Genomic DNA, 144,179 nt, shown 5'->3' with positions numbered 1-144,179 from the left:
ACTCTAATTCTAGCTTTCACTCTCATTGACACTCTCAAACACACACGCTTTCACTCAATCCCACTCACTCTCAATCACACACAAACACATAAAGAAATAATATTTTTGTTTTACTTGCCTGGCTTCCTTAGCTGGCAACATGGAGGCTCCATGGCAGCAGTATGGCAGATATCTGGTGCTGGGCATTGGAACCAGCACCCATGACTCCCAACCAGGAGCCAGATGGAGCAGCAAGGGCAGGATTAAAAAGGGGAACACCCACCTCAATACCCCTTTCAGCTTTTTGATAGGCAGGGCCACTAGAATTATGCAACAGGGAAGGGCCAAATTATACGGAAGAGTAAACTAATTTATGTGGCACGAAAAAGTAAAATATGCGGCATAATACGGCACATTTTATGAAAATATAATTTCATTATTTTGGCATTTGTACACTTTTTAACACTTTCTGGGCATTGGTTGCACCTTGTTGCACCTTTTGAACCATTTGAGCTACAAACAAACCATTTCTTTTGGTATAATCTTGAGATTATGCAGCAGATGATGGATTATGTTACAATGCAAAACCATAACTATGCAAAAAACACCACAGTCGCACAATCACATATTTCCAGTGGCCCTATTGATTGGACTAGAAGCACAAGCCTATGAGAAGCTGGGATGCAAATGGAAATCCTACCCCTGCTACACTTTGTGGCTTTTCATTGGCTTCAGGGATGCACTGATGTGTGCCCTGAAAGCCCAATTTTGGAAGATATACTGCTGCCTCAGACATGGGCACTATGTCTGCTAAATTAAAATGGACTGCACCTGTATTACAGGATCATAGTTGAACTATGTACCTCAGACATCTCACAGGCCACGTCTGAGAAGGTCCTTGATGGACAGGCATGTAATAGACTGAAGAGGTGGATCAGAATGACACTGTGGATAGACAGCATCTGGCACTTTGACCACAAAATGTTTTGCCACAGCAGCATGCTTTTCTCCCGATTGCTCTGCCCGCATGCGTTCTTTCCCTGGATCATCCTTACCATCTCTCAAATTGCAATTGGTGGTTTGGAAAATTTTACGCCAAAGGGGTAACAGTGTCTGCTTCAAATCCAAGACACATTAACATCTCAAAGGATCCAAACCAGTAAGTGTAGCCCTGTGGGTTAACACACCTACTTCAGAGACATGGTCCACCTAACTCCACCCTTTTGAGAGTCTACCTCTTTTAAAGCTCAATTTGGTACTCAGAGACAAAAGTTCAACATTTTATGTTTTTTCTTTAATTTTACTTTTCTGCTTAGGCTCACTCTTTCATTGCAAATTTGTTAAGGTGCAGTTTAACTTCAATTGCATTGCCCATAGGTAATCACCTGTACCTCAGCACTGTTCATCCTGCGCTCTCTCCACATGTGGATGCCTTCTCTCCCATTCCCTGTTATCCTACCATTTAATTTTTCTCAACCTGCTACTTTCGACCCCATGCATTTTACCTTTGTCTTGTTCCATAAGGAAGATTGTCTCCTTTTCATAGCCTGATCTTCCCTGCTTTTTCTAAATTTCCTCACTACAAATTTAGATCAAAAGGACATTCCTTAATGACAAAAAAACAAATCACACTCTGGGAACGAAGAGGGTGCGACATTGAAAGGGGATAAGACAACATGGTAAATAGAGATTAGCTCTAATAAAAGAGAAGGACCCACTAACCAAAGGGATGGGGTACCAATAAGACAAAGTCAATAGAGAAAAATTCCCTTTGGCCAGATACACACTAGGACATTCATTTATACATCCACAAATCACAAAGCAACAATGTATTAAATTAAGCAAGTGAAACAAACAAAAATAACAGATATAAAACAGCTTATATAAAAAGGCAATGCAGAAAAACCAAATGTATAGAATTCATGTCTCACAGTTTATTAAAAACCAAATACGATAGCAGAGCTCATAACCAATATGGTTTATGTTCACTGAATCTTTCCACAAAAAAGGTTTAAAATATTTGCACAATAAATGACGGGATAGATCAACATAAAGGAAAAGTTAGTTCCTATTTGTGAATAAGGAGATACACCAATGAGATCAGTTAGGCTTAACATCAAAACTGTTGTCTCTGTAGAATTTGAGGTATTCCTCCTTATATTTCAGCATCAACGCGTTTCGGTGTACGCTTTAAAGAAAATCAAACACCTTCTTCAGGAAATTAATATAACCATCCCATAAAATCTTTAAAATTGTTACAGACATGTCATGCAGATGCGACAGTAAAACAGTTCATCGACTGGAACACAAACATGTGCTTCCGAAGAACGAGCCTGGCGTTTATGCTTGTATGTATAAGCCAGAGCTTAAAGGGTGGGGCAGCTCCACTCAGTAACAAACAACCTCAGGGGTCCCAAATTATAGCCTGGTCATGAGGTCCCCGCAAAGGTTCAAATTTCACATTAAAATAGCGTCAAGATATATTAAACAAAGAACACGAGAATGACAGCGGGGCTGATGCCTCTGAGTAACTTTCAAATTTTAATGGCGCCAAAAGATCGCCTCTCGTACGTTCATAGCCGACGAAAACGGCAGTGTAACGAGCGCCCCAGCCCAACTTTCTCTGTCGAGCGGTTTGGTTACCACCACACATTTTATTTAGGCTACTAAGCACTGGGTTGGAGTGAAGGTGTTGCACATGTGGAAAATCCAGTTTTAGAACTGTAGAAGTTGGTATGGTCAATTTTTAAATTGTGTTTCACGCTAACCATCAAACGTAAACCCTTCACATACAGAAGGAATTTTGCATTTTCGATAGTCTCTTCCCTGGCACGGTTGAAGCAGGCAAACCCTAAAGTGAGTGGATGGAGGATTAATGTATAACGCTTGTGAGGGAAGGTCAGATTCAAGGGTGCAATAAGAAGGATTTCTGTCAGGAGCCTCTTAGTGCATCTGCATTAATCTTTAATATATGGCTTGGTGGCACCACAATCAAAGGGAAGGACTCCAGTTATGGTGGACAAAAGGTCTGTGTACTCCCCTGTACTGATAGCTGTAACTTCCATTTTCCTATGAGAGAGCAGCAGCATTCTGTTCAGGTGAAGAAACATGAGCTCTGCACTAAATGAGGGGGCAGGTGTTGTGCACTGCCTGTAACTACAGAAGTTCTTTGAGAGTGATGCAGTAGGGTTATGGGCATGCACACAGTTTCCCACGCACATGGGTATAGTCCCAGGTCTCTTTCTGGCTGTCTCAATGTAATCCGAAGACGTGTCTTATGCTGTTGATGCTCACCATAACAAGAATTAATGTAATTTTTACATGGATTCAGCTCCTTCACTAATATGGCTGCCAGCACTACCTCCCATTATGAATTTCTGTTGCGGAAGGCACATATTTACATTGGTGTGTCTTTGTCTAACCTTCTTTTATTTGGAGAAACAGTGAATGAGTACAAGTTTGCTTAGGTGTGTGTGTATTTTATTGAATTATTTAGTGCTAACAAATTGAGAACTGGCTGTATCATTGTAATTTCCAATTAAGGCTCATTGCTCTCTTAACAGTGTTTTTTAAAGGAGTATTGCACACCAAAACTTGAAAAAGATTCATTAACCGGTTGAACACTAACCTAGATAACAGAAAATACCACATTAAAAAGATATTCCTCCTCACCATGATCTCTGTTCCACACTGATGGGTACAATGGAGATTATTGAGAAGTCATTACATCTTTGAGTGAAAAAACATGTATTGCATGTTTTTGTGGTTTAATTGCACAAAAAGCAGTGGTGTTAAACTCACATATTTTTAAGGAACTGTGAAATATGGGAAATGTTTCAGGGTTACATGTGAAATACAGATTTTGTCGCCACTGTGCAAAGTTTTTACATTGTCCAGGTTACTGGGATCATGGAGCTTGGAGGGCCAAGGTTTTTGAAATTATGCAAGAAAAAATGCAAAATATGGAGAACTTTGGCGGGCGGTATTATTTTCCTCCTTTGGAGCTGGAAACAACAATTTTGGTGAAATCTGCATATTTTGGAAATTGTGTGACAAATTCACGAAATCCATAATTATGCTGTAAACTCCCCAGCCACTGAAACACGTAAATGTACTGAGCTCACCATTGCTTATTGTTTTATCAAGAATTTATTTGGGACAAGTAAACAAAGCCTCCACATTTTAATTCCAGTTAATGTCTATTGTTAGCTGCACTTTGAATAAAACAGCTTGCAATCTAAAAAATACTTAATAAGTACCTTGCCATCGCTATCTCAAACTTCTGGTGACATTTACAAACTATAAGACCAAAGATGTCACCAGAACGCCTCAATGGTAATATTATTATTGGATCAGAATGCACAGTAATTCATTATGCATGCTTTGTATGTACTTAACTTTAAACCATTGTCTATATGCAAATAGATAAACCTCAACCTTAAACAAGAGACAACTCATTTAGATGCTACCCATACATAAAACTTAAATACCAAAATATTTTGTATTCGGCTCACTCACTAGACAGCATGAGGAGTGCAGACTAATGGCTATGTGAAAACTTCAACAGAAAATGAGTGTTCACAAGCAGTGGTGAAATTGAACATTTGAATTTTTGCTCAACGTTCTAGTCATCAACTAAGGAAGGAAATGTTGTCTTGTGCCTACGCTGTAAATCTGAGAACCTCTATTTACATCCTTCTTGGCATTGACTGAAAACTGTGCAGTTTTGGGAAATCACTTAATTTTAAATGTGCGAGATACTAGTGTAAGTGTTTGTATAACAAAAAGATATAAGCTATATCTTGATGAATACAATCTTGCAACATTTTTCATCACCTCCCATAATGTGCAATGCTCAGTTACTCTCGGGTTAGGTCCATGCTATGGAAATACCAACATGCACATGCTTTTACATTGTGAACAGGTATCCAGCTTATTATTCTCTGTGGATTGCCTCTTCCTTTTGCGCTGTTGATGAGCCCAATTCAGTCAGTCAGTCAGAATATCTTTATTCGACTTATTAAAGTCATACAAAGAGAAAAAAAGAAACATTTAGAACAACACATTAAAAAGTATACATTATATCAATACACGTTTAAAATACTATTTACACTTAGATAAAAAGATATATATATATATAAAAACCATGCCTATACTATGATTTCATACAATTAATAAACTTTTAGGGCGAAGATTGACCAGCAACTTTCGCCCTAGCTGCCGCGACCAAAAAATTTGCAAGACCAAATGCAATACATGGATTAGCCATAAGCTGTAGATAGAGCAACGCGGGTCTCACCTGTGTGAACCCAGCGTTTTTTAGCAATGGGAGTAAGTGCTTCTTTCTCTGCTCGTGATATAAACTACAGAACATAATAAAATGCATGGTGTCCTGCACAGAGAAGTTGTCGCAGCTGCAAGGGGCGGCTAGTTCTGGCTTCTGCCATCCCTTAAAAAGACCTAGGTGGAAATGAATGAGGTTAAACCTTAGCTTGGTTAATAAAAACCTGTGATAGGGAATAGTTACAAAACGTAGGTAAGGGGCCAATTGAAAATCGCTCAGCAGTAGGTAATGAGCCCTAACTGCAGGCTTCTGAAGCTCAACTGCCTCGCGGCTTGCTTCCTTCTTTTCTAAAAAGGCTTTTTTAGTTTGAGCTATATCGCTGGTCGTGATTTTCTCCGGGGAACAATAAAGTTCTGGGCGACCCAGATCTGAAAATGATTTACGTAGATAGGCCAGCCAGGGAATTTTGCTCTGGTTGTCCAAGGATAGGACATCCCTCAGAATTTTGTGGTTCAGGGGTAAATCGGCGTTTAGCCATATTTTCAGCCACGAAATCAGGGGAGCGGCGCTCAATAGGTCCGATACATATGGCAAACCAACCTCCTTATGGATAGAATAGGTAGGGGTTGATTGGGGGACAGAGAGAAGGGATCTTATGAATCTGTTTTCTGCTCTCTGAATGGGGTCAAGATTTACATAACCCCACAGAGGGGACCCATAAGATGCGATGGCAACAGGCTTACTTTTATATAACTTCAACAGCGCTTCCATGGGTCTGGCACCCAATTTCCTGGCAAAACCCACTATGGCGGAGGAAGATCTAGTTATTGCCAACCTCTTTGCTTTGATCTGTGGACCCCAAGTGCATTTTTGGTCGAACAGCACTCCCAGATATGGAAATGTGGTTACCTCGGACACGGCGGTCCCCCTGCAAAAAAATGATTTGTGTTTTCTCTTTGCGCCCTCTGTTCCCATAACCATGGTATGGGATTTAGAGGCGTTAACCTTTAGGTCCAGATTTTCCATAAAGGAACCAAAGGCGTCAAGGAGAATCTGCAGGCCAACTCCCGTACGGGCTATCAGCACGGCATCGTCCGCGTACAGGAGTGCCGGAATATGGGTGTCTCCTGCGCGTGGAACATCTGTGCCCCTGCCTCTCAAATGTGCCCCAAGGCCATTAATATAGATGGTGAAAAGCGTAGGGGCCAGAATACAGCCTTGGCGGACTCCTTTGAGGGATTTAAATGAGGGAGTACACCTACCATTGTTGGACACTCTAACAGCGGCGAACAGCTCCTGGTGTAGCGAGGCCATGTACATGACTAGGGCTTCGTCAATTCCCATATCTAACAGGATTGGCCATAGTTTGGACCTGTTGACGAGGTCGAAGGCCGACGAAAGATCCATAAAGGCCAGAAAAACTGAGCCCTCCTTAGCCATTGTATACTTAGAGATGAGCAAATACAAGTTAACGCATTGCTCAATCGTGCCTTTGGACTCTCTAAAGCCATATTGTAAGTCACACAGCCCGCCACAACCCTCAACGTTCTCCCTCAATCTCACTAGAAGAACTTTCCCCAGAATCTTTACAGTAGAGTCCAACAAAGATATGGGCCTATAAAAAGCTGGATCGTCCCTCTGGCCTTTGTTTTTATAAATGGGAACGATAATAGAACTGGCCCATGAGGCGGGTGCTGTGCTGGAGTTAACTGCATTAAACACGTTAGATAGCACTCTTGACCACAATTTGGGAGAGAACATAAAGAAGTCGGCCGGGACTCCGTCCGGGCCCGGGGCCTTATGTTTGGTTGTATCCATAAGTGCATTTTCTACTTCTTGGGGATTAAAAACAATAGGGTTAACCATCCCATAAGAAGGTAAATGTCTATTATTGTCCTCAACGGCTACATTGTCCCCATACACGTTTTTAAAGAAGGATAGCCATTTTTCTTCAGTGATCACGCAATCCATAGGTAGGTTATCATCTTCCATAAAGAGAGGATGCTTGATGATTGCCCAGAATCTTCTGCTGTCCTTAAGCACCGAGACTGCGAGAAGTTCCTCCCATGTTTCGCGCTTGATGGCGTCTTTACGGCTCTTTACTGCTGACTTATAGATTTTTCTCAGCCTCACGATCTCCTCTTTTGGTCTTGGAACAATTTTAAGAGCCGCCAGCAGGTCTCTATGTGCCTTCGAACATGCAGCGTCGAACCAACGCTTATGAACTTGGGTTACTGGTAGAGGTTTAGCTTTAAGATCTCTCGAGACCTGTGCACAGATTTCCTCAAAAGCAGAGACCAATAAATTCCCTTGGGTGTCGGAGTTCTGGCATAGCTCGGTCTGCTTTTTGATTTTGGGGAAACATTTTTTATAGAAGTCTTCCGGGATTACCTTTGCCCATTTTATTCTTCTATCTTGGTCTGTAGGCCTCAAAGAGGAGGCTTGGTTTACGGAAGATGGGGCAATGCCCATTATACTGCCCCACGCCACTTCGAGGAGCACGGGATTGTGGTCGCTGAAATGAGTTTCCACCGTCCTATATGCTATGATGAGGGGCAAAATACCAAAGGAAACAAAAATGTAGTCTATAACAGAACCATTCTGACTGCCGTTAAAAGTGGGCGTTCTGGCGCCGAAATTAGGCTCGTAAAGGTTGTAATTAGCCAGTAGGTCTTCAAGCTCCTGTCCCTCTATGGTGTGTTCGAAGTGGGGGGCTTCCAAGGCAGCATCCTCGTCATCACATATTGCTATTCCCTTACAAGTTAAATTACATAAATGAATGTTAAAATCACCTAGTAAAACTAAATCAAATACAAAGGAGATATTCTCTGAGACTGAATTTAAAATACTATCTAAGTTAGCAATGTTTCGACCATTATATGCACTATTACTTGAGTTATAGAAGTTGACATATAAGGTCCTACTAGATTTATTGATAAACCTTTCAACAATCAGTATGTTGTCAGATTCGGACCTGATCTGTCTATATCTTCCTTTTAGATCCACGGAGAATAAAAGCACCAGGCCGCCTTTGGCTCTACCCATGTTACTAGGCACTGCTGGAGTTGCAAAGCTAGTGTATCCATCCCACCAGAAATTGCTGGCAGTGTCCCAAGTTTCTTGCAGTGCAACGATATGGTGCTTGGAGATGAAACTGCGCCATACTGGGTCCTTGCGTTTGGTACTCAGGCCCGCTACGTTCCAGCTTACAATCCTGCATGACTCCCTGATAGTCCTGGGTTCACTGTCACTCTCAGCGTTGCCTACCTCAAAGACTTGAGCTAAAGTGGCACCATTAGAGTTCGCTTGGCGAAGAACCTGTCTTGACTCGCTGATAGTACCCGTATCTGGGGCAGCGTCTGGCCCAAGGGCGAGTATTTGCTGACCACGGGTGGTAGGTATATATGAATCTGTGACTGCATTAGGCCTATAAGAGCTTTGTGGAACATTAATGTTTTGACCCTCTTTGTGTGAATTTAAATTGGGTGGTCCGAAGTTAAGTGGATTGAATCTTGATGTAAGTCAATCACAGGTGTTAAGGTCAGACAAAGGGCCAAACCTATTTCCTGTAGTAAAGCCCCAAGCAGAAGGAGTGGCTGGGTGAATCTGGGCGGCATGAGCTTGATTCCACTGATGGTGTGGAGTGAATGGGTGGCCCATGGCCGGCTCCATTCTCTGCCATCGTGATGGCCTAATGCCTCGAGCACTAAATTCATAACCAGGTTCGCTGTTCAACCACCCGTTAGGTCCAAACCCGTGTGGGTAAGCCGGGGGGATAAACCTCTCATAGGGGTAGATGATTCTTCCTGGCAGTTGCTGTGGTGCAGGGGGAAACCGATCACTAGTGAGTCCATGGCCCCTTGCCCCTCCCCAGCTGCTGTTGCTCCTGTGCTTAGCTGGCCTGTTGACATTTGCTAAGGTAGAGGATTGGATCTCGTTGTTGAAAAATCTGAGTGTTAACGGGACTATGGATCCATTACGCCGTTGAGGCGGAAAAAGATTAATCAGGATTTCAGGAAGAACATCTGCGTTAGAAAAATTTATGATAACGCAGTCTCCCTGAAACTTTTTTGGCTTATTGCCAATCCAAGGTACCCTCCTGGTCGAAACTATGACGCCTGCCAGTTTGTCCAACCCTTCCTGCGCCATGTAGATGTTGTTTGAGAGCCAATGTAGGGCTTTATCCTTGAGATCCTGATCGGACTCTATTTTGTCTTGTGACAAAGCGGGTACATTGGCCAGTACCAGGACTAGCGGTAACGCTTCCGCTAAAAACTGGACCGGTCTAACCTCTTGATTAGGTACCACCGTTGCGTCGTTGATGGTGACATGAGGACCCCCGGTTGCTACGCTCTGGTTCGAAGCTATTGATGTTAAGGATGGAGGTGGGTGTGGCAGGTCTGGTTGAGTAGGCTGCGTACTTCTATCCATGGTGGGAACATCCTCGTCCGTGGATATTAGGTCTGCGACGAGGGTTGAAAGGTTCTCTAGTTCCTTAGCCAAAGTACCGTGGACCCCTCCCAGTTTCTTAACTTCGGCAGTTAGTTTGTCCACCTTCCCGATCAAGGGCTTTATGATAGTTTTGATCTTGATATCTATCATTTCCTCGATCCTATTGAATAGATCATCATCAGATATGCGCCTGGACTCGAGGTCTACTTCATGGTCTGTAGGGTTACCCCTCCTTCTAGGGGGTGGGGTGGCTGGCTTATTCCTCCCCTGATGTTTCCCCCCTCTCTTAGCTGCTGTTTTCCTGCATGCTCTGACGGCACGATTGGGGGGGGACTGGGGCTGAGGGGCCTCCTCTATGACATCTGTTTGAATGCTTGTCTCGGTAGAGGCATCGTCAGCTAGGTCTATCAAGTCAGCACCAGCCTTTACAGGAGTCAAGTTTTCGATTTGATTTAGCATGGAGTTAGATCCAGAGTCTGCAGCAGTTGACTGATTGTTACCTAACAAAGAATCGGACATGTTTGTATTGGTATTGGTGGGCGGGCTATCTATAGGCAGCACTGGTGATTGGCTTAGGCCCAGAGATTGTCTTCTCTTGCTATTTATGCTGGTTACCACTTGAACTAAATATGAGTCGAGAGTATTCACGGCCTCTCCCGGTTGTGGAACCTGTCTTTTGACCATATTTTAAATTTATGAGTGTAATAGTCAAACTGTGGTCTAGAGGCTTGCTGGTCTTGAGAAGCAATGGAGTAAAGGATGGCCAACTGGAGATAGCTGACTTACCCCTGCATTGGTGACAGTTTTCGCTCCCAAGTGAAGGAATCAAACAGCCGTGCCTCGATTCCGCGTGGTCGTCTTCAGGGGGGTGGCCTAGCCTGGCCTTGTCGTGCCTCGGAGGGCCTCAGAGGGCCCGCCCTTTGCCCGGGCTTCGCCTGGGCGTCCCGCTCGCGTCCCGCGACGCTGAGGGCTTGCAGCTTTGTAAGCCCCTCCCGTCGCTTCTGCCGCGTCGGGGAACGCGCCGCCGCTGAGCCTGATGGGAAGTGTAGTTCCCGGCGGCGGCGCGACTGGTGGCGGGTTTCTGGTGTTGATGGCCGGTCCTGGCCAAACTCCCCTTCTGAGTGCTCCCTCTCACAGGCACTGGCAGGTAAAAATCTCGGCGATATCAGCTCGTTTGCAGCGCGTTTACTGGCTCCCCCCCGCTCCACCGAGGGCTTGCAGCTTTGTAAGCCCCTCCCGTCGCTTCTGCCGCGTCGGGGAACGCGCCGCCGCTGAGCCTGATGGGAAGTGTAGTTCCCGGCGGCGGCGCGACTGGTGGCGGGTTTCTGGTGTTGATGGCCGGTCCTGGCCAAACTCCCCTTCTGAGTGCTCCCTCTCACAGGCACTGGCAGGTAAAAATCTCGGCGATATCAGCTCGTTTGCAGCGCGTTTACTGGCTCCCCCCCGCTCCACCGAGGGCTTGCAGCTTTGTAAGCCCCTCCCGTCGCTTCTGCCGCGTCGGGGAACGCGCCGCCGCTGAGCCTGATGGGAAGTGTAGTTCCCGGCGGCGGCGCGACTGGTGGCGGGTTTCTGGTGTTGATGGCCGGTCCTGGCCAAACTCCCCTTCTGAGTGCTCCCTCTCACAGGCACTGGCAGGTAAAAATCTCGGCGATATCAGCTCGTTTGCAGCGCGTTTACTGGCTCCCCCCCGCTCCACCGAGGGCTTGCAGCTTTGTAAGCCCCTCCCGTCGCTTCTGCCGCGTCGGGGAACGCGCCGCCGCTGAGCCTGATGGGAAGTGTAGTTCCCGGCGGCGGCGCGACTGGTGGCGGGTTTCTGGTGTTGATGGCCGGTCCTGGCCAAACTCCCCTTCTGAGTGCTCCCTCTCACAGGCACTGGCAGGTAAAAATCTCGGCGATATCAGCTCGTTTGCAGCGCGTTTACTGGCTCCCCCAGCCCAATTCATTTTATGACAGCTAGAGAGAAGCTCGCACGATTTTGATTATCCCTGTTTAGTCTTCACACCTCAAGTCTACTTCTTAACACCTTCAGCGCGGCGTGAATTTTCGCGCTTAGCTGAAGGTTCTAATGAGCCAACGGGCTCATGACGGAACGGTTCCTTCATGAGCACAGCTCAGCCGATGCTCATGACGGAACCGTTCCGTCATGAGCATCGAAGGGGTTAATGTCTGTGGGAGAACTTTATTGGGCACATTGGGAGATTCCCCCACATACATCTTCTTGTTCCCTGTAAGCATGTTATCATTATGCAGTTCATGCTATTTTTTTTTTTTTAGTTCAGTAATTTTTATTGAAAAAAGACATATATATTTTTAATCACAAACTAAACTTTTCCAGTAAGTCTCCAGTGCTTTCATTTCTGACATGCACAGGACTTGCTTGGTACCAACCATCTTGCAGACATTCGATGCCTGTAGGTCTGATGGACACTCTATGAGCTCCAACTGTGCTAGGTGTCTCAGGGGAATGCATTGGCATGCCAAAAGATCTGGCTTTAATGTGCTACTTCAGAAAAAAACAGGCTTGGGCATATGCTTCTTCAGGTGCTAGCGCATTAACCCTGAATCTATTGGCCTTCCAAATGTGTATTCTAATACTGTCTCTGTTCCCATTGTGTGAAATGGTAGCTCTACCAACCCTGTTTAGTTCTAGCCTCTGCCCCCAATGTTCGGGTCTCGTTTGCCACTGGTCTCAATGTATGCCCTATCTCATGCATAATAATGAGGTAGGTCGAATTTCAACCCACTATGAATTCATATTTTGAGAACCAACCTATTGGTAAATAGGTCGGTTCTCACAATACCTATGGATTCATTAGAAGTTCGTGCACAGATTGTGACCACTTCTAACAAATCTATTTTGTATATTCCATTTAAGGAATGACAAATTGCAAATTGATATTTGTCACAATTTATGATTCCTTAAATGGAATCTTCGTACATGTCCGCCTAGATTTATTGTCTGAAAGACCTCTGACGCCTGTAAGCTCAAAACTTTGTAAGCTAAGGCCTGCTTACCTGAGTGAGTGGGAACTAACACATGCGCCCTCTGCATAGCTCGGCTTATGTAAGGTCACCACATATCTAAATTTGGAAACCAGGAAGCACATCGTCCTCAGCTCTGAAAGCAGATTGTCCTCTTAGGGTACCAACATGTGCCCCTACATTGGTCTCCCCATCCTCTTGGCTGCATTTCATCTCCACACACTAAGATTTCCGACCCCTAGATCTCACAGGTCTTTCACCTCTCTAGTGCCTACAAACTGCCTTGAATTTTTTATAAGGATACTTAAATCAACTTTTTAAAACATTATGGCTATTTTGAAACAACATTCTTGAATTTAGAGCTCAATGTATCCATAGCTGCGTGCTATTCATCAATTAGCCATAATAAAATGTATCATGCAAATATGTATTATACTAAATAACTAAACCAATGTAATGAAATTAATCAGACAATGAATTCAAATAATGAATATTGAAACCAAATTCAATCCCTTAGATAAACATTGAATTCGAAAGATGATAGAAACAAAATCTGAATATAAAATTGTCAAAGCACAGCTAAATGTAATTCCTATGCAGTTTACAATATTTTTAGCGACAGAATCTCTTATTTGGTATGTTAGGTTTTCTTCAACTTTCAAGTGTCCCTTATAATCCTTCAATCTGAAGCTGTACCTGGTCAAATCTTCCACGCCTTGATCCCCTTCTAACGTTTTCCTGCTGACGGATTAGTGACCCCTATCAGTGAGGATTGGGCTGCACACCTGCTGCCTGTGCAGCTCGCAGCACATGTGAGTGAATTCTTCCCATCCAGGGATGTGAGAAGTGATGAGAATACAAATCCATTGGCCGGGGCAGCTCATGATGTTTCTTGTAGAAGAGGGGTCATAGGGTAACTGAATTGTTTTATGTTGAGAAATGTTTTTAGCCTTGACATTTGTCGGATATATTATGATAAAGAGCAGGTTTTGTGTGGTTGGCAAGACGCTTTTCAAGCATGTACAACATGTATTCTGACACTGTCCACTGTACAGCTGAAAGAAAGTACTTAGCTGTTTCTAAAATTTTTCTGAATTCTAGTATAATTGTGTGAGCTTTAAGCATACAGTGGTTTAAGAGAAATCAGAGGTTCATTTAAGGCCAATGGGTCCTGATAAGGATGTGTTATCCAACACGACACAGAGTGCAGATATTCCTTTACCCCTTAATGTCAAACAATTCTTTTAAGCAGGTATAGGACGGGACACATATGGACATTGTTCAGAAATTAATTTATTCCACAATATTCATAGCAGAGTGTTCAAAAGAATATCTATACGGTGCTCACAAGTAAGTGAAAAAGAGGAGGTGTGCTGTGGTGATTAAGGAAAACCTTTAAAAATATTCACCACATTGACAACATAAGCTAAACTCCTTCTAAACATTTTTTTAAATAATGAACAAGGAGTTTAGATGTACTGTGGTCGACCGCGTTTCGATCTCAAAAATCTGAGATCATCATCAGGACTGGTGTGTGAGGACCTGATAACTATAAAGTGAGAAAAAAGGATTTAGAGAACGTTCCTGCGAATTACCTATTATATTAGGGAAAACATTTATTAATTTATATACTCCAGGTCCTAAGTAGTCCTAAACACTTACTGGTTGGCTACATAGAAAAATTGACCAAGAGAGAAAAAGACACCTATTAGAGAAAGATAGGAATTGAGTAACAAAGATAGGTATTATGGAAATGTAAATTAACTTCTAGCAGTGTGTCAAGCGCTTAAGTCGAAACAAGCTACTTACTGCATGAGTGACTGCTAGCGAAAACTGTAAAGGGTGCATACATCATGCAAAGTAATTTGTCAAAAATAGATAGAAAAATGACAGAAGGGTTCCTGGTAGTGTGGCAGGTACCAAGGGAGCGCAACCTTGCCATAGTCAAAAATGATGCGTGGTCAAACAAGCTGAGTTAACTGTACGAGGGGTACCGGTTATGTGATGTGGTAAGCGGTAACTAATTACTGATCCCAAGGGTAGACTTGGACAAGGAGGGCTAGTAGTGCTCAGAGGAAGCTCGTCCTGAGGAAGTAAATCTAAATCAGAAGAAAACCAATTTGCGACTCCCAAATGCAATTTACAACGGTGTCTCAGACACTGATAGCAATTCCTAATGGGGTCGCAAATTGCCTGGCTCATTAATATTCATGAGGCAGGTGCTATTTGCGACACCATTAGGAATGGCCAGCACTCACAGGGATGGTGGCCTGCTGGGGTCAGCAGACGACCATGTCTGTGACTGCTTTTTTTTCCTTAAAGGAAAACGGGATGCATTTAAAAAAAGAAAAATTTAAAGTTTCTGTTTCATTTTTTAAGAGCAGCTTAACAAATGTTTTCGCACACACTCACAAAGAGGAAGGGGTCCCCTGGGGACCCCTTCCCGTTTGTGAGTGGTTTACCACCTACTTGAAGTAGGTGTTATACTGCGACTGTTTTGCGACAGCAAATGCATTTGCAAAACAATGGTACACTCTATTGAGACTCACTATTAGGAAGGGGCGCCCCTTCCTAATAGCAAGAGTCGCAAACGCTATTTTGTGAGTCACCGACTCACAAAATGTCATTTGTACATGCTACGACCCTTTTTGCGGTCGCCCATAGGCTGATTTACCATTTGCACCCACAAAAAATGGTCGTGCATCTGGCCCTTAAAGTAAGTGGGGCTCTGTGGAAGTTGAAGCTTCTAGACGGGGTCAGGGGGATTTAAGCCCCTAAATATTTAGTGACTTCATCACGTAGTTGGTGGAACTAGCGCTGATCTGCAAGGAAAAAATGACGCCCATGTCATATCAACGGTAACGGTGCCTTATCAATGTTGAAAGGGCTCGGCAGAGAAGACTTACTTGAAAAGGGTCACCGCATAGTCGGTAGAGCCGAGGGCAGGCTTGGAGCTCCATAGGTTGCTGATGGCTAGTGCACCGCGGAGACGTACGGTGAAGGAATGTAAGGCGGAAGCAGTATCATAGGGCAGAAAACAGTAGACCGCTAACTGGGAAATTCGGTGAGCATGCTCGCGGGTGCATGTCTGCTCATCAAGGGAGTAGCCTAAATCTGATGGAACTGGAGTGGGTTCACCTGGGTATTCTCATTCTGGATGTCAATGTATGGAGAAAGTAGGAGAGGAACAATTGCATGGGTCAGCTGGGACCAATCAATTATGCATATAATTAAGGTCCAAAAAAGAAATTTGTAAAATAAAAGAAAGAATTAGATTATTGGAGGACAAGAGGTGCAAGTGTAACCTCTGGCTTGAAGTGATCAATTAAGAGTGTTTACTGTAACTGCTCCAGTGAATAAGGGATTGCATAAATGATGACTCATATTATCGTAAAATCATGCTGGTAGCGCATGCCGCTGGACTGCTAAGTTTCAGTTGTGTAAAGGACAAGAAGTAAGAATACATAAAAGGTGACAGGGTAAGTAAGAGGTTCAGCAAAATTGGACATCAGAACCACGAAGAAACAAAACTAACAAACATATGGAGCAGGAGTACAAATACAGACTCAGCATATATTAAGGCATAGTACATTACGTTGCAAGGAGACCTGTTTATTGTGTGAACAGTGAGCAGAGCCAGGAGAGGGTTCAAATAAGTGCATTTCACTCCTCCTGTGAGTTCAGTCCATGGGCAATTGATTGGCACTTGAAAATCCATTTTCATTCCTGTATATTCAGGGTTGACAGGGTGTTGTCGCCTCTAGAATGTGGACTCAAAATGTAAATTTCTTGCCAGGTGAAGTAGTTTTCTGAGTGTCCTTTTTCACCGGAGGGGCTGTGATGACTTAGCAGAAAAATGTGCTTTTGTGCTGGGAGATTCTTGCCTTGATCTTCTGGGTAGTTTGACCTATATATATCAGCTTATAGGGGCAACAAATACAATAAATAACATTGCAGGAATTTCAGTTAGAAAAGAAGGCAAGCGTATGTTTAATATTGCCGTATTTTAAGACTTTGCTGTTTGCCGTGGTGGAGCAGGCCAAACAAGTGCTGCATTTATAGTGCCCTTGGACATGGGGGAGCCCAAGGGATGAGTGGGTGGTAGTCTCAGTGCGTTTGGGTTTGTATGCTCTCACTAAATGATCTTAAAGAGAAAAGGGGACTTCACTAGTGATATTCTCTAAGGGCCATATGTAGGTAAAACGAGTTTTGCGACTCTCAAATTGCGATTTTTAGGAAAGCGCAATTAGAGAATCGCAAAATGCAATGTAGGTAGGATTAGCAAAATATGTTGTGAATCCCACGTATTCCTTAGTTGTGAATCGCAAATTGAGATTCGCAAATAAGGAATACCTCCCCATTCATTCCTATGGGCTAGAAGGCCCATGGCACACATGCACAATTATGCAGAGCACACCGCACACCCACAATGACCCAGGATCATGTCCCTGAGCCCACAGGAACACTTCAGCACCCACACAAACTCGAAGTAGTCCCACGTACACCATGTGCCCAAAGGGGCACCCACACAACAGATCGACTAGCACCCAACCAACACATGCACACGTGCATAAACACAGCGAACATACATATATGTCAGCCACAATGACAATGCAAGAGACACCACATGACAAGTAGTATGGCTGCAGTCCAATCACCATGACAGACAAACCGCATGAAAGGGACCAGAGGCAGACAAATCAGAGCCGCAGGTGCAAATCACCCACCGTGCAGAATACTCACATAAGTATAAGTGCACCTCGACATTGACAACATCCCAGTACAAACAGCTACACCTCCACAACAGAACACAGGACACAACTGGTGCCTCAAATGTGCACAACATGGCAAATCACATCTGGCACAGGAGGAAACTGTGACATGACAATGTACAAATAAAACCTGTAACCTGCAAATGTGTTTAATTCACACATGCTGTGCTTTTGGATATTTTGTACTGTCCCAATATTCCCAGAGATGGCCACAATATCATGTGCTCATGAGAAGTAATTATCAATGATGGTGTTCCTACGGGCCATTCTTGCTGCAGCTGCAGCTGTAGTGGGATGTGGTCCACCTGCCCCATCGTCCCCATCATTGTCCGGTACTTCTGGAACTGGGATCCATGGGGCATTGGTGCGTACACAGCTGTTGTGGGGATAAATTGGAGATAAGTCCTTGTGAATATCCCCCCCGGTTACTTAAATAAACAAGCATTTACAATGCAATAAGTCTCGCAGCATTAAAGTTTGAGTTATTGGCATTGTGTATGACCATGCCAATAGTTATAACTTTCGTAAATGTGACACCTATTGCATTTGGACTGCAATATGTGTTGAGAGTGAGTGAGTGAGTGAGTCAGTGAGTCTCTGAGTGAGAATGAGTGGTGAGTGAGAATGAGTGGGCGAGTTAGTTAGTGAGTGAGAGAGTCAGTTAGTGAGTGAGAGAGAGTGGGTGAGTTGGTCAGTGAGTAAGTGAGTTAGTGAGTGGGAGAGTCAGTCAGTGAGAGTCTGGTAGTGACAGTGAGTGAGAGAGTGGGAGAGTCTGTCAGTGATAGTGAGAGAATCAGTGCGAGTGAGAGTCAGTGTGAGTGAGAGTCAGTGTGAGTGAGTCAGTGTGAGTGAGAGAGTTAGTGTGAGTCAGTGAGAGTGAGAGTTAGTGTAAGTAAGAGTGTCAGTGAGAGAGTGAGAGTTGTGAGAGTGTTAGTGAGAGTGTGAGAGAGGGAGAGTCTGTGAGAGTGTGATAGTTAGTCACTGTTGGACAGGCCTCTTGAAAGGGCCGCTCCCTCCCCGCATGATAAGGCCGAACGCCGGCTCTCCCGGTGTCCCCCGAAGAACCACCCCGGCAACCCACCGAAGCAACCCGCAAACCGTCCCCCAACGGGACACCTGCTCCCGAACATCCCAGCATCGGCTGTCCCGGGCCCCCGCCAGCACCATTGCCTCGGCCCAGCCGCCATCTTGGACACTGCACCACGAGGCCGCGTGGCCTCAGCTCGACCCCAATCCTGGGCCTGGCCAGGCCCTGACATCGAGGCACCACCATCCACCCAGGAGGTGAAGAGACCACTTGGCAGGTCAATGGGAGAGAGGAGTGTCGATGGCTCTCCCCCGCCAGGTGCCGATCGCCCCTGGACTCCCCGGGCGCTGGCTCCACCCCCCTCCTGGGTGTCTGGACTCCCTCATCCCGGACCTCCCGACCTCCAAGCGCGAGGGTCCGGACATCAAAGGAGACCAGACCTATAACTGGGGCAGCTCCAGAGCAGGAAGGCAGTTGTATCCTGGAGTCGAGAGACACCTTGAACAACTCATCCCTGACGGACTGCTGGCGCTGCCGCAGCCCTGCCTTGTGAACCATCTCCGAAGCCTGCTGGCGCTGATTCGGCCCTCTGCAACGTGCATCTTCGTCTGGACCTGCTGGCGCTGCCGCGGCCCATCTTTGTGAACCATCGCTCTTGCCTGCTGGCGCTGCCGCGGCCCCTCTGCAAAGAAGTCATCATCGTAGCCTGCTGGCGCTGCCGCGGCCCTCCTTACCGAGAACTATCATCCTAGCCTGCTGGCGCTGCCACGGCCCTCCTTGCCGAGAACATCATCCTAGCCTGCTGGCGCTGCCGCGGCCCGACCTTTCAGACCTCCGAGCTCGAAGATTGTGAGCCCCTTCTGGCCGCCCTGGTACCAGACCGGTACCCAAGACTGTCCCGCTACCCCTTACCCTACAGAGACTAGAATTGGGAGGATCCTCGTGTCCTGCCCCCACTGTATCGTTGATAACCTTGCCTCAAGAATCCTATATAAAGTGTGCAGATCGTATACTTGTGTGGTGTCCATTTGTGGGGGGGAAGTTACTTGTCTGTACGATCGCTGGAGACGGTCCTCACCGGAGGCCTCTCCCCCTGTGCTCGGCCGACCCTCCAGGGCCCCGTCTAACATTGGTGCCAGCGGCGCGATCCGAACCAACGCGTAATCGTGCAGAAAGTAACTCACCCTACGACACAACCACAATGACAACAAAAGAGAGCGGAACCACAGAAAAATTCCAGATGGAGAAACTAGAAGAGTATAACCACAGAGAACTAAAGCAATTCATCATAGAACTAGGCATTGCTACCACAGGACTGAGCACGAAAGAAGACTTCAAAAAGGCCCTGGAATCTTGGGCAGAGACGGGTACGGCCATACCCCAAAACCAAAGCCTCGAGGCACCGGAAACGAACACCACTACGACGGAAGAAAGAAGATCGGGTCTCTCCCCAGAGGAGATCCGAGAACGGGAAAAAAGCAGGCTCTATGAATTGGAGCTGGCTCGACTTCGTTTGGATGGAGAACTGAAATTGGCGGAACAAAAAATAACATTGGAACACTTGCGGCTCCGAGAGGAGCGGGAAGAGAAACAAAGACAGAGAGAGTTAGAAGAGAAAAAGCTAGCCTACGAACATGAGTGCAACCTAAAAGAAATAGAGCTTCGGAAACAGAATAAAGATCTCGGGGTGCCCGAGCGCCCGAACACTCCTGCCACTACAGACCCTAAAGTCCACATCCCCAAGGATGTCGTCAGAGAATATTATCGGAACAACGACATCCAGCAATGGTTCAAAGCCTATGAGGTAGCCATGACCTCCCACCGGATTCCCAGAAGCGATTGGGGAGCCGGGTTATGGGGGAGGTTCGTCAACGAAGGGCGAGACGCCCTGCTGCAGCTCCCGGACCATTAGATGACCTCCTACGACCACATGAAAGCCGCCCTCCTCACTCGATACGGACTCACGCCCGAGATGTACCGCCAGCGGTTCCGCGACTGCAAACGGATCCCGGGTACAACTTGGGTGGAGTACGTGAACTTTTTCAGCAGAGCATTCGAGGGATGGATCAAGGGCAGCAAGGTGACCACTTACGAGCAACTCTTTGACCTTATTGTGTGGGAGCACCTCTCTAACAATTGCTTCGTCGAGCTCAGGCAGCACCTCCTCGACAGTAAACTGACTGAACCTCGGCAACCCGCCGCCGAAGCTGACCGATGGGAAAGCACCCGAGTTGCCCGAAGCGGGCCCAGCGAACCAAACAGAACCAACCAAGGACCCCATCGCCCCCGAGGGGGAGGAGGAGGCCAGGGTCGGGGCAGAGACGCCGTCCCGGTGGCTCCCGCCAGCAACGCCCCACCCCCGGCTGGCAGGGGAAACCCCCCGATGCGTCCAGGGTTCCGAGCCAACGTTACTTGCCACCGATGCCAGCGACCCGGCCACTACGCCAACGACCCTAACTGCCCGAAGAACCAGAACCCTATGCCCCGCCAGGTCACTGCCGCCGCCCTGGGAGAAGAGCAAACCCCAGAAGATTCTGAAGAGTACGAGGCCGACCAGCACGAGTGGGAACCAGCCGCCATGTCCCTGGTCTGCCTAGGGGAAAGAGACATGATTCCGCGGGCTCCCCTACCCGCCAATACGCGGAAATACAGCCAGTGGGTCAAAATTAATGGGCGCCAGGCTGAAGCCCTACGCGACACCGGGGCCAGTGTGACGGCAGTCCGCTGTCATCTGGTGACCCCGGAGCAGATCTTGCTGAACGTCCTTTGCCCCTTCTGGTCAGCCGACAACTCAGAAAGCCTGTGTCGGATGGCCTGTGTCCCCTTCGAGTGGGGAGGAGTGTCCGGAATGCTGAAGGTGACTGTCCGCGATGATGCCCCAGTGGACTGCCTCCTGGGGAACGACCTCGAAAGTTCCCCCTGGGCAGCCGTCGAAAGAAGAGAGCACCTGGGGATGTTGGGCCTCCATGAATGGGCCTGCATAACAGCCCGGTCCATGGCCGCCCGCGCCATCTCCAGTCCCGAAGAGCCCGAATGGCCAGAACCTCCTTCTCCGATCGTCCCGGAGGGAGCCGCCCTAAGCACCAATCCCCCAGAGCAGAACGAAGAAGGGCCCGTTCCACTCCAGGACCTTCCCGAACTGGCCCAGTGGCGTCAAGAGGGTGGTCCCACCCAGGAACAATTCCGACAAGAGCAGAGGACCTGTCCCTCCCTCGAGGGACTCCGGCAGCAAGCCCTCGCCCAGAGCGCAGGAGACACCGCAGGGGCCCACTGGATTTACTGGGACAATGACCTGCTCTACAGTGAGCAAAGAATTGCTGAGCTGGGGGCCAGTCGGGTGCTGGTGGTGCCCCTCCGCTTCAGAGACTTCCTTTTGAACTTGGCACACGATGTCTCCCTCGCTGGGCACCTGGGGCAAGACAAAACATACAACCGCCTGGTAACTCACTTCTACTGGCCCAAAATGAGAAATGATGTCTCCAACCACTGCCGGGCCTGCCCCACCTGCCAGGCCAGCGGGAAGAGCGGCCGAAAGATCAAAGCACCCTTGCAACCCTTTCCCGTTGTCACCACCCCGTTCGAACGGGTGGGAATAGACATTGTGGGGCCCCTAGACCCCCGAACGGCCCAGGGGCACCGGTTCATCCTAGTCCTGGTGGACCACGCCACCCGCTATCCCGAGGCCATTCCTCTTCGGACCATGACAGCACCCGTGGTAGGCCGAGCCCTGATGGGGATCTTCTCTCGAGTGGGCTTCCCCCGGGAAGTCGTCAGCGACAGGGGCACGAACTTTATCTCAAAGTATATGAGGTCTCTCTGGCAGCAGTGCGGGGTCACCTACCGGTTCACGACCCCTTATCACCCGCAAGGAAATGGACTGGTCGAGCGGTTTAACCGCACTCTCAAGGGGATGATCATGGGCCTGGAAGAACCCCTACGTCGCCAATGGGACGTGCTGCTCCCGTGCCTCCTCTTCGCCTATCGAGAAGTTCCCCAGAAATCCCTCGGCTTCAGTCCCTTTGAGCTCCTGTACGGACACCCCGACCGGGGCCCCCTCAGCCTGGTCAAGGAAGGATGGGAGATGGCCCCCCAGAAGACACCTCCAGATATATATAGGTATCTGCTGACCCTCCGCAACCAGACCCGGCTATTCAGGGAACTCGCCAAAGCCAACCTTGAGGCCAGTCAGGAGGACTGTTAAGAGGTGGTACGATCAGCATGCCTCCTCCATCGAGTTCGAACCAGGCCAGCAAGTCTGGGTGATGTCTCCAGTCGAACCCTGTGCCCTGCAGGACAAATGGACAGGACCCTTCAAGGTAATACAGCGCAAGGGCCCTGTCACCTACCTAATAGACATGGAGTCCCCCCGGAACCCCCTGCGAGTCCTCCACGCCAACAGACTCAAACCCCACTTCGTACGTTCGGAGCTCAGCCTACTGATGGCAACAGATAGTGGGACGGAAGAAGACTCCGAGCCCCTCCCCGACCTACTGAGGACCCGTGAAAAAGATGGATCAGTGGAAGGGGTCAGACTCTCCGATGCCCCGGAACAACGCCAAGACTGTCGGGCTCTCCTGCTACAATTTGCGAACTTGTTCTCCCTCACCCCCGGGGTCACCCCCTGGTGCCTTCACGATGTGGACACTGGGGATAGTCCACCTATTCGACACAGGGCGTACCGAGTGCCAGATCGGGTGCGCACCTGCATCCAGAACGAAGTCACCAAGATGCTGGCCCTAGGAGTGATTGAGCCATCCGACAGCCCCTGGGCCAGCCCAGTCGTACTGGTCCCCAAGGCTACCGTCCCGGGCGTTGCCCCCGAGCTCCGGTTCTGTGTAGACTATCGGGGTCTGAACGCTGTTACCAGAACTGACGCTCACCCCATCCCCCGGGCGGATGAGCTGGTTGACCGCATGGGGGCTGCCCGCTACCTGAGCATCTTCGATCTAACAGCGGGCTACTGGCAAATCGGCCTCACCCCCAGGGCCCAAGAACGATCCGCCTTCTTTACCCCAGATGGCCACTACCACTTCAAAGTGATGCCATTCGGCATGAAAAACGCTCCAGCTACCTTCCAACGGCTCGTGAACCAGGTACTGGCGGGCCTCGAAGAATTCAGCGCCGCCTACCTGGACGATATCGCTGTGTACAGTCGCCACTGGGCAGACCACCTTCACCACCTCCGAGAAGTCCTGCACGCCCTCCAGCAGGCCGGCCTCACCATCAAAGCCAGCAAATGTCAGATTGGCCAGGGGTCCGTGACCTACCTCGGACACCAAGTGGGGAGAGGTCTGGTGGCCCCCCTTCAGCTCAAGATCGCTGCCATCCAGTCCTGGCAACCCCCTGTCACCCAAACCGAGGTCCGGCCTTCCTAGGGCTCACCGGATACTACCGGCGGTTTGTAAAGGACTATGGCAGAATTGTGGGGCTACTCACAGAACTCACATCCAAGAAAAACCCCAAAACTGTCAACTGGACTCCGGACTGTCAAGCGGCCTTCGAGAAGTTAAAGGCCGCCATGTGCACCGCCCCGTGCTCCAGGCCCCCGACTACAGCCGGGAATTCATAGTCCAGACGGACGCCTCAGATCATGGCGTTGGGGCAGTCCTATCTCAACTCAACGCCGAGGGAGTCGATCAGCCAGTGGCCTTCATCAGCCGACGCCTACTGGCCCGAGAACAGCGCTGGAGCACCATCGAGCGGGAGGCCTTCGCAGTGGTATGGGCCCTCAAGGAACTCCGGCCCTACCTCTTCGGTACCCATTTCAGGGTACAGACAGACCACCGACCCCTGCAATGGCTGATGCAGATGCGGGGGGAGAACCCAAAACTGTTGCGATGGTCCATCTCCTTGCAGGGGATGGACTTCACTGTGGAGCATCGTCCTGGCCAGGACCACGCCAACGCGGACGGCCTGTCACGCTTTTTCCGCCTCGGCGAGGAGAGTACCCAGGAGGATGGGTGACTCTCCCTGCCTTCAGCTGGGGGGGACGCATGTTGGACAGGCCTCGTGAAAGGGCCGCTCCCTCCCCGCATGATAAGGCCGAACGCCGGCTCTCGCGGTGTCCCCCGGAGAACCACCCCGGCAACCCACCGAAGCAACCCGCAAACCGTCCCCCAACGGGACACCTGCTCCCGAACATCCCAGCATCGGCTGTCCCGGGCCCCCGCCAGCACCATTGCCTCGGCCCAGCCGCCATCTTGGACACTGCACCACGAGGCCGCGTGGCCTCAGCTCGACCCAAACCCGGGGCCTGGCCAGGCCCCGACATCGAGGCACCACCATCCACCCAGGAGGTGAAGAGACCACTTGGCAGGTCAATGGGAGAGAGGAGTGTCGATGGCTCTCCCCCACCAGGTGCCGATCGCCCCCGGACTCCCCGGGTGCTGGCTCCACCCCCCTGCTGGGTGTCTGGACTCCCTCATCCCGGACCTCCCGACCTCCAAGCGCGAGGGTCCGGACATCAAAGGAGACCAGACCTATAACTGGGGCAGCTCCAGAGCAGGAAGGCAGTTGTATCCTGGAGTCGAGAGACACCTTGAAGAACTCATCCCTGACGGACTGCTGGCGCTGCCGCAGCCCTGCCTTGTGAACCATCTCCGAAGCCTGCTGGCGCTGCCACGGCCCTCTGCAACGTGCATCTTCGTCTGGACCTGCTGGCGCTGCCGCGGCCCATCCTTGTGAACCATCGCTCTTGCCTGCTGGCGCTGACGCGGCCCCTCTGCAAAGAAGTCATCATTGTAGCCTGCTGGCGCTGCCGCGGCCCTCCTTACCGAGAACTATCATCCTAGCCTGCTGGCGCTGCCGCGGCTCTCCTTGCCGAGAACATCATCCTAGCCTGCTGGCGCTGCCGCGGCCCGACCTTTCAGACCTCCGAGCTCGAGGATTGTGAGCCCCTTCTGAACGCCCTGGTACCGGACCGGTACCCAAGACTGTCCCGCTACCCCTTACCCTACAGAGACTAGAATTGGGAGGATCCTCGTGTCCTGCCCCCACTGTATCGTTGATAACCTTGCCTCAAGAATCCTATATAAAGTGTGCAGATCGTATCCTTGTGTGGTGTCCATTTGTGGGGGGGAGGTTACTTGTCTGTACGATCGCTGGAGACTGTCCTCACCGGAGGCCTCTCCCCCTGTGCTCGGCCGACCCTCCAGGTCCCTGTCTAACAGTCACTACCTAATTGAAGTTCTGGGATGGAAGTGTATTCTAAATTGAGAAAGTCAACTAGACAGACCTTTGTTTATGAGAACTGTATGAGGGAAGCACAATTTTAATGGTGTTTTCAAGGACATTAGCGCCTGTTGATGGTGCATTCCCTGGATAGAAAATCCCAGGATGGTGACGCTACCTTGACGAGGTATCCCAAGATGGCAGTATGGCCTGTGTGCGGTTACTCCCAAGATGGTGCTAATAGGGATGCAGTACCAAGGCGGCACTTCTGTGTTGGGATAACACAGGATTGGGGCAGCTCCTGGTTGTTGTACCCCAAGACTGTAACACGTACTGGTTCTGGTGCCTCGTATGGCCTTTAAAATACCCTGCTTAATTAAAGTGCATTTCTAAGTGCAGCACACACATTCAAAGGGTCGTTTGGTGCTAGAAAAGTGGAGGGTGACAATAAACCAATCACACCAATAGAACTCTTTTACCATCCTATGTGCAGCTATGATATAAAGATTTGCCCAAGATGGCACGGTATTTAGCACTTGAATGGGAGAAAGATGCAAACACCCGCCTCTACTCTGAAGCACAGTGCACCCCTGCCTAAAGCTGGTGGAACATTCTGGACTTGCGCAGAGTTCCACGTGGCCTGCCCTGGCCTGTTTTTTCACAGTTGGATTCCACGTGCAGATAGTCATACAAGAAAGAGAACACAAGGAACATAAAATTCAAAGTTGCATTAATCTTACCGCCTAGTCTATCGAACGTCCGGGTGTCTGAAAACCTGAGCAAGCTTGGTGCAGGGCAAATTTAAAGCAGCAGCATCCTAAATGCCCCCGGAATCCCGCCGCGGTCGCCCCGGAAGTCAGGCACGGTCGCCTGTGACGGGGGTGGGGCCACGTCCAGACCGGAAGAGGAGGCAGGCGGAGTCAATGCGTCTCGCGGCCCGGGGCTCCTGTGAGCGGTGTAGAGCCCCGGGGCCGCGCCAGCAGGAGGTTGGGTGCCGCGCCCTGAGAGCAGAGTCCCCGACATTGGCCAGGTAAGTTCCAAAAGGCTGGGGGGGCTTGGTGCACTTGTGTGTGTGTATGCTCGTGTGTGTATGTATGTGTGCGACGATGACGACGGGGGAGGGGGGGCCTCGGTGCACTTGTGTGTGTGTGCGCGCGTGTGTGTATGTGTGAGGGGGGTGTCTCTGTATGTATGTATGTGCGTGCGTGCATGGGCGCTTGTGTGTGTGTCTGTGTGTATGCGCATGCGTGTGTGGTGCTTGAGCTTCCCAGGAGACAGCGCCTGGCCACAGCGTGCGTTCCAGTTTCAAATCGCCTCCAAGGCGATGCGCGCGGCCGGCAATGTCTCCTGGGAAGCACAGTCGGCAACAAAAGATCTCTAGCGAGACACAGCGCTGACGCGCTGTGTTTTCGCTACGAGACCTAAAAAGTAGTCCTTCCAAACTAGCAGGGTCCATAGTATTTAAGTCCTTTGATTTAACATTAGTAAGGTTAAGGAATGCCCATGACCTATTCCTTTAGCAGGCAGCATAGCCTTGTTATAATCTTCGCTTGCTTTCTTGGGAAGGTTAATGCCATCTCTTCTTCATATTACTTACAAGAGGTTTGATAGTGCATGTGTCATTTTTCTTTTGCAGGATAGCTTCACAGATACCGTTTTTATAATGCATTGACGTACGATGGGACTGTAAGCCAAATGAAATATCGTAGTTTGCCATGACTGAGTCAACAAGCCATTCCAATCACTGTTCTGAAGATGTGTTTACCACCAGTAGAATCAGAACCGGGATTATTGATGCCCCCTAATTTCTCATATCTGAGGAGACCCCTAAGGGTCAACTTGTAATGGCGAAGATTTTTCCCTACCAACCAATTTTCCAGACCACTCGTAATGATGGCCGAAATTGAAAACTAATAGCACTGTCTATTTGCAATGTTTGTAATTTGGAAATGCTAAATTCAAAGCTATTAAGCGCTATTTTAAAACAGATTATTTATATGATTTGGGGCATTTTTGAAAGAAAGGCTGTCACTATCTTCTCGCATCTCTACCAGCGCCGGAGCAGATGCAATTTAAACTCTATCCTGGAAGAGTCATCTTCTGTCAGGCAACAGCTGCTATATGTCATCTTCTGCACACTAACACTTTTGAGTTTTGTAAGTCAAGATCTGTTATAAAAATCATTTAGCAATTGGCTATTTACATATCGTAAATTAAATAACCGGTTTCTTTTAAGTAATGCCATTTCACCCAAAAAATAAAGACATGTGCCACAGTCTTTTACTACGTGGCAAGAGAAAAAGTGACGTTGCTTAACTGTGAGTCACAGGTTTGTACATTAAATACATTGAAAACGAGAATCTGCAATGTGTAAAGAAAATTATTGGGAATGAGTGTAAACATCTACTTATGTGATCTAACAAATGTAAAATTCAATTTTAACTACTCAATAGCAGAATTGGTTAAATGATTATGTTTGCAAAAAGTTACCGATTGAGTTGCAAACCACAACATGGAGTTAGACAATACTTCCCTTAGATATACGTATGTGGCATATCAGCATCCAGCCACTAGGACAGAGGTCCACTGCTTTACTTCATAAATGTCTGCCACCCTGACCTGGGCAATTTTGACCTGCAATATGATTTTGTTCCAGTGTACTAGGCAATCAGTGGACATCAACTAGTGTATCGTCAGTAGTCCTTTTGAATTGGAGACACAGACTATTGGTACCCTATAAACCTTCCTTTGCTTGACTTGGATGGCAGCCAGGTTTGAGTGGTGGCTCTTTTATGTGACAGCAATGTTGAGGGCTTCAGCCCATTAAGGTGTCAAGTTCACACTTAAAGCCACTGACGATTGAAAAAAGAGGTCTAGACACATTATATCTTCATTCTCTGTGAATATAGCCTAGTTCAGGAAATAGGGAAGGAAAACAGTGAGGACGGGAAGGGGAGGAAGGTGGGCAGGCAAGGCTGAGAGGGACTCAGGAAGAGTCGGCAATGAACTTCAAAGAACACCTATCAAGTAGAGAATCACAAAACGAATATGAACATTTAATTCCCTTAGAGGCCCTATTTCTCAATATACATGAAGTAGGGACAAACACAGTGGTGCTGATTCTGAGTTCGCAACACCTAGTTCTTTAAGAAGCATTTCAGATACACGTGGCTAGCTAAATGCCAGAAGGATAGGATAACATCAATATTTGAGAAAATGTACTCAATGTCTGCGTTATTTTTTCCATCCTCATATTGCCATGCAAAAGCAACAAATGCGGAGCACGAGGGCAAACAAACCGCAAGCCTAATGCAATAGATTTGCCAAGTCTGAATGTGGTGGGTAATGCAACCCAAACCACTTTGGCCGCTGTGGCGTAATCATGGGAATGTATTTTAAATTTTTAAGTTTCAACTTACTTTCCCAGCTTAAGAAACAGGCCCATGCTGCCTCTGTTCTTCTACTTGAAGAACATCTAACACACATTTTACACATGTGTTCTATGGCTTCCAGCAATGACCAAGGAGAGGATGGGGTAGGGTTTAGCAGTTTTTGCAGATCTCCCTTCTGGTGAGTAGCATGAAATAAAATAACTAGCTCCTCCGAGAAGGCTCAAGGAGATTATGAAATGGCAGATCCAGGCCAAATAAGATAAGAATGGGGCTTACCTCTAATGTAACAGACAGGATTTCTGATATAATAGTACTCACTGTATCCCAAAAGGTACAGAGAGAGGAGCAGGAAACAAACATGTGCTCATCATTCTACAGCATGGGGCCTGTTTTTTTGCAAACCTCGCGATCTTCTGAGAGGTCAAAAAAATCCTGTGATGGGTGTGGAAATGGTTTCCTATTAGTGTGACAGATTTAGCAGTGCTACATAGCAGTGCAAAGCGTCAAGGTGCTCCCAGCACCAGATGAACACCAAAGGTTGCGTATCTCGTGCTCTTGCCTCTAAGTCACAATAACCTACAATGTCCTGCCTTTCAGTGGCATACCAAGAGGCCAGTTGGAGGTATTTAGATTTGGAGAGATCCCCAAAGTCATCACGGCTAGCTCCTCCCATGGTGACAACCCTTAAACTGTCAGTAATTTTCCTCTAGCAAAATAACAAGGTATTTTAGTTGAAGGCTTAACTTGTCTACTAGCACTCTGGAGTACCTGCGGAATCATAAATAGGGGAAAATACTAAGATATTTTTAGGACACGAGGCCTGCCTGAATCTAAACTAAAGTTTTGGAGTCACCCTTAAAACATTTAACCAAACTTTTTCAAAGAATTTTTGGCCCCAAACTTATAGAGGAACCCAGCTGCTCCCATGTTACTAATCATAGCATCCAGGTCGAAGTATTGGGAGAGGTCAAAATCATCATGCAGTTCTTAAATTGAAAAGCATTGCAGTATAACTTCAGATTGGGCAGTGCTAATGCCCCTTTTCCCATTCTTTGCCTTAGCCTTTTCCAAGAGAGTCTGAAGGGCTTAGAGGCACAAATAAATTGCTGTTATCTTCTCTTGGATTTGCAATATACGATTTTTGGGGAAAGAAAGGGGAATACTGTTGAAAAGATATGTCCGATGTGGCAGGATAGACATTTTGACTACGTTTATACACCCATCGATTGTTAGCTGTAAGTTCCTCCATTGAACCAATATTAGGTTGACACTTTTAGCCACTTTTCCCAGATTATATTTCCGGATTTTGTCCAAAGAGTGGACTATGGAGATACCTTAGTATTTAAGCTCTGTCTTAACTTCCCTGGTGACATATTGAACATTCCAGCACATGATTTTGGATTTGGCTATACCCTGAAAGGATTCAAACTCCTCAGTTAACTTTAGCCGGATCAGCAGTATAAAGTATAAGGTCATTTTATAGGTCCATCCTAAGGGAAAGGGCCAGTGGCTTTATGTATATATGGAAGAGAAAAGGAAGGGTGAACACCCTTGCTTAGTGCCTTTGGATATACTGAATTTCTTAGTTAGAATCCTATTAATTAAAATTTGAGCAGAGGAAGATTCATAAAGGCTTTGAAGGGTCCTAATGCAATCCCACTCATAAATAGGCCTAACAGACTCTATTGAAAGCTTTACCAGCATCAACCGTCATAATTGCCAAAGGATCTGAGTGAGTGGATGTAAGATCTATTGAACCTATCAAGGGATAGGTAAGCTCAAGTATCTGTCTTTTTGGAACAAAACGTTTCTGGTCGGGTTAAATTACTTGTGGCACTAGTTTATCAAATCTACTAGGAAGTATGCTGGTGAAAAATTCATAGTAACTAGTAAATAGTGAGATTGGTCTGTGTGAATCCTCTATCTTAGAGTCCTTTGCCGGTTTCAGGGTTAATACCAATGTGGCTTCTTCCCATGTGTCCGGGACCTAGGCATTGTCAAGGTGGACTGAATTTAACAAGTCCCTCCATACAGAGATGATTGACTCTTTTAATAGCTTATAAATCTCTACAGGAATATGGTATGAACCTGCCGCTTTTCCGTTCCTGGCCTATTTTTAGATGTTCCCTGACTTCTTCTTCTGTAATCTGGGCTACAAGAGATTGTTGCCCTTCATCTGTTAGTACTGGAAGACCCCTATCCCTTACCCAAACCCTTAACTTTAGCATATCCAGGTTTGTCTCTTCAATAAAAAGTGTCTTGAACAAATTGATTAAATGCTCCTCTGTTTCCCTCATTTTATTAGAGATGGTCCCTGATTATTTATTATCAATTCTTTAATGTTATTCCTTCATTCATGAAATTCTGCCTTCCAGTCCAGCAGAGCCCCACACCTCTCCCCAATTAAAAAAGACTCTAGCAATTAGCATGCCACTTCTATTTTCATTTTCATTTGTCGTCCCTGGGGTTATATCTCACCTATAGCTCCTCAAGTCTCTTTAGAACTCGACCTGTATCTACCTTAGGGTTGTGCACCTGTAAAGTGATCTCTCGCTCAATGGAGATTAAATCTTCACTAGCTCTTTATTCTTAATAGACTCTTATTTGCATATGATTCCCCAAATGAAGGCATAGTATGTACCCCAAACAATAGCTAAGGGAGCTGAAACAATGTTGACAGAAAAAAAAGTCTCAGCTCGCCTTGTGTAACACCTGACCTATTCCTGCATCAAGGCCCGATTTGTGGTCCATCTGGGATTTTTTTCTTTCAGGTGGAGACTCTGTCATAATAATGGCCATTGATTGACTCCCTAAATCACCCCAAACACCTGAACCCGTAGAAGATGCTGACACTGGGGTAGGAGGTAAGAGGCAGGGTCAGGTGCCCACCCAACTCACAGTCATGGTAGAGGAGTGTAAAAGGGTCCCAGCACCAACAGGGAGGGATACACCATCTTCGAGGGAAGGGGGAACCTCTTTGTTGTTGACTGAACATAGTTTTACGGGGGGGTCTGAAAATGGGCTGGAAGCTGGGACAGGACAGGATACGTTTATAGCCTCTGAGGTGGGGGCCCCCTCTATGGTACCCACACCGGAAACTCTTGCCCTAGCGTCCTGGAACATCGCTGGGATTAAAAGTCGCATCCATTCTGGTGACTGGCTCGAGTTTATAGATAAATATGATGTCATCCTACTCCAGGAAACTTGGGCTGCCGACCCAATTTTTAAGCAGGGCTATGTAAATTTTTATAAAGCAGCCACTCGAAGTGCTATTGGGAACACCAAAGGGAGAGCCTCCGGTGGGCTACTGATCTGGGTGAGACAATCCCTGGGTTATTGTATCACGGAGATAAGTGTACCAAACCCGGATCTCCTTATTGTTAGGCTGAGAAAGACTGGCCATCGTGACTTGATCTTGATAAATATATATGCACGAGGCCTGCCAGGTGGCCGTACGCCACCACTGTTGGAGGTATTAGAATCTGTTCTGGCAGCCCTCGATTGTACCAATGTCATTTTGCTTGCTGGGGACCTAAATTGTTGTTTTGAACCCCTATTAGACCCCGGGGACTGTTGGGGTTCTGTGGAGGACATAGTATGGGGCATACCCGACCTGTTGACTGTTAAACCTGTACCTGCCACAGAGGCAGCGGTGAATTGGACGGCCTTTTGTCTTAACAGTGGCTTTCGGGCCTGTAATGGCCGAACTAAATCAGACCAGGGAGCCAACTGTACTTTTGACAACGGGCTAAGAAGAAGCCGCATCGATTACATCCTGTTGAAAGTAGCAGATTGGTCCCTGATGGTGGATATGGAGGTAATTCCCCGCCCAGAAAGTGACCATAATCCCTTGACCTTGCAATTAAAGTTGCCAGGACTCGCAAGATTAGAGGAACCTGGGGTCTCTCAGACGGGGGACACCTTCCTAACAAATGATAGGAAGAGGGTAAAATGGTCCAAAATTGAGGGGGATGAGCTATTAAGAAACAAGATTACTAGCGTGGTTAAAACTACTTATGACAAAATGTTGACCCACGCTGAGTTGGGGGACAACACTAGAGAAGCTGACCTCATTTTAAATCTCCATAATCATTGTTTTGATGACTTAAAAATCCTGCTTTCGCAACCCTGCCGACAGGTAAACAACACAGCACCTACTCGTCCCCATAAATGGTACAATAAAAAATGCAGGGAATCACACACCGCCCTGGTTAAAGCTGTCAAGTCTCGGAACATAAGTTTGGTGAAAGCCGCCAGGTCATCCTATAGAAAAACACAAGGGGAAGCTAAAAGGGAGTGGGAGGATAAATACTGGTCCGACCTCTTGGAAGCCTCCATGTCTAACAACCCCATCAAATTGTGGGAAATAGTCAAGTGGGGGAAGGATCCGGACGGACCCATCCCCACAAACCATGTGCCCCCCAATGAATGGGTGATCTTTTATGCAACCCAGTTCCGTGCAGTAAACACTATGCCACCCAGTACATTAGAAAAGACACCCCACCCCACCACCCAAAGCGAGATTATCACTTTCACAGAAGGAGAGGTTGAGCTCGCATTAAATTGCACCACGCGAGGGAAAGCGCCAGGTATGGATCTTATACCTGCCGACTTGTTCAAAGCTAACCCCGCCCTGTGGATACCATACATTGTCACGGTGGCAAACTCCATAGCTGCAGGTGCAGGCATACCCAAATCTTGGAAGGGGGCGGAGATCTTGCCGATCTATAAAAAGGGCAATAGGTCTAATCCGGGTAATTACCGCCCGATTAGTCTTATTGACTCTATACAAAAACTTATCGCTCGCATGGTCTTGGGCAGGGTCCAAGGATGGATTGAGATGGAGGACATCTTATCCCCAATGCAGGCGGGCTTCAGATCGGGAACCAGCACCATCGACCAGGTGTTCAGATTTTGTCTGATCTACTGGAAGGTGGTGCAGCTTGGCGGCGGTACCATCTTTGCAGCGTTCATCGATCTGAAGTCCGCCTTCGATCTTGTACCGAGGGAGAAAATGTGGGGAGTCTTGAAGACTCTAGGAATGCCAACAGAACTGCTTGATTTGATAATCAAATTGCATAAGGAAAACTTTGCAAGGGTAAGATGGGGTGGACAGGGCCAGGTGACAGAACCCTTCCCAGTCACCCGTGGTGTTCGCCAGGGCTGCGTTTTGGCACCCACTCTCTTCCTATTGTTCATTGACCAAGTGGTGAAATTCTTTGAATTGACCCCAACCGACGCCCCCATGCTGGCAGGACAGCGATTCCCAATGCTCATCTTTGCTGATGACACCTTACTCCTCTCCAGAACACGCAGCGGACTACAGCGGGCCCTGGACCGCTTTGAGGAGTTCTGTGTCATCAGCGACCTTAAGGTGAATGTTGGGAAAACCAAATTTATGGTGCTAACCAAGAACCACCCTGTCAGGAGTACAGTTAGTATGGGAGGAGTCAAATTGGACCAAGTAGAGAACATGACATACCTGGGGGTTATGTTAGATAGTCACCTGAAATGGAAAACACAAGTTGATGCCCAACATCTTAAGCTTGCCCGACTCACTGGCTGCTTACTCAGTGAGCAAAGGAAATCTATTACCAAGCGGGTCACACCGGCTCTCAAAATTTACGATGCTAAAATCAATCCTGCAATCCTATATGGTGCAGATCTGTGGGGTCACAAGGATCTGACTGGTCTGTTTAAAATACAGTGCAAGTTCCTCTGCAACTTGGTAGGCTTGCCACAGTCGTCCCCCTCAATCCCCCTCTGTTTGGACTTAGGATGTCCCCCAATCAATGAGATGGCCAGATTCAGACTGGTTGCCTTTTGGAGGCGCCTATGGACCTCGCCTGACCTCATCCTATTTGCAAATGGGGTAGTAGAAGTTAGGGCAATCAGTGGATCGGAAAAAATTCCCTGGTTCCGAACGGTCAAATCCATTTTGACGGATATGGGCTTAGAGCACCTTTGGACATCCCCAGCCACTAGTACTTTTCCATCTAAATTGGCATTTAAAGAATTGTACTGGTCCATGCTCCGCCTGAACAGAATAAATGCCTCCTGCTCTACTAACCTTACTGGCAGGTTTCTTTGTTTTAAGTTGGACCCCACACGTGAACATTATTGGGACACGGTTTCCAAATCCTTAGACAGGAAACTTTTCCACCAGTTCCGGGTGGGCACATTGCCGCTGAATACTTTCACGAAAAATTGGTCCTCAAACACCACGGATCAATGCAAATGGTGCCCAGGACAGAAGGAAACAGAGGGCCATTTTCTGTTTGCTTGTCCCAAATATCATGAACCAAGGGTCAAATGGCTAAAACCACTTTTCCAGAGCCTGCCCATAAGAAAATCAGAAGAGGCTATCCATGTATTAAAAACTAACACACTTGAAATTATCACAGTGTGTATAGCCAAATATCTGGGCTGGGCGTGGATACTCAGGGCAAAACAATAGTTTAAATCTGGATAGTATGAATTTACTTGTAATTCAATTCCCCCTAGGGAAAATTTGTTTCAGGATTGTCTACAAACTGTTTAATTCTTTTTTAATGTTTAATGTTTGTGTATTTATTGCCAATTAATTATTGCTTGTAATATTTGTCTTTTATGATTCTTTTAATAATCGAAATAAAGACTTTAAAACCTGAAACCTGATCAGAAATATACCCCAGTATGTCTTTACATTCTCTAACCTGCCCCAGTCTGGAATAGTGACATTATTTCTTTCTATGGAATGTATATCCCCTCTGCTGGCCCAGTTGATAGTGGCAAAATCAGTAAGATCTAAATCTTGAAACATAATTTTTTATTTTATTGCCTCACCTTAGGTGTGTTGACACAGTCTCTTGGTGGATCTATCTAAGTTAGTATCCATCAAAATATTAAAATTACGCCCAATAATTATCAGAAGTGGAGATTCCAATAGTCTCAGTCAAGGGTTAAGAGGTATAATGGATCATCAGAGTTAGGGCCATAAAAAGCAGCACAGGGAAAACTATAGTCAAGACATTTAATTCCTTCTATAGCCCATCTTCCAGGAAAGTCTGTCCTGCAATCCATCAGCTCCACCTCTGCATCTGTCCCTAAAATGATAGCGACCCCCTTGGAATACTCTGCCTGGCCTGAAAATGCCCACTGATCAATCCACTTTTGTTTTGGAAATAAGTACCTGCTCTCAATTGACGTTAAGTGGATCTCTCCCAGGATCAACAAGTAGGCCCCGCTATCCGCTAAGTACTGAAGAACACATCTCTGTCTGCCCTTATAACAAGGGTCATTTAAATTCCAAGTTAAAACATAAATACCTTACCCATCCCCATTCAGCCATAAATCTTACCAAGGGAGAAACTGTTGGAGCTGTTGGAATAAACTGATTACATGTAGATTAAAAAAAGTGACCATGAGGACTATTTTTTTATTTTTTCCCAAATGCTCCTAACCTAGTGCCTCTTCCGATACTCCACCCAGTGCCCACCCCTGGGCAACCCTCCTAGTGTTAGCTGGCATTACAAGAATGCCTTAGAGATTGCCACTGGAGACAGTATCAGTTGATTAGGAGTGTTCCCACTTTCCCTTCCCCCCTTCAATAGTAGGCCATGATTCTAACGGCTAACTCTCACTGTTTCAACCTTTTGATAGACTCAATTATGGCATCAATATCCTCCACTTTTCGATAATTGTACATCTGATTATTCCTCATAATGAGGAGCATAGCCATGAATCTTAGCTGTGTTTTAGATCCCAAATGTATGATGTTCATCCATTTTTCTCCCCAATTCCCACTAGCGTTGTTCTGTGGTCTTTGCAAATATCTGACCTTATGGGGAAAGTGAACCCATTAATGGAATAGTAGTTTTATTTTTAAAGCTAAGCAAGCCTATGATAAGTTCTTTAACTGCTTATGACAACATATTTATTAGGATCTTCTTAGGGATTGGGCATTGGGCTTCATCCTAAATAGGTCTCTGGGGCTCCCTGTATCTCAGTTTCCAGATTCACAGCAGGGTGGTCTTTAGGATGGTTTCTTAAAGAAGTGATATTACAAATCTCTTCAAATCCCCTTTCTCTTCTGCTTCTGGGACATTCAAAAAGTTGAGATTGTTTCACCTGGAGTGGTTCTCGAGTCTTTACATACCCTCTCTCGGAGTTTGATTCTGCCTTGCCAGGTGGCGGATAGTAATAGAGTTTTTCTGGATATCTTGATTGACCTGCATGATTGCGTCTTGCAATACTTTGGTGCATTCAGTGACCTCATCCATCTTTTTACCTAGGGCTTGTCAGGAAGCTTGTATTCCCAACTCATTGTCTTCAGAAACTTTGAAGCTCTTTTACATCTCAGCTTTCAGGCTCAGCAAAATTGATAAAAGTGACCAGTCTGACTGCACAACCCCTATTATTTACCCTGCAGTCATGCTGGTATTTTTGGGATCGAGCGTTACATCCAACTGCTTTGCACTCCAAGAGTAAGGCTCACTCCCACTCTCACTCTCCCCTCCCCCTCCAGAAGGAATGTGAAGATCTCAAATTAATTGCTAATGATTATCTGGGGAACTGTCTGATTGGTGGCTGCCTAGGGCTGGACTGGCCGTAGCAGGCACCAGGCATGTTCCTGGTGGGCAGGAAGAGTAGGGGTAGTTTTTTAACTTTTTTTTAGTGGTGGGAGCCTTTTTTGATACTGGGGCTGGTTCTGCAGCAGTGCTGCAATATCGGCCCCCTGTATCAAAAGCAGCAGCGGTGCTTCTCACAAGAACCCCTCTTCCGGGCCGGTCCAATTGAAAATCCATGGCTGGTTTGTGTTCCTAGTCCGGCCCTTAGGCTTCCACAGAGGGATCGACCTGCATAATTACAGATACACCTGCTCCATCAGCATCGCTTGCATTAGATGGTCTCCACAGGGGAGATGTTTTCCTTCTGTTCTTTCAGGTTTCCGTTAAGAAGGCTCCTCTCTACACTCTGGGTAAGAGATAAGTCCATAGCCTTAAAGAAAGAGTTCAATGATGGAGTGACTTCCAGGTATCTCGGAGGTGGGTAGGTCATGAGGCAGTGTCCTGAGCACCTTACAAGTGTCCCGCAGCTTGTCCGGGACCCTCCAGTTTGCCTAAGGGGCACTGTTCTGCTCACCTTTGGGTGGAATTGTTGTACGGCAACCATCCTGGTGCAGTATTACTTACATTGAGTGGCTATCCTTTATTAGAGAGGGTGTCTCATGCCCCTAAGGGGGTGCCAGGTCACTATTTTGGTCCTGACAAAGTGCCACCCGATCCTTTGCACTTTCTAGGGATGAAACATGTTGACCTCACTCTGTTAACAGCTATCTAGGTACATTGAGACCAAACTATAGCACCACTGTTTTGACTTTTTCCTGGTACCCTCACCTTATAAAAATTGTTTTTGTGGGTACCAGAGCCTATTTTTGACACCTATCACTCTTTACTTGACACACCCTCTCAGAGCCCTCTCACATGCATTCACCTAAATGACGTTTTCGTATCAATAGATCTCCGACAAAGAGCCCCTAGGCCCGTCAGGCATTGCAGCCCCAGCCAGACGAGGAGCCCCCAATGATGAAGCATGACACCCTTACAGGTGTCTGATGGCATTAAGATCTGACCTTCAGGTCTTCCCGCGACAGGAGTAATAGCCAAGTGGTTCCACCCCTTGTAACCAATTGGCCAATGTGGAACTACCCCTACCATGATTACTAGTGACTATAAGGGTGGCAGGGGTTTTCTTTCTATTTTTGCCCTTAACTGCTGTAGGTCGTTTTGCCTTGCTGGTGTTCTTCCCTTCTACACGTTATTCAGGTTTATCCTGTCCTAAACCCTTTTCCAAACTATTGCCTTATTTTAATGTGCTTTTTGGGACTCTTCTGGAACAATAGGATTTTCTGGAGGAACTTTAGTGGCAATAGCAGGTCTGAAAGGATCGGGGCACAATAAATACCTAGAGCGACAATCTGGTTCCTTATCTATCTCATCCAAATGGCCTTGAGGTTGCAGTCTAGGAGTCAAAAATGTACCCTTTAATAAAGGAGTCCTTACTCCCTCTCCCACAGTGGATGAAATCCAGTCAGGGGAATCAGGAAGCGAGCAAGCACCTGGGCTTCTTAACACAAGTCCTGATCCTCAGGACCAGTGCTGACCCTGTCACAGGAGACCTGGGCAAGCACCTCCCTGCTGCAGCACCCGTGCAGCATCTTCCCAGTGGAGGAGTCGAGTCAGCGGTAGCAGGGGAATTCGCTCAGAACATCTGCGGAAGATACGTAAGCGGTAAAACTTCCCTTTTACCTTTTTATTTTTAAAATTAGCTTAAAGGAGGCTTGGGTGAGTGGTGCGGTCAAGAAAGGAGGGATCATTGATTGGGGAGCTGCATAGTTTGAGGTCCCTCAAGGGGTAGCTCACGGCTGAGCAATGCATGGCCGTCATGTTCCCTGCCATATTTGCCAGTCCTTGTCGAAGTGACAAACTTTCTGTTTTGCTAGATTTCTTATTGCTGTTTTCATTCCCATCTCAAGTAGTGTCTGTGCTCTGGATGGCCCTATGCTCTGGACAGGACTCAGTATTACCTCTAAACTTGAAGCCAGAATCACCAACCTTTGGATACCTGGTGTACGATGAATTTGGTGGTGAGATAAAAGGGCGGTACTTGAGTTTCTGCTTTTATTGGTTCATTGCCTCTGTGTGGACGTGTCTGCTATCTTTGTAGTTGGATGTTTACTGTCTGCACTTTCGGTTGTATACAATCTATATGGAAGAGGAATGTTTGTGTGTACACTCTCTATTTGTGTATATATGTTCATATCTGTCTTCTGCTTTGTTGTATGACAATACATTTTGTGTGCATGTGTTTGTGTGTGTGCTTGTGAGTGTGTGTATTGTTGTTATTGCTAAAGGGGTGGTTCATGTGGGCTAGGGAATGCAAGGTGCTGGGTACATGGGGTTGGCATAGTGTCAATGGTACCTTTGCCTAGTGACCCAAAAGTCCTTGAAGTACTTGTGAAAAGAAGGTGTGAGAATTTGGGTTGTTGGTTGAGTGGGGTGTTACCACTCATCAAGTAACAGCCATGATCCCTATCAGGGCAAACCACAAAAGTTGTTAAATTAACCTGTGTTTAACCCTCTGGTTGCCTGGCACAAAGATAGTCAGACTCAACTTAGAGGCAATGTGCAAAGTATTTATGCAGCACACAAACAGTAATAAAGTGAAAACACAGTACAAGAAAATTCCACACCAATTTAGAAAAATAGGGTAACATTGAATAAACTATTTGACACCAAAATGACAAAACCCCAATGAGCATAACTGGAGTTCTGAATATATACATTTTGAGGTAAAAATCTAGCACCTAAAAGACAAAAAAGCCAACTGTGGACATCTAGTCGTGCAAGACTGGGTCAAAATAAAAAAAATATGCCTAACGCCGCTGGAGCAGATACAAGAACTGGATTGGTCCGGTTGGCACTTGTTTTTAACAAGGCTGCAGGAGGTGTCTGAGGAGGACGCATCATTATCGGATAGTTGCTGGATGAAGTCACAATGAGGATTTCTACATTTGGACTTAGTCTCTTTCTTGGAAGTTGATAACCTCCAGCGGGTAGAAGCTAAAAGCTGTAGCTGATGAGGGCTCCACGGAGACGGATACCCCTTCTATGAAGGACTGCTGAACAGGATTTTCTGCAGCAGTGAAGAATGTTGTTGGAGCTACCGCAAAGTCAGGCTGGCTGAAAATGCACCTTGGATGTATAGATAATTGGTCCCAGTCTCTTCTCAGTTCTCAGAGTAGTTTTTAGCCAAACACTTTCCTAGTGCCAAGTTTTGAATTTTGGCTATCTGGGCACTTTTGTTACTATGTTCAAGTGTCCAGGACTGGAGAGACACCACTTGGAGTTTCAGGACTCATTCATACTGTATCCAGGTGCAGGTTTGCAGGCTCAGGGTGTTTGGAGACTTTCTTGTCCATGAGGCTATGATCAGGAGGCCAGCCAAATTGCCCTTGGAGTCACTCTGCCAGTCCTGGTTTCAAGAAGTGAAAAAGGGCCCAATCAGCAGTGCAGACCTCTGAGTGTTCAAGGCAGGCATCAGGCAGCAGAGCAGTCCTTCAATGTACAGCAAATCACCTCTGAAATACACGGCAGGCCACAGCGGGAGGCAATCCTCTGAGAACCCTTCCACTGGTCCAGAAAGTGAACTAAAGAGTGTGTCCGAGGGCCTCATTTCTACACCTGGTGTTTTCTTTGATGTATGAGAATTTTCCAGAGAATTCCATTTGATGTGCTTGTAGTTTCCTACCTTCGCTGCCCTGGCCACAGCTTGTGTGCATGAACAATGAGGTAGTGTGAAGTTCTTAGTGTGAATGCAGGGCACAGCCGATTGACTTGTAAGTGGGGCTGTGTCCATCTCATCCCCTCCACCAACCTGCCAGTGATGGCCCATCCAGGTACACCTAATCCCTCTATTGTGTGGTTGTCTGGGAGGAATAAACAAAGTCAGAATGTCAACTACACCAGTCATGTGACACACAAACAGGTTGCAGGCACAAACTAACTAGGGAGGGAATATGCCAACATTCAAAAAATTATATTTTCAAAACTGTGACTTAAAATCCAAATTTGCCATTAAAGTGTATTTTAAATTACAATTTTTTACACACCAAACATGAAATCCTTACTTGCTCCCACTCAAAGGTATCAATTATTAAATGTAATAAGGTAAACTAATGCTATCATAAGGGAGAGGAAAGCCTCACAGTAGTGAAAAATGATTTAGGGAATTTGTAACTATCAGGTAATTTAAGACTTAAATATACCTGTCCAACCTTTTAATTACAATGAACCTGTCCTATGGGCTGTCTTTGGTCTGCCTTACTGGTGACTTATTTGCAATAAAAGGGATGTTTAAAGCTTGGCAAGGTGTTATTTTGCCAAGTGTAATTGGCAGTTTAAAACTGCATACAAGCTACAATGGCAGGCCTGGGACATGTTGTAAGTGGCTACTAAGTGGGTAGCAAATTAAGTGCTTAAGGCCCACTAGTAGCATTTAATTTGCAGTCCCTGGGTATATGGTATACCCCTTTCCATCTTGCTTGATCGTCTTAAGCAAATTGGCATCCGTGGGACTGCGCTGGACTGGATCACGTCTCACCTTCATGGCTGAGACCAAAAGGTCTTTCTCCACCCTTTCTCCTCCGAGGCCAAGCCTCTAAGATGGGGTGCCTCAGGGCTTGGCCATGAGTCCACTTCTATTTATTATCTATCTGGCACCATTGGCTGAACTCATTGCTAGCACAGGGATTAAGACGCTAGCCTACGCGGATGACACCCAATTGATGTTTTCCTTTAGTGAAGTGTCTGCATCCGCCTTTGACTCTTTTAGAGAGTATCTTAAAAATATCTCCGCCTGGATGAGCAGCAATTTTTTAAAGCTCAGTGCTGACAAGACGGAGGTTCTGTTTTTCAACCACAGTGGTCTGCTGGTGGCTGGTTGAATTGGGAATGGCTCCCACTCCTAAGGACTCGGTCAAGAATCTTGGTGTCCATTGGACAACAACTTATCTCTTTCCACGCATATCCAGCATGTGTCTGCGGTCTGCTTTGGTAAGATGAAAATTATTAGGAAATTCATTAACTTCTTGCCAGAGACAGCGCATAAAACTGTGGTGCATGCGTTAGTCACCTCTCATCTCGACTACGCCAATGGACTCCATCTAGGTCTGGCTAGCAGCATGATCCGATGGCTGCAGATAGCGCAAAATGCAGCAGCTAGGCTGGTCCACAAGGCCCTTCTCTGTCATCATATCTCCCCCACTCCATTGGCTCCCTGTGGCCAAACGAAGTTGAATTTAAGGGCCTCACATTTGCCTTCCGGGCCTACCAGGGACGAAGCCCTAAGTATCTGAGGATGAGACTTCGTCCCTACTAACAGGGTAGATCGCTGAGGACCAATTTTAAAACTACCTATTTATTCCCCATTTTGTTAAAGCGAGAATGGGGGGCAGAACTTTTGAGGTGGGAGCCTCTAAATGCTGGAATGACCTGACCCTCCAACTTCGTATGATGCACTCTGAGTAGGAGTTTAGAAAGGCCTTGAAGACCTGGCTGTTGAGCCGTAGAGACTAGCTCTCTGCTAGCATGGCTGCGATATTGTCCACTTTAGCGCCAGGACACCTCAGTTGCGGTAGCTGCGTGTCTTATAAATGTCTTTTATTATTAAGTGAGGTACCATTTTTATCAGGAGACTGGTACCTAAAACACAGATGCCACCTTGGAAAACCAGGTTGTTTAGTGATAGATAGGGGGCATCTGCGTTTTTGGTCCGGGGCAAACCTACCAAAGCCAGACATTTCTGCCAACTAGACACCCAGTGGAGTCTAGGGAGGTGTGACTTGTGTGTATCCCTCAATGTTTTCTTATCAAGAATCCCCTGCAAACCCAAAATTTAGCTGGAAAAAATCAAATGTTTCTCACATTTCTGTGTGGAAATTTGTGGGATCACCGGGCTGGCACAAATTCCCTGCCACCCAGCGTTCCCCCAGGTCTCCCAATAAAAATGGTACCTCACTTGTGTCGGTGGGCCAAGTACCTGTGGCAGGGAAAGACCCAAAACATATTGTGGAGACATTAAAACTATCTATCATAAAATGACAGGGTTTTGCAAGGGGTTTGCCTGCGTTTTTGGTCCCAGGCTTGGCGATCACTAGGCAAACCTACCAAACCCACACATTTCTGAAAACTAGACACCTGGAGAGTCCAGGGAGTTGTGACTCCAGTAAATCCCAAAAGTTTTCCAACCCAGAATCCCTTCAAACCTCAAATATAGATGAAAAAAATCAAATTTTTCTCACATTTCTGTGTGGAAAAGTTGTGGGATCACCGGCCTGACACAACTTTCCCATCACCCAGTATTCCCACAGGTCTCCTAATAAAAATGGTACCTCACTTATGTGGGTGGGCCAAGTACCCACAGGAGGGTCGTGCCAAAAATGTATTGGGGAGACATCCAAATTATCTATCACATCCAGGGGAATCCAGTATGGGGTGTCTTGTGCGGCTCTCACTATGTTCTGTTACCCAAAATCCCTTGAAAAGCCCAAACTTTGAATTAAAAAACCCATTTTCCTCACATTTCTGTGATGAAAAGTTCTGGTATCTGCAGGGAGCCACAAACTTCCACCCAGCCAGCATTTGCCCAAGTCTCTTGATAACAATGGTACCTCACTTGTTTGGGTAGGCCTAATACTTGTGTTAGGAAACATCCCAAAACGCAACATGGACACATCACATTTTTCCACTGAAATCTGACCCTTTTTTCGCAACCTGCTTAGCTGTGGATTTTGTACCCTGGCTCTGCCCAACAAACCTATACATTTTTGAAAACTAGACTTCCAGGGAAATCCAGGATGGAGTGACTTGTGTGAATTTCACCAGGTTCTGTTACCCAGACCCCTTGCAAACAGCATTCCCCATGTTCTACTGATAGAAATGGTTCCTCACTTGTGTGTGTGGGCCAACTATCCTGGTCAGTGAAGGGCCGAAAATGTATTGTGGAGATATCAAAATCAGCGGCCATCTACGGAAACGAACCAAACCTAAACATTTCTGAAAACTAAACTCCCAGGGAGTTCAGGGAGATATGGCTTTTGTGGACACCCCAATGTTTTCTTATCCAGACTCCCCTGCAAACCTCACATTTATCTAAAAAAATTAGTTAAAGAAAATCACATTTTCCTGACATTTGTGTCTGAGATCACCACGCCGGCACAAATGTGCTACCACTCAGCATCCCACTCAGTCTCTTGAGTAAAATTATACCCCACTTGTGTGGGTGGGCGAAGAGCCTGCAACTGGGATGGGTAAAGAAACATAGAATTGAAGGGATAGCATAGCAAACTCTAAGCACTATATATTTTTTTAAATACGCTTTAGGGGATTCTGCATTGGACATCCACACAAGTGTGGTATCATTTTTATATGGAGACCGAAAGGAACGCTACGTGTGCCGGCGTGGTGATCTCACACAGAAATGTAAGGAAAATGTGATCTTTTTAGCTAAATTTGAGTTTTGCAGTGGATTTTGGTTAGGTAAACTTTGGGGGATCCACACAAGCCACACATCCCTGGACGGCCCTGGTATCTATTTTTCAGAAATGTGTGGGCTTGGTAGGTTTCCCTATTCGAATGCCGAGCCCAGGAACAAAAATGCACATGTCCCCCCTTGCAAAACGAGGTAGTTTTGTGATAGATAGATTTTTTTAAATAACATATTTTATTGGGTTTTCAAGGTACAATCCGGGCCGTGGCCCTACATTTACATTTTGGAGACGAGATAAATCAAAAGTACCATAACATGCATACATTCGCAACCCCTGCAAAACTTGCAGGTAATACAGCATGAACATAGCACCGATAGTCCCAGATCCCAGAAATGTCAAAGAATTAACCTGAATCCAGGCACAAACAATGACATGTTGTAGTGTGGGTTGTACAGTGATCATTAGTGTGCGGGGTAATTCTTATAAGGGGTCGTGAGACGGAAGGGGAGTTAGGTCTTTGCCCCGATATGTCGCCCAACGCGACCATATTTTCCTGTGTTTCAGGGGGCAGCCTCGGGCCTGGAACACAGCAAAATGTGCACCCATACATCTGTCCATGTCCTTTCTCAGCCCACCCATCATCGGAGGGGACGTCCCCTTCCACAGCTGGGCAATGTCACGCTTAGCGATAGTGAGGGCCAAAAAGAGTAGGTGCTGTTTATAACGGTTCCCTCCTATCCGACCAGTGCTGTGATGTAGGAATAACTTCGGGTCGAATGGGAGATCCCATGATAAAATCTTGCCTAGACAGGATGTGACCTTCTGCTAGAAAGGCTGTAGTGCTTTACAACTCTAAACTGTGTGCATGAAGGTGCCCTTCTCCCTTTCGCATCGCAGACATAGAGGGGACTGGATAACGCAGATCTTCCAGAGTCGGGATCGCGTGTAGTATACACGGTTATGTACCTAAATTGTACGAGACGGTGGCGTGCTGACACTGCCGCTCCCCGGGGTTAGCTAGGGCTTCAGCCCAGTCAACATCTGTCAGGTCTGGTATGTCGTCTTGCCATGCCCCTCTAGTCTTGTGCAGTGTTGTTCGGGTGTGTGTCGTCAATGTTTGATAGATCTGGCGGATTTTATGTGCACCCAGGTCTCCCATTAAGAGGTGGCCCTCAAAAGGGTGAAACTCGGCCAGGGTATCCAGAGCAAGAATCAGGGATGCCGGTGCGTGGTGCAACTGGAGATATTTGCGGAATTGTGATTTGTGACGCTGAAATTCCTCCTGTAGCCGTTGGAAGGATTTTAGAGTAGTGCCCTGCATTACGTCTCCCAGAGTGAATATGTGATAGATAATTTTGATGACTCCACAATACGTTTTGATCCGTGCATACACACTGTGCTTTGAAAAAGGAAAGAAATAAAATATAAAAACATTTTTCAAAAATTCAAATCAGTTAATTCACCTAGTTACTTGCTGAGCTTTAATGCATCTGCGTGATTTATTCTCCCTGAATTCTGGAAATAACGCAGCAGGAAGTTATCTGATTTTCGGGCGTAAAAGCAATAACTCCCATTGGCTAGAAATACATACACTAACAGTAATCATGTCGTATATATAGGTTTATTAACACTTACAATGATAAAGCCATTTTGACTTTAATATTCCTCATTCTTGGCTTTCAAAGGATTTGCAGAGCTGTGAAGAGAAAGTGATGAATCTGTGCTTCTCTTCATTTTCATTTCTCTCACCTCGGAGACTGTAATTTGACAACCGCTGGTTCATTACCCCTCCCCGGCTCCCACAGTAACTTCCAGCCTGCGGCGTGTTGAGCATAACGCAGGGAGCATAATCGCATAAAACCTCCCGCAGCCCTTTGATCCTGGGAATTACAAGGAACTTTTCATTCAACCGCTTTAATTATTGACACTCCACCGCATAATCAGGAATACGGCTGGTGTTTTGGGTCTAACTAATGAGAGAGGTTTCTGTACTTCCTCGAATACTGAGATGCGATCAAAAACAGTAAACGCTTTTTTTCTGAGCGACAAGTAGCAAATGTACATAGTGTTAACATTCCAAGATGACCTAATTTTTCATTGAGGAAGTTGAGTATGCTATATGTTTCCTTAAGCGCCATTAGTATGGCATATCGTAATCAGCATAGTAAGAGAGAGACTGTTCAGGAGTCTATTCACAAACTGTATTTTGTAACACATAAATTACAATAATCCTACTCATGCGCTACAAAATGCTGATCACAAACATAAGGCCTGTGACCTCTGCCTTTCCCATCTCCGCACATCTCAGGATAGGTTTTTGTAGTAAATAGGGGGGGGGGGGGGGACAAGAGGAAGTGGCTGCAAAACTTGGGTTATATATGCTAAAAATATATCATTATTTCATACATTTATTATTTTAAAAATTAACAGTAAGCTCAATTAAAAAAAGATATACTTTTAAACTTTTATTAAAAAATGTGTAAATTGCAAATTAATTCAACACATAACTTTAATCAAAATATACTAGATTAAATAAAATATTTTTTTAAGTGAGGGTGAGATTCTTAAAAAATATTGTTTAAAAGTTATTCGTGAAATAAACGATTATATTTAAATTATTTAACTATTTAATAAATGTTTAATTTCATGGGTTAATGTGCTGTAACATTTTATTTAATTCAGTCTAGGTTAATAATGAACATTTTACATTAATTTACATTTATATAATATATTACAATATTTGTATTTTTTTAACAATAATACTCTTTAATATTAAACCTATAATTTATCTGAAGGATATCTTTGTCACGGTGCTGCAGCTCTACACCTACATTTACAAAGTTACTAATAATAACTTTAATCTCCTAAATCCTGTTGTTGGAGCTCCATCCCCTGATTTGAGGAGGTGTAAGCCTGCAACTGGGTGTGAATATCTCCCATTGGCTAGAAATACATACACTAACAGTAATCATGTCATATATATAGGTTTATTAACGCGAATATCTCCAAAAGTTGGTAATAGGGGATAGCGATGTTAGCGACTGTTTCCAGTCGCTGACATCTTGGCACGCCCACTTTGCCCTGTCATTAGTGATACATTTTTCTGACATGCAAAGCGGGGCCCAAGATGGTCGCTATCTCCCACTAGCTGTCGCTAACTGGTGTTAGCGACAGCTAGGTAATAGGGAGATAATTTTATCTCCGCTTTCTTGGCTTTTAAAGCCAAAAAAGCGGAGATAAATCCCTTGATAATATGCCTCTTTGTATCTAGCAGACAGGTGACCCATTCAAAACTGGTTATAGAATATTCCTAGAGCAATATGTAATACTCTGTGAGACGGTATCCAGTATCCCAACAAATCTCTCTCCCCTTCCCAGAGTTGGTAAGGAAAGTCTGGGGATTAAGTGTAACAATATCTTTTTAGAAGCCTGTGATCCCCAAGGGAGGAACATCCTCCTGTTTCTGAAGCCTGCCACTTCAAGCTATCCGGTACTATTTGATTCCATCACATTTATTAAGGGAATTGGGGATAGTACACGCCTTCATTACTTCTCCCTGAGTGCCACATGTGTAATTGGCAGTTACACCCTTAATTATATTTGCGTTTTTTTTATTTTCTAATTCTTGCTTCATACACTTTCATTTACTTTGTTTTTTTCTGCTATTACCTCATCATTTATCTATTCGTTTTTGATTCCAAAGTTGGCATAAGCGATGGCAGCTTTGGATGGCATGTGAAAAAATGATTTGGACAGCTATGAACAAGCTGATCTGACAAGAAATTATTCAGCAAAGGTTGAACCTCAGGTGGGCATCTTCACGGATGCTATCAGAGGTACTGCTCGAAAATCCAATACAAAGCCCAAGTTGCAAGGACAGCGAAGGATTCGACAGCTCTTCATCAAAGCCGAGCTGCAACATTTCAATTTGCACCCATGTAGTCCTGAGAGGCTAGGAGTGTCACCATCCTGACACTTCTGGCCTCTGGCAATCTGGAAATTGGAAATTTCTGAGAATAAATTGATCGTGTACTCGGTTCGTCAGTGTCATCAACTGAGCTTGCACCGCCAGAGGAGTTAATAGATGGTTAGGAGATGTATTGTTTCTGTCTCTTTTTTGTGCAATTAGTTATTTTTCACAAAGCCACCCCCTCACTTTCTGTCAGCAGTGAATGATCTTCTGTATCACCCAGGCTATGCTGTGAACATTGGCTCAGTGTACAGTGTACCTGCATGTACAATACACTAAGCCAAGCTATGGTCGCTGATTATTGTGGGGCTTCTTTACAAGACCCTTGCGCCACTTTTGCGTCATTTTTATCATGGGAAAAGTGACGCAAAAGTGGCGCAAGGGGGCTTGTAAATGTGCCCCTGTGTATTTACATGTGTTGGGCTCTGCTTAGCCTTCCATTGATTTCCTTGTCTTTTTTCCTCTGTCAAAATTCAAAAATAAAGTAATAACATAAAAAAAATGATGATGACGTTGATGATGTAAGTAGCAATGTGCTAGATTTATGTGTCCGTCATGCTCAAATATAGAAATTGTAGGCATGAAGAAAGCCTTCAGGTCATTCGTGGCTATCTTGGTCCTCAGTACAAGGCCAAAAGCTACATGTCCACAACCGGAAATTAGTGGAGTAACACTGATTTCAGCGGCCTGCTCTGACCAATTCAGAGCCATAGGTGATCAGCTTCCAATACCAGGGTCCAATCTTCCATTTGGTAATGGTAATAGCTGGTACAGTCTTACTACCTGGGGTTATTAATCATCTCATAATGGCACCCCAATTGTCTTTCTGCCCTAATTCTATCGAGTGAACAGATACATCTAAGTCCAACCTCGTCTTTTACAGCGCCAAGACACCCATGGGCATTAGTTGCACTTTATGAATTATATTCATTCATTCATTCATTCATTCATTCATTCATTCATTCATCTGGCATCAATGCATCACATGCAGGGCTCCAGACTGTACTTGTCCGGTACACATCTTATTGATCTAAATAAGCTAGCCACATTAGATGCCTTCATTCAGGGTGAAGGAGAGAGTCAACTTGGCAGACTGGCCCCAGGCAATGGCATATGTCAACAATTTAGGCTGATGAAAAGTGAATCTCACTCTCTATTTAATCATCAATAATTTTCAACCTCGACGATTTACTGCAGTAAATGTATAATACGATGAATTATATGACTTTTGGATTATGTTTTTTTGCAGTACTTTCGAATTAATACATTCTTTTTATTTTTTAATCCATACATCTGGATAGTCAATATTCTATTTCTTAACTCTTTTAAATGCTTAATTTATTTATATTGAGCAACATCATCTGTAAGTAGAAGCATGGTGGTCAGCCTTCTGCTGAAAATGGAGGTTTTGTGATTTGTAGATACCATGGTTCATTTTTATTTAGTTGAAGTGTGATCTTGGCTAAAATGCAAGTTCAGTACTGGTAAACATCCCAGTCTCTCCTGATCGAGCGACCCAAAATATGCATTTATTAACAATAATTACGTTGTCCAGTGGGCATTTGAACAGAAACTGTTCTGGGAACAGAAATGTAATCAGAGCAGGAGTTGCTTATTCTGCTCAGATATTACAGGAAGCGGAATTTGGCTCCCACCAAATGCAATAAAAAATTCAGCAACATTTAATTCTAGCTGAGAAAATAAAAGCTACGTAAAATTAACTTTGCAGATGATATTACAGATAGGTCGCACTGCCCTGGTCTGTGCTGTAACACACATTTAAATGGGTGTGCTGGACGCAGATGGTATTATTGTGTCTTATCACAATTTATTTGCTGCTCCCAGTGCAGGAGAAAACATGTACTTGCATTGGGATCCATACACTTAAAGTCTGTGTGAAGTCGCTGGTCCACCGTTCACTGTGCAGGCGGCAATTGGTATAAATTGCAGAGAAGGATGGAGATCCTTCTGCAAGTATTTGAAGTGGGTCACTGCACCCCCCTGCATGGGAATGTTTTGGGGGGATCCCTGTGACCCCCCCTTCTCAGCCCCACCTCCCAAAAAGCTCCTTGGGGGCAAAAGTGGGAAGGATCCGTTGAGTTTGCATTGGCACTAATTTAGTACAGGCCCAATCTGTTTCACAGAAGGTGGCCGAGCAAGCATCAGCGGCCTACTCTGTAATACCAAAGGGCACTGGGTGTTATGGTGACCACCACACTCCAGGTCATTACAGACATTAATTCCAGTCCGGAACTTAATGCTTGCAAATCATTGACTCCGGGGACCATATCATGATCCAATTTTCTGTGTTGTGTCTGCGCAGAATGGATCTTTGCATTTCTTTTTGGTGTGTTAAGCCAATACCTCATCTCATCATGTCTCTGAGTTAGTGCCTGCTTTGCTGAAGGCAGCGCTTGAAAACACAGACTAATTGGTAGCCGAGCAACACTGCAACTCCCAGAGTGCATTAATCTATCACACAGAATTCCATGACTTGAAACAGTGTCCATGATGACCTGGAGGGAGGTGGTCATCTAACCTGGACACAAAAAGCAGGTACACATGTCAGTTACACTTTTGATAACTTGACCCCTAGGTTTATGTTGCTAAAAGAGGGGAGGCTGCCCCGGTCTGCCATGGTCTGCACCACTGCACACCTTTAACTTGCTGCACTGGGTGCAAATCAGGATAGCATACCCTATTAGACTAAATCCGCTGTTCTCATTGCCTGTGCAAACTTGGGCCTGTACTTGGAACAAACCATTAGCTGGATGCAGTGGTCCACCCTTCATTGTGCAGGCACGAATGGCCAGCATTTCAAAGGGTGATAGAAATTAGTCCTGGGCTAAATGTAAATGTTGTTGGCATAATTCACTTAATTTCAGGGGCTTTGTGTTGCACTTAATACAGTAACTTCCTGAAATAATTGCAATTTTTCCATAATTATGCTCCATGCGCTCCAAAGATTTACTGCGAATGGTGCCATTGGCAATGCACATGAACAACAGAACAAGAGCAGCTTTCGTTCACACTGTGTCTGTCTAAATGCATCCTTGCACCAAAAATTAATGCACGGACACATTTTGTAGTAAAATATAGCATAAAATAACAGATTTGCATTTCCCGTCATTGTGCCCAGTATTGTGTAATTTTGCTGACATTTTTTGTAACTAATCAAAAGCAAATTTCATGAATCTCAGACACCCACATGGAGATACCCCTTTAGTGGGTGCAATGAGTGATTGCAGGGGGATACCTGGTGGAGTACCTGGGTCTCCATGTGTCACTTTTCTGAAGAACTCCATCATATGAGCCAGTGACTATGTGCCACCTCTATCTGACACACAGTCAGTGCATCTGTAATAGAGGGTACAATATCTGTTGTATATATACAATGCATGCATTTACCATACATGCCTTTACCATACTTCCTTTGCAATCCAGTGCTTTTACAATGAATGCCTTTATAATATAAGGCGGAGGTTGCCGCCGAAACGCGTCTGAGCAGAAGTTGATATGCAATAAAAATCTTGAACTGAGATACACGGAGTCAGCGCCTTCTTGGATGGTGAAGTTTGGTGTGGTATTAATATATATATATATATGTATATATATATTCAATGAAAAAACCATAGGTTTCACACCAGTTATAGTTAGGAATTAGCATTTAAAAAACCTATTAAATTCACTGAAAAAACCATAGGTTTCACACCAGTTATAGTTAGCAGGAAGTTTTACTGACATAAAACCAATGAAATTCCACGTTATAGTTAGTTGGACTCACTATAACTTGCGCGTGTAATGCACTGCTGATGACGTCATATATTACATCACTCATGACATGGTCAGTGACATCACTCATGACATCACTGATGACATCATCCTTGTGACAGAATGACAGACCTCCTTTCACTGTAATGTAACCCATGAAACACAAAAAGACAAATATAAATTAAAACATTTTTAAAAATGGAGATACCCATACCAGTTACAACAACCAATTCAATAATTCCACCATCTATATACACATTTACTCAATCAGCAACAGTTCTATATAGTCATTCATACATATACTCACTCATCATATGTAGTGATACACCTATACATCCTGCTACACACCGACAGTCATCCAAAAGTTACTCACACACATACTCACACATGAAAAAAAAACTATTGAACACCCATTTATTTGCATATACAGCTATACACACACTACCACCTTACTTCTAAGGAAACTTACACATACTTACTCTCTTAAACAATCACTTTTAGAAACACATACTTATTTAAACAAGAAGTCTTACAATCCCTCACTCTCACATATACTGACTTATATACATCAATACTCACATATTCTAGATTAAAACATATCTTGTTACTGATAAAGACACTAGTGAGACAGTCATTCACTCACTTACACACGCATATACACACTCATCCACCCAAACAGTCCTGCACATATGCCGTCTTCAAAACACATACAAACAGTGAGTCAGTCATTAATGCATCTATGTGCTAAGTAACACTCCCACCAAACTATACAGACACTCATACTGATACTAAAAAAAACATCTAATAACCCATATACACACACATGTAGCTACTCACCAATCCATGCAGCCATTTATAAACAAAGTGAAACACTGATACATATTAACCAATCATTTTTTTTTTTAAAAAACATCCATTTACACACTTATTTAACCATTTATTCTTATTTATTTATTTTTCAGAAAGACACACATTCACTGGATGGTGTCATCAGTGATGTCATGAGTGATGTCACTGACCATGTCATGAGTGATGTAATATGTGACGTCATCAGCAGTGCATTACACGCGCAAGTTATAGTGAGTCCAACTAACTATAACGTGGAATTTCATTGGTTTTATGTCAGTAAAACTTCCTGCTAACTATAACTGGTGTGAAACCTATGGTTTTTTCAGTGAATTTAATAGGTTTTTTAAATGCTAATTCCTAACTATAACTGGTGTGAAACCTATGGTTTTTTTATTGAATTTCAATGGTTTTTTAAATGCTAATTCCTAACTATGGGGGTCATTAGGATGGAGGATTTTCCGCATCCTCCGGGCCGGCGGAAGCCACCGCCGGCCCGGAGAATGCGGAAAATCCTCTGCGGACCCACCAGGACCCACCGCCACATTAGGATGGCTGGTGGGTCATGGTTTAGGTCCGCAGCTTTTCCGCCGCGGCTGGCTTACAACCGCGGCGGAAAAGCACTAAAATGGTGAAGGTGTCTCTTAGACACCGTCAGCCAGATTAGGATGTGCTTGGGAACATGCTTTTCCGCGGCGGCTTTTCCGCCGTGGAAAAGCATGTGTAACTGCACTGCAGGGGCCCGTTGCGGGCCCCTAGGTGTAGTGGGGGGTGCACATGGGGGGTACCTATGGTACCCCCCTGCATTTGCGTGCACAATGCAGCAGGCACCGCGCGGTGCCTGCCGCTTTGTGCACGCAAATGCTGTGCATGCATTTTTAAAATTGCTGCGGGTGCAGCTTGAAGCTCCACCCGCAGCAATGTTAATACTAGAGGATGTGACCGCCACCCTGGCGGTCACATGCAAATCTGCACAGAGGGAACGCCGCAGCCCATGCGGAGGTTCCCTCATGCTCTGGGGTCGTGGACGGACTCAAGTCCGTCCGCGATCCTAATGACCCCCTATATTAGGCCTCAAACCTATGTTTTTTTCAGTGAATTTCATAGGTTTTTTTAATGCTAATTCCTAACTATAAGTCTCACTTTATAAGTAAGACTGTTAGCGCTCTAGTTGTTTAGAACACTCTGGTACATTCTCTCATTGGGCTACAGTTTGGCTACATCTGGCTTATATTTGGGCTATATTTTTTTTTTGACTCTGGTGGACATCTTTGGGCTACATTGGGCTACTTTGGGCTACATTTGGGCTACATTTTTGCTCTAACATATATTAAATGAATGAAGAAGGGTACTGCACTCGGGTTTTTTTACTGTGACTTAAATCTTTTATACCGATACGTGTGCTGTACCAGATTAGTGCCTGCCAACTAATATTGAAACAATGTTTATGGCCTAGTGTTGTGTGTCACTAGGGCTCTAGTACGCACTACAACAAAATTTTGTTTTTTGCTTTATGCCATTCAGTTTATTTTGAATCATTATCTCAAAACCATCAAAAATGTTACATTTACGTATGTTTCATCATTGACAACGTTTACAAAATCAATAAAAAAGTCATAACAAATAGTCTTTTGTAGCAGCAAAAGCAACAGTTTTTTGACACACAGGTTTAACAAAAGAAAGAAACAAAAAAAGAAAAAACCCAATGCATTTCGGGGCAATGGCCCCTTCGTCGGGGGTCTGAAAAAGAAAACAAGCAAACAAGGAGGCTATTACTCATCAGTTTCTCAAAATACTTGAACATTTAACCCTCAAGAGTTTTTTAACTGGAGCTTACCTAAATAACAAAGACTAAGATGAAGCCTGTATGTGGTTATTATTATCTTTATACAACAGTTTCTGAAAAACCAAAAAAAAGAAGAATCATGAAGAGTCTATTCAAGAGATATCTTTCCTGTGATCTGTTAACCGGAAAGTGAAACTTTTTTGTGTTACCTGCCCGATTTGTCAAAGTTGCATCTATAGATGGAAAAAATAATTAATTTATATGAATTCCTATGGCCTAATTTCAGCAGATAGCACATATGCGTTTTCATGAGATAGAAGTTACAGGGCTCACCTGCATATCAAACAGGTCTCGTATACGTGAAGGAAACCTAGTAAAACAAATAGCTTCCGTCAATAAGCTGTTCAAAAGAGTTAGAGTAAATAAAGCGGGTTCCCAAGAAAAAACGGCGTCCTTTACCTGCAAGTCTAAGCGTGGGGATTTCGACCTTGCAACTGTTTGCCTTCACGATACTGTAAAGACGAAGATAGGAGGACTATTAACATTGCCCTTTTCACCTTATTGTATCGCTACGTCTTGTAAGAAAATTCTGCGAGTAAACTCACCGTACGACATTCTAATGCGCTCCTTCAAAAGGTAGAACCGTCACCTGGCTCACCGGTCGAAAGCTCTTCCAGATACACTAGTCCTTCACCTATTTCAGCTGTCCACTTGGAAAAAGTAGACAGCGAAAACAGACTCCAGTCAAACTGCCTGTTTCATCGGCTTACCTGTCCGTAATGAGAAAACTTTATGTGTCTTAGACGTGGTCGTATCGAGCAACAGTAGACTGACTCAAAGTCCGTGCTTTTAAACTGTTGGAATATAGTTCAATATGCTGCCCGAAGTCTACTTTCCTATTAGCGTCGAAACGTGCTCAACATAAGTAACGGTAATAAGATACTAAGTCCGCTCATACAAGCTTGTGTAACAACTGTTACTCTATAAGGACGCTAGTCACAAAAACGTTATATTAAGTGAATAAACTATGTTCGTCTTGAACAGGCATAACAGTAATATGACACATGGTTCGCTATATCGAACATCTTATTGTTCGACTTCCATATGAGAATATTTTACACGTCATGAACATACTGGGCATGAACAGCAGTGTTTTGATACGAGGTCCGCTCATTAGAGCTGTATGACAGATGATGCTATGTAAAAAAACGCTGGGCGAAATGCTCATTCATAGCCGATATACATGAAGGAATTTTGTAATTAAAGAGCTTTTGTTCAGATTCTGAAGCAATCTAATATCTATCCTACGTGCTATAGGCTGATGTGTGTGATTAAGGAAGGTAACTTCTTTATCATTCTTTTCTAGGACAAAACCATAAATAAAACAGTTTCTGTGATTAAATTCCTGCCTATTTACAAGCTATATATACATTTCAAATACTGGGTGTGAAGGTGTAACAGTGTAAATGCTCAACATCTCATAATTATAGAATACGTTCAATTAAATCGCATGTTCTATAGAGTGCGTTTTACTGAATTTAAGGATCATTCCTCGCCTAGAATTTTAAAGAAAGCATGCCATTTCTATCTTATCATTTAATCCAAGAGGGGCCATTGTCTGTAGTCTACGGATCCAGTAGACTTCTCTTTGCAGTAGTGCCTTGGCATTATCCATTCCTAGTCTCTGAGGTATCAGTTCTATGATTTGAAAGCGAAGCTGTGCAATATTGTGGTTTTTGTCAATCCAATGTTGTGCCAGAGGTGACGTTAAATTTTTGTTCCGTATGCGACTCTTGTGCTCTGAAAGTCTAAGTTTCATCTTCCTATCAGTTTTGCCTATATATAATAGTCCACAAGGGCACTTGATCAAGTAAACCACATGTTCTGAGTCGCAGTTTGTGGAATGTCTAAGCATTATTTTTTCTCCAGTTCGTGGGTGCTGCAAAATGTTTTCTGAGATTACATTATTACAGTTCTTGCAGTTAAAGCACCTCGTAGTTCCTGTGCCAAAGTTATTCCTAACATATTTTAAGCCCAATGTAGCACAATACATATTTTTCGAAAGTTATTTTTTTTAAAAACCACTTTAGAATAGGGCTACTTGTCCCTACAATTTTCCCTTTTTTTAAAAAACATGATCGTGACGTATCGCGTAAACGCGTCCGCGTGATACGCACGGCGTAAGCGCACCCGGAAGCACTCGAGCGAAAACGATCGCGCAACGTAAACATCCGACGCGCTTATGCTACGTGACCCGGGGCGCGCCCCGGGGCGCGTAGCGTAAGCGCGTCAGGTCATGTGACCTGGAAATAACACTTTTCATTGGTTCATAATAGTTTTGGTTTCATAATGATGAAGCCCCTGGTCTTGTGACCTGAAAATAACACTTCTCATTGGTTGAGGACAGTTTTTTTTTCCAAATGATGAAAGACCCCACCTTTTTTCCTTATTCTGACTTTGTCCTTTGACTGAGGAAGACCTGTTTGTACATCTCTGTACCTTTTTCATCTTAATAATGGCTTCAGTAGCAGTAGCAGCTGGTGCATCTGCCCCACCACCACCACCACCACCAACAACAGGACCAGCTCCAGTTTACATTGGTGGTCAACAAGAGCAGGAGGAGGAAGAGGAAGAGGAGGATGGGGAAAGATGGCTGCCTGAACAAAATACCCCATACAAGCCCAAGCCACACATTGTATGGGAGTTTTTTTCACTCCCAGAGGGCAAGAAAAAAGTGAATGCGGCCAAGGTAACTTGCCTAATCTGCAATGAAGAACTCTCAAGGGGCAACCCAAACAAAAAATATTCATTTGGTAACTATACCATGATTCGTCATATGACCAGAAAGCACCCTAACAACTATTCTCGAGCAGAGCTCAGGGAACTGGCCAGTAACCTCCCCCATTCTTCAAGGACCACCTCCCAAAGAAACGAACCCACTTCATCGGGACCAGAAACATCAGAGGTGATGCCTTGTATTCAGCCAAGATTTGCTGATTTTAAAATCCCTTGTACTGCATGTGGCAAGCTTATCGCCTATGGTGAACAGAGCGTAAAGCTCATCGTCCTTGCAGGTGACAATCACAAGTGCCCCAAAAAGAAGTAATTTTTTGTTTTTTTTTGTTTTTTTGCTCCAGTTGAGCCAGTTTCAAATCCCTTTTTTTTGTTTCTCCCCCTAAAAAAATACAAAAAAATATAAAACTGTTTTGAAAAGCCAAAAAAAGTACAAAATGTTCAAAAAACACAAAAAAATATAAAACAACAAAAAGAAGAAAAAAAGTTCTTTTTAGAACTACCTCCAATTTCTAAAAAAAGGCTTCCTTTTTAAAAAACTGTCATTCTTTTTTCCTCATAGTACGCTCCCCGGTACGCGCACCGGGGAGCGCACCGAGCGCTTCCCCCGCGCAAAACGAAAAAAATATATATATTTTAAATGCCCCGCAGGGCCCTTTTTGAGCCCCCACATCAAACCTAGGGGGTCAAACGGGGTCTATCCCTGACGCCTTATGGTCATTTCCCCCTTTGTTTTAGCCACCTCTTGTGTCTCGATTTTACCGAGACACAAGATGGCCCCCGCTCCGGACTGTTTCGAATGTTTACAGACACCCGAGAGCCAATCAGCTTTCCGTGCGCACCTCACGTGACGCGCCCGGGCCGGTCCCCGGTGCGCGTACCGGGGCGCGGCTATAGATATATATATTTATTTTACCCTAAATTACTCAAATTCCACTGGAGCACATATCTTGAGACATAGCAAAGGCACATTGGGCTACCAGTCCCTACAATTTTGCCAAGTTTGGTGGAAATCCATTCAGCGGTCCGGGCTAAAAGTGAAATCGACCGCCCTATGGAAATTAACATGGGGAAAACGCGTTTTGGGACCCCCCTTTTATCTCGGCCCCCGCTTGACGAATCCCCCCCAAACTTTCAGGGAAGGACCGGGGCGCCGCGAGGCCATATTCATGAAATTTTCAGGCATAGTTGTCAACCGGCGCCAAAGTTATTCCAAATAGAATTTTGAGATTTAACATTGAAAAAAATCCTAACTATAACTACCTACTGGCGACCACCAGTAGGTTATATATATATATATATATATATATATATATATATATATATATATATATATATATATATATATATATATATATATATATATATATATATATATATATATATATATATATATATATATATATATATATATATATATATGTGTGTGTGTGTGTCCCAAAACGCCCTTGCGCTCAGGCGTGCACTCCCAATGCCCCCGCATTGTTCTCCTCAAGGCGGCACTCATTCTCACAGCCTGCCGTGACTTCCACCTTGCGGGGGCATTGGGAGTGCATGTGAGAAGGTGGGCTGATATGCAGTGCTCACTATTCTAGTGAACACTATGTATCAGTCCAGCAACCCTTATTGATGATTGGTTGTAAGTCAACCTTATAGACCAGCTATCCTAGTAGCGTGGATACGAGCAGTCTAAGGCTAAAGACTCGAGAGGGCGTGTTAAGCCAGCTGTTTACCACACATATACCCCTTGAACACCAAGTGAAAGGACACCACACAAGTGTTATGAAAATAAACAGTTATTTATTAAGAATCACAACAGCCCTGTACTCTTTATGAGGACAGGGTATTAAGCACAAACCAAAACTCTTACAAAATACTTAAGTTAGCACAGTATATACAAATGCCCGAGGGGCACGGAAAACCATATACTTGAAAAGTGGAATGCGAAATTACTAGCAGGTAAGTACAGTACTAATAGGCTTTGGAATCGCTAGGACTTGACTATAGAATCGTTAGATTACTTCTAGGAGACCCAGGGGACTCGGGTGCAGAGTGTGCACTCTCACGCGTGATGCGGGACAAAGTCTATGGTAGCTAGAAATTGCAAAGTTAGTGTTCTCGGGCGAACCCGACCTGGTAGGAGGAAAACGAAAGTGGATTCTGACCCTTGGATAGTGAGGCTATGCTGGGGCACCGAAATGCCGAAGTTACCTAGCCCAGGGGCTGCAGCTGCATAGGACTCAAAGGACGTCGGGAATCCTCGTAGACGGACCAGGAGCCTGGAAGAAAGAAGTGGCTGGCAGGCGACCAGTGAAGAAAGTTCGATGGATCCAAGCCTGGATCGAAGGAAGATGACACCTGAAAGCAGAGGGGACCAAGTTCGAGACTACTAGCCAGTAGTCAGTGGGCACCAGGAGGGCACCGGATGGTAGCCACCTCGACTAGGTGAGTGGGTGACGCTGTGCTCGAAGATCTCACGGACCAGGAGGCGTTGTCGGCGACCAGGAAGGAGGATCGAGCTGTCCCACGAAGATAGAAGCTGTCGGCGTCACTGGACCCAGGATTGGGCAACAAAGCCTTGGCAAATTCAAGCCCACGCGGTGGACCTAAAATGGCGTCTGGAGTGGACCAGGAGGGTCCGGGGTGCCTCTCTTGAAGAAGGAGGCAAGGGCCAGTCTGGAGCAACCAGACCAGCAGCAGTGATGTCGTCGGGCGTTGTTCAGAAGGCCACAAGCCAGCCGGCTAGTAGCCAAACAACGCGGTGCACAGCAAACAGCAGAAGGGACCCACGCAGATCGTGGAGATGCAGGGAGGCTGATCTTGAATGCTGGAGCTGCGCAGGGTTGGGGCTTCTCGGACCCCAAAGCACTCACCAGTGGAAGACTCGGTGGGCTTGTTACAAAGAAGTCGTGCAGTCTTGGCGATCGTCGGTCCCTCGAGGTCTCGTCGCACTCACAGTTCTCAGCTTTGCTGTAGAGGTGAGTAGATGTCAGAGGTGCCAGGGAAGCCGGGTCTCGTCGAGCTGGGTCTTCGGATTCGTGATGAAGGACTTGCAGCAGACCGCAGTGTTCTTAGGATGGTGCCTGCGGATGCAGGGTGACTACTCCTTAGCCACAAGGGAGAATCTTGATGAAGAAATCTTGAAGTCCTTTTGAAGAAAGTCGTGTCTTGATTCCAAAGATGATCTAATTTGAACAGGGGGCCCGCTCCTATCTTTATACTAAAAAAGGGGGCTAACCCGGTGACTAGGTCCTGCCTATGGGTGGGACCAGGAGGGGGGTGGTTACACCCCTCTCCCCTGCCGGACTTCCCCAGGCCAGGGGCTGGTGTGCCCCTGGAACTGGTTCTGACTGGCCTATGCGTAGTGAGCACCGGGGTGCCACTCAGCAGTCACCTTCCTGAAAAGCCCTGCCTACCCAGGATACACAAAACCATGTCTGGGATGGTGCTAGCACCGCCCCGGACAGGAAACCCTTTGTCCAAGCCTCCCTCGCTGGAAGGACTCCCAGCAGCAGGAGGTCAGACTCGTGTCTGTGGTGGCAGCATCCATTTTGTGGAGCTGAGGCTTTAGTTAACTTTAACCGGGGTTCACAGTTACATACATGTCGTGTCCCTCTAGAAGGGTGGAATGCTAACCCCGTCGCCAGAATTGGCGAGGGTTTAGTATTCCAATTCGTATGACACCTTACTCGACATGTATTGATAAAGCAATACCAAAGTTAGCATTTTACCGCGAGGATTATAATGCACTTAAGAGTATATGGTATGCGATATCATGGAACAGCTATTAGGACTTGGTTCCGCAAGCTGCAGACAGGCTCAGCTCATGCCAGAGCACCATCTCACACGATTCCAAGCACTCTGCCTTCAGGATTGTTAAGGCCTGCCATAGGAGTGACTGATAGGAATCTGTGTGTCCATTTTAGGGTTAGGTATAGGTATACTACACCTACAGCAAAGGGTGATTACACGACTTTGCCCCAGCTGTCATGCAGCCAGTTGTGTCAAATTTAGGAGGCCAGCCAGGGGTGGCATAATACATGCTGCAGCCCCTGGCAGCCCTGGATACACCCCTGCCCTGAGTTACAGGGTCTGATAGGGTGGCCAAGTACCAATTGGAAATGTACCTAGGGTACATGGAATCCATTTTACAGAGAGAGCAGTAGGCCTGGGGTCCTGATTGGCAGGATCCCAGGTCGAATATGTCCAAAACCAGCTAAAACACAGGGCAAAATGTTGGGGGCAACCATAGTCAGGATGTACCTTCCTACAGTGCACACCTGAGCGCAAGGGCGTTTTGGGACACAGAATTCTACGCGGCTGCCCGAGCCGCGGTAACAGGCCCGTGCACCATTTCCAAGGTGGAAGTCTGGGGAGGAGACAAACTCCTCTTTTAAGGAACGATGTCCCATGGCTAATGAAGACACACAGAACGAGCAGCCTTCCTACTAAAGGTTATTAACTTGCTTTTAATATACAGTAACATGGAGCCTACTACAGGTAGAACACTGATACTTACCTGAATGTAACTGCAAGTACCAGCAGGCACATGTGGCCAACAATGCTAGCCACGCCCATTGTGGGAGTTAGTTGTAAATAAAAACGAACCACAATCAATCAATCAATCAATCAAGACATTTATAGAGCGCGCTACATACCCGTGGGGTCTCAAGGCGCTGGTGAGCCTTTCCTTGTTGCTGCAAGCAGTCCATGATTAAGAGGCGGGGTCCTCAAAACGCGTCGGACATGGCAATTACTGCAGGCTGTGAGAATGAGTGCTGCCTCGAGGAGAACAATGCGAGGGCATTGGGAGTGCACGCCTGAGCGTAAGGGTGTTTTGGGACACACACATATATATATATATATATATCTCCAACATCCACACGATTCCCACACAAAGCGCTCTCAGCTGGTTCCGGCATCAGGGGCAGAATCCAGCCCACGTCAATTTTTTAGTCCAAAATAATATGCTGCACTCCAAAAGTTTAAATTTTGAAAATTCTTTAATCACAGCACCAACACCAACACATTTCCTACTCTCATTGGTTTGCATAAGATTGTGATGCAATCGATCTGTCAAAGTACTCAACCGTTGTAGTAGGCACATTTATAAATCAATCTAGACATTTCACAATCAAGTTCAGTTTTGCAAAATTCGATCCTAATTGTAAGTTCTTAAACATGATATGGTATTCTTCTCAAGGCGATAATAACTCTTTTGATTTATATTTGCAAATTGTTCAGAATGTCCCAGTATGAGTCACCCCCAATCATTTGGTTTTATCTGTAACATGAGCAACTTCCCACATTTTAATATCTGTTCAGCCCCAATGTTTATTGCATATATCCTTCTAGAAATAACCAATATTTCACTAAATCACTTCATTACCGATTCACTGCCTTCCTCCATCAAGGAAAGGGCTTAACACTTTAGCTGAAAGTTCAAATGTCAAAACCTAAATAAATCTTTAACGATTCCACTCCAAATCCTAAAGTGCAAATGCATCAGATCATTCTTAACCAATTGCACTCTTAATCCAAGGTGCCTATCACTTCTGATGTGAGGTGGGCTCTCCTTACAACATACTTAGAGAACGTCCATTACATTGTGCTCCCCATCAAGGAAATCTAAAATGCTCTCACAGGAACTATAGATGGATGAAAAGATTTTGAATTTAATGCACTTCAAATCCAAACATGCAAAGTGCTTCTGCAAAAAATACAAATGCATAGAATAGTTCTTGATTAACTGGACTCCTGGTCCTAAAGTGCTAAGTGCCATCAATAAGTGAGGGGGCAAGTGAGGGGGCAATTTTCATTGTGCTCAAGGACATAAAATGCTGTCTGGGATCATTATCTAAGACAAAAAGTGTTATCCTCGCTAACCAACCTAAAGTGTATTATACTAAAGTACAAAGGTCAAATGAAAAGTGCTAACAAGCTTCTCAATATTAAAGTTACCATCTTCTCCACACGACAGCAACAATCCCTATCTTCTTCTATGACATTTTTTCATATCTCTGTACATGTTTTGAAATTAATTAATATTGCTTTAACCGTACATGAGAAAAATGGACAAAGCAAATGAAAACATCAAGATCTCCATTCCATTCTAAAACATAGAAGATGCTGGTGTATTGCACCCAGATTTATAGTCTACAGATGTGCATGAAGTTCTTCATCAGTATTATGATCCCATGGTTTTTCAGTCCCCAGGGTGAAGATTAATTTATTTTCTTGTGTTCTTAATTCTTTTTCTCTATCATCACCCCTGGAAATGAGCCTTTATATGTTTTATGCCCTACTATCTTAATCCTGTTAATAAACCCTGATGATTTTGCATGAAGTGGCTGGCCAACGGGTATCTCTTATTACCATTCTTGATCTCTTTTATATTTTGAAGAATTCTCACATTTAGTTTCTTAGTTGTACTCCCCACATATGATGTATCACAATCGCATTCCAGAAAAAAATATTACAAACTCAGTTTTACCGGTTATTCTATCAAGCATTGTGATTATTTGTCCCCAAAAGTCTAATATTCCTTTTAATTTGGTCGATATTGGCAGGCTTTGCACATATTACATTTTACAAAGCCCTTCTAACTCTCATTTAACCAGTCACTTTTCCTCTCAGGGACATAAAAGCCCTTTGTTTAATATTTCACCTAAAGATATTGTTTTTCGAGAAGTGACGTTTTGGTTAGGGACCAATAAGACTCTTTAAATATTGATCAAGGCCCCAAATATGCCAATACTTTTTCAAGATCTTCACAGATTGTGCTTGATTGTGCTCCACAAATATTCTACAAACATTCTCCTTGTTAGCTGGTTAAACTTCTGTTTTTGTTAATTCTTGGATATGCTCATATTGCAAGACCTCCCCTCACTTCTTCCAAGCTTTTTCTGATGCATCATCTTTGCTGCTTCTAATTCAAACTCCTTTTCCGTGGAGCATATCCTTTATGCTCTCAACATTTGTTCATATGGAATGCTCCACTTTAATGCCTTTGGAAGGCAACTATTGGCATGCAGTATGGAATTTACAGCTGTTGATTTTCTGTGGATAGTTTTTTTCAAACTGTTATTGCTGACATCTAACTCACTGTCCAAAAACTTACTATGGTCCTTACTATATGTTCTGCTAAATTGAATATGTAAATTGCTCATGTTCAATCTCAATATAAAGTATTCTAATTTGGACTTGTCACCATCCCATAGGACAAAGAGACCATCAATGAATCAGGTCCAAAGCACGCCATCCATCATACAAAATTAATTTCCTTCTAACCCCATGAATTACTTTGCATAGTTGGGGGACCCCCCAACCCATTATTTTTTTAAAGTTTTTTAAAATAGAATTTTTTTTTAATTGGGGAAGACCCCCCAGCACCACTCTTTTATAAATTATTTGTATTCCCCCTTTTTTACCTTACTAACCTATAACTCTCCCTCCCCATAAACCCTAAAAAATATCCCTACAGCCCTGTACCTCTACCAACCCCCAAAAATGTCCTTACTGCCCTATACCTCTGCCCACCCTAAACCCTAAAAAAATACTTTTACCTCCCTTTACCCCTACCCACCCCTAAACCCTAAAAAAGACCCTTACACCCTATAATCCTACCCCCTGCATAACCCTTAAAGTACTGTTACCTCCCTATATGCCTACCCACCGCTATTCTCTTAAAACATCCGTACTAAAAATACTGTTACCTCCCTATATGCCTACCCACCCATATTCCCCTAAAACACCCTTACCACCATATAAGCGTGCCAGCCCCCAAATCCAAATATGCATACCTTGCATTGTAAATCACATGCGTGGTAAGGTTATATGCTCTGTAAAGGCATGCGTGGGAAATACTTTGCTTTGTAAAGGCAATGTGTACTAAATGATGCATGGTAAGCCATTGCATGCTAATGCCTACATTGTGAAGGCTGTTTCTCAAAATAGCCCCAGGGCAGTAGAAACAGCACAGTCGGCTGTTGAGTCCCTGTGGCACTTTCCATAATCCGGCCTCTGGCGAGCATAACCAGCGCATGCTCCCACTGAAAAGTTTATCATAATAGACCTCTTTGCACCTAAAGCATCTATCTTTGGCTTGCAACTGCCACAGACATATGGCGCGGCTGCAGGCCCATTGAATGTGCAGGCGGCGTTGAGAAAGCCGTCTCAACAGAAGGATAAGCACACCACAGAGGAAAAATGGAGACTGTAGGGTCTGCATTTGCTATAAACCTTAGAGACGCTACGTATCCATCGCTTAATGCGTTTGTAATGTTGACAAACTTCTAATTGGTAAGATTGAGTATTGCTTTAATGTAGCAGCGTGGAAAGGCACTCTGGCAATATGAAGTGCTCATCTTCAGCACGGCCATAAAATCTGTTAAAATGTTGATTGCGATGCATTCCCATCTGCTCAGACTAGTGAATCATGCAGAAATGTTCTTGAATGCTAGCAAATGTTTGGAAACCGTGCAGATAGGCTTTAGAGAAACTTCACATGTACTTCGGAAGAGCGAATGAATCCTTTTTGTGTAGAAATATACCTAATAAAAGTTTGCATGTGAAATTGCTCCACATAAACTGGGTACTTCAATCCTGGTCAATAACAATGTACAATTGTGGCAATTGTTCATCCTGGTGAGATCCCGCATGTCATTTCCGGTCATGTGCCTTCAACTGGATATCCAAATTTAGGGTCATACAGGGCAACACGTAGAAGAACTTGGAACACATCCATGATTAATAAAAGACAGAGATCCAGGGAGCACATGATGTATTCTATACTTTTTAGACGCCTTGCTCTTTTGGAGTATAAAACTTGAAATCTCTAAGGAAGAGGTTATGAGGTGGCAGAAGAAGAAAGTCTCTCTCTCTCTCTCTCTCTCTCTCTCGTTGGATAAGCTTGGTTACAGTTGGAAAACTTGAAAAGGCAGAATTACTACAATTTGCATAATCCAACTCTGCACAAAAATCAGCCACGTTATGGGAATGCTTAAAAAACTGCACAATATCACATCAGTGCCTCTGACATTAGCTGTGAGACAAACCTAAAGCCATGCTCGCAGTGCTTAGCATAAGCCGGCGGTTGGCTAAGGTGGCCACCGGCACTTATTTTTAGGACTGGCACTTATCTTTCCCCATCAGACATTTTGGAGAGCAAGAGAGGGAAAATCACACAAAACTGAAATATGGAGGAAGTGAAAGACAGAAAAACCGTCACAAAGGTAGAAAGCGGGACCATCTAGAGTAAGATAAATGGGAATGGGCAGTCTGGAAGTAGATTAACCCCTTCACTGCGGCGGCTATTCTGCCGCAGTGCTAAGGGGGTGTGGGGCCGCGCGGCGGTCCCGTGCTCGTGACGGAACCGCTCCGTCACGGCACGCGGGTGAGCTGTGCTTGTGACGGAACGGTTCCATCACGGCCCCGCCCGCTCAAGAGAACGCGCCGCGCAGGCGCGGAATTCGCACCGCGCAGGCGCGGCGAGCGGGCCGTGATGGAACTGTTCCGTCACCAGCACAGCCCACCCGAGGCTCGTGAAGGAACAGTTCCGTCACAAGCATGGGAGGGGTTAATGGGGCATGAGAGGGATTCAAGACTACGCAGCCTTGGTACTCAACACACCAACATTCAATAACAACAGCAGAGCTTTGGGCCCTGGTACTCATTTTTTACAAGTAAAGCAGTGCATGGTGGAGGGATGCTAAACATGATTTAGCATTGCGCTACAACACAATGGCCATAGCTCAGTATCTTTTGTGACTTTTTACTCCAGTCACCACATTGAGCATAATTGTTTTCATGCAAACAAATAATCAAGGGTAAATCATGAAATTTGTGTTCGATTGTTATAAATGTTGTACATTGAAAAATCATGCAATGTTGCCCACCACAAATTTTGCCTTTGCTTTCTCCTGATTTTATTTTGGGCTAGGATTTTATGCAAAGCTAGTAGGCACTACTTTGTGTGACCTTAGTAGAAATGGATTAGCGTAGTCTCTGGGGGATGTTTCCCAACTTTTAATCCATTTACTGTGGCAACATGCACCGCGATACAACACCAGTCAGCCCTGCACCTATCAACCCTTTAGGTAAAAATTATTTTTGAGTAGAAAATTTAAGTGACGTTATGAATGAATGACTGGTACTTACAGAGTGCACAGCTACTCCGGTCGGAGTGTCCAGGCACTAACAGTTCACATGAGACTGCCCGACTAGTAGGCTTAGCTCTTAAAAAAACATGTTTTCAACTGTTTTTTAAGTGGGAGAGAACTGTTGATGCTCTCAAAGCTGTGGGCCTACCACCTCTACAGCTAGACGTGTTTTGGGGATGCTGGGCAGATCGGCGGAGGATGATCTGAGTGCTCTGATAGGTGTGGATCGGCTAGCTCATTTTCTAAGGTAGAAGTCGCCCATCCCATGGAAAGCGTTGAAGAAAATAACCATGGTCTTGAATTTTATCCGTTCGCTCACTGGAAGCCAATGTAAGGACTTAAGATGAGGGGTCATATGCGACCTGGGTTTCAGTCTGAGAATTACACTAGCTGCTGGATTTTGTACTACCTGAAGGCGCTGAAGAAGGTAATCCGGTAGTCCCAGGTAGAGGGCCTTGGCATAGTCTAATCTGGACATGACCAGCGTCTGCACCACTGTCTTCCTGGAATTCAGGGGAGAAGCCAAAGGAATTTCTTCAGCATCCGCAGTAAGCCAAAATAGGTTCCTACTAGGGCCCGAACATGGGACCGCATCGAGAGCTCATTATTGATGTAGGTACCCAGGTTTTTGACTGTAGATTGGGCAGTACTGGGAGGGGGGAATTCTGTGGGCCACCACTGGCTCCAATTGATCACAGCAGGCTGGCGATAGAAGACAATCTTAGTTTTGTCTGGATTGCACTTGAGCTGGTTCTCCTTAAGCCATCTAAAAACCTTTGTGAGGCAGGATCTAATTGCCTCCCCATTGAAGTCAGTGCCTTTGTTGCATGTGAAAATAAGATGCGTATCGTCAGCATAAGAAATAATTTTGGAGCCCTGTGCCTCTGCCAATGATGCAAGGGGTGACACGTATAGATTTAAAAAAGTTGGGCTTAGTGAAGAGCCTTGCGGGACTCCAACCTGCATGTTGGGCATAGAGGCTGAAAACGGGGGGGGGGGGGTCCATATGACCTGTTCTCTGTCCTCTAAAATAGATGTATTGCATGTGATTGCCCTCCCCATGATGCTCATGTTCCTCAGTCTGTCTAGGAGTATGCCAGGGAGCACTGGGTTTAATGCCGCCGACAGACCGAGTAAGATAAGAAGGGTTCTGCCCCCACGATCCAGCTTGTCTCTGAAATGTTCTGCCACCTACAGCAGGGCCGTCTCGGTTCTGTAATTGGCCCTAAATCCGGATTGCATGGGGTGAAAAAGATTGTAATTTTTCACATACTCCATGAGTACTTTGTTAACATGTTTCTCCAATACTTTGGAGAAGGCTGAGAGGAGGGTCAAAGGTCTGTAGTTCGAAAGAATGTTGGGGTCCGCATTATTTTTTCATGAGTGGCACAATTTTTGCCTGCTTCCAGAGTGTCGGTACAATGCCTATTTCAGGCGAGGAGTTGAGTACCTTATTAACTGATGTGTTTAAGGTGGCTTGTAGAGCAGGGATCAGTTTAGCTAGGCACGCATCTGTTGGTGAGCCAGACTTGACGCCCAAAAGATATGTGAGAGAATCATCAAGTTTGATGCCCGGGATCTGCAACAGTGGTGGGCGTTCTGAGAGTGCCGCGGGGGGAGGGGTTGAGTGATGCTTTCCATCTGGGTGAGAGGGGAGGAAATATCCTCCCCTGTCACCAGGGAGAATGACTGCTGAATCGTCGTTATATTTTCATGAAAGGAACGGGCCAACTGGCTCGTCCACTCTGCTGATAACAGTGCATCCTTGCTCACTGCCTTAGGAGCCGTAAACAATTTTAGATATTGAAAATGTCCTATCCTTCACATTGCTATGCATGCTGCATTAACACTGAGCAGTACAAAAAGGGGTGGTGATGGACAGAGCATCTGAACCAATCAAACACTCACACCCAGTCAACAGATCTGGGTTTAATCCATCACCATTCTTTAGCCCACTCTGCCACCCGAGTTCAAACATGGCCATATGCAAATCAGTCTGACCCTGTGACTCATGGGAACAGTCCAGCCCGAACTGCCAAGCCATGCCTTCCCTGGACCGGAAACAAGCTTCCGAGGACCTGTTTCTGGCATTTCAGCAGTCTTCAGCAGGGCTTGCTTGAATCCAGTGGCAAAGTGAGCAAGGGACTCACATCTGAGCATACCCTGCCAACTTATGGCGAACAAAGCGGTACAAAAGGGGATGGTGATGGATGGAGCATCTGAACCAATCAAACACTCACACCCAGTCACCTAATCTGGGTTTAATCCATCACCGTTCTTTAGTCCACTCTTTAGCCAGACTGTGCTAGCATGGTTAAACATCTTTCCCAGGTTGAATTGGAGAGGTGGTAAGTCAGTCAAAGCTTCAACGACTCAGAGAAGCGGGTGAACAATAAGAATATTAATTTGATCAGGTCGGCTAAGTTGTCATCTATACTGCATGGTTACATCAAGGGTGAGTGGCGGGGGCGTGGCTTGAGCGTCGATGGCGTCGGTCGCCTAATCGCTCGGCTCTGAGACGGAGCCCACACTCATCCTGACACGAAAGGGTCCCGGGCGCCCCAGCTCCCCCCAATCCGGAGTCTGCACACGGGGCTGACGGAGCCGCCTTGGGGACGCCTTTGGAGGGCCCAGAAACCAGCGGGTGACACCAGGACGAGGATCTGCAGGGAGAACGGAGCGGAGCTGAAGATGGCGCCCGCTCCGTCTCCGTAGACCAAAGACCGATCGTACCCCTAAGAGGCCGCTGGCTCCGGACCAGTCCTTCCTTCTGCCCCGGTCCGCCGAAATCGCGGAACTGCGACCGAGTGCTGGTTCGGCCAGGGCATTGCAGTGCGGGTTGAGAAGCGCCCGCCGAGACCGCTCCTGCACTGCCTGTGCTACGGGGGGGCCCAGTGAAGCGGCGAACGCGGCGAGGAAAACAACGCAGCAGTCAGTGATGCCCCGCACCGAGGGTTGAGCATACCCAGTACCCTTGAGAGTGAAAGCGCATGGGGGGCCCCCGGACTAAAGAGTGCACCGGGGGCAGTGGCAAGAAGCCGAGACAGGCTGCCAGGGGGTGATTGAGCTCGACAGTGAGCACAAGAAACAGTGGTGACTGAGGTCGTTGGCAAACGCGGAGGGGACACAGGCTCCTGGCGACGAACGCTCCTTATCCGCCCCTCGCCCCAGGCTGATCCCGGGGCAGTCTCACAGTGGCCAGCCGACAGGTCAAGGATTTTGGGCCCCCCACTTCATCTTGCAGGGGCCCGATTGGCGGCAGGCGGCGGAGTGTACCCGTGGGGCCTAGTTGGCAGCAGTGTGTGGGGATTCCCCTACCCCCCCTGGCTAAGCACCGACTGGACCCCCCGCTGGAGGACACAGCAACTATGGGGAAACCAAAGGGTCCTAAAGGTGTAGCCCAGGTCGCCTCGAACACAGAGACCACCAAGAAGGACGACAGATTGGACCCGGAGAAGCCGGGGAGCCCTCAACTACAGCAGCAGTTCGATAGAATCCTCGAGGCGATTGCGGACACACGCTCAGCCCTCCAGCAAGATATCGCTCAGGTGGCGACAAGTCTGGGCCTGCTCCGAGCTGATCACAGTAAGCTCTCAGACAGGGTTAAGGACGTGGAGAGCTCGATAGGAACACTGGAACCTGCACAAAAGACACTAGCTGCTACCATGAAGGACGCTTTAACCCGTATCGGAGACCTGGAAAGGCGGGCGGAGGACGCGGAAGGGCGCAACAGAAGAAACAACATCCGCGTAGTGGGCCTCCCGGAGAAAATTGAAAAAGGCGATATGGTGGCCTACCTAGAGGACTGGCTCCGGACGGTGGTGGCGCCAGAAGGGCTCTCCTCCTTCTACACCTTGGAGCGGGCCCACAGGGTGCCGGCCAGACCACCACGGCAAGGCCGCTCCCCGTGTCCGGTGGTGGCGCGACTGCTGCATTTTCGGGACAGGGACCATCTCCTCAACGCCGCCAGGCATAATGGTCCGTATCAGGTGGAGAACAGCCAGGTGAATATCTTTCCGGACTATACCTACGAGACACAACGGAAGCGTACCTCCTTCCTGGCGATTAAGCGGGAACTGTGGAGCAAGGGCATCCAGTACTCCCTGTTGTTTCCGGCAAAACTCCGCATCATCCTGGACGACACAACCAAGTTCTTCGACAATCCGGAGGACGTCTGCAATTGGCTTGAGTTATATCGGGCTTGGCTCCTCTTTCCAAGCTACATCGGAGATGGGTCACCAATGGAGGTCCAAGAGGATCCGGAATCGCCGTGGCAGGTCAGGCAGGCCCTCGACGGTGGAGACGGCGACGGAGCGGCGAGGGGTGCTGGAACTGGTCTCCAATATAGCCGGCCCCCAGGGCGGTCCGACTGCGGAGGACTCAGAGACTGGGGGGAATGGACACTTGTCGGACACGGAGGACTCAGAAACTGACAGTGTGCCTCTGCCCGTGATAACCCCGAATTCGGCGGAGAACCTGCTGGATGGCCAAGGATGACCCTGGGTGAGCTGGTTCCGATTGCCGGGGGGGGGTTGATGACTGAGGGGGGGTCCTTGGGGAGGGGATGTTGTTTAATGCTGCGAGGGGTGGACTGGGGTTGCATCTTATTCCGGGCCTAAAATCATTGAGGGCTCGATTACGTCTCAGTAGTGCGGAAGCGTGATGGCCCCCTATTGGCGCTCGGCCCCCTCTCAGCCCTTAAGGCATGCCTGCGGTGGCTACCGCCAGGTTAGTTGGGAGGGAAAGGGTTTTTGTGGGTAAGGTTTGGATGGGGACTGGATGGCACTATTTGGGACCTGTTCTAGGGGGGTGGGATGGGAATGTGGGTTCAGGGGGTGTTCTGTTATTGTTGAGGGGGGCAACTGCCATTGGTGTGTACTTAAGTGAAAGTTCGATCATGCCCGAGCACTGCCGGGGGAGACTGACTGTGATCTCATGGGACAATTGCTGATGTATCCAATCTAAAATGTATTACCTGGAATGTGCGGGCCTGCACACCATGTCCAGACGACACAAGGTCCATGCCTACCTGGTGCGCAGGGAGATACAAATAGCGCTGCTACAGGAGACACACCTCTCTAAGCTAGAAGGATTGGCGCTGCAGCGTAGATGGAGGGGGCAGGTATTCTACACATCGTACTCAGCTTATGCAAGAGGCGCGCTGATTTGGGTGAGAGCCGGGGTGCCATTACAGGTTACTGAAATGGTAGTGGACTCAGAGGGGCGGTTTGTAGCCATCACTGGAAGCCTGGGGCGTAGAGCCTTGAACATATGCTGCATTTATGCGCCTAACGTGGACCAACTCTCTTTCCTGACCGCGCTGTCGGGCTCCCTGGCCCATTGTTTGTCGGGACCCCTCTTAATGGGGGGAGACTTTAATTCGGTGATGGACGTTGATCTCGACCGGTCCCATCCCCCCTTCCGGACTCTCCAGTCCATCGCGTAGCCAAAGGTAGAAGGGAATGGCAGTCCCAATGGGGGCTGACGGATATCTGGCGAGCGCAGCACCCGCGTACCCGGGACTACTCCCACTTTTCAAGCATGCATGAGCTGCACGTACGGCTGGATGGGCTGTTGGGTTCAGCGGAACTTGTATCCGCGGCTGTGAGAACTGAATACCTGACCAGGACCGTATCAGACCACAATCCATTGCTGGCTGACTTCTGGTGGTTTCCTAGTGCCCCCAGTGTCCCCACTTGGAAGCTACGCCCGAGACCTTGGAAGACCTGGTGTTTAAGACAGACCTTGAGGACAAAATCGCGGAGTACTTTGAAGAGAATGAGGGTACGGCTGGGTCGAGAGCCACAGAGTGGGATGCATTTAAAGTGGTGGTTCGGGGGTACTGTATAACAAAGAAGGTGGGAATGCGTAAGGTTATACTGGACGATCTAGCTAAAGCTGATCGGAAACTACGCGAGACGGAGCTCCTCCGCCCCGGCAACCCGGAGCTACAGGGGCAAGCTTTGGCAGCAAGAGAAGCAGTGGCCGTTGAAGTTGAACGACTTCGTAGCTTCGACTATAAGGCTTACTTGACCAGATCACTAGCTGAGGGAGACAAGTCGGGAGCGCTCCTGGCCTGGCTGGCCAATCCCATGAGGCGCACCACCCCCACGACGGCCATGCGCACTGTGACGGGCACTGAGGTGTACACCCAGCCGGAGATTCTCGACTGTTACCTTCGCTATTATGAAGAGTTGTACCATAGTAGGCTGGCGCGGGACACCACTCCCATAGACGAATACCTACGGTCACTTCCGATCCCCACTCTGGAACCTGCACAGGCGAAGGATTTGGGGAGAGATGTGGAGCTAGGGGAAATCCGCAGCGCCATTAAAGGGATGGCGAGAAACAAAACTCCGGGCCTAGACGGACTCCCGGTGGAGTTCTCCATGTATGGGGACCTCCTGGCCCCCAGGCTGCTATTGGTGTATAAAGAGGCGAAACGCTTGGGGCGCTTGCCCGGGTCGATGCGAGAGGCTTTGGTGATCCCGCTCCTCAAACCGGATAAAGAGGGCAACGAGCCGTCTTCTTATCGACCGCTTTCAATGCTCACAGTCGATTACAAAATCCTGAGCAGCATGTTAGCCTCGAGATTGTTGAAACACATGAGCTCCCTAGTCCATGTCGATCAGGCGGGTTTTATACCCAAGCGTAACACAGCGATGAACATCCAACGCTTGTTTAGAGTATTAGGGGAGGCCCACAATGTGGCCCCTTGCCCAATGGTCCTATCGGTCGACCTCGAAAAGGCCTTTGATAGTTTGGAATGGACATACCTCCACAGAGTTATGGCTTGCTTTGGCCTAGGGGAGGGGTTTCTAAGATGGACCGCGGTATTATATGCCTCAGCAACGGCCAGGGTGCGATCGGGCCCATTGATTTCCCAACAATACCCAGTGGATCGGGGCACGAGGCAGGTTTGCTCTCTGTCCCCTCTGCTCTTTGCACTTGCGGTGGAACCACTGGCGCTATCGATTCAGACTGGGGCCTATTTTCAGGGATTGCGGACCTCATCAGGGCAGCAACTAATCTCTCTCTAGGCTGATGACCTGTTATTATTTCTGGAGGATGCCGGTGCAGCCCTGACCGGGGCAGACGCGGCGCTCACGTCCTTTGGAGAGCTCTCGGGCCTGAAGGTGAATTGGGCGAAAACCTGCCTGTTCCCGATCCGAAAGGGGGAGCCCCAACCTACTACCAACAGAGAGATCAGATGGGAGCCAAGTTGCCTCAAATACTTAGGGGTGTACGTGTATCATGAACAAGCGGATATCCTGGACGGCAATATCGCCCGCTGTATCCGAGCGCTGAGAGGAAATATGGGCTTTTGGGCCACCTTGCCGCTATCAGTAGCTGGCCGTATTGCGTTGCTGAAAATGGTGGCGCTCCCTAGGCTATTGTATTACTTCAGGACACTCCCGGTCTGGATCCCACCGGCTACCTTCCGGACCCTGAACTCCATGCTGGTGACGTTCCTCTGGGGATCGGGTCGCCGGAGAGTGGCGCTCAAGACCCTGATGAGACCAAAATCAGAGGGGGGGTTAGCGGTGCCAGACTTTGAGAAATATTACTTAGCTGCCCAACTTCAGACGCTCACTCAAGAGGTGGCGCGGGAATTCCGAGGCCCGGAGGAAGGGAAAGGGTGCGGTATGCCCAGGTATGTTATATCCTACATAGCTCTACGACAACGGCTGGCCCTGAGGGACCTCACGTATGAGGAACGAACCATACGGTCGTGCTGGAATCGGATACATAGCCGTACAGCACTGAAGCGCCCATATGCTCCGGAGATCCCGTTGGGGATGCTCACTGCGCTGCCACACGGTGGCGATTGGTCTCATTTGAGACATTGGGAAGACGCAGGGCTGCAATTGGTGGGTGACCTCTACGAGGATGGAGTATTGCTACCGTTCCAGGCGATTTTGGAGCGCTTTGATATTCCCCAAGACGATTTCCTCCTTCACGCGGCGGTGGTGAGGGCGATACAGGCGCACTGGCAGACCGGGATAGAGGAACCTCCGACGTCAGCGGCGTGCCAATACGTTATGATGTCGTCCGGGACATTCAAAGTGGTGACATGCTTATACTCCAGACTGATTAATGAGGGGCTAGCCCCGCTGAAGGTACTTAGGACTAGATGGGAAGTCGACATAGGAAAAGATATACCGGAGACCACATGGGCCCAGCTGATGCGTCGCGCCTGGAAGGGCACTCGGCATGCCCGATTCCAACTGGTCCACTATTATATACTACACCGGGCCTACTTGACCCCGGAGAAAATTCAGAAATACTTTGCCTCGGACACGGCGGCTTGCCCCAGGTGCCGGGCACCCTCGGCAAATCTCATACATATGCTGTGGTCTTGTCCAGCGCTGTCCTCATACTGGTCGTTGATCGGTGATACCCTCAAAGAGGTTACCGGGAGGGACCTGGTGTTTTATACCGCGGTTGGAATGCTGCATTGGTTCCCCCACACCCCCAGAAACAAACTCTCCAGTAAATTTATCGACCTGGGACTACTGTTGGCAAAACAGGAGATAACTAGGCATTGGAAGGCACGAGTTGGTCCAACGGGCACTAAATGGCGCACTGAATTTTTAAAATGGGCTGCTGGGGAGAGCACTCTGAGGTACCAATTAGCGAGGCGGCAACAAAATGAGAAGGCGTTAGAAGCAGCGCAGGAATGGGAAACATTGGTGCAGGCCCTGCGCGACTACAGCACTTCCAGTGACTCAGATAGTGATGAGGGGGTACAACTTCCAACCCAATAAGTTCATATAATTACGGTTCTCCTTCACGACAGGACAGGTTTCCTTCCGCAAGCTCTTGACACACACGCTACACACCAATGGCGGGGGGGATGGGAGGGTGGTGGATAGAGGCAGAAAGGGCTATGAGGTACTCTTTCAACACCATTGAAGATGTTACTACACTATTGATTGGCTCTTGGTCCCCTGGGGGGGGGGTTGTTTTAGGCGGGAGGGGGTGAAGGTTTCTTTTACAGTTGTTTAGAAAAGCAGACAAAGACTTTCCATTTCTCCTGGCCGATACCAGGCGACTGCCAGACCTTTCTGCATGGGATCATTGTAAGCGCCGCCCAGCCCCCGGGATGTGGGCTGAAAGGCTGTGTAAACCAAGTACTTCCCGCTGAGGTCGTTTTAATTCCATTGGTACTGTTCATACATCCTGGTACCCGCATGTAATTTGAACTAATTCCTGCAATAAAAATACATTTAACAAAAAAAAAAATCAAGGGTGAGTGGCTTTACTTGTAAGATGGGGTCCATTTGTCTAAGGAGGGCAGCAAAATTTTTCTTGAACATTTGTTGGCTTAGTTAGCTCATTGCTCATGCTATTGTGGGGGGGTGTTAGGGGGGTAGATAGTAGGGGAACTATGCTGGGCAACGGCGGGTGAGGTCATGATTGGTAGGATCGTTTGGGACCATGTAAGGCATCCTATTGGAGCAAAACATCAGCAGCGTCACAGGATCCTCCAGGGGATGCTGGCAACAAGTCCATGGGAGATTGCAGGGAGTGGGTAATTGGGGGAGGTCACTGACATGTGGTCCTTACCTGGCAACCACCCATGCAGGTGCTTTGTGCACAAGTTAGAACAGGCCCTTGGGGGGAAGAAGCTTGGTATAGGGGTGTGCCAGGTAGGTATTTGAGTGGGCAGATGGACCCCTTGCCCAGGAACATCCTGGTATTGGAGGTCAGTGGGTGAGGTTCTCCCATGAGGTGTAACCCATCCATTTCCAATTGTATTGGACAAGGGGTTTTAAGAAAAAGGGGCACTGGTTCCAGTCTTGATCTCACTTGTGAAAGTATGTTTAAAAAGATGCACAAGAACAATCTCAGCTATGGTTAGGTAACCCCCAAGTACTAGCATCTCAGTTAAGGCTAGGACTTAGTCTCTGCAAGCAAAGGTGTCAAATTGTGAGTTACTGTGCATAAAGTGATTAAAAATTTCTTGTATATATGTGTAAATAAATACAGCCAGGGGACTTTCGATGCATAACTCAAAGTACTTAATTGGTGGTCTTGTCAGTGACATTGGAATGTTGGGTGTGTTGGAGCAGGTGGATGGGGTGGTTATTCCCTAGGGGCATTGGTGACTGCCTGGCCATATTATGAAATGCAAGTAACAAAAATATCTCTGTGTTAAAAGCAGTAACACACTTACCCACCAACATAAAATACAAATCTGGGATGTGCTTTGCAGGAGACCTATAAACCCTCTATGCTACTTTGATTAAAAACTGGGACTAGACAAAACACATATTTTTCTAGCAAGTGCACTAACCTTTAGAATTATCTTACCATTTTTATTGTTCCTTGAGATTTACTGGGCACACAAAGGTCCTTACAGCAGTTGCCTTAACCCCATAAGATATTTTCAAATACAGACTTTTCAACCAATTAGGCATACTAGATTTACTGCCATGTTTCTCCTTGTTACCAACTTGTTTGTAGCAGAACTTTAAAAAATAATTTTGCTTTGGGTTCATCAGTTTTTTTACTCAACCTTGGTGCAAAATCTCAATCGTTAAATATTGTACATACCTCCTAATAATATGTGTGAGGTCTTAAGATCTGATGTCACTTCTTGTGATGTCACTTCCTGTGAGGTCATGGGTTGTGATTCTAAGTGCATTGTCATGCTCTGTGATGTAATGCGCGGTGTTGTGACATGCCATAATGTCAATTGCATATGGCCTTATTTGGTTAGTCCCTGCTTCTTTTTTTAGGACTTTCGCCCTGGATGGAATTTACCCATCACCTTTGTGGTGGAGTAACCTGTCTGCCTAACCCTAAATCAGGCCATATGTTGCATGTGTTTTATGTGGTGAACCAAGCTGAAAAGTTGCTAGAGGGTAACTTAGAACATACAATTATTTATTTTACATCCTGGAGACATTGTTCACTTGACGTGCAAAAAAAATGTTTTAGTACATCTGAAATCTCAATTTGTAGACTTCCTGTGCAGGAATGTTTGTGAGAATACAGAGAACAAAACTATTGTCTTGTCAAGATATTGTGGCACACATATCGGCTACCAGAATGTTGCGAAGGTGAGTAGGTAAGCATTGATTTACTCCATGGCAATGTACTGACAGTGTGAAATAGTCAAAACACTCTTTACAAGACACATTTACCTATTTAGACACAGAAATCTGAACGCGCACATTGCATGTGTTAAAAGAAGTAACACAGCAGTTGAAACAAGTGAAGTAACAGCCCTGTAAAAATGTGCTTGGAAGTGTTAGAAATGAGAAAAATCTGTGCTAATTGGTGTTAATGCTTATTAATAAGTTTTCATAACATGATTATGTATGAAAATAATGTTTTGTTATTCGTTTACTGATGAAATAATATGATTCTAATGATGTGGCCTAACATTTCTATTTAACTTACATGAAATGCATTATGACTAGACTATTGTGCAATTATGTAATATAAATATTTAGGAAGTTGAAACTCATAAATGACAGTGATAGTTCCTTGGAACAATTGCTTGAAATCTTTCTTAGAGTGGAGAGAAAGTCTCTGTCATTCTCCAGCACTAGGAATGCCTGATTACGTTAAAGAGTGTACACTATTTTGCAGTGAGATGGAGGGCTGTGCTCACTCATTGCTTACCTAGATGCATGAAAATGCTCGGAAAAATGTGACATACTTTTTGACAGCCCTTAACCCTGTAGCTGCAGGACTGCCTGGGTGCCTTAATGCGGTTACCACAATGGTTGTAAGTTTTGAGAGGAGTGAGAACATAGTGATGGGACATCCTTTAACTTTCATGGTCCCACACTGTAGAAATATTGCTGACCCAAACAAAGACCCAATACATGACTTGTAATAGACTCACAAAGTATATGCAACAGATTCAGTAATGTAACTTTAAAACGCTGTCAGATTCTGAACCCATCAAATTTACTGTCAATAAATAATGATGTTTGTGATGAAGTCTTACATGATTGCCTAGATGACACATATTTCTTCACAAAGCCAAGATCCTACATTAAAGATGTACTCCTGAATGGATCTGATTATGTAATTTTCGTTGATAGCTCATATTTGAGAGGCAATCAAGGTATCTTGACAGCAGTTTATGCTGTTTGCATAAACAATGATGTTGTTGAAGCTTCATAACTTCGAGGTATCACCTCAGTACAAGTGGAAGAATGAATTGTCCTTACAAGAGTTTTAAGAACATTTACTTAGATCCAAGGTTGCAGTAGAAGAGTAAGGATAACATTTTAGAAGAACACAGAATAAGGTTAAGGATTATCCACAATGCACATTTCTGAATAATGAGACTTTATTAAAAGAGACTGTCAGAGAGAGAAAAGCCTTGCTAGAAGCACATTTGGAGAAATCTCAGAATTTAACTCTTGAGCGCCATATTCTGTGCTTGAAACAATCTGATCCTAGACAAAACATGTGTTGCCCTAGTAATAGGTGTAAGATTATCATGTGTTTAATCCTCGTAATATCAGTACGATTATAATAGAGCTGGTAGGATTAGATTTAACCCACGAAAAAGACGTTAGGTCTACTAATGCAATTACCATATTTGCACACACAACAGATGAGAATCAAATAAAAGCATGATTTGCAAGATACAAAAGCTATGATTACACTACTATTGTTTATTCCAGATTAGTGCAAGAATGCACACACCATATGAATACAAAGGACTTCTATGTTTGCACCCACCTACCTTCATCAGCAGCAGAAAAAGTCAATTCTATTATCATATACTGTTTCATGCAGTGTGTTGCTTACATTTGTATAGAGGTGAACACATTTTGAATATTTATATTCAAATTATGAGCCAATACTTTCCAGAATACCATTAGTATAAAGCATGAATTAACACCTACAAGCCAAAAAAATAGACACAGCTGGGTATCATTTTAGAATGTATATGCTCATCGATAGTGTTAAGTCTAAACAGAATATTCAAACCTATTTAACGAGAACATAATTGATCATTTTTATTATGGCATAATGAGAAAGAAATGTTAACAATACACGTAGCAAGGATAGAGACAACTGTGTTTTAAAAAATGTCTGGAAGAAGGAAAAATGCAATTAAAAAAAATGTTTTCCCGTTCATTGAAATTAGATAGATGAGAAAATGGGAAGATCTATTTTTACAAAAGAAGAACACACACAAGAACCAGACATGTGAAAACTAGGCACTGCTAACATACATTGAATTCATGGGCTGTGCATGGCACATTTTACAAGGGGAACGAAAACACAGACATAGGACTCTATTTTGTTTGTAGACAAGAAGCTTATTTCCAATTACATGAGGATCAGGAGTGAATTTGCTACTTAGCCATATGGTTTCCAAAGATGTATCATGTATATAGTATATATGCAATAGCAATTACACCTACATACCTGCATACAGACATACGTAGTGCAGAAATGGAAACCAGTTAGTAGGAGACATTTTTGGAGAAACCATTCCACCTATAGGAGTCATACTCAATGATGAGAAGATTTGAAAACTGTCAACAGTTGTCGAGAAACTGGCATCTAGTACTTCTGGAGCTTTATTAGTTATAAGCAATGAGCTTGTAGGAATTAGATCTATGGTTTTGCTAAATTATCTAGCAGTATACATTCTACTTGTAGGGAAAGGCGGAGTCTGCAAACTCAGCATTGATGCTCATATATACCTGAAGACAGTAAGAAAATTCAAGAATTTGCAAAGAATATTTCAGACCTGAAACATGAATTAGAAGAGTTAGAAACACCTATGGGCATATTTACAAGCCCCATTAACCACCACAACATCACTTTTCAGGGCGTTGTAGTGGCGATAGGGGCTTTGCCTTATTTCCAAGGTAGCGCTAAGCCACTTAATGTGGCTTGACACTGCCTTGTAAATAAGGCACCCTTTCATGCTACACTTTGCGTGAAAGGGGAGGGCAATGGGTGTTTCTGTGGGTGTTCCACCGCAACACCCATTCAGTTTGACGCTGCCCCATATTTACAAGGGTGGGGTAAATATGGGTCAGCGGCAAAATTAAGACCCGGGAAAACCTGGTCTTACCCTGGTAAAACAAGGAGAAATGTTTGATTTCTCCTCATTTTTGCTATTTCCATGTGTGCTGCGTTGTGCAGCACACATGGAAACATCAAAACGCAAATGATTGTTTCTGTACAGGAAGGTTTCCCTTCCTGTATATAAACACTAATTTAAAAGAAATTACATTTTGTAACTTCTATGTGTGCTGCATTAAGCAGCACACATAGAAGGGTGAAAACGCAATTTAAAGATTGTTTAGGTGCCCGAAGGGACACTTTCCTGCACATAAACAATCTTCCCCTGCAACGCAAAGACCCTTGCACTATGGTGCAAGGGTGCCTGCATTGGTGCTAGGCAGCTAAATATAGCTACTGCGCATCGGGAAATCCAGGACTACGCAATATATTGTAAATATGATGCAGCACTTTTTTGTAATAGCTATCATTCAGTTGTCACCAAAGACATTCCCAAGCCCCGTTCCCTATCATAAGCTCAAATTGCGAGGGCACCACCAATGTTCCAACACTATCATCATTCTCTCATAGAAACTCTTGACTATAGATCAGTGAGGTAACCTAATAATATAATTTCAAATTTGGTAGTGCCCACCCCCCTCACTCCCTAGGTAGGGAATTTGATGGCTCGTCTAGATCTGGAGTACGACCAGATAAACCGACAAAATAGATTTTCCATTATTATTAAACCATTCGTGAATGAAACTCTAGAGAATTTGCCCGAAAAAGATATAAAACTTTAGGGGAAAAAAGCATCTTGATTACAACACATCTGCTGCCTATAGATATTTGTAAATTATTTAACCTAGCAAGATCTTGCTTGGTTTTACCCAAAAGGGGTTCCAGATAATCCCTGAACACATTGTCTAATCGAGCAGACAGGCTAACACCCAGATATATTACCTTCTATGCTACCTGACTATCTGTCACCTTAATTCTTTTGTTAATAACAATCTAGGTCTTATATTTTATTCAGAGCATAGCCAGAGATACATCTAAAACATCTGGCTTCCTCTTTTATTACCTTAATAGCAGAGATTGGATCCAGTGTTACAAGGGCAATGTAATTGGCATAGGCAAGAGTTTTAGTCACCCAGTTTTGCCACCATATTGCTGGGATTTGATCACTACACTCCAATCTATGGATAAAAGGGTTAATAAAAATCGCGAATGACAGAGGGAAACAAGGGGAGTGTTGCGTAGTTCCTCGTGAGATTAGGAATGTTTCAGAAAGAATGCCATTCACTGCAAACCTGGTTGTTGGTTCAACATAAAAAAATGTCACCTTCTAAATAAAGCCATGCTGAGCCTGATACTTGACATCACCATCCAGAGATGCTGCCAGGATACCCGATCAAAGGCTTTCTCAGTATCCAGCAGAATGAGAAGCATAGGGTCCCCTTTTGAATTAGTTAAATCAAGCAGTGATATAACTCTCTGGATATGATGAGTCGTAAATCTTCTGGGGATAAACCCATGTTGCCACACTGAGATAACTTTATGAATTATGGGTGCAAGCCGAATGGCCATGCCTTTCGGATAAATCTTAGAGTCACCGCTCATCAAAGTTATTGGGCGGTAAGAGGGGATTTTTATTTTTGCAAGGAAACCACTATTTTAGCTGAGCACGGTGGTCTCCCTCCATTATAAAATTCTGTTGGGATACAATCTTTCCCAGTAGCTTTCCCCCTTGCTAAGCCATTTATAGACAGCAGAATCTCAACCCATTGGTGGAATATCTTGGTTCTCCTGATCCTCTGTGGTAAACTGCACACAAGGAGCTGAATCAAGATACTCCCTAATATAGCACTGTTCTATGCCACTGCCTTCCATATAAAAGATTTGATAGTACCATTTAAATGCTTCCCTGATCATATCTGGGTCTGTGACTCGACCTAAGACTGGATCTTTAAACTCCCAAATTAAGTTAGATATTATTTGTTGCCTAGTACGGATTGCTAATTGATGGCCGATCTACTTGTTAATTTCTTAGGCAACTTCCCTCTTGGTCATTAGTTTATCCATGGCTTTAATCACCAAAGCATCTAAAACAGCGGACTTGGCAACAGCAACATGCCGTTGACCTACCTCCACATCCCCTTTCCCCTGAGCGGCCGCTAGCAGACCCTCTTCAGCAGCAATCAGGGCATCCTGTACATTCTTAATAATTTGTCTGGAACGTTTGTTATAATTCAGTGAGAACCTCAATGTTTCCCCTTGAATTCCAGCCTCATAGCATCCCAACCCATGTCAATAGAAGTACTCCATAAATTACCCCCAGGGTAATTTAAATGTTCAAATTAGTCTTCATTTGATAGTAGTGTTCTTTCAAAAGTGCATGATCTTGGCTTTACATTAGAATTGCCTACCTCTAATTCAAAGATAAGTGAATTGTGGTGTGCTGAAATCAGTGTTCATTTCGCTATAGAACACTGCAAAATTAGTGCATTGGAAACAAACTAATCGAGCATGCGACACATGGGGGTTTGAAAAATATGTGAACCAAGGATCTAAAGATTTCACAAAAGAATGCCAGCAATCAACCAAGCAATGTGTTTGACACATGCCCCTCAGAGCCTGGAACACCTTCGGTTTTCTTCTTGTGTACCCCCACCCCTCCTCCATGGACCAATCACTAGGCAGGGTAATATTACAATCTCCACATAACATAGTAGGGAGAGGCCATAGAGCGAGTTCCTTGGAGAGCACGTCAAGCACACAGGGGTCATCAATATCACTCCCTTACATTGTGCATAGTGCCAATTTCCCTCCTGAGCTCAGATGACATTCTGTGATGACCCAGCAGCCAAACTTGTCAGATCATGTCCGTATAAATTAGACCCCACTTCCTCGGGCCAAAATGGCCATGCCCCATATCCTGGTCCTTTGCATTGTTGCACCAATCAACTTATACCCAATGATTTCAATAAATGCTCTTGTGCCCCTTTAATGTGGGTTTCTTGGAGACATATAATATCTGCTTCGAACATTTGTAGTCCAACAGAGTTCTGCCTTTTCTTGGCATCATTGAGCCAACAAATGCTAATGGTAGCCACACAAAGTTTACCCATAGGAAATTAATAATTTAACCAACATCATAAAACACATATTTCACATGATTCAAATCCAGCCGAATAAGAGATCCCCAAATCTGTTCAAAATAACTAGTGTAAAGCATGATTAAACCATTTCTCCTCATCACCAGCCGGTGAGCATCCCATCCCGCCCTCTTGCCACCCCCACCAAAACCTGGGCAATTAGGCTCAGCCATGAACCTAAATTAGGACATCTGTAGCCACTCCGCCTCAACCCTTCACCTCCCCCTTCCCACCTCTACAGCCAGTAAGCTCATCCGATAGACACATCTCTAACATCAAAATTCTAACATGTACTCACCCTTATTCGCCATTAGTTTTTACTACAAGAACCCCCAGCTAGAATATCATCCAATACTTTCTGGGCCTGAACTCCTGAAGTATAACTATGGTTCTGACCCCAGAACACTACTTTCAACCTAGGTTGATTCTTTAAAAGTACCACTGCTCCTACTTTCTGAAGAGAGATAATAAGTTGTCTAAGTTACCATCTCTTCTTTACAGTGGTGTCAGCACAATCAGGTTTATGAAAATAAAAAAGATACCCTCAAAACTTCTTTTAGCATTAGGTCGTGCTAAATCATAAACAGTTTGACATAAAAGTTAGTTCCCAAAATAAACTGGTATTGCATTGGGTTGAGCCGGCTCGCTAGACAATTGTCGTGACAGCATCAGGGGAAACTGATGCACACGTTGAACCTCCTTGTCCCAGTGCCAGGAGGATAGTTCGGGGAGGGATCCTTTCAGCAGCGTTATACCATACTTCCTAATATCGCTGCCTTTGATGTTTTCAGGAATCCCCAATAATCTTAGGTTATTATGACGTTGTCGATTTTCATAGTCTTCAAGCTTCCTCATGATATCTGTCAATGCAACCTCCTGTGATGTACTCTGGTTCTTCAATGTTGCACAAACATTTTCCAGGGCTTCCGTCCGGGCCTAAACCATACACAGCCTTTAAGAAATATTTAAGCACATTTTACCAATTTTTAGCACAGACCCAAAAAGCATTTTCCCAGCTGATCGTGCCTGTCAGAAATCATTCTTTACATCTTTCTGAAACAGTTTCAATGATTGCAGAAATAATGATAACGAGGGTTCATCTGGTTTCCTGTTACTTGACAGCCCCAGTTTGCCTTCCACACTCCTTATGACAGATATGGATATCTCTTTTTTTCTGACTTCAAATCCTAGGGGTAGCAACTACGTAGCCAAGTAGTCCCAACTTGGGGCATATCAGCAACAGTCGGCGATAAATTTCCCATGTTAGGAATGCCTTAGTCAGCAATTTAACAGAGGTTAAATTCCTGCATTAAGGCATAATTAACTCAATGATTATTATCGCTAAGGCTCTTTGCTGGTATCGCTATGGATCTTTGCTGGTATCGCGAAGCTGCCATAGCGATACCTTCTCATGTAGTTTTCCCAGCCACGCCTACTTTGCATCTCATTAGCGATGTTTATCGCTGAGATGCCAGGCATTGGGAATTCGGCAGCTAACATGCCCTAATGCATGTTTGCGCCGCCTTGTTGATAAGGCGTTAACATTAACGCCACTTTAGCGGCAAAAAGTGCTGCTAAAGCGGCGATAATGCCCTTGATAATATGCCCCCAAGTTCCTATGAAGTCTCTTTCTCCTATATTTTTACTCAGGTTCTTTCTTACCCCGAGTTCTTCTTTCTCCCCTTTTTTGCAGACAAACGTTTCTGTTTCATAGAACTAGATACCTCTTACCTCTTCTCGTGGGCTACTACGGCTTGATTGAGGGACCCCTCCTTCGCTTGTTGCTGACATACTTGCATCAGACATATCTGATTCCTCCGTTAGGGAGAATAATTTCTCCATTGAGTCCGTGGTCAGGCACAGATTGATGCCTTTTTAAATAATCAAATAAAAAGAAGAAAGAATAGTCTCACTAAACCTTTTAATGAAAATGAAACCCTTAAAATTAATCAAAACTCTCATTAATGACAGAACTTAGAAATAATATTGTGAATACTGATTTAGATTATTTGGTGGTTTATAGCTCCTAACTTTTTCCTAAACGAATTCAAAGATCTGTCACAGGGGATTGAGGGCCACATAGAGAGCAGTGTTCAACCCAAGTTTGGTGTGAGATAGAGATGTTGAACATTTTAATTTCCTCTCCAGCAGTATCTCTCTTGAGTCAGACACAAGATCTTGAATAAAGCTAAAGTAGAACATTCCAATATGTAATTGTTTCTCCTGAGTCAGGCCCAAATCCTTGAATTCTTTCAGAACGGTTCAGCCCAGCAATTTGGTGCTAGATATCGATCTTTAGTCCTTGCTGTATCAGCTGCATTATCTTAAGCCATTACTAGAGGTGCCAAAGTCATACCATGATAAATCAAAAATCTTTGTCCTTCCAACCTTAGTATTTCAGAGAATTATGGATAGAGCAGTCCCATGGTGATCAATCCCTAATATTAAAAGTGGAAGCAAAATACGGAAACAGAACTGGAATATGCTTTTAACTACTGCAGATCATCTTTTTGGCATTCTTGTTTTGTTAGAGTAATGATTTTGTCTTCATTTCATGATTGGCTAAATGAAAATGACAGTGCTGAATAATAGTAATATTAGTCATTATACCAGTTCCATGTACAATTAATGTATTTCCAGTTAGAGGCAGGTGAAGACGCACTCATATTAATGGGTATTGCTGTGATTGTTCTAAAACATTTCCTATATTCTTTAAAGATGATAGTGTGTTGACATATTTAAATATGCCTATGGTTTTAGAAAAAGAAGTGTGTGTTACTGTCAAAGAAGGGGTAGGCAACTTGGAATGGCATCATTTTAGATACGATTTCATAATGCTTAAGAGGAATTGCATATTAAGACAATTTATGAAAAATGTAGTGTGGAAAACGATGAAGATTCTGTCACAAATGTGCCACCTCAAGTGGATCCCTCTCTAAATTTGCAAAGGATTACACTAGAAACATTTCTGTTTAAAGAATGACAGACAAAGTCTATAGTTTAAAGATTAATTTGAAGAGTATCAGTTATAGAAATCCATAAGCTGGGCCATCACTTAGTTTGCTAACTAGGTATATACATCAATAGCATGTTTGTATAAGCCCAAGGACCTTGAGTTCTCCATTAGGAAAATCAGCACACATGTGCCTCCAAGTGTTGGGAAAGAGTCTCTCTCCTCACAGGGGAAATCTCATTCTTTTATAGGATATGAATCATAGGATTTCATACATTCACTACATGAGCACATGATTCACAGTCCTTTCACCAATAAGAAGCAAGCAAAAAGAATTGTGTAGCACAGAATTCATTAAGGGATTCTCTCATCATTTGACTTCATTGTACTTGGGTGTTCCCAGGGTTCACACATGATTCTTACATAATATGTTACCCCATCTGGGACAGTCAACTTGTCCTTAGAAACATGTATTTCATTCATTTCAAAGCCTAAAATCCTGTATTTCAGCAAAATAATAGCAGCAATGGTCTTGTGGTATGATATTGTGCAGGATGCAAAACGGATGACAGAACAAAATTGTCCTAAGTTAGTGAAAACTTGATTCTGGTGCATTAGGTGCTAAGATTTAGTAACAGATCCCACAACTCCCACTTTGATGATTTCTAATCGTCACATCACCTAAATCATTCATACCAGGACAGTCATCATCAGTTGGGTATTCTTTGGTTCGTTCTTTCTGTTCCTTTATCTTGTCATAACGACCTCTCAGCATATCCTCAATTTTAGCATCTGTTTTTGTGCTTTTAGTTCCGGTCACTGCTGACAGCTGCTTTCCCCTACTGTGCATCCCACCATTATATCCAAATACAGAACCTGTTCCCTCCCAGGCACCTGTCTCTTTTAGCTCAGATACTTCATCAATGACAATAATGATGCTGGCAACATAGCTGTCCATTGTGTTATCTATTTTGTAAAATGTTCGCACAATATTCCTCAGCATTAATTACTTTGCAAACTCCACCTTCCTTTGCAAGAAGCATGTCTTAAACTATTCTGTGTTTTTCATGGCTCTCATTGCATGCAGTACTTTGTTAATGATGGTCAAAGCACCTGCAGTGTTAGTGGAAAACCTATCTACTAGAGTCAACAGTTTCCAAACGTTAACATCATTCAAAGCTACACCTTCTGAATGCCCCAAAGAGATCACTTATTATTTGCTTGAAACTGTATATACTCCATCTTCTGTAGTTGTCAAGTTCATTGTCTATGTCATTAGTGTGATAAATTGTTGGGAAAATGAAAACTGCATAGCAACTATCTACCCAATTGAGTGGGAGTGAAATGTAACCTAATTTATCACATTCACAGTATCCGCCTTTAATACTCACTTCAAACTAAGCAAAAACTCTATCCTTGAACCAATAACTATGGTCACATTCACTTCATCCTACTTCCACAGTCTCATTTCCTTCCTAGATGTGTATCATACATAAGTTTCTGTTCTTGGTGATACAAAAACTCAATCATGCGAGTGGATCTTCTATTTTCCTCTTGTCCTTTCCTCTGGTTTCCTTCTGCTTCACCCTTCACTTCCCTTCTTTCCATCTTAGTATATTCTTTCATTTAATTTTTCTACAAAGGTTCTCTCATCTTCATTAACCTTGCAGGTTAGGTCATGCACACCAGGGTTAGTGAAATGTGTGTTAGTTAAGAAGCAAAGCATTTCATCTTATACTCGTGCTGATCCATTCGCCTTAAAGCTTTAGAGTAATGGTAAGCATGCTTAGTTACCCACAGATATATGTTTGGTCCTTTCACAAAAGGAACATTTTCTAACAGGGATTCATAATTTGTATAAAACTGTTTACTCAAGTTCTATTGATAAAACAGATTAAGAAAAATACTACATGAGAATGCGTACAATAGCGGCAAATGCAGACAGGCAGACACCTCAGCTGCACAAGCTGTAAGATAGGAACAGACACAACTATTTTTAACACATTAATGTAGACAACAATTGATCCTAATGGATATTTCAATGGATATGTAAAATACATTGAGCAATCCTGGCTCTATAACAGTAATCACATAACGTTAACCCAACCAAAGGGGAGTGTGCCAATCTTAAATTAAAGAGAAGAGTCCAAAAACCTTACAGCACACAATAAAATACATAGAAATGAATTCAAAGTTGTATTGAGATTAGGTCATATATTTAGCTGTGTGTTGTAATGTTTTTTTACTCTTCTCTTTATTTTACGATTGGCACATTCCGTTTATGTTGTTTTGAGATTATGTGACTACTGTTGTAGCATCAGGATTGATCAATTTATTTGAAATATCTCATTAAAAATCTGTTAGGACCAAAGGTTCTCTGTATCACTTAGGGGCTGATTTTGAGGTTGGCGGTCACACTGCTAGCCCGCAGTGGCACCCGTCGGGAGAAAGCTGCCAAGCCATCAGCGCCCAGACCACCAATTTATGACATTCCCGTGGGGCTGGTGGTGTGTTGGCATCAGAGTCATGGCAGCAGCATGCTGCAGCTCTAGGAAAGAGCCTTTAGCCAAGGCCAGCCATACTGCGGTTCCTCCAGGCATTCAGTGGATAGCTTAATTTCACTATGTTGTGCAAGCAAAACAATGGGGCACATGTATAAGCCCCTATCGCCACAAGAGCGTCACTTTTTTGCGATGTTCCCTTGATGATAGGGGCTTTGCCTTATTTACAGGGCAGCGTTAAGCCACTTAACGTGGCTTAAAGTTGCCTTGTAAATCAAGCCCCTTTCACGGCCCACTGCAACACCCACTGCCCACCCTTTCACCAAAATTAAGACCAAGGAAAACCTTGTCTAAACTTGGGAAAATAAGGAGAAATGTTTTGATTCTCCTCGTTTTTATTTTTCCCTTGTGCAGCACACATGGAAAAAACAAAATGCCTTTGATTGTTTATGTTCAGAGGGTTACCCTTCCTGCACATAAACCATCTTTAACAAAATATGAAATTTGTAACTTCCTTGTGTGCTGCACTAAGCAGCACACATAGAAGTGATAAAACGGCATTTCAAGATTGTTTATGTGCAGGAAGGGGGACCTTCCTTCCTGCACATAAACAATCTTCCCCTGCAAACAGACACCCTTGCACTATGGTGCAAGGGTGCCCACGTTGCCGCTATACTTCTAAGTATAGCGCCTGTTCAGGGGAAAACACAGAGCTGCACCATATTCTTACAAATATGGTGTATCCCTGCATTTCGGAAGTGGTGTAGCATGTTGTTAAGCCAAGGAGGCTAATGACATGCTCCGTCACTTCTGTTGTATATATCCCACAATGTGTGCACTGACATGACAGCATTAGAGGCCACCAGCTTAGCACCAGCCACATTACAGAAGGGCATTTTTTGCACCAGAGCCATGTGTTATTGGTAACACTGGGCATAGTGGGTGTAGAGGGGCTAGGCGAAGGTCCATGGATTTGCAAATTAACCCTGCCACCTGCCTCCAGCCCCCTATTAACAAGTAATTCAACATTAATTAAAAGGAAATTTAAAACCTCTTACCTCTGTACTGCGGCATCCCCGGGCTGCCCTCATCCTCTTCCTCGCCATCTCAGTAATCCTCGAGCAAACCGCGCATGCACGTGCACCCGCGCATTTCTTGAGAGAAATGAGCAGGTGCAGGCGCATGCACAGTTTACTCAAGGATTACCGAGATGATGAGGAAGATGAGGAAGGCAGCTCATGGACGCCACAGTACAGAGGTAAGTGGTATTACATTTACTTTTAATTAATGTTGAATTACTTGTTAAAAGAGAGAATGAAGAGATTTACCTTCTCCGCAGAACGCGGAGTAGGCAAATCTCCGCACACTCCGCGGGCAGAATGGATTTTTCTGCCCGCGGTAAGTTATTGGCCCAATACCAACCTTTCCACCGACATTGTCATGGCAGTGTCTTCACCAAGAAAAGGTCATTGGAAAGGAAGGTCGTAATAAGAATGGTGGTGCAGTAGCCTTTATTGGCTCCCTCTGCCTCTCTTGCCACTGACGCAGAAGCAGATATGTTGGTTGAGGAGGTGGTATGGAAGTGGTCTTCCTGGTCTCATCATGATCCAATAGTTGGACCACCAAAAAGCAGCTGTGGTTCCCGGACCATTAGGGTCGTAATCAAGCCCTTAAAACCCAAATCCTTTGGTCTATTGGGTTACCCCATTGTTATGTAATAGTATATTTTAAGATATCGGCACGCATGCAATGATACACATTACAACTAGGAGTGGGTGAAATAATCTGTTCCGCCCACAGAATTTGTCGAATTTTGGCAACTCTGCATTTCTCTTGTAATGCAGAATTACGCCAATTGCCACATGGTGAAATTGTTCTCACTTGCAGCTCCAGAACGGTAAGGTGGCAAGCGAGATTTGGCATCCCTACCGTGATTTCCAGTCAGCAGATCTCTTGCCTCTTTCTGTACATCACTTGCCTCTTTCAGCACCTCTATTGCTTTTTTCTTCAGATCTCTTGCCTCTTTCGGCTCCCCTCTTTTCTCTTTCTGCACTTCTCTTGCCTCTTTCTGCATCATGTTCCCTCTTTCTGCACCTTTCCTGCCTCTTTCTGCACCTCTCTTGCCTCTTCCTGTACCTCTGTTGCCTCTTTCTGCACTTCTCTTGCCTCTTTCTACACCTCTCTTGCCTCTTTCTGCACCTCTGTTGCTTCTTTCTGCACCTCACTTGCCTCTTTCAGCACCTCTGTTGCTTTTTTTCTGTACTTCTCTTCCTTTTTTCTGTATCCCTCGTGGCTCTTTTTGTACCTCTCTTGCCTCATTGTGTACCCCTCTTCTCTTTCTGCACTTCTCTTGCCTCTTTCTGCACCCCTGTTCCTTTTTTCTGCACCTTTCCTGCCTGTTTCTGAACCTCTCTTGCCTCTTTCTGTATCTCTTTTGCCTCTTTCTGCACTTCTCTTGCTCTTTCTGCATCCTTCGCGCCTCTTTCAGCACCCCTGTTACTTCTTTCCGCACTTCTCTTACCTCATTCTGCACCACTCCTGCCTCTTTATGTGCACTCTTTTCTCTTTGTGCAACCCTCTTTCCTTTTTCTGCACCCCTCTTGCCTCTTTTTGCAACTCTGTTAGTTCTTTCTGCACTGCTCTTGCTTCTTTCTGCAACTCACTTACCTCTTTCTGTACTTCTCTTGCTTCTTTCTACACCTCTGTTGTTTCTTTCAGCAATTCTCCTGCCTCTTTCTGCACTTCTCTTCCTTCTTTCTGCACCACTCCTGTCTCATTCTGTACCTCTCTTGCTTCTTTGTGCACCCCTTCTACCTGTTTCTGCACCCTTCTTGCCTCTTTTTGTACCTCTGTTGCCTCTTTCTGCACTTCACTTGCTTCTTTCTGCACCTCTTTTCCCTCTTTTGGCACCTCTGTTGCTTCTTTCTGTACTTCTCTTTCCTCTTTCTGCACTTCACTTGCTTCTTTCTGCACCTCTTTTGCCTTTTTCAGCACCTCTGTTGCTTCTTTCTGCACTTCTCTTTCCTCTTTCTGCACCTCTGACTTAGAGATAGTTTTAATCCCCTTTCCCTAATATTTACTCAGGCCTTACAAGATGCCAATCACAGGGGTACCCCAAGCCATAGTGTACCCTAATGTATGTAGGTTTCTTAACTGTATTCTAAGTGTCTTTCAGCATAGCACTGGCTCTGGGCCTGGTCAGTCAGATTCAGTTACCACCAGTACCAGTCAGCAATATTTGGGGGCCACAGGATGACTTTGTCACAAGGCCTCTTTCTGCACCTCCGTTGAGTCTTTCTGCATATCTCTTGCTTCTTTCTGCACCTTTCTTCGTCTTTCTGGACTTCTGTTGCCTCTTTCTGCATTTCTCATGCTTCTTTCTGCGCTTTTTTTCCTCTTTCTGCACATGTCCCACCCCTGTAGGAATATTTAGGAATTAGCATTCAAAAAACCTTCAAAATTCACTGAAAATACCAGAGGTTTCAGGGGCGTTATAGTTAAGAATTAGCATTTAAAAAAACCTTAGAAATTCACTGAACAAAAAATAAGTTTCAGGGACGTTTTACTTAGAAATTATCATTTAAAAAACCTTGGAAATTTACTGAAAAAAAACACAGGTTTCAGGGACATCACAGTTAGTTGGACATTTTACTCGTACAGAAGCAGAAAATTCGTCCTTTTTAGTTAGTTGAGCCAACTATAACTTGTGCCCCCGCTTATGACGTTACATATTACATCATTCAATGCTGGCCAGTGACATCACTGATCATATATATATATATATATATATATATATATATATATATATATATATATATATATATATATATATATATATATATATATATATATATATATATATATATATATATATATATATATATATATATATATATATATATATATATATATATATATATATATATATATATATATATATATATATATATATATATATATATATATATATATATATATATATAATTCCAAAACGGCGTGTCAGGCGCGCACTCAGGTACAAAAATCCACACCAGACAGCAGGTTAGTCAACTTGAGTAGGTGAACAAGCACTCATGGAGTGCGAAACGCGTCACGTAGGGCTTATGGCGTGAATAAACCCTACTCAAGTTGACTAACCTGCTGTCTGGTGTGGATTTTTGTACCTGAGTGCGCGCCTGGCACGCCGTTTTGGAATCATATTGTTACCGGTTACCTCACCGGCAGCGCGCCACCCCCACGAGACGAGGGATACCCCACAGAGGTGCTCTTTGGATTTATATATATATATATATATATATATATATATATATATATATATATATATATATATATATAAGTTAAAATCTTCTCAGTTGCGATAATTCCTGGTTTGCACGAGGGTATACAATCGCTCCTCGGCGGTCCTGTTACATTTAACTGGCAGCCCTGTGCCTGAATTTCAGGGTCTGTGTCCAACCCCGAGACTTCATTGCAGCATTTGGCGCCAGACCTTGTGATTCAGGCATGGTTCTGCCAGTTAAACGTAACGGGACCACTGAGGAGCGATTGTATACCCTCGAGCCAACCAGGAATTCTTGCAACTGAGCAGATTTGAACTTATTGGCCAGGCAATTTAAGGATACGGCCGACCATGAGGGAGCTTAACCTATTTTTCGATGATGTGTTGGTAGTGTGCTCTCTTCCCCACCGGAGCACACGTGCCCGACTCTCTTGTGTTTCAGCCCTCCATGCAGGGCTTCTCCCAGGGTGCCCCCCACACTCCCCTCCTGAGGAAGACCCCACAGTAAGGTGGAAATGAACCTACACCACTGGTGTAACGAAGATTGATGGGGCCTCCCTGAGCGGCGTGAAGAGGGGCCCCCCTCCGGGCTCTATCAGGAGATCTTTGTACAGAGTTTAGTGTCGAGGGGGCCCCCTGGAGCTTAGGGCCCCCCCCCGCACCGCGGGGGCTGCAGGTGCCTGTGTTACGCCCCTGAACAAGGGTTGAAACGTCAACCTTGTTATTTCATCCCAGCCCATTATCAACAGATTATTCTTACTGTGTTTCATTGTATGGGCATGGCTAGCATTTGTTTAACATCCAAAGAGGGTAAATAATAAGCATTTTCGACGTCAACTGTGAATTGTGCGGCTGCACCAATCTTTTGAACCATTCACACTACTTTATCCCTCACTAAATCACATACTTCCTCCTCTACCCCCTCTACCTTTTCGGGCACAATGTTTACATAATACTGCAGTGTTTTTATATATGCTTATTGAAACGAGGGTGTGACTAAACAACATCTCTTGAGAATTGAATATGTGTATTTCTTTCTGGTAATTGTGAATAATTGTGTAAGTATATTTGTTGTTTAATAGTGTCTACTGGCGCCATTCCTTTTTGTACTACAATATGGCCGACAGGTTTAATGAACTTTGCATTATCTAAGTCAGCCCTCTTTTGAAGTCACTGTTAGCATGTTGTATGTAATTTTATGTTGAAATTATCCCAAAATACTGTGTCTTCTTTACCCGTGATCGAGGTGCACAAGCGCTGAAATGCGTTAGGTTTTCGGCTTTGAACCTTGCAATAAACCACCCTGTGCGCTTTATTGAATTGGCCTCTTATTGCCGAAGGAGTGTGTGTATTGTAGCGTTTGCTGCTGTGTGAGTCAGAATATATATATATATATATATATATATATATATATATATATATATATATATATATATATATATATATATTTACATATATACACACGTAAGTATATATATATATATATATATATATATATATATTCATTCAAAGTGCCCCAAAGCAAGGGAAACGCGACTCCAGGAGGAAGAGAAATCATTTCTTTAATGTGCCAAATCACGACAGGAGCCCTCACATTTGCATGTCCCTTGACGCGTTTCGCTGCACCTGCAGCTTATTCATAAGGGGAGGGGCGTAGGCAAGGATCCGGTTTTTTTAACAATTCATTACCCTCAATGACTGCTGGGAATTGAAGTCCATAATTTTTCCCTTTAGGTAGGGTCCGTCTTTACCTTGCCTCATATTTATGCCCCAATGTTGCTACCAAAGTTCTCAGCCCTCCAGTGGGCTCGGGGCTGAAGTCGTGATTTCAATCATGCCATCCTCGCGCTGACCGGCTGTGAATGGTCACAGCCTCGCAGACCCGGTTTCAAATTCCGGACGGTGCTTCTCCCGCGGCACGGAGCCTGCCGCTGTGAAATTCATTCAAAGTGCCCCAAAGCAAGGGAAACGCGACTCCAGGAGGAAGAGAAATCATTTCTTTAATGTGCCAAATCACGACAGGAGCCCTCACATTTGCATGTCCCTTGACGCGTTTCGCTGCACCTGCAGCTTATTCATAAGGGGAGGGGCGTAGGCAAGGATCCGGTTTTTTTAACAATTCATTACCCTCAATGACTGCTGGGAATTGAAGTCCATAATTTTTCCCTTTAGGTAGGGTCCGTCTTTACCTTGCCTCATATTTATGCCCCAATGTTGCTCACAAAGTTCTCAGCCCTCCAGTGGGCTCGGGGCTGAAGTCGTGATTTCAATCATGCCATCCTCGCGCTGACCGGCTGTGAATGGTCACAGCCTCGCAGACCCGGTTTCAAATTCCGGACGGTGCTTCTCCCGCGGCACGGAGCCTGCCGCTGTGAAATTCATTCAAAGTGCCCCAAAGCAAGGGAAACGCGACTCCAGGAGGAAGAGAAATCATTTCTTTAATGTGCCAAATCACGACAGGAGCCCTCACATTTGCATGTCCCTTGACGCGTTTCGCTGCACCTGCAGCTTATTCATAAGGGGAGGGGCGTAGGCAAGGATCCGGTTTTTTTAACAATTCATTACCCTCAATGACTGCTGGGAATTGAAGTCCATAATTTTTCCCTTTAGGTAGGGTCCGTCTTTACCTTGCCTCATATTTATGCCCCAATGTTGCTCACAAAGTTCTCAGCCCTCCAGTGGGCTCGGGGCTGAAGTCGTGATTTCAATCATGCCATCCTCGCGCTGACCGGCTGTGAATGGTCACAGCCTCGCAGACCCGGTTTCAAATTCCGGACGGTGCTTCTCCCGCGGCACGGAGCCTGCCGCTGTGAAATTCATTCAAAGTGCCCCAAAGCAAGGGAAACGCGACTCCAGGAGGAAGAGAAATCATTTCTTTAATGTGCCAAATCACGACAGGAGCCCTCACATTTGCATGTCCCTTGACGCGTTTCGCTGCACCTGCAGCTTATTCATAAGGGGAGGGGCGTAGGCAAGGATCCGTTTTTTTTAACAATTCATTACCCTCAATGACTGCTGGGAATTGAAGTCCATAATTTTTCCCTTTAGGTAGGGTCCGTCTTTACCTTGCCTCATATTTATGCCCCAATGTTGCTCACAAAGTTCTCAGCCCTCCAGTGGGCTCGGGGCTGAAGTCGTGATTTCAATCATGCCATCCTCGCGCTGACCGGCTGTGAATGGTCACAGCCTCGCAGACCCGGTTTCAAATTCCGGACGGTGCTTCTCCCGCGGCACGGAGCCTGCCGCTGTGAAATTCATTCAAAGTGCCCCAAAGCAAGGGAAACGCGACTCCAGGAGGAAGAGAAATCATTTCTTTAATGTGCCAAATCACGACAGGAGCCCTCACATTTGCATGTCCCTTGACGCGTTTCGCTGCACCTGCAGCTTATTCATAAGGGGAGGGGCGTAGGCAAGGATCCGGTTTTTTTAACAATTCATTACCCTCAATGACTGCTGGGAATTGAAGTCCATAATTTTTCCCTTTAGGTAGGGTCCGTCTTTACCTTGCCTCATATTTATGCCCCAATGTTGCTCACAAAGTTCTCAGCCCTCCAGTGGGCTCGGGGCTGAAGTCGTGATTTCAATCATGCCATCCTCGCGCTGACCGGCTGTGAATGGTCACAGCCTCGCAGACCCGGTTTCAAATTCCGGACGGTGCTTCTCCCGCGGCACGGAGCCTGCCGCTGTGAAATTCATTCAAAGTGCCCCAAAGCAAGGGAAACGCGACTCCAGGAGGAAGAGAAATCATTTCTTTAATGTGCCAAATCACGACAGGAGCCCTCACATTTGCATGTCCCTTGACGCGTTTCGCTGCACCTGCAGCTTATTCATAAGGGGAGGGGCGTAGGCAAGGATCCGGTTTTTTTAACAATTCATTACCCTCAATGACTGCTGGGAATTGAAGTCCATAATTTTTCCCTTTAGGTAGGGTCCGTCTTTACCTTGCCTCATATTTATGCCCCAATGTTGCTCACAAAGTTCTCAGCCCTCCAGTGGGCTCGGGGCTGAAGTCGTGATTTCAATCATGCCATCCTCGCGCTGACCGGCTGTGAATGGTCACAGCCTCGCAGACCCGGTTTCAAATTCCGGACGGTGCTTCTCCCGCGGCACGGAGCCTGCCGCTGTGAAATTCATTCAAAGAGCCCCAAAGCAAGGGAAACGCGACTCCAGGAGGAAGAGAAATCATTTCTTTAATGTGCCAAATCACGACAGGAGCCCTCACATTTGCATGTCCCTTGACGCGTTTCGCTGCACCTGCAGCTTATTCATAAGGGGAGGGGCACTTTGAATGAATTTCACAGCGGCAGGCTCCGTGCCGCGGGAGAAGCACCGTCCGGAATTTGAAACCGGGTCTGCGAGGCTGTGACCATTCACAGCCGGTCAGCGCGAGGATGGCATGATTGAAATCACGACTTCAGCCCCGAGCCCACTGGAGGGCTGAGAACTTTGTGAGCAACATTGGGGCATAAATATGAGGCAAGGTAAAGACGGACCCTACCTAAAGGGAAAAATTATGGACTTCAATTCCCAGCAGTCATTGAGGGTAATGAATTGTTAAAAAAACCGGATCCTTGCCTACGCCCCTCCCCTTATGAATAAGCTGCAGGTGCAGCGAAACGCGTCAAGGGATATGCAAATGTGAGGGCTCCTGTCGTGATTTGGCACATTAAAGAAATGATTTCTCTTCCTCCTGGAGTCGCGTTTCCCTTGCTTTGGGGCACTTTGAATGAATTTCACAGCGGCAGGCTCCGTGCCGCGGGAGAAGCACCGTCCGGAATTTGAAACCGGGTCTGCGAGGCTGTGACCATTCACAGCCGGTCAGCGCGAGGATGGCATGATTGAAATCACGACTTCAGCCCCGAGCCCACTGGAGGGCTGAGAACTTTGTGAGCAACATTGGGGCATAAATATGAGGCAAGGTAAAGACGGACCCTACCTAAAGGGAAAAATTATGGACTTCAATTCCCAGCAGTCATTGAGGGTAATGAATTGTTAAAAAAACCGGATCCTTGCCTACGCCCCTCCCCTTATGAATAAGCTGCAGGTGCAGCGAAACGCGTCAAGGGATATGCAAATGTGAGGGCTCCTGTCGTGATTTGGCACATTAAAGAAATGATTTCTCTTCCTCCTGGAGTCGCGTTTCCCTTGCTTTGGGGCACTTTGAATGAATTTCACAGCGGCAGGCTCCGTGCCGCGGGAGAAGCACCGTCCGGAATTTGAAACCGGGTCTGCGAGGCTGTGACCATTCACAGCCGGTCAGCGCGAGGATGGCATGATTGAAATCACGACTTCAGCCCCGAGCCCACTGGAGGGCTGAGAACTTTGTGAGCAACATTGGGGCATAAATATGAGGCAAGGTAAAGACGGACCCTACCTAAAGGGAAAAATTATGGACTTCAATTCCCAGCAGTCATTGAGGGTAATGAATTGTTAAAAAAAACGGATCCTTGCCTACGCCCCTCCCCTTATGAATAAGCTGCAGGTGCAGCGAAACGCGTCAAGGGATATGCAAATGTGAGGGCTCCTGTCGTGATTTGGCACATTAAAGAAATGATTTCTCTTCCTCCTGGAGTCGCGTTTCCCTTGCTTTGGGGCACTTTGAATGAATTTCACAGCGGCAGGCTCCGTGCCGCGGGAGAAGCACCGTCCGGAATTTGAAACCGGGTCTGCGAGGCTGTGACCATTCACAGCCGGTCAGCGCGAGGATGGCATGATTGAAATCACGACTTCAGCCCCGAGCCCACTGGAGGGCTGAGAACTTTGTGAGCAACATTGGGGCATAAATATGAGGCAAGGTAAAGACGGACCCTACCTAAAGGGAAAAATTATGGACTTCAATTCCCAGCAGTCATTGAGGGTAATGAATTGTTAAAAAAACCGGATCCTTGCCTACGCCCCTCCCCTTATGAATAAGCTGCAGGTGCAGCGAAACGCGTCAAGGGATATGCAAATGTGAGGGCTCCTGTCGTGATTTGGCACATTAAAGAAATGATTTCTCTTCCTCCTGGAGTCGCGTTTCCCTTGCTTTGGGGCACTTTGAATGAATATATATATATATATATATATATATATATATATATATATATATATATATATATATATATATATATATATATATATATATATATTAATGGAAGCTCTATTCCATGAGATTGGCCTATGCATTGCAAAGTGTCATTTATTGAGATATTTTAGCACTCCTTATATCTTTATAAGCTCCATGCACAGTTTATGAAAATATATATGTTTAATTCGCTGAGTTTTTAATGATAAGGAAATTTATTTCAATGATTTTTTCTTTCTTTGCATTTGTGATACTTTTATGGATATTATTATATCCGAAAAAAAAAATTGGCGATGACGATGATAATGCAGATTTACATGCCTTATTCCAGTAATGCTACAATTTAAAACTGTTAGCAATGTCGGAGAAGTGGGGAAACAAATTTGCATCACCTAAACAGTGTAAAAACAGCATTTTGCATTCAAAAATCCACATTTTAGTGGAACAATGCACAATTAAAATCCATGTAATCCAAAAATGTGGCTCACAATTGCTTCTGTGCCCTCTGATCTCCCGTGTTAATCATTTGCACATTTTATAGCTAGAAGCATAATTCTCTTTACTAGCATGGAGGCACGTGTTTCACAAGGAGCTCTTAACTGCGGTTAGAGAAAAGATGTCAAAAAGTGTCGTCAAGCCCTGCATGAAATGCGAACCTGGTCTGAGAGGGCACGTGCGTCTGAACGCCATATAACACCGTACACGGTGTTCTTGCTGCCCGCATGCCTCTGGAAAGACACAGATAAAAGACAGACACGTGGATATTTATAAGTTCCGAAGTGCTTTATTGAACTCAGGAGAATGGTGGTGAAACAGAAGGCGAGGTGAAAATGCTGTTGTTCCACTAGGCCGTGGCTCATAACTCACAGGCAGCCCATTAGGAAGACCATCTTTATAACTCACACTTTTTTACTGCATTCAAAGAGCTGTTGAAACTCTCCCAAGGGCAGACTTATGGGGAAGCAGCAATTCTCCGTCTGCAGTGCTTGTCCTGCCTGATTGTCAACAGAAAAAAAGGGCACCATTTTGTGTCGACGACTTATTAAATTCTTCTTGTTTGAGCTCCGGCTCAAGCTCTTCTCCTTGTGATGTAGGGATACTGAGAACAAATAGGAACAGTGTGACGCCAAACGTATGTATCAAATGATTTAAAAACAGCACAAAACCATGTTTAATTCAATGGACTACCCTCACAACACAAAGGGGCATATTTACAGGCCCCTATCACCACAGGATCGTCACTTTTAGTGATGTTCCTGTGGCGATATGTGCTGTGCCTTATTTACAAGGCAACGATAAGCAACTTAACGCGGCTTAATGCTGCCTTGTAAATAAGGTTCCCTTTCACACTATTTATTTTGACGCTGCCCCATATTTACAAGGGTGGCGTAAATATCGGGCAGCGCCAAAATTAAGACCAGGGGAAACCTGGTCTTAAACAAGCGCAATGAGGAGAAACGTTTAATTGCTCCTCGTTTTGTAGAAACAACAAAAGCTTTTTATTGTTTGTTTACAGGAAAAAAATGACGTTTTCCAACTTCTATGTGTGATGCATTAAGCACCCACATAGAAGTTTCAAAACACCATTTAAAGAATGTTTATGTGCAGGATGGGACACCTTACTGCACATAAACAATCTTCCCTCAACGCAGACACCCTTGCACTATGGTGCAAGGGTGCCTGCGTTGGAGCTAGGCTGCTAAAGTTAGCTCCAGCGCAGAGGGAAACGCAGGGCTGCACCATATTTTTTAAAATATGGTGCAGCCCTGCGTTTCCGAGCTGGTGGAGCACGGCGTTAAGCAAAGGAGGCTAACACCATTCTCCACCAATTCTCTAGTAAATATGCCCAAAATTGTCTTAAAATTTTGTATTGTTAAGCCTTTCCAATAGGAAGAATGCTATATAGAGGCGATGACAACACTACCCGGTGGTAACAGTTAATCGACAGGATGCAAGATGGAAGTTCCAAAGATTGACTCTCTTTTGTGCTCTGAGGTCCACAGAAAAAGAGTAAAGTCAGCTTTGTTGGCCCTGAACAGCGAGGTGTTGCTAAGTCTTACGCAGAGCCAGCTGTGGAAACTGGATTACAGGTCATACCTGTTCACCTAGTGTGTTTCACAAAAAGTTGTGGTGAGTTTTGGGACGTGAATGTTCCCTTCATGGTATTACAGCCTGAAATTAATGAAATGAAATGAATTAAATGAAATTAGATTTGTAAAGCACATGGCTGCCCGCAAGCATCCCAGCGCTATAGAACAAAAAAATACCAAAGACGGTGCCAGCAACTAGGGATCTAGGGGGAACAGGAAGGTTTTGAGGAGCTTTCGGAACTTCGGGTGGCTAGGCTCCATCCGTATTCTGAGTGGGAGAGCATTCCACAAAGTTGCTGAGTTCACTGAGAAGCGGCGACCACCAGTCCGCATCCGCCTAACTCTCTGAACAATTGCCAGATTAGCTTGGTTGGAGTGGAGCGCTCTGGTGGCCTTGTATGGGCGAACAAAATGCTGTAAAATAGGGGGGCCCTTCCCCTGTAGGGACTTATGAGCGATGCATAGAGCTTTAAATTTGACCCTTTCACGAATCGGCAGCCAGTGAAGGGCTTTGAGTGCTGGTTTAGCTGACAATCTGCGTGAGGTGCCAGTCTGTAGTCTCGCTGCCGAGTTCTGAACTTGTTGAAGAATGTTAATTGTAGATTCCGGGGCTGCCAGGAGGAGAGCGTTACTATAATCCAGTCTAGATAAAATTAGACCCTGGATCAGTAGCTTCCTAGAAATTTCTGGCAGTAGGGGGAGTATTTTTCGAGCAGAACGGAGCAACCCTATGCAGGTGCCAGCTGTCTTTTTTGCCTGGGTTTTAAATGTTAAGTCCTGCTCCTGCCATACTCCCAGACTTTTTAGTTCATTTTTTGGGGTCGGTGAAGGTCCCAGACAGGCCGGCCAGATGGATTTTGGTAGAGATGTTATGTGGTGGCCTAACAACCTGAGCTCTGTTTTAGTCCCATTCAATTTGAGACGTGAGACATTCATCCACGAGTGGATTTCTGAGAGGCAGGTATGCAGGTTTTTTTCGCAGTGTTTTTCTTGGGAGAGCGCGACGACCAATTGGGTGTTGTCAGCGTAGGTGACTATTTTATTCCCAAATGGACTCACCACATCTTCGAGGGGGGCCATATATACGTGAAATAAGGTAGGGCTCAGTGAAGAGCCCTGTGGGACCCCACACTCGAGAGGGGTTGTCTTGGATCGTGCTGATCCTTCCCACACCTGGAATGTCCGATTCTCCAAGAAAGATGTGAGCCACTGCCGTGCTATACCTGACACTCCCAGATTTCTCAGACGATGGATTAAGATCTTATGGTCCACCGTGTCGAACGCAGCGCTCAGATCCAGGAGGATCACCAACGTTGATCCCCCTGAATCCAGAATACACCTTGCCTCCTCTACGACTGCCAATAGGGCGGACTCTGTACCCTGCCCTGGGCGAAAGCCTGTCTGCGAATTACGGAGCAGTTTATTCATTTCTCAGAAAGAAGAAAGCTGCTGGTTGGCTATTTTTTCCGCCATTTTGCTGATACACGGCAGCAGCGAAATTGGTCGGAAATTACCCAGCTCTGCGGGGTCCAGCTCAGGTTTCTTCAAGAGTGCTTTAACCGAGGCGCGCTTCCAGCTGGGCGGAACGATTCCCTGGGTGAAGGAGGCATTGATAAGGTCTGTAATTATTGGGGTAGTGATGGCAGCTACCTGATTCAGAACATGCATGGGGGCAGGGTCATTGGGAGAGCCACTCTTTATGGTATGTGAAGTTTTTAAGAGGTCCTCCCTTAAGATCGGGACAAGCGAGTCGAGGGGAGGGCCTATGTTGGGGGACACAGGGTAAGCCCAGTCAGAGGCTTGACCGTTCTGCGGTAGAGTTTTAGGTATCGTTTGAATTTTATTCTCAAAGAAAACGGCCAATTGGTTGCACCTAGCTTCAGATGCCACTTGTACCGTTGAAGGAGTGGGTGTTTTGAGGAGATCTTTGACGATTTTAAATGTCTCTCTGGATGAGATAGAGGACGTTCTGATTTTCTCCTCATAGTAAGTGGCTTGGGCCAGTTTCCGAGATGATTTATAATTCCTCATGGCTTCTCTATACTCTGATTTATCATGGGAAGTCCAATTTTTTCTCCACACGCGCTCAGCTTTTTTACAGATCTTTCTTAGGTTTCGAAGTTGAGGGATGTACCAAGGGGTTTTAAAGGTCCTGCCACTCAAATGAGACCAAAAAATGGTCGGACCAAGGAAGGGAGAGAGAGGACCTTGAGACCAGATCTGAGGCGTTTGTAAATATAGGATCAAGAAGATGACCTTTTATGTGTGTGGCAGCTTCATTAATTAGCTCCTTATTTCAAAGAACAATGGTCCTAAGGGATCAAGATATAACAAAAAATGGCAATACAGACTACAATGAGTACTATATTTTTGAAACACGTCCAGCCGGACGCAAGTTTATTCAAAAGATAACATGAAGTTGTTGGCCCAAGAGGAGGCCAAAAAATATAATGGCAAGATAGGGTACAGTCCTGTACCTATCCCAAGAGGTTTAAGAGAAGATAAACCAGGAAGAGAGGGATAGAAAAAGGAAAACTTTTCAGGCAAAACAAGAAGTTTTTGAGCCAATCGGTGACTTGTAGTTAAAGTAAATACAAATACAACAAATTCACCGTGCAGTGCCAACCATTTCATATGACCATATTAAATAATATGCTACACTGCTTATTGCGTCGATGTTTCGATCCCTAGGGGCTCATAGTACAATGGGATCATCATCAGGACTATTTTTATAGTTATTGCCTGCAATACATAAAGCCTGTAGAAAGGAAGGGGGAGATAAAAGACAATTTTAAGGCCTAGGCCTACAGCAACGAAAAATCAGACAATACATGACAGGGCACAATTAAAAGTTTAAAAGCGGTCATTATTTGGGCTCACCGGTTTTTTGCTAGTGTATTTGTGATTTTAAGGAAAAACATTTTGTGCCGGTGAAAACGTGCGGAAAAACGGCGCAGTGACAGCGGTGTCATTCATCAAGACTTGTGCTGTATCGACGGTGACATTAGGGTCGCTTTTGTTACAATGTCGTGGTTTGTGAATAGTGACATCGTGAGTGAAACAGTGCCAAACAGCATCTACCATTTAGGATTATGCATGCTTAATCTGGGTTTTTCGCCCCCACGGGAATTGCTGAGCTAAAATCAACGCCTTTGTATAAAGCTGTTGCACCGGAAAACCAAGATGTGTTACCCGGTATGCAATGTCAATTGCAAGGAAATATTAGAGTAAAGGGACCAATATACATTATGGAAGCATCGGCGGCAAGCAGGAAGCTTACCTACCAATTGATGTTGACTAATGAGGCCTGCAGAGATAACCTGTAATTGGTTGTGGCAGCGAGGTTCCCTCTGATGGATCCTCGTGGTTGCTGGGGGTTAAAATGTAAAGGATAAGTGGCGCCGCTCCACTTTGGGAGTAATACTACTTTTCGATTTGGGTTGGCTTACCTAGCTACATATGGTGTAGCAGGGCATCGGATGGTCTCTGTATGCGGTGGGCTTGGAGTCAGACCGTTCTTTTACTGAAGATAAAAATTAGCGTAATAAGGTGTCAGGCTTCGAGAATGGCGGATTAATTGCAAACATCGGTATTTGAACCGTGGGCTTACCTTGCTTCCAGTTGAAATGCAATGGAGGGTAGGGCGAAGCTCAATCGGCTTTTGGCCCCTTCTTAGTTACAGCGCGAGTCCGCCGTATGTAGACGCTCAATGCCAGGCTAGTCGGGATGGTAGAGAATTTTTACCCGTTCAGTGGCTGGGGAAAATAGAATTAAGGGCTGGATCAGGGGTCGGGCTCCGTGATTAGCGGAGTTTTACGTTTAACGGCTTTGGCAGGGGCTTACCTTGCTTTCCGATGAGAGCAGCGGCGGGTTGGGCGAAGCACGATCTGCTTCTGCCCCCTTCTCAGTTGCAGCGCGGGTCCGCTGTGTGTGGAACCCGCGTTCGACAGGCTTATGGGGTGGTTAGTAGAAACTAAGGAAAGACTTATTCCGGCAATGTGGAAATGGCAGCCATCTTAGAGTGGTGTTGAAGTCAATGTCGATTCATTAGTGTGCGGCAGACATCTTAGAATGGTTTAGGAGAAGCGTGATCCAATACTTGCGAATTACCCGCTGATTATATCAGAGTTTGGAGGAGTGATATATACTAGGTTAACACATGGAGCATTATGGCATGCAGTGCTGCTACGAAAGTGAAGTGAATTATATTAATGGAACAGGCGAGTAGTGCTGACCGACCATGCTTTGCATACATACACATCTGGGTTAATATAGTGACAACCACAAAATTCAGGTATTCAATTCAAAAACATTATCTGCAATGTAGGGCTGTATACAGTTACTTAGAGAAGTGATGTCCAATCCTCTGTTCGATTAAGTCCCTTGTGAATAGAGTCCAGTAGGATTATACATTTGAGCTCTTCTTTGTTCAGTAGGTGGGGCATGCTGCCCCCTCTGGGTGGGAGCTTTAGTGATTTCAGGATAGTCCAGCGAATGTCATCTTCATTATGGTTGAATTCCTCGAAGTGTTCCACCAGTGGGGCGTTAGGTGTGCGGCATCTGATGCGGCTCCTATGTTGGCATATCCTGGTTTTAATTTTCTGAGCAGTCTGTCCTACATAGTTTTTCTTACACGGGCATTGGATCAGATAAATCACATTGGTGGTGTTACAGTTTGTTAGTGTAGTGCATGTGAAAGTGACCTTGTCAAATACAAAACTTTTCCCTTCAATTGTGAAATTGCAAACTACACAGCCACCGCATTTAACATGTCCGACTGTGGGGGACAGACCCCAAGCGGATTCCAGAGTGGAGGAGTTGCTAGGGCTAGGAAGGGCAGCGCGGACCAAATGGTCCTTAAGGTTCCTACTCTTTTTGAATGCAAAAAGTGGGCGTTCCAAGTCTAGGATGCCTGCATTTATTACAGGCCAATGTTTCAAAATCATTTTCCTTATATTATTGGAAATGGGAGAGAATGTTGTGACACAAGCTATTCTGTCCTGTTTAGGTTTCTGGTTAGGGACAAGAAGTGTCTCTCGTGGGCGATACCACGCTCTTTTGAGTGCATTTTTAACAATCTTTCCTGGATATCCCCTATTTTTCAGTTTGTTCGATAAGATGGTACTTTCAAGGAAGTAGTCACGGAGCCCGACCCCTGATCCAGCCCTTAATTCTATTTTCCCCAGCCACTGAACGGGTAAAAATTCTCTACCATCCCGACTAGCCTGGCATTGAGCGTCTACATACGGCGGACTCGCGCTGTAACTAAGAAGGGGCCAAAAGCTGATTGAGCTTCGCCCTACCCTCCATTGCATTTCAACTGGAAGCAAGGTAAGCCCACGGTTCAAATACCGATGTTTGCAATTAATCCGCCATTCTCGAAGCCTGACACCTTATTACGCTAATTTTTATCTTCAGTAAAAGAACGGTCTGACTCCAAGCCCACCGCATACAGAGACCATCCGATGCCCTGCTACACCATATGTAGCTAGGTAAGCCAACCCAAATCGAAAAGTAGTATTACTCCCAAAGTGGAGCGGCGCCACTTATCCTTTACATTTTAACCCCCAGCAACCACGAGGATCCATCAGAGGGAACCTCGCTGCCACAACCAATTACAGGTTATCTCTCCAGGCCTCATTAGTCAACATCAATTGGTAGGTAAGCTTCCTGCTTGCCGCCGATGCTTCCATAATGTATATTGGTCCCTTTACTCTAATATTTCCTTGCAATTGACATTGCATACCGGGTAACACATCTTGGTTTTCCGGTGCAACAGCTTTATACAAAGGCGTTGATTTTAGCTCAGCAATTCCCGTGGGGGCGAAAAACCCAGATTAAGCATGCATAATCCTAAATGGTAGATGCTGTTTGGCACTGTTTCACTCACGATGTCACTATTCACAAACCACGACATTGTAACAAAAGCGACCCTAATGTCACCGTCGATACAGCACAAGTCTTGATGAATGACACCGCTGTCACTGCGCCGTTTTTCCGCACGTTTTCACCGGCACAAAATGTTTTTCCTTAAAATCACAAATACACTAGCAAAAAACCGGTGAGCCCAAATAATGACCGCTTTTAAACTTTTAATTGTGCCCTGTCATGTATTGTCTGATTTTTCGTTGCTGTAGGCCTAGGCCTTAAAATTGTCTTTTATCTCCCCCTTCCTTTCTACAGGCTTTATGTATTGCAGGCAATAACTATAAAAATAGTCCTGATGATGATCCCATTGTACTATGAGCCCCTAGGGATCGAAACGTCGACGCAATAAGCAGTGTAGCATATTATTTATTATGGTCATATGAAATGGTTGGCACTGCACGGTGAATTTGTTGTATTTGTATTTACTTTAACTACAAGTCACCGATTGGCTCAAAAACTTCTTGTTTTGCCTGAAAAGTTTTCCTTTTTCTATCCCTCTCTTCCTGGTTTATCTTCTCTTAAACCTCTTGGGATAGGTACAGGACTGTACCCTATCTTGCCATTATATTTTTTGGCCTCCTCTTGGGCCAACAACTTCATGTTATCTTTTGAATAAACTTGCGTCCGGCTGGACGTGTTTCAAAAATATAGTACTCATTGTAGTCTGTATTGCCATTTTTTGTTATATCTTGATCCCTTAGGACCATTGTTCTTTGAAATAAGTTAAGTAACCCACGGTCCGAAGGCCCCCTACTGGGTTCCCTTGTGTCCTTAAAATCATTAATTAGCTCCAGCTCCATAATTTTCAGCTTGTGCTTAAGATCCATAGCCCCCTTATCAGAAGGGTCATCGAAATGAAAGTTTAAATCTCCTAATAAGATGAAATTAGGTGCAGCAGTGGCTAGGGCAATAGTATTCTCTAGTAGTGAGTCTATAAATTGACCTGGGCTGCCTGGTGGACAGTATACCAGTAGGCCAGATAAGGATTTATTTGGTGAGATTTGCAACTGGAAATGAGTGCTTTCACAGTCTTTAAGACCACCATCTGTTATTCTACAACCAGATCTGTCTCGATGTATTATTGCTAGCCCGCCCCCTTTTCCAAGGGGTCTATGTTGACATTGTATGTTAAAGCCGTCTGGCAGTGCCATAACGATATCAACCCCAGAGTTTGGTTAAAAACAATAGGTCCAGTTCCAGATCTTGGATCAGTAGATTTATTTCAACAGCGTGTTTTGGGAGGGACCTACAGTTTAGGAGTGCCATAGTGAGTGTGGCCGGTTTGGGGATGGCGTTGTTCTTCTCTGTAGTGGACCCCAGCCCATCATAGCCTCTCGGCCGGGGATATTCTGGGTTGAATATCAGATGTTCTCCGGGGTTGGGCCTAGGTTTTAGATGCAGCAGATTCTCCCGAGTGTAAGTCTTACGAGGGGCCGATGAGTCGACCAGCGTTTCTGGCCCATGGCCCGGTCTGGCACGGACAGGCACAGACGGGCTTGCCTCTGGCCGGCCTCCGGCGCGCCCGCTGCGCCCGCCCGCTGTGCGGACAGAAAGAGGACTTCATTATATGGAGTGTAGGCCCCTAATCGGCCGGACACTAGAGCGCTGCCCCGTCCTCCCCCAAGATGGCGCCCGCAGTCTGCGCTGAGAGGAATCGAGGCCGGCGTTCAGTGGAAGTCCCAAATCGGCTCCCCAAGGCCCCTACAATCCCTGGAAGAAGGACCACAGGTAGAAAGGTGTGGCAAAAGGGGGGAACAATTGAAATATCAAAAGTGCAAAGTGCGATTGTAATTAAAAGGATGCTCGTGCTGTCAGGAAAGCAATTCAATTTTTAAATAAATTCATTTTTTAAAAACAATGCGGTTGTGTTTGCTAAAGATAACCCGAAGCTCCCGGCTGTGCCTCAGGAGTTCTTGTTCCTGGCACCCCTGCCGGCATTAAGTGACCCTAGCTAAAGGTAATCTGGTATCCTGATATTTTCTGACCCACCACACATTACAATCATGCATACACTTTGAGTCCTTGGCTTTTCATTGTAGTTCTGAGACCCAAAGCCTAAGTCTATAGTCTCTAGGAATCCATCAAGTATGTTCACCAGCCAATATGGGACTACTGGCCAGAGTGACGTTAGGTGGGGTACCTCATTACATTAGACTTATCTATAATGCATGCGTTTGCTGTGTTTTTATGCAAGTGTGTGTAGCAATATTATGTTTGTCGGTATATGGAGCACATATATCACCTTTACTGAGTAACAACCAGCTTTCTTAACTTCTCTAGAAAAATGTCTTCATATGTGTTTGTTTCATGTCTAATACCACATCTCCCCACAAGTTTCTAAGCAGAGCTGACTCAAACACAGACATGAGTATTACCTATTTGGGCATCAGTTTCAGGGACATCTTATGGATGTTGGGGGTCCTGGGCCCAACTTATTTTGGGGGCCCCTGTTTGGAACAGCTTTGAATTTATGATCCAATTTGAGCTCTTTGGCCAGGCACACTCGTCCAAATTCTAAATGTGTTTACATCTAATATTCAGGGACAGTGACAATATTGTAACACAACAGCAGCTCACTAATATTACTGCAAACAATCTTTGTGACACCCTCCCATGTCTCATATGAGAGGTCCTGTTTTGATCTAAAATAAAAATAAATTATAGATGTTTCAGAAAACATGAAAAACATTTCACTGCAAAGGGTCTGTAATAGACTTTCACACATCACCCAAATTAAAAATAAATTAAAAGAAAACAGTATTTTAAACAATCTGTTTAAGAATTGTTTAAGGTCATCAGGGCAAGACTCTGCATAACAAAGCTGGGTCTATCGGGGGCACAGGACCAAAGCCCACTTTGCTCATATCTTAAAATGTATGTCTCTGATAAGTTTGTGTGTATGTGTTTGTTTGTGGTAGCACTAGCCAATCTGGCTCAATACAAGAAGCATTAGAAGCACCAAAAATGGAATCCAGGTACAGAATAATGTTGTACACCCCAGCAGCGCTAAGAAAACAAATTAAAAATGTAGAGAGATGCAAGATTAATTAACATCCCTAACATCGCCTAATATCCTTGCCTTTAACATCCTCATAGAATCTACTAATAAACAGTGTCCAGAATCTCAATAGGGAATTTGTATTCTGGACACTGGGTCCCAATACTGTACTTGCACTCTTGGAACTATAGCCCTGAGGACTTTGCCTTGCTTAAAAAAGGATTAAGAAGTAGACTACCCGAAAGCAACAGGTTAACAGAGCTTCCCTGCACCATACCGCTAAAAAAGTCCCCACTCTGGAGTGGAAAGATTTGGGTAGGTGCATTGTGGGAACTGTAGTCCAGACTTCCAAGAACTGTCTTAGAGCTTCTAGACCCATTGATTTGTTGTTTGGACACTTTGAACCCTCAAGAAGAACTTCAGGAAGAAGTTGCAGACGTTTGGAGAAGTTTGGAGGAACTTTTGGAAAAATCTCCATAAGTGGACCAGTCAGATGTTGAGAGTCAAGCTTACATCTTCAACCGCGACCTGGCCTGGATTTCAGGTTCGCCGTGCTGAAAGCAATGGAGCTGCAGAATTCCAGGATTTGACCTTGGTTTCGTAGAAAAGCTATGTAAAAATGTTGAATCGAAATCAGCCTACACAACATTGAGAGAAAACGGCCTATAAAATGTGGAAAGAAAATCCTCCAGAAAAGTTCCTAAATCAAAGGTAAAATTTTGAAAGGGGCCTCCCAATTAGTGTATGCGAACTGGGTTCTAATCGGCTGAGCCTCAAATTTTGAATTTGTCCCGGTCAAGCATGACCAGATTCCAGGTTGGCGCTGTATGTTTTTAAGCACAACAAAGTGGTTAATCTTTCAAATTTCATTTCTCTGGTTCCCAACATTGGATGTTTGTTGTTTGGTGTCATTGTAAAGATAAACATGCTTCCTATGTATATAAATTGGTAGCAGGAATTGTATTGTGTGTTGTGTCTTAATTATTTATTGTATTGGTGTTTTTAAATGCTTTACATGTGTGTCTCCTGAGTTAAGCCTGCCTGCTTGTAGCAAGCTACCAACGGTTGAGTCAGGGGCTAATGTGTTGAGACCTTGTCTGGACCTTATATTGCAGGATATCCTTATTCTTAGAAGTAGGTGCATTCTTTCCCCTACAAATAACCCATCCTCCAGCAACCTGTGTCCAATACGGTAGGACGGAGCTGTTCCTGTTGTAACGCTATGACAATCAATGGAACAGATGGACACTTGTATATACAAAATGGGCTGTCCCTAGTTTGGGTTCCCACAGTTTCCTACAGACTTCGATTGAGGTGCATCACTTGTGGGGGCATCACGCAAAAAGTGAGAGACTGGCCTTACAGACCACCCGGTGTCATGCTTCATCATAGGCTGCCCTCGCCCTCTAAAAACATTGTTTGATAGAGGACGGGCAGACACCTAGAGACAGGGATGCACTTCTAAAACTAAGTGATGGCCCGTGAGGTAGTGAGAAGTGATCTAAAAACCATTACACTTGGCAATAAACTGTTTTTATTCAAGAAGCCAATGCATGGTATTAAAATAAAGTGAACAGTGACATGGGACGTTACTCTCCCTCCACCGTGTTAAGTGTGGTCAACATGTACCTGCTCTCGTGTCCCCGTAGGGTATTTGGCACTCATCAGGATCAAAGGGTTTCAAAACAATGTGGGGTCAGCCTCTTTGCACATAGTGCAAACAGGAACTACCACTCAAGGGACGTGGGTTGTAGGTATCTACATCCCAGCTCTGTGTAGTACTGGGGTGAGTGAATCTGTAGGAAAAGAGGAAACAAGAAAAACATAGTTAAGGTTAAGTATATTTAAAAGTGGCCCAGTGGCCTTTCATGCGTCATCACACCTACTGCGCGCGTGGTGTGGTCTGTATGAGAAACGTGACTAGCATACGTGTCATCACTCAGCAGATGAAATGACAAGAGTTCATTTCTTACCCTAAATTCCTATCCTACTTGCTCCATGGGAAGTCGAGGGTGGAAGGGCCTACTGTGACTTTCTGTAATGGAGCGGTACACACTGGTCAAAGCCTGTGGATGTGACTACAGGTCTATTACCAAAAAAACATACTTAAATGCTGTTAAAGAGATTTTTGCCAAGTGTAGGCAGCAAACACACACACTCAACAGAAGGTGAAATGCAGTTACACCTTCACAAACATATGTGGCAGTCACACTCTTGATGTCTTTATTCAGCGCTTCCAGCCATGTATCTACGGTTGTCCTCTCGGTCTCCCCACCGTTGAATTGTGGTGAACCAGGAGCCAGTTTAAATACTAAGGTTAATTGCTAATTAGCGATTGATTGGGAACGCCTGTTGCATTTCCTGTGTCTTGCTAGCCCCACGCCTGTTCGCCTGGTAGAGGGCGTGGTTGCATTCGCCCTCACGTATTGGTTAAACACAGAGAAATGCCCATCCATGCCTAAGTGTTCTAGAGGGCACTTGCGCTTCTATTTCGCTCGGTCATTCCCGAACCGATTGCTGTTATTCATATCCGTTGCTTAGGAGACAGTTACCGCTACTGAATATGCGCAGGTGTCAGCGTACTGGCTGCGCATATCCCATTCTGAGTCCGCGCGGTTGGACCAAGTGTTTACGCATGCGCAGAACGGGCTGAATTCGGCTCATTCTGTTGAAGTATATTGACAATTCAGACTCTGGGTTAAAGGAGATGGAGTTGTATCTACATTGAAAATGTACACTGTGGCTGATTATAACAATTGCGATCTCTGTACATTTGTAGGTTTGGGGGGTATTTCACACTGTATCTGTGGTGTTGTGTGGTAAAATTAAACCATCCCGGCCCTTAGGTACATATTATGTGTCATGTTTCAAACCTGCCATGCCTGTGGTGTTCATTATATTGTCATGGGCTACAACATATATTCTTTGATAGACTACTGCCCAGTTCTGCCCTACTATAGCAGTCCTGGCATAATAACACAGTGGACTCTAGCTCAATGTATTTGGCTATGTCGGATTACTTTGCCAATTGTAGCCAAGGTATTTCATCATTCAGGCCTGTTTCCCATGTACGTAGCCTGTACACACAGCTTTGTTCTCTGATGTGCAGTTGCCTGCTGATGACAGTTTTCTATTTCCTCATTACTTCCAAGATGGCCCATCGTAGATCCGGGGCATCATGTTTATTTTCGGTGAAATACTTTGTCAATTTTGTGTTTGTTTTCCTACACCGGATTGTGCTCTAGTGTTCACTGATATATGTTTTTACCTTCCTTTTCGTCGTCCCGATGTACTTCAGATTACATGGGCAGGTCAGCAGATAGACTACGTTTTCCGTATTACAATTGCTGAAGTCTTTGAGCCTCCATGGTTTGTATGTGCCAATGTCTACTTCCTTCGTACTGATGGTTAGGCGGCAGCACACACAATTGCCGCAAGGGTAGTGACCTGTTGGTTTTGGTTGACTCCATAGGGTCACTTGGTTGTCATTTTCTTCATGTGTGATCTTGGAGTGCACCAGGTCATCGCTCAAATTTCTACTTCTCTTGAACGCGAAAATACTTTTGCTGTCCGCTTTTCAAGATGGTCCACTACTTCTTTATGATGTTTTGTTCGAGACCGGAGTGCACGTAGTAAGACACACCATACGATCTGATTGTTCCTTCAGTATTTTGTCTAGTAAGGCTTCCAGATTAATGTTGTTCGTCCTTTTCTTTGCTCATTTGATCATACGGCTAGGATAGTGTCTCTCCAGGAGCTTACCCCCGAGTTGCTCTGCCTGTTCTTGGTACGTTTCAGAGCAGTTTCGAACAATGGGCTAAGGAAGAAATCCACCTTCTCACCATCAACCCAGAACATTTCTTGTAATGTTCTGGCTTTTGAACAGGCAGTCCTAATAGAGGTTGAAACAATTCATTTTAATAAATCAAAAGGATTCAACAATATGACCGGGGGATGCGAGAATGGCACTTGAAGAACTCAAAAAACAACCATGAGTTAGTAATAAAACCAGCAGACAAAGGTTGTACAGGGAAGAGTGCCTGCGCTTCCTTTCAGATACAACGAGCTATGAGGTACACCATGAAGACCTCACACCCAGCATCATGAACATAATCAGAAGCATGGTTAATGAAGCAGAGACCAGCGATTGGATCATTAAGCACGAGGCCAAATTTCTCATCAATACTGAGCCCAGAACACCCAGGTTCTACACCCTCCCCAAAATCCACAAAAACAGGATGTTTCAAATTCAATCGGAATGCGGTTCATATTAAACTTTTGTATCAAACACTGTACGAAAGAGATTTTCATTAATTGACAATGTGATACATTGTGATAAAGATCCCTAGCTCTGCAGCGTCAGAGAAGACTGATTTTCATTGTTTGCATTTGTAATGTTATGCTTATTATTCAGTTGCGTGTGTATTAAAGTATGATATTTAAGTAAACACACAGTGTTGGATAATATTCTGTGCTTTGCTGTGTTGTGAATTTCCACCCCACAACATAAACTTCATAAGTAAGCTTTGAAATGCTCTGCCTCTCTACAACCAGTGTGAAGTGCTAAAAAGTTATACCTGGGGCTCTGTGTGGGTCTAATAGTAAAGTTACTCCAGAACTTTAGCTTTAAATGTATTTGGGCAGTGGTTGTGGTAGCCTGTAGATCAATTGTTCTGAATTTATTATGTAATGTTAAGTGTTGATCACCTATCAAAATACAGTAGGAAAGGGCTTTGCATGGTGTAACCTTGTGACAAACACAGTGAGAATGAGTTTTACATTGTTACTTGTTGACTAATACAGGAAGAAGGAGTCTTATGTTATGAACTCTCTTACAAGTTCAATATGGATGGTATTTACATTCTGAACTCTGTCACAAATACAATTAACTGTGGGATCTACATTGTGATCTCCATAAAAAAACACAGTAGGAAGAGAATCTACATTTTTAACAGTGAGAGGACATTTTACACAGATTCCTATGTTTAACATATACCTTTGTCAAATGAAATAATTTCAAGTACAAATACTGTCTGGAGATAGTTTTATTGTTATTGTGTGAAATTTTGAGTTTCGCTCGCACCCCAACTCCCTGACTAATCTTAAGACTTCTCAGCCTTGCTACCCTGAGGGTCAAGTGATAAAGGGGTGCTTGCTGTGGGGTCAGCTAGTTAGATGTTGTCTGAATGTCAGAGGTAAAAGTCTCAATTTGAGCTCAGTAAACCTGGGTTCTCCTGAAACCTACCCTTGGAACAGTTCCCCATATGAACGTCAATGGAGCAGCATTACTGTTGCCTGCTACTTCAGAATTAACCTACCTTTTTACTGTGAATTTCACCTGTTCTCCTTAAATAAATCTTTAACAGCACTGGTGTCAGTGGCCGCTAACAAAACAGAAGTGAGGCATTACATTGTGTATGCCATCAGAACTGATAAGCCTCAGCATGATGATCTGTTAATTTCCAACTTCTAAAATGAACTCTATTCACAAAGCAAAGACTTTGAGGTGTATTGAGAGGGCTGATGGGTCTTGAGTCTTGAAGTAAATAAACAGCTGCTCTGCTGTGTTGTGCACCACGTCTCTCTCCCAGCATTGACTATATTGTGTTTTGCTTTACTGTTTCTTGGCTCCACCCAGAACTTTCACCCCTCCAATCAATTTGTATGATAATTACTCCATTCATTGGATGGGGACAGAGCCTTTATTCGCTAGGTGACAGCAGTTAGCTCAATCGGTTGTGCACGTGGTTAGGGAGTGAGTGACCTATGTTGGGAATTGGGTGGTGAGGGCAGCCTGTTAGTAGTCACAGGGAAATGATTTCTGAGTGTAGATAATGGTCTACCTATTTATTTCCCCCAACCTTTTGACCATCATCATTAAAGTAAATAAACCACAAGCTTTTCAAGTTAAGGAAATGCACTCCACTTAGAAATGACTGATTCAAGAGTAAGACTTGTCTATTATAAAATAACTAAACAGCAAGTATTCAGCAATGGCTTCAACTAAAACATGGGGGAAAATGTCAAAGCCATTGAGTCGAGAAAGTAAAACACCCTGAATACGAATAGCACTGCACACCCTTCACAGGCTTCTGGCCACACAATACTAGAAGCACTCTCAGACCCACCAGTCATACCTTACAAACACAGATCTTACACTCCTCATATACTAGCGCTCAGATACTACCAGACGCGCACTCACATCCTGCAGAAATTATCAGAAAAAAAACATTTCTGGCTGATAACTGAAAGTGATTGGTGATTACACAAAAGTTTCAAAGTGTGTGTGAATACATGAATGGATGAGTGACTGATTGCATGAAGGTCTCAGGAAACAATGCATCTCTTTGTTTTTGGACCCTTCCCATCGCTACAGCTGTTTGGCTTGGTGAATTTTGTCGCAACGATAGTTACTTTGCAAGAAATAGCACATCCATAGTTTCCTATAGACTTAGTTGCTCAAACCTTTTGAAAGTTATTTTTCTTAATACTTGTATGTTGCACTTTTGTCATTTCGGTCTTGTTAAGTTTAGATAAAGATACTTTATTTTTCTAAACTGGTGTGGTGTCCATTTGTGGTGTTATCACTGCATTACTGTGTGTTTTGAGTCAAATTCTTTGCACATTACCTTTGGGATAAGCCCCTCTGCTCATGCCAAGCTACCAAGGTGGTGAACAGGGGTTATCTAAAGTGTGTATCCCCCTTACCCTGACTAGAAGCAGGGGTCCCTGTTTGGACAAAGGTACCTACCTCGGCCAACTAGAGCCCCTATTTCTGACATGTATTTTTAAACCGGACGGAACACAACCTGTAAAAGGTAAGGCTGTCCTGGAGCTGGTCCTCAGCGTTGAATTTTATAGCCTTTTCCATGTGTTCTCAAGTTAATTAAATCCATTACGTTTGCTCATTATCTTGCTATTAGTACATTTTGTGCAGAACGCTGCCGGGGGCATTTTGTAAACCACAAATTAATCAATAAACAAGTTCAATAAATTAAAGGATTTGCATTCAGAACATGGAGTTTGATCACTTGTTCATACCCCTGTATTGACAGTACATTTCAAGCCAGGCTGCAGGGCTGGCTTTGATCATGTTTCAGCTTCCTTCTGATATTTGGACGGGTGCCCGAAAAATACCTCCTCCTCTTAAGCTTATAAAATGAACAAATCTATTGAATTAATGACAAAAGATTCGGTCAGCTGAGAAAATACATGTTTGTGTGCTTATCTGAGCAAAGAGGACAGAAGGAACATTCACACTCCCACCCAGCTGGTGGTTTTCTGTTGAACATATTGTCTGATGACGTTGGAGAGCAGGGTTTGCCCATTAAAAAGTTACAAAAGAAACTCCAGGCTATTAGCCTACAATACTTGCCATTAATAGCAGTTTATCGTTGCCTGGCTTCAAAAGACCCTTCTAGAGACCTGATATTTTTCTGACAATTTGTTTCAATGGTATTACTCACAGGAGTGGTGCATAAACACATATCAGATATCCGTCAGTATCACAGTAGTTAGGGTCTGGAAACTGTGCAGAGCATCATGTCCCTGTTGAATCACATCCAGCCCCTCCTGGTTGCCAAGAACAGCTGGAGAAGGGAAGCTCAGGGACACTCTGCCAAACATTCATACATCAACCCCACGATGAGTTGATGGAGATTAGTCAAGGGGACCTACGCATCTGCTATTAAGACAGTGTTGTATTTGATTTTGTGTGCATCTGCACAGAATGTGTTCTCTACGCCTTTTTTTTGCCTTTTTTACCTGCTTTGTTAAGAAAGGACCAGATGTACCACAATCTTTAGTGGTCACAAAGGAAATTCAGGCCATTTACGACCAGTAAAAATGGTTGTAGCATGTCCAAACCCAATTTTGCAAGTCGGTAACCTCTTACTGACTCGCAAAATAGTGTTTGCGAGTTGCTATTAGGAAGGTGCGTGCCAAGGGAATCCCTTCCTATGAGCGAGTCGCAGGGGGATGTGCGATTATTTTGCGACAGAAAATGTGGTCGCAAAATAATTGCAGTTACTACCAATCTCAAATAGGTGGTGAGCGAGTCACAAACAGGCAGGAGTCCACAGGGGACCCTTTACCATTTGTGTTTGGCAGCACAAATATTTTTAGGAGCGGCACCACTACCTGCCCTTCAAAAATGAAAAGAAAACGTTTTTTTTTTTTTTTTTTTTTAAATGAATGCCATTTTCATTTAAGGAAAACATACTGCATTTGGAGAAGAAAAACAGCTGCTTTATTTAAAAAGCTAACACAGAGATGGTAGTCTGTTCCCAGCAGGCCACAATCCCTGTGATTGTAGCCCATTCCCAACGTGTCACAAAGTGCAACCTACCTCCGGAATATTGAGGAGGCAGGTCATTTGCGGCCCTATTGGGAATCACTCATTGTGTCTGAGGCACATCAGTACATTCCATTCTGTGAGTCGCGAAAAATCGCAATTTGTGACTTGCAAACCAGAATGGTCGTACATTTGGCCCCAAATGCCAGAGCTAAATTGCGCAACCTTTTTGACCGGCGCCTCTTCATGTCCTTGGTGATAAACTAAGCCTGGTTAAGCTGCCCCCCAAAATACTTTTCACCACCATATTATGAAAACAGGATTCTGGATGTGGTAATCTGTGACATGGACTTTTATCTACATTTTTTGTATGTGTGTGACATTTTGTTGTTCTGCTGTGTTTTTGTGCTGCATTGTGCCAATGTAATTTTGTTCTGTTGTACTGAGATTGCCATGTTTTATTCTTAGTTTTCTCTTTTCTTGTGATGTGCCTTGTCGTTTTTTTTTATTTATGTTCAACTACTTAAAACACCAATCAGTGCATATTAGTGGAAGAAACTATCTTACCTTAGCACTTACAGTGTTCACTTTATGTGCTGTGACTCACCCTCCCTGCCAGACTATTGGGTTGACTGCTTTCATAAACATTTAAGTACCGCAGGACCACTATTTTACCACCTTAGACAGCGTTAAATGATTGCTTATTAAAGGGACGCTTAAAGATATGTGCTGCTTTTGTCTGGAAACTTGGCAGCATTTGTTGACATATCTAAAGCAACTAGACATAACAAAAGTAAATATACACAAAGCACCATATCAACACACTAAAACAATAACAGGGCACAACCAAACAGCCAGAATACAACACAACAAATACAATACAACACAAAATCATATTGCAATAATGCAGCACAAAAAAACAACAGAATGTATCAGTAGCACAACAAAATGTTAAGCAATAACGATGCAAAAAACAATCATGTCACACATTGCAACCTCCAGAAGTCTGGTTTCATAATATGATGGTAAAAGGTGTTTGCACTGAGCATTGCCTTAATAGACCACCAAGAACATTAGACAGTGCCAGCAAAACATATTTTGTGAACCACCCATTTGTATGTAAGTTGTGAGCCTCTACTGAAGGTGTCAGATATTGCTGCAATATATGGCCTAATTACCAATAACCTGTTGACCAAAATGGCAAGACGATTGATAGTAGGTAGTAACCAAGCCAGCCATCGGAACTATTTATTATGTAGTGATTTAATAAAGCACTGATGTCAGTCAAAATTGAGTACAGTTTTGACTTCCTCAGAATTGATCCATCCTCACGGAAGGAAGTTTCTGGAACAAAGTGCACCTCTGCGGAGAGGCTGGCCCCCTTCTGAGGAAAGGACCTTTCAAGAACAAAGTATATGTCTATGGATACACCCCCTTCAGCATGTTCCCACTGCAAAGCACATCTCCGGTGCATTCCAAACAAGGTTGGTTAGTGCTTCAATGCGTTTGCAGAGCCGTGGACATGTTAACGTCAGTAACAGATTTCAAGAGTAGCTTGGAGCAGCACTGACGTTAAAAGCTAGAGTGGATACGTGCGATAACACTGCGAGAAAGTGGATGCGCCAACGTTTAGGGCAGCCATTGTGCGTCACCAAGGAAAAGAGGATGAACGTCAGTGAGTGTTTGCCAGTTCGCGAAAGAACTCAAATTGGTTACAGAGTGCAGTGAGACGGGCCAAGTTGAGTGCGTAGGAGGGCAAGGAATGAGCATAGCTACTTCAGTTGCGCGATACAGGAAATAGCAACCTACGTTGGCTGCCATTGTGTATCTGCACCTATTGTGACAAAAGCACTTGAATAGGAAGTGCGCAACATCATTCAACGTTAGTGAGCCCAAAGTTAATGTTTATGACAGAAATGATTGCACAAATGGTAGAGAAGACATGTTAGCATTCATCGGAAGTACTGAAATAACTTTGACTGATTTGATTCACATTTCCACAGGGGTATGGATGAATGAAGTTTTAGGGAGATGCATGCAGGCATTGGGGAATGAGATGAAAACACTGCGGGCCTCATTTATGAAAAGTGACGCATCGCTGCGTGAAAACAGCGATGCGTCACTTTTCATTGCGCCCTCCTTGCGACACCAATGATGCGTCATATTTACATTGTGACGCATCATGTCCCAAGGAGTTACAGATACGTCAGTATTTCTGGCGTATCTGTAAACGCAAAAGTGACGCATTGCTGGAGTGTGTCACAAAAGTGACGCAACTCCAGCAATGTGTCCTTTCACATGGGGCAAGCCCCATGTGAAAGGGCCTGCACCAGTCTTACGCCTGCTGTGAGGCAGGCGTAAGATTTTGACGCGTTTGAGTCCTAGAAGTGGCGCAGTGAAATCTCATAGATTTCACTGCGTCACTTCCATGACCCTTTCTTGCGTCAATACGCCCCCCTTGCATACATTATACCTGGCACAGGTAAAATGTGGCGCAGGGGTTTACAAAGTGACGCATCTACCTAGATGCGTCACTTTGTAAATATGGCGCAACAAGGCACATTTTTTACGTCACTGGTGCGTCACAAAAAGTGATGCACCGGCGGCGTAAAAGTGACGCACAGCCTCATAAATGAGGCCCTACAATGTTAGTTCATACAGTCAAAAATAGCAGTACCTAAAAAAAACCGATTGTAAGACACCTAAATAAGAAAGGATGATTCTCCACTAAGATTTATAAGGAGAGCATTGGTTGTTTTGATGGGGGGATCTCTAAAAACCTGCCAATGAGGCCCTACAACGTTAGTTCATACAGTCAAAAATAGCAGTACCTAAAAAAAAACGATTGTAAGACACCTAAATAAGATAGGATGATTCTCCACTAAGATTTATAAGGAGAGCATTGGTTGTTTTGATGGGGGGATCTCTAAAAACCTGCAAAAAATTGGTCTTTAAGTCCATTTACTTATCTGTAAAAACATTGAACATTTGACACATTTTGCAAAATGGACAAATGGTAGAAAAGTGTCAAATTTGTAGAAGATATTTCATCAAAGGATAGTGTTGGGCACGGTCAAGTGTTAAATTTTGTGAAGAATTGACGAAACAGTCCCCTATGTGCATAATGAGCATCAGATGATCTGGGTGTTAAATTGTTAGCTGATTTGGCATCCCTTTATACAATTGGGTAGGAAAAGGTTTGGGAAAGGAAAAGTAGGGAATAATATAACTCTAGCAGATGCTATTGTATATATGTAAGGTACTTAATCAAAAAACATGCTGGAAAAAAATAACTGTTTCTGACCTATTTCCTAGACAAAAGATTGAAACATTCACTCAATTCAAATCAGAATTTGATCTACGCGGTTGAGATGGACTTCAATACTTATGGATAAGGCATTTGGATAAACACCAAGTGATACAAAGAAAGCTGTCTCTACTGAATACATTTGTGAGAATCCACCTTCGCTTTGGAGGCCTGGTCTCAATCATATACAAAATACTGGGGGTAGATAATGAAATCAGAGATCAAAATAGCGGACAAATTGAGAGAATGCCCTAAATAGGGAATCCAAGGGCAGATACTTGGTGAAACATCGAGAAACATTTTAGAGCAATATCATCTAGAGTAGCAGCATATAAAATTCTCTTTTTATGTTATATTACCCATGTGAGGTTTCACCATATACACCCAATTACACACAAACATTTGTTGGAGATGTCAAGTCAAGTCAAAACCACTTTATTCGATTTAGTTAAAAATCATAAAAGCATTCTACAATCACATCACAGGAAGGGCAATACAAAATTCATAAGCAGATACAAAAGCATCAAACAGTAATAATTTCATATACATAAAAATACATCATATGAGGAAACGACAGTAATGATTAGTTAATTAATATACATTATAAAAATACATCTTAAAAAGAGTCAATACTCAATAAAATAGACGTTTAAAAATGCAAACAACATCCCTATCAATCATCATAACAAAACACTAATATTTACATCTTTAAGTCTTTTCCTCCTGATCCTAACCGCTGCAACAAGGTAATTGGCCACGCTAAACATGGCCCACGCAGAATCCAATAGTTGGAGGTACAGGAGAGCGGGTTTTGCTTGATAAAAGGCTTTATCCTTCAATAGTGGAACCAGGTATTTCTGTCTGGGCTCAGCAAAGAAGTTACAAAATAACATAAAATGCATATTGTTTTGTGTAGAAAAACTATCACACTTGCAGACAGGGGCATCCTCCTCCTTAAACCAACCTTGACTATCACACAAAACAGTATAAATTTGATTAAACCGAAGTTTTACCAGAAGCCACCTATGAAAGGGGATGGTGACGATAGTAAGGTACGGTTGGATGGTAAGACGCGTAATGGTCAGGTAGTGGGCTCTGACCGTGGGCTTGAGTAATTGGCGTTCCTCCCTCTCCACATTTTTCATAGTTATAAAGTTGGCCTTCACCCAAGCTAAATCTGATTTCTTAAGACTCTGAGGGGCCAGAAAAATATCAGGACGACCCAGGTCCAGAGAGCACTTATGTATATATGAAAGCCAAATAATGTTTTTATAATTATCTAGTTTTAAACAGTCCACCAGTATTTTATGATTTAGACCCAAGTCTTTATTGGTCCAAAGCCTTATCCATAACAAGATAGGAGCCATAAGAAGGGTATCCGATATATAACCAAGCCCAACTTCCTGGTGAACCGAGAACGTGGCTGTGGATTGGGGAAGCCCTAAGGTGGAACGCAGGAATTTATTTTCTTCCCTTTGAACTGGTTCGCTATTTACATAGCCCCACAGACCCGAGCCGTACCTGGCTATTGCCACTGATTTTGCCCTGTACAAGTTAAGTAAGGCACCTGTTGGCTTCCCGCCCAGTCTCCTAGCAAAACTTAGGATGGCAGTGGCTGAGCTTCTAACCGCCTTAGTTTTAGCTACAATTTGCGGAGCCCAACTCACCTTGGTGTCAAAAATTACACCCAGATATGTAAAAATTTTAACATTAGTGATCACGTCACCGTTACAAAAAAACTTTCTGGAGTTGTTTTTACCAGCCCCAAACGCCATGACGTGTGATTTGGAGTTGTTTATTACTAGGTCTAATGATAACATAAAATCGTTAAAAGCATTTAAAAGTTTTTGTAGACCTATGGGAGTCCGAGCTATTAAAGCGGCATCGTCCGCGTACAGGAGAACTGGAATACTAGTTTCCCCTGCACGCGGAGTATCCAAGGTAGCAGTTAAAAGAGTTTCCTCAAGTGAATTTATATACAAGGTGAAGAGCATGGGAGCAAGAATGCAGCCTTGCCGCACGCCCCTGCTGGATTTGAACCAAGCGGTACGATTACCTTCTTGGTCCATTCTGATTGAAGCTTTTAGATCTTTGTGTAATTCAGCCAAAAAATATACAAGGGGGGGATCAAGACCCAGCTTTAACAACATGGTCCAAAGCCGAGCTCTATTCACCAAATCAAAAGCTGTGGACAGGTCCATAAAAGCAACAAAAATTGACCCTTTTTTAACAATTGTATATTTCGAAATTAACAAATGAAGATTTAAACATTGGTCCTCAGTCCCTCTCCCAGCGCGGAACCCATATTGGGCATCTACTAGAATATTATTATCTGTGGACCAGGTGTTAATTCTAGCAAGCAGGACTTTGCCCAAAATCTTCATAGAAGAGTCCAATAGCGAGATTGGTCGAAAACACTTTGGGTCGCTTCTTAGGCCCTTTTTAAAAATAGGTACTATAATGGCACATGACCATGTTTTTGGCAAACCCCCCTCGTACACACAATTAAAAACATTAGCTAAAATCTCAGCCCACATCTCCGAGTTGAATTTGTATAGGTCCGGGGGCACCCCATCCGGGCCAGGGGCTTTATTAGCAGCTGAGCCTACAATTGCCAGCTCAACTTCTGATTTTGTAAACTCTAAATTAATGGGAGAAAATGGGGAGTAAGGTATTTTAAACACCTCGGCAATTTCGTTGGAGCCATATATATTAGAAAAATAGTTAATCCAATCAGCCTCAGATATGTTAATTTCAAGATCCAAATTGTTTGTATGAGAGAACAAAGGATTAATAATAATAGCCCAAAATTTGGAGCTATGTTTAAGGGTTACGGGGTCCATCAAAGAGTCCCAGGCTTCATCTTTGATGGCTTTTTTTCGAAGTTTGACTGCCAGAGCATATTGTCTTCTTAGATCTGCCACCAAAGTCCTATCTCTAGGCAATTGTTTAAGACCTTTCAGCAGGGCTGAGTGTGCCTGTGAGCAAGAGTGGTCAAACCATCTACACACTGGGACAGAACCCCTCCCTGGTTTGACTCTGAGCTCTTTTTCCACTCTAGCACAGATAGCTTCAAAGGCACTCACAACTTCCCCTCCCCTCGTCTCTCTATTCCTACATTTCCCAATTTCGACTCCCATATCTTGCACAATAAGACCATGGAAATCCTCTGGACAGACTTTACACCATTTAAGGCGTCTGCCCTGGTCTTTACTCCTAACATCCCTTATAGAGGTAGCCCTTACTACTCCTTTACACAAACCAGAAAGAGCATCCAGGACCAATAACACAGGGTTGTGGTCACTAAATCCACTAACAAATGCATTATAAAACAAAACATAACGCAGGAGCCCTGGGGACATAAAAAAATAATCAATAATTGATTCACTGCCCCTTGCGTTGTACGTGACCACACAGTTTGTTGTATCTGAGAACCCTGGTTCATATAGGTCATTTGATGAAAGCAAGTTTTCCATCGCCACTCCCTTAGAACTATGTTCAAAGTGTGGCGGTGAGGTGTAATCAGGGCCATTTTCGTCAATAATCTGGCAATGGGACTCACACAAATGAACATTAAAATCACCCATCATTATACATTGAACTAAAGTGGTTTGTTTTGACATGTATTTAGTTAAAAAGTCCGATAGACCATCTAAAACAAAATTTGGGGGTCCCCCCTGCATGGAGTTGTAACAATTTATTAACACAATCTTATTCTTATCAGCCAGACGAATTTCCACCAGCTGAAAATAGTAAGAAGAACTAGGGATTACTCTAACATTACCTGCAATTTTAACTGAAACAAGGAATAGCAAACCCCCTCTGTCCCTACCCGACGTGGAGCTCAGGGCATCAACAAAAAAAGAAGTGTATCCTTCTACCCAGAAACTTTTATCTTTCATCCAAGTTTCTTGTAATGCAACAATATCATGGTTCTTCATAGATTGTAACCAAATAGGGTCATCCTGCTTTGCCCGTAGGCCCGCGATGTTCCATGATACTAGCCGTATGTGCCCTTCCCCTAACTGTAATGGGTCGTTAATAACAGTCTCACCTCTGACAACAGGTAGGGCCACATCAGTATTGCTTGGGAGTTTGCAAGTCAGGTTATCCTGTTCAGGTACAGGTTCTAGTCATTCAGTGTCTATTCTATCAGCTAATGCCGAAAACATATTTGACAATGGTAGATCATTGGAAGGTGTATTCCGCACAGCATTTATTACACCATTGCCTTTGATTGGCTTAGTCAACCATACATTAGTAGGCATGGGTGAGATAAGATTGTCCTCTGCCCAAGTATTATCAATAGACTGTGCCTTAATATTCTCATTTACAACTGGCCCATAAGGTCGGGGATAAAAGAAACCAAGAGGCATCGCCCGAACCCCTTTACCTAAAGGATCTAGAGGGGAGTCATCCCAGAAAAGTCGACTCGCGACATTCTTAGATTTAAAATTTACAATAACACAGTCTCCAGAAACCTCTTTCTTGCTTCTACCCACCCAGTTTACCCGTCTACTCATTACAATATTGTCAGCGATATTACTTTCTCCCGTGCAGTTTGCATTACACCATTTTTGTAACGTGCCTAAGCAGGGACTCGTGGTGCTCTACCGCCCCGTCTTCAAGTTTAGGCACGTTAACCAAGATTGCAACAAAGGGTGTTGCATCCGGAGGTAAATTTATCGGAGGTACCCTTTTTTCTGAAACCACCCCCTGGCCTCTAGGCCTTGTGGGGCAACTTGTACTGTGGCCAACCTCTGTCGTGGGGATATATATCCCATTATCTACTTTCCCCTTTGGTGGCACAGGTTTGACAATAGGTAAAAGAGGGATATTGAGTGGTCTAGTTAAGGGTGGGTCACAACTGTAGGGGCAGTAACCTGCACAACTGGAGGGCATGGAGCCAAAGGCATAGAGAATGCAGAGGCCCGTGTATTAAGAACATCATTGATACGATCACATTTTGCCATAAGGTTCTTAACACAGTCCTTCAGAGTTTCATTAATATCCGAGGCAATCTGGATTAAAGCAGTCTCAAGTCTATCTGTGAACAATTTTTCCAATAAGGCCATAATGCCTTCCTCTGTCAGAAGGGTTTGCTGGGTGGAACCAGCCATGGTTAAAGCAGACCTTCCAGCATCCCCGGGGTTCATAGGGAAGTTAGGTATCACGGTTTCGGGTAAAGCTGGGCATGGAAGAACTGTGGCTGGAAGTGACAGAGATGTGAAAAAGTTGTTTGGCTTATGCTGCACATAGGACTGGAATATCAAATCTGCCCACGTGCAGGAAAGAGATGTTTGATCATATAAAATAAATAGTTGGCTCTCTGGTTACAACATGGGGCAGTGCTGCCGCAACGGCGTTGGAGTATCGCCCCACTGGCCCTACAACTTTCTGTATAATATGAATGACAAGGTAAAATACTCTCTGGGCCTGAAGGTCTCCTACTGGGAACTGAAATAAAAGATACCTCAGATGTTTTCGCACTACCTCGCTCTAGACTACCAGAGAGAGGTTTTCTTAATCTATTCTCTCTCTGCCACATATTCTGCCCAGGAACAGTGGAGAGGAGGAAAGGAAGGATAGGAGTTTCCTCAGATCTGTAGATATTGAGGTTTAATATAGGAACATTGAGATTAGATTTGTAATTGTTTGATTGATATGTTGCATTTGAAAACTATTAATACAAAGACAAAGATGAAAAACCATGCTGTGCTCTTCAATGCAGGTGCTTGTTTTAAGTGTGAAGAAGCATAGAAGAATAGGTGGCGGCATCGCCATAATTTATAAAGAGTCCCTCAAACTAGACATTTTGGACAAACAATGTTGCAAAGAAATGGAAACTATGGTTTTCAGAATCATTTTCCCAAACAGAAAAGCTAGTAAAGGCGTACTTATATACAGACCACCTCCTCCTTGTCCCAATTTTTCTACATCTCTTTTAGAGATGCTTGGCCCCCATATACGGGCCAATGAGGATTTTCTCCTTCTTGGAGATTTTAATATTCATACTGACCAACCTGACTCCATAGGCGCTAAAAGTCTGACTACCGACATGAACACCATCGGTCTGACACAAAAAAATCAGGATCCCACTCATGAAGGTGGACACTGCATTGACCTGATATATACCAACTTTGACAACATACTGTGTCATAAACCCATCCAATTCAATTGGTCAGATCATTTCTTACTACAATTCACAATTTTTAAAGCCAATGCAGGCCCCCACAAGAAACCCCTACCCCCCTCTATACGCAGACAGTGGCATAAACTTACACTGGAGACGTTACAAAAGGTGTGGGAAAAACCCGAGATTAGAGACACCGAAGACGCAGAACACAAGTTAACTATGTTCCAACAATCTCTTACAACAGCCATTGATAAAATTGCTCCCCTGAAAACATTCAAACAACTTCCTGTAGCTAAGCAGGAGAAATGGTATACCGAGGCCCTTAGGAAAGAGAAACAAGAATGCAGGAGGATAGAAAAAAGGTGGAGGAAATCACACTCTGAGGAGAACGAAAAGGCACACCGTGCAGCGCAAAACAACTATTACAAACATATTAAAGCTGCCCGCAAAAACACTATTGCTCAACAACTATTAGAAGCAGGCAATTCTCCTAAAGAATTGTATAGGATTTTGGAAACTTTCACTAAACCCATGGCCTGCACAAGTCCAGATGACTTCTCACAAAACCTATGTGAAGAGGTCTCATTATACTTCGAAAACAAAATAGAGGCAATCTATGAAAAAATTCTGGCATCCCAACCAAATAGTGATACCATGAATACCTCCTCCCCCAATAACAATACCAACTTCACATTAACCACATTTCCTCCTGTCAATACCGAAGAGCTCAACACAATTATGTCCCAAGTAAAATCTGGCTCACCGAATGACCTCATTCCTGCCAAAACCCTGACCTCTCTCCGCACCCTGCTAGCCCCCCACATTCAGGATGTAATAAATCAGTCTTTGAAAGAGGGAAAAGTACCAGCTGAGTGGAAAAATGCAGTGGTGAACCCCATCCGCAAGAATGCGGCACTCCCGTGGACAGAGCTTTCCAACCTCCGTCCCATCTCCCTTCTGCCTTATTACAGCAAGATGGCCGAGAAACATGTTAATGCACACCTGTCTAGTTACATCGAGGCAGCGGGCGGCCTAGACCACTCGCAATCTGGTTTCAGGCCTAACCATAGCACCGAATCAGCTCTCCTCTCAGTGACAGATAACATCAGAATGTCACTTGACAGGGGGAGCTCAGTGATTCTGGTGCTATTGGATTTGTCCGCTGCCTTCGACACGGTGTCGCATGAAATTCTTCTCGACCGTCTGAAGGCAGTGGGAGTAAAAGGGACCGCCCTTGCATGGCTTGAAAGCTTTCTTGAAGACAGACAACAAGGGGTCAAACTAGGCTCTCATAAATCTGTCTGCAGGAAGCTTACCAAGGGTGTGCCACAGGGCTCATGCTTGAGCCCCACGTTATTTAATGTATATGTGGCCCCTTTGGCAGAGATTATAAGATCTTACGGGTTCTCTCCAATCTCCTACGCTGACGACACTCAGCTGCTGTTTCCCTTTCAGACCATCACTCCTGCTGTCATGAAATCCTTCCAAGATGGCATGAGAGCAGTGGCGGGTTGGATGGCTCAGAACTTCCTCCAGTGCAACGTGTCCAAAACGGAGGTCATGTTGTTCGGAGGGGCCACTTTGCTCTGGTCGCCAGATTGGTGGCCTCTTGAGCTAGGACCTGTCCCAGCGCCCAAACTCACCATCAAAAATCTGGGAGTACGCCTAGACCAAGCTCTGATTATGAAAGATCACGTCAGTCAGGTTACGGGAACATGTTTCCGTACAATTGGTCTTCTACGGCGTATCTTCCCCTTCCTACCCAACATCTATAGGAAAACGCTGGTACAGGCACTAATCCTTGGACGAGTGGACTATTGCAATAGTCTACTCATTTCCGCCAACCAGGAACAACTACGCAGACTGCAGGTGGTGCAGAATACTGCGGCAAGACTCATCCTGAATGCCCCCCCCGTACCCCTTCCCGCCCTCTTCTCTCCCATCTCCATTGGCTTCCAGTGCAACAGCGTATAAACTTCAAAATCTGCTGCATTATGCACAAGTGCATATATGGATCTGGCCCCAAATATCTAAGAGAAATTTTTCTTCCATATTCTCCTGGACGGGCTCTGCGCTCCAGCAACACCATGCTGCTGCATGTTCCTAAAGTCTCCAGAGCTAGACAGGGGGGGCGTGCACCCTCCTATAAAGGCCCCTTGTTGTGGAATTCTCTTCCACCTCAGTTGAGGCTAATTCCCAATCTTTTTTCCTTTAGAAAAAAATTAAAAACTCACCTGTTCTCACACGAATAACATGGCCACTCTCTTTGTCACCCCACTTACTACAGTCTGCCCAATTCTTGCAAGCTACGCGCGGAGATACCCCTTCGGGGCTGATTCAGGCGCGATACAAGACCATAAATAAATAAAAAATAAATAAGCCAATGAAGGGGGAGATCAAGGTATATTAGGAAAATCTGATTAAAATGAGTCCTCAGTAGTCAAGAACTACTGTCGGACATTGGTGGAGGTGAACAAAATCTCATAAGCTTTCTGGGGGATTTTCCTGAGGTGTTCAGAGCTAAGAAAGGAAGGTTGAAGGGATGTATCCATATGATTTATTTGAAACATAATATGGAGCTAAAATACATAAGAAGACAAATATTCTGTTGAGAGTCAGAGAAGAGGTAGAGGACAAACAGATGAATGATGCTGCCAATTGAATCCTCATTGAGGTCGGACAGGCAGGTGAACCGAGGTATATGGATGGTTAGAGGGCCACCAGGTCATATCATCCAGGAGCTCTGTGGGGAAGCTCAGCTGAACAGACATTTCTTTGTACCAAAAGTCTAGGACGTTAACAGTTTTTTTTATAAAGTTGGTTTATTGTTTTCAATGTAAATGTATGAGTGTTTGGCCTGGCCAAATGTTTATGAGTCGATGTTTAGAGGACTTAATGGAATATAACATTTTCAACATGATAGTTTGCGGACAGGGCAAATTAAAAGAAATATGGAAGGACTATGAAGGAAGTTTTGTATTTTATAACAGATTATGCCATGAAAGCAGAGTATAAAAGTGTTAAACTGGGATGCAATCCTAAAATGGAAAGTTGGGAAATTATCCCACGGCGTTACATAACTTCTGTGAGTTGTAGAATGTTACTTTAAGTAAGTTAGGGAATAGAAGAAGAGAAATGCACAATGTTAATGAAATGAAAGCTGCATTGATACCTTCAAGAAGGTAAAAGCGTCTTTTTCTTGCACAGAGGCACTTAAGAGATATAACCCGTAACCAAATGGTATTTGAGCACAGATGTAATTAATAGGGGAATTGCCATGCTATCATCACTAAAAGGTGGTATGAAAGAAAGTGAAAGAAATGTTTCCCTTTGCATCCAGAGCTGTATTATGATTTACCAGTGTCCTGCATATGGTGGTGGTATGTGGCAAACCATAAGGCTTATCTGTTCACCACCAACTTGTACAGGGAAACATCCTTTACAAGGTCATCTGAACCCCTCATACTTTTATCAAGCAGGCTTTACAACACATGCGTCTTTACCATGCCTGCCTTTACCACACAGACTTCTACAACGAATGTGCCTTCACTATGAAAATGTAAGTATTTTGCAGGTAAGTGTTTTATATATGTTTCGGCACCGTTAAATGACTCAGGAAATTTCTCCTCCTCCTCCTCCCTAGGGCAGCCAAGGAAATGGTTACCCCTGCCTTGATCCTTTCGCGAATTGATTATGCAAATGCTTTGTACATTGGCCTGCTTGGGTACCAGTTGAAGAGACTGCAGGTAGTTCAGAATGCTGCAGCAAGGTCTCTACTTACCATTCAGGGGAGATCCAGTATAAAGCAACACCTGTGCGATCTTCACTGGCATCCCGTGGATAAAAGAGTAAAATGTAAAGCCCATGCCCTGGCTCATTCAGCCCTGTATGGACTTGGCCCTGTATACCTTAGGAAACATTTTAAGTTCTATGCACCCATGAGACAGTTGCGCTCAGTGATGCAGCTTCTGGCAGTCATCCTCCGCTTTCGCCTTATGAGAGTGGGTGGCTGCTCTCTGGCTTACAAGGCTGCGATGGCTTGGAATTTACTTCCTCTGGACCTTCATGGCATCCAGGACCCGAAGCTCTACAGGAAACAGCTGAAAACTCTGCTTTTTAGCTAATGAACTGTCGATTCTCAGCTCCCATTTGGTGCCGGAACACTCTTCGAGTATCTGTGCAACGCTATAAATGTCGATACCATACCATAAAATAACATATAAAAATCTATCTATCTATCTCTGTGTGTGTTTTTGGGTGGCAAGTTTATTTTTAGGGTTTAGGACGGTTGGTGTTTTCCGGGTGGCAAGGGTATTTTTAGGGTGGGTGTGGATTTTTGGGCGGGAAGCGTAGTTTTAGGGTTTAGGGTTGGTGTGTGTTTAGAGGTTTTGGGTTAATATATATATTGATATATATATATATATATATATGTATATATATATATTACCTACTGGCGGTCGCCAGTAGGTATATATAGTTAGGATTTTTTTGAATAGGGATTTCTGAAAATTCTATGTTGAATAACTTTGGCGTTGATGGACGGAATTGGCTGAAATTTTCAGGAAAATGGCACATTTAGGTTCGGAGCGTCCCCTGAAAGTTTGGGGTGGTTTCGTCAAACGGGGGCCGAGAAAAAAGGGGGGTCCCAAACGTGTTTTTAACATTGAGTTTTCCATAGGGCGGTTGGACTCACTTTTAGCTCGAACGGCTGAATGGATTTCCCCAAAACTTGGCAAAATTGTATGGACTGGCAGCCCGATGTGCCTTTGCTATGTCTCAAGATATATGCTCCAGTGGTTTTTACGAAAATTAACTTTGAAAAATATATATTGGGCTACATTGTGCTATATATATGTTAGAGCTCAAATGTAGCCCAATGTAGCCCAAAGATGGCCGCCAGAGACAAAAAAAAACAAATGTAGCCCAAATATCAGCCAGATGTAGCCCAACTATAGCCCAGTGACAGAATGTCCCAGAGTGTTCTGAAGAACAGCTAGAGCGCTAACAGTCTTACAACATTTAGGTTGCAAAGGAACAAAATGAGGGGTTTCATTTTGCCATAGAAATGTTATATATTACCTACTGGCGGTTGCCAGTAGGTATATATAGTTAGGATTTTTTTGAATAGGCATTTCTGAAAATTCTATGTTGAATAACTTTGGCGTTGATGGACGGAATTGGCTGAGATTTTCAGGAAAATGGCACATTTTGTTTCTGAGCATCCCCTTAAAGTTTGGGGGGGTTTCGTCAAGCAGGGGCCGAGAAAAAAGGAGGTCCCAAAACGTGTTTTTAACATTGAGCTTTCCATAGGGCGGTTGGACTCACTTTTAGCTCGAACGGCTGAATGGATTTCCACAAAACTTGGCAAAATTGTAGGGACTGGTAGCCCGATGTGCCTTTGCTATGTCTCAAGACATATGCTCCAGTGGTTTTTACGAAAATTAACTTTGAAAAATATATATTGGGATACATTGGGCTATATATATGTTAGAGCCCAAATGTAGCCCAATGTAGCCCAAAGATGGCCACCAGAGACAAAAAAAACAAATGTAGCCCAAATATCAGCCAGATGTAGCCCAACTATAGCCCAGTGACAGAATGTCCCAGAGTGTTCTAAAGAACAACTGGAGCGCTAACAGTCTTACTTATGACAAAAGTATGGCACACCTGAAGTCATCTTGATTGGAATAAAGTGTTAACACATAAAACATTTAATTTGCAAAGGAACAAAATGAGGAGTTTCATTTTGCCATAGAAATGTGATATATATATATATATATATATATATATATATATATATATATATATATATATATATATATATATATATATATATATTCACTGAAAAAACCATAGGTTATAGACCATATATAGTTACGAATTAGCATTTACAAAACCTTGAAAATTCACTGAAAAAACCATAGGTTATAGACCATATATAGTTAGGAATTAGCATTTACAAAACCTTATTTTACTCACACAAAACCATTGAAATTCGCATATATCGTTAGTTGCACTAACTATATATCGCGCACCCGCAATCCATTGCAGTGTAGGCTGTGTGAAGGAACTATCCGGTTGAATGGAACAGAGCATCCTCCACTATAGCCCACTGGGGCTAGGACTTTTTGATGGTATTCCCCTGGAGTGAACAATAGGGCGATGGACAATTGCTTGCAAACGCCCACTGGGGCATGATTGCATTAACATGATATATTATGACATATTATGGCATCGCCCACTTGGGCATGAGGTTTGGAGTACCTTGTACTGTGAATTGTTTATGTTGGATGTGCACTTTAAACATTCAGTGTCTTAACTTTATTTTGTTCCTCACAACTGCATCTGGATCTGTCGCAATGTTATTATTTAAACTTTTGACATACCAAGATGGCCGACACATTTACCATCAAGTTGTGTATACCTGCAAAACAGTCTCTTTTCTATTTTGTTTACACTTGTTTGAGATTTAAAAACTGATGTTTGTTGGCGAGATTGTTAGCGTGATCAAGGCTTAATCGCCGAAACGCGTTGCTATTTGCCATTAAATCCATCATTTATTGCACAGAAGAGGTGTCCGGGCTATCATTTCGCATTGAGGTGATTTGTGGAAAGAATATATATATATATATATATATATATATATATATATATATATATATATATATATATATATATTACCTACTGGCGGTCGCCAGTAGGTAGTTATTGTTAGGATTTTTTTCAATGTTAAATCTCAAAATTCTATTTGGAATAACTTTGGCGCCGGTTGACGAATCTGCCTCAAAATTCCCTGAAAATGGCCTCGCGGCGTTCCGGTCCTTCCCTGAAAGTTTGGGGGGGATTCGTCAAGCGGGGGCTGAGATAAAAGGGGGGTCCCAAAACGCGTTTTCCCCATGTTAATTTCCATAGGGCGGTCGATTTCACTTTTAGCCCGAACGGCTGAATGGATTTCCACCAAACTTGGCAAAATTGTAGGGACTGGTAGCCCGATGTTCCTTTGCTATGTCTCAAGATATGTCCTCCAGTGGATTTTGAGTAATTAAGGTTCAAAAAAATATATATATCTATAGCCGCGCTCCGGTACGCGCACCGGTACGCGCACCGGGCGCTTACCGCGACTTGCGCGCAGAAAGCTGATTGGCTCTGGGGTGTCTGTAAACATTCTAAACAGTCCGGAGCGGCCGCCATCTTGTGTCTCGGTAGGATCGAGACACGAGAGGTGGCCAAAACAAAGAGGGAAATGACCATAAGGGGGCAGAGTAGACCCCCCCTTGACCCCCTAGGTTTGATGTGGGGGCCATAAAAGGGCCCCGCGGGGCAAAAAAAAAAATTTTTTTTTTTATTTTCGCGGGGGGAGCGCCCGGTACGCGCACCGGTATGCGCACCGGTGCGCTTACCGGGGAGTGTACCATGGGGAAAAAGAATGACAGTTTTATAAGTAGCTGTTTAAAAAAAAATGTTTTGTTGTTTTTTTTATACATACACATACATATATATAAATGCATATGCATATATGTGTATATGTGTGCGTGTACAGAGAGGTAGAGAGGTAGAGGTGTAGAGGTAGAGAGGTAGAGAGGTAGCGGTAGAGAGGTAGAGATTAGTAGAGAGAGAAGAAGAGAGAGGTAGAGAGTAGAGAGTGAGTAATAGAGAGTAGAGAGTGAGTAGTAGAGAGTAGTAGAGAGCAGTAGAGAGAGTAGCAGAGAGTGAGTAGTAGAGAGTAGTAGAGTGAATAGTAGAGTGAGTAGTAGAGAGTAGTAGAGAGTGAGTAGTAGAGAGTGAGTAGTAGAGAGTAGTAGAGAGTAAGTAGTAGAGTGAGTAGTAGAGAGCAATAGAAAGTGAGTAGTAGAGAGTAGTAAAGAGTGAGTAGTAGAGAGTGAGTAGTAGAGAGTGAGTAGTAGAGAGTAGTAGAGAATGAGTAGCAGAGAGAATAGTAGTGAGTAGTAGAGAGTGAGTAGTAGAGAATAGTAGAGAGTGTGTAGTAGAGGGAGAGTAGTAGAGAGTGAGTAGTAGAGAGTAGTAGAGAGTGAGAAGTAGAGAGTGAGTAGTAGAGAGTAGTAGTGAGTAGTAAAGAGTGAGTAGTAGAGAGTGAGTAGTAGAGAGTAGTAGATAGTGAGTAGTAGGGAGTAGTGAGTAGCGAGTAGTAGGGAGTGAGTAGTAGTAGAGAGTAGTAGAGTAGTAGAGAATGAGTAGTAGACAGTGAGTATTTGAGAGTAGTGGAGTAGGAGAGAGTAAGTAGTAGAGAGTAGTGGAGAATATTCCAAAGTTTGGCACAGCACCACTTTCACAATGAGTCCAATCAAATCATATCACTTAGAGTCCTTATTGAAGCGCTGAATCTTGGTGTATATTCAAATGCTTTTATTTTCCTTAAGTTTATGTACCACAGCCAGCCGAAACATTTCGTTCTGTACAACAGAACTTCTTCAGGGCGTTCTTATTTCCTTCAAGTTATGTCGGTATCCAGTTGTCATATAACTAGATATTTCTTCCAAATGTTAGACGAGACATAAGCATATTCTTATTCAAAGTGACTAGGTATCAATTTTACCCACACAATTCGGGCAGACGAGTAATTTATAGCATCCTCAAAGTCTGTCTTTCAAAAATTCCAAAGTATAGGGCATGATAATCCAAATCCAAATGTTTCTCAAGAAAAGTCATTTACAATCGTTCGGAATATCGGTGTTTGGGCAGATATGATCCAGGGACCCCCAGTATGCAAGGGGAATTAGTCCCCCCTCTGCAAACGCGCCAGTGGCCTGCATTGCAGAGAGGTGTAACAAGGGTGTGGCCTCATTACACTTCTCTGCAATGCAGCTCCCTCGCGCATACTGGAGGCTCCTGGTGGACTAGTTGACCCCAGGGACCCCCAGTATGCAAGGGGAATTAGTTCCCCCTCTGCAAACGCGGCAGTGGGCTGCATTGCAGAGAGGTGTAACAAGTGGCATAGTCTCATTACACCTCTGCAATGCAGCCCCTGGCGCATACTGGAGGTTCCAGGTGGGCTAATTGGCCCCCATGGGCCCCCAGTATGAAAGGGGAATTAGTTCCCCCTCTTCAAACATGCACGGGGCTGCGTTGCAGAGAGGTGTAAAAAGGGTTGTGGCTTCATTACACCTCTCTGCAATGCAGTCCCCTGGCGCATACTGGAGATTCCTGGTGGGCTTTCAGGTCTTATATAGTTAGGAATTAGCATTAAAAAAACCTTTGAAATTCACTGAAAAAACCATAGGTTTCACACCAGTTATAGTTAGGAATTAGCATTTAAAAAACCTTTGAAATTCACTGAAAAAACCATAGGTTTCACACCAGTTATAGTTAGGAATTAGCATTTAAAAAACCTATTAAATTCACTGACAAAACCATAGGTTTCACACCAGTTATAGTTAGCTGGAAATTTTACTGACATAAAACCATTGAAATTCCCACGTTATAGTTAGTTGGACTCACTATAACTTGCGCGCCTGCAATGCACTGCTGATGACGTCACATATTACATCACTCATGACATGGTCAGTGACATCACTCATGACATCACTGATGACACCATCCTTGTGACAGAGTGACAGACCTAATTTCAGTGTAATGTAACGCTTGAAACACATATTCAAAAATAGAAACAAACATTTTCAAAAAAATGGAGATACCCAAACCAGTAACAACAACCAATTCAGTAATTCCACCATCTATATACACATCCACTCATTCACCAACAGTTCTATATAGTCACTCATATATATACTCACTCATCATATGTAGTGATACACCTATACATCCTGTTACACATCAGCAGTCATCCAAAAGTTACTCACACACATACTCACACATGCAAATAAACTATTGAACATCCATTTATTTGCATATACATTTATACACACACTACCACCTTACTTCTAAGGAAACTTACACATACTTACTCTCTTAAACAATCGCTTATAGAAACACATACTTATTTAAACAGGAACTCCTACAATCTCTCACTATATATACTATACTCACTTATATACATCAATACTCACATATACTAGATTAAAACATATGTCGTTACTAATGAAGACACTAGTGAGACAGTCATTCACTCACTAACACACACATATACACACTCATCCACCCATACAGTCCTGCACATATGCTGTCTTCAAAACACATACAAACAGTGAGTCAGTCACCAACCCCTGCAGCCACTTATACACAAAGAGAAACACCGATACAAACATTTAAATATTTAAACAATACTCGCTAATATATGTATTCACTAAGATACACTTAATAAGCCAGTTAACCAACCAATTTTTTTAAAAAAACATCCATTTACACACTTATTTAAACATTTATTCTTCCATCGACCTTTACAAATACATATATAAAACAAATTTATTTTTCAGAAAGACACACATTCACTGGATGGTGTCATCAGTGATGTCATGAGTGATGTCACTGACCATGTCATGAGTGATGTAATATGTGACGTCATCAGCAGTGCATTGCAGGCGCGCAAGCTATAGTGAGTCCAACTAACTATAACGTGGGAATTTCAATGGTTTTATGTCAGTAAAATTTCCAGCTAACTATAACTGGTGTGAAACCTATGGTTTTGTCAGTGAATTTAATAGGTTTTTTAAATGCTAATTCCTAACTATAACTGGTGTGAAACCTATGGTTTTTTCAGTGAATATATATATATATATATATATATATATATATATATATATATATATATATATATATATATATATATATATATATATATATATATATATATATAATTGATTTTTAATTTTTTTTTTTTGTGTGTATCCCGAAAACTCCACTGCCAGACGACCTTTGTAATGTCGCAAGAATGGAGCATGGACCACAGTTCAGAGTACAGAATCTCCTTTATTGGGAGAAACTCTGTCGGCCATTACGCATTTCGGCACCAAGCTGTCTTGATCACATGACACGTGAGTCAGTCACCTGACTGCTTTTATACCAATACTTTTTTCTGTTTTTTTCACCATGCTGTGTTAAAGTGACAGTGCATTTACATTTTGTTACTGCATCAGGGATAAACAAGGTGTTATAGTGTATGCAACATATACTGTGGAATTGTTGCCCATCACTGTATTACTGAACACCTTACATTGGCTACCTACTCCAAAGAGGATCCTTTTCAAAAGCCTGACACTGGCCTTCAAAGCTCTACATGGCATAGGTCCCAAGTATATCGGGAAACGCCTTTCCTTTTATCAACCCAGTAGGACCCTGAGGTCAACTTCCCTGTCTAAAATGACGGTTCCTGTCATTAGGCGTGCTAGAATGGGAGGCCGGTCGTTTCGTTACCTGGCCCCGCGGGCTTGGAACGAGCTACCACTATCCCTAAGACAGGCTTCCAGCCTTCTTGCTTTCAGGAAGGGCTTGAAAACTAACCCTGGGCGGAGTTCGCGGAGTGGGGCTTCGCGGAGCTACGCGAAGTGGGCGAGAAACTACGCCCACCTCCGCACTCCGCGTAGCCCCACTCCGCAAACACCACTGGCCGCCAGCCCACCCAACCCGCCTCCCTCCCGCCCTCCCTAAATATTTTGAAATAAAAGAATCAAATAATTTAAAAAGCACTTACCTTGCCGCCGCTGCCCGCCGCGTCCCCGGGGCTCGCTATCTTCCGTCTTCCGTCTTCTATACTAATGCGCATGCGCGGGCGGGCGCGCATGCGCATTTTCTCGTGAAAATGCGCATGCGCGGCCGCCCGCGCATGCGCATTAGTAAAGCGGACGGAAGACGAAAGATAGTGAGCCCCGGGGACGCGGCGGGCAGCGCCGGCAAGGTAAGTGCTTTTTAAATTATTTGATTCTTTTATTTCAAAGTATTTAGGGAGGGCGGGAGGGAGGCGGGTGGCGGCCAGCTACGCTCCGTCTGCGGAGCGTGCGTAGTGCCGCCTGGCTCCGCCAGCTCCGCAAAATGCGGAGTAGGCGGCACTACGCACACTCCGTGCACGGAGCGTAGCTGGCCGCCCACCGTTATTGAAAACGTGGCTTTTCACTAAATAGTTTGTTTTCTTTCTTAGTCTGTGTTTCAGCTGTTATGTTGCCCTTCTACCTGTAGATACTCTCCGCCAAAGCGCCGGGATGCTCCATGGAGTAGCCGAGCGCTATAGAAGAAAATGATTAACATAACATAACATCAGGATAGACAGTTCCTTGGTCTGAAATCAAGGTATAAATACCCAACCTTCTATGTGCCATTCTCAAACATTAATCAAAGCATGTGAAAACTTACACAATTTAGACAAATTGCTATTTAGTTGTACATAGATATAAATACATAAATATATGAATAGATTTAAAAATGTATCATAAAATCTATTTAAAATCTATTAAAATTAACCCAAATGTATATAATCTGTGCAATCATGGGTGTCAATACCCTTAGTTCAATGTTAATGTAAACATACAACTTTACACATTGTTATGGACCTCAGATCAATTGTTTGTAGGAGCACCACTGTAACCTTAGTGTCCCTGAAAGTCTGATTGACTTGCTACATGGTTCATCTCACTTATATCTATTTATTTGTGTACTTATATACTGCATTGTCTATTTGGCGGTATATGAATTGTAAAGCCAATATGTTGAGTGATATACACTAATATTTATTGTTAGCTCCTGTCCCTGCTGTAAACCCTACTGATCGACAGAAGCCTCTGTCTTAAGTAGTGTGCGTTTGAATGAGATGAAAATTTGATGCATGTACAAAAACCCTAAACATCTACATAAAAACACAAGATAAAAGCCTTTATCTTGCTATCAGTTTTTAAATGTTACCCGTGAGGTTCTTAACATTTTTTAGCTCTATACTATAAATCCTGCCCAGTTATGTGTTTTTCAATCAAAACATCTTAGCATTTCTGTTTTTAAAAAACCCTGTTTATTTAAGTAGAATTTAAAATTGATTTTGAAGTACCTCCAAGTTATAAACAATCTTTGGATTTTGTTAAACCCAGTTGAGAGGACTATTCAGAGATAGATGCAGGTCATGAACATGTGTATATGTCTTCTGTGATGTTTAGGCCTTTGGGGTGTTTGGAATCCAGTTCTAAAATATACCTGGTTTCCAATTCGCACAAGGTTACCTCTCTGTTGCCCCCTCTGTTATTAAAAGGTACACTGTCAATTAAAAAGTATCTTAAAAACTTTGGGTCTGCTTGGTGAAATTCATTAAAGTGGCGAGCTACGGGGTATGCTGGATCACGATTCTTGATTGCTATAATATGTTCTAAGATCCTCTTATGCCCCTGCAGCTTGGTACTTCCCACGTACCTAAGTTCACAGGGGCACTTGAGGATATACACAACATATTCTGTTTTGCATGACAGAGATTTGGTGATTGTGTGCTCTCCACTCCCCAAAATGCTGTTGTGAAACTGGTGGTGTTCACACCATTTTGGCTGGCTTTAAAGGTCTTACACTTGTAAAAGCCCTTTCTTTGGCTTAGCCAGTTCACTTTTGGTTGTTCTGTTAACCACCAGTCTATCTCTCATATTGGGGTCCCATCTATTCATGATAGAGGATCTTGAAGGTAACATGTGTCCCATTGAGGAAATATAAATTATATGGTCAAGTTGTGTTCCCTAGCGTGTACCCCACCGTCTCCATGTACCAGCTTAAAGTGCATGTAACTTCCCTCCTGTGCCAGCTATGAAGACGCAAATACATTTGCGTCCAACGTTAACATGTCCTCTTTCAGACCCACCCTGAATGGGTTGAACAGTCCGTTCCTAAGTATGCTATGCCAACGTCTTTTTGTAGTGTACTTTACACGTTTTTCAGCTCTGGCAAAGTAGGCCCTGAATTCTGCCATCGAGCCTTTTTCTGCTTTCTGACTCTGAGAGCCTCAGCCCAGGCAGCCTCTGTAACCGTGACCTCTGACTTACTTTCTGTGCGGCTCCCGGCGCTTAGCTCAGCCTGCTGCCTGCCAAGACTGACTTCAACCTTCGAATTATCTGTTCCGCTCCTCGAAAATGCATTCCTGCCTACTAGTTTAAGCAAACATCCCCCCAGCTGCAGAGCAAAGGGCC

This window comes from Lissotriton vulgaris, chromosome 10 (assembly GCF_964263255.1).
Source record: "Lissotriton vulgaris chromosome 10, aLisVul1.2, whole genome shotgun sequence".
In the NCBI taxonomy this organism is placed as follows: domain Eukaryota; kingdom Metazoa; phylum Chordata; class Amphibia; order Caudata; family Salamandridae; genus Lissotriton; species Lissotriton vulgaris.
The sequence above is the reverse complement of the archived record's forward strand: the minus strand, read 5'-3'. Positions refer to the sequence as shown.